This window comes from Gobius niger, assembly GCF_951799975.1.
Source record: "Gobius niger genome assembly, chromosome: 21".
Lineage (NCBI taxonomy): Eukaryota > Metazoa > Chordata > Actinopteri > Gobiiformes > Gobiidae > Gobius > Gobius niger.
Genome location: NC_136872.1, coordinates 8,799,442 through 8,921,337, shown reverse-complemented (window position 1 = coordinate 8,921,337; position 121,896 = coordinate 8,799,442). Strand labels below are relative to the sequence as shown.

The window sequence follows — 121,896 nt, the reverse complement described above, 5'->3', positions numbered from 1 at the left end:
CGAGTATGTACGCAACGCTCAATAATCTCAAACACTATTATGTTGCTTAAAAGCTAATAATTCAATGTGTCTTAGGTGTAAAAATGGTGATACAACTTGGTACTTGGGCCAGGACTGTGACCTGCCTATCCTGAAGACTCCCTTTTATGCCGGGCTTAGTGTCACCCTTATTTGCCTGCTAATATCAATCGTTGGCCTGACTGTATATGTTTCACTCAACAAAAAAAAGCAAGCACGGTAAGCTAGAGGGAGGCTTTTACGGCCACTTTCATATCTGTATCTTTATAACATTGACAACTAAAATAAAAATAACATTGTCCAGGAGTAAAGACATAAAGAAGAAAATTGTGGATGAGTGGCTGGATGACGACTTTGAGTGGACCAAACCAAACACGCCAAATGCAACATCTGGTGAGTATAATTCCATGATGTGTAATTTAGCAGTTAACCCACAGTAGAGATAAGGTAGAAAATGAAAATGGAGTGGACTGAGAGAAATCCACCACAGCTTATTGTATCTTTTATAAGAAATGTTGAAAATGTGTGTGAATGTATTTGGATATTGTTTTAATTTTGAGTGCTTGCTCAGATTTCAGAAACCCCACATTTGCTGCTGATGTAGGCCACGAGAACCCGATGTATCATTCTGCGACACCTCCTCGGATGAACGGACACGCAAGAGCAGCCCAAACCAAGTACACGTCGGACTGGCTCTCCAATGGCTCTGCTCTGAATGGTGGAACCGGCGTCGCTGGCAGAGAACACACAGGCCTTAGGTCACCTGTAAGTTTATCGTTTTATCACCACGATAAAAGTGCGTGATGCCACATCTAAGACGTATTTGCTTTTACAGATGAGTATTGGAAGGCCTCAGATCAGATCGTCATATGATATCTGAAGAACCAACTCTCGCAAAATACAATATTTATATCACATTTGTAAAGACATTTACTTTGGAAAACGGAGGTATCTGACCCTGCTGTGTGTCCAGTGACCAAGTGATTACTGTCTGAAGATGTATGACTGGCCCGACATAACAACAAGCCCTGATAACTCTTCAGAGTTGATACTGTATGAAGATGGTACCAAAGTACAAGGTTTTTCCACAAACATTAGAGCAGCTTTCTTGATATGGAGATCTATTTATTGCCAGATCATAAATTAATAACGCTAAATAATAAACTAAATAGCTTTCAGATAAATACACAAGCAACAATATTTTTCTGGAGTATGTTTCATTTATAATGGAAATCTAAAATCATATTACACTTACAGTTCAGGTTTACTGTTTTTTTTGTAAAGAATTTAGTAATTTGTATTTTTGATGCACTTTATGTAAATAAAAGCACAACTACTTTTATGTTCTGCTCAACCAATTTTATTAAAAGCCATATTACTTTTATAAAGAGTGTTAGGGGATTTATACTGCTATGTGTTCTGTTGGAGGGGGAAAAAATATTTAAATGAAGCATATTTACTGCTAACATTGTCTTCCATATCTGAATAAGATGTGAAAGTTTAAGTCAGTCAGAAACAGGCCATTTGACATGACGTCACGCTTCCATCTTTATGTCTTTAGGCAGTGTATTTGTGCACTGCACAACATACTGTATACACATGTATAGGGTGCATGTCCTAAAACAATAAAGGCATTTGAAGTCACTTGTTGCATATCCATGAATCTTTCCTCCAAAGAGCACCCGTCTGTTCACGTCACGATAGCACCAGAGCAGATTGCTTTGACCTGAGGTGAAGGATGGTGCCAGAATGCACCATGTTTAGCCTGTGGTTTCGGTAATTCGGTGACATACGAAATGATATCATCGGGCCAACACGGAGACGCTAATGCATGCTTTTATCACCAGTCGTATCGACTACTGTAATGCCCTGCTTTCTGGTCTTCCCAAAAAGAGTATCTCAGGTTTGCAACTTTTGCAAAACTCAGCAGCTCGTGTCCTGACGAAGACCAGGAGGCGGGACCACATTACACCGGTTTTAGAATCGCTGCATTGGCTCCCCGTGTGTTTCAGGATCGATTTTAAAGTTCTTTTAATGGTTTTTAAATGTCTTAATGGTCTTGGTCCTTCTTATCTCTCAGAAATGCTTTTACCTTATGAACCTTCACGGCCCCTTCGCTCCTCTGGCAGAGGTCTCCTTGTTATTCCTAAAGTCAACAAAAAGACTTATGGCGAGGCGTCTTTCCAGTATTACGGCCCTCGCCTCTGGAATGACCTGCCGGAGGAGCTCAGGGCCGCAGAGAACGTTCATGTTTTTAAGAGCAGGCTCAAGACCCACCTTTTTAGCTTAGCTTTTAGCTGATTTCTACTTACTTATTTTTTCAGTTATTTTTATTATTATTTATGTTTATAATTATCTTATTATACTAGTTTTTAGTTAGTTTTATATATATGTTTATTTTATTTTATTTATTATTATTATTATTTTTATTTATTTTATGTATATATTTGTATATTGCATTTTTGCATTTTTAGAATTTCCAGTGTTTCCTCTGAGGGAGCCCTCTGCCCCGGGAGCGGTGGTTGGCTGTGGCTGTGTGGGCACTGTCCTCTGGGTGCCCGGACGGAGGTGTGGTGCTTCTGCTGCACCTCCGCTGGGTGTCCGGTGGTGGTGCCCTGTGGCTGTGGCTGATGTACCGCTCCTGGTGCAGACGGCTCCTCTGATGGCATTTCCTTACCTGGTTCATCTGTACCCAGACTCAGCATTACGTCCATTATCTCATCGTGTATGTGTGTGTGTGTGGCTGCGTGTGTGCGTGTGGCTGTGTGTGTGTGTGTGCCTGCGTGTGTGTATGTGGCTATGGGGAGGGGGGTGGGTTGAGCAGTGTTGTTGTCTGTTTGGAAGAGTGGGTGGTTGGGTGGGCGGGAACTGCTTTTAATCTGTAAAGCACTTTGTGTTACAACTCTGTATGAAAAGCGCTTTATAAATAAAGTTTTGATTGATTGATTGATTGATCAAACTATGTATATGCCATCAATAAAAGTAATATTTGTTTATTACTAACTTACTTTGTATCATTTTCAATTTGTTTTAAACTATTATTATGACTTAACAATAGCTAACCTGTCGTGGAAAAACCTTTAATAGGAAATGCAACACCTCTGATATAACTTTCAATGGGTTATCATGGAGACCTCCACATAAACCTTTGAACTTTTAATTGTTTGGAAAATGCCCGTATGTTTCTGGGCTGGGTTATTATGACACAACATGCTGGGAAGCCTATAGCCTAGTCTTCCCAGCATGTTGTGTCACAATAGCATTGCCATTATACAACACCTTTACTGTAAATTCTGTATTACACTTACCATTTTTCTTAAAAATGGTATTAATTATTTTTAAAGTGGCGCTCACATGAGTTAGAAATACTATAATTATTCTTCAGTGGCTCAGAGCCTGGAGCATTCATCCACAGATACAGGGAGATTGAATCTAACTTCGACTGTCTGTGGGAAGACACTTCACCCAGCTTGCCATATGTTGCTCGAGTGATTGGTGATCATCAGAGGGGGATGGTGTCGATTAGCAGTTTGGGCTTCAGTGAGTTTAACGCAGGGGATGTAGCTTAAAAATTGTTAATTTTGAAGCACTTTGTGACAAAGGTCTTTCCTTCCTTCCTAAAAACTGGCCTAAATAAGTTTGAAATGAAAGCTTTCCACTTTAGTTACGTTTTGTATTCAAAATGTAAAATCCCATCAAGTAAAGCCATTAAGTTGAAAATATAGCATTTGAATCATTTTTCTGACAACATTTGGATGGTTCATCAAGAATATTTTAAGTAGAATTTACTCTCACACAGCATTCCCAATAGATAGTTACAAAAGTACTCAAAATGATTGATGAAAATACTAAAAAAATCTAGGCTAAGAAGTTGCACCATGTGCTATTTAATACAAAGCCCCGTTGTAGATAGAATAAGTTTATCTGTAAGTATAAAACAATAACTCTTACTTTTTATCTCGGGTCAATAATAGTAAATTTTACAAGGCGTGTTTTATAACACAGTAGGAACGACATCACTTGTCCTTGATAAACATTAAACATTGAAATGTGTTTTACGGGGAGCTACTGAAGTTGTTAAAGTTACAGCTTATCTTTTGTTGTAGGGACCAAAGCATTAGAGAGCAAATGGTTAATGGTCAGTTTCTGACAGAGGAATTTGCCTTGACTAGACCCAACAATGACAAGTGTATTTTTCTATCCTCAATATAATATATCAGTTGTAAAAATAATATAAATGTTGCATTGTAAGAGACTCAAGCCACCCATCATTCCCTCATGTAGATAAAGAAACTGGTGTTGGAAGCTGAAGACCACCCTCACCCTGAGCCCAGTCACTGCTAATAGATTCAACTACAAACTTCTATGCACGGAGAAATAACTCTAAATAGTATATAAACTATTTTGGTTTATGATTATGTCATATGAAGTAGTTTGTTGACATTTTCATTTATCAGAATAATTCTTGACAAATATTTTTGATCAAATCTTTGCACTAATTGTGTTGGCTTTGGCTGCACTTTAGTTTGTAGAATGAATGTCTTCAGTATTAAGCTCAGGAGTGTAATGCCCTAATGCAGCCACTAAGGGCCACTGTTGCACACTGGATTACTATGTGGTGTATCAAGCAAAATACACACAGATAATGTTGTGGTTCATTCCTTGCCTAAGTGCAGATGTGTCCTTAGAAAAGACGCTTCACCGACTCCAGACACAGACTGATGACCTGCTGTGACAGGACGGGCATCCAGAACACAAACGTGACAAATCACACAGCAACCCTGTGGAAAAGTGTAACAAAGTGGTGCCATGCTGAAAAGAAAGATCTGCGCACATATGGTGGTAAATGCTACACGTTTGTTACTATTGCATTTTTCCTCAGATCATCTTGGCCTGGAAAGCAGTCACACGACTGACTGAAGAATCACAATGGTGATGACGCAAAACTCTTTGAATGGAAGCGCTCCAGTTATTTGAAAGGCTGCTAAAAATGTCTTCATGACTGAAAGGCATGAATGTTACAGAGATATTTTTGGGACCAAATAACTGTTTTAATTATTAACCTTTTTTGTCTTGTGCAGTGCAGCTCATTCAGTTCAATAAATAATTTAATTTGACGTTTTGACATTATACTGAAGGTTGTTCTTGTTTCTTTTAATAACAGGAATGTCTAATGTGGAGCCCGCAAACCAAATCTGTGGGGGTATTGACATGTGCAAAAGGTGTGGACTATAATTCATTTGTGCAGTTTGTACTCTGTTAATAGTTGATAGTATAGTAGACAATAGTGAGAGAACTTTTCAAGCACAGACAAAGCATTGGTTCTGTTTGTGATACTGCCAAATAATCTCTTTAAACACTAAAAACGGCATCGGGTTTGGGACTCAACCTGCCAACACCGTCCAGTTTTGACCCTACAAGCAAAAAAAAAGATTTACATTTTCAATTTCTGCTTTCTCATGTTACAGCAATTCTGGCAAAAAAAGTAGGGTACAGTTTGGATTTGGCTTAGGGGTGGGTTATGTAACGGACAATATTTCTCTGTCTGTCAATGCGTCTTAGTGAGAGAGGACTGATGGACAGGAAAAAAAGAATCAGCCCAGCAAATTGGGAGAAGAGATTGATGAGTTGTGGCCACTCTGTGTTGCTGCAGTAGCAATTAGATAATAGGCCTGGATCAGCAGCACAGAGCCTGCTCGACACTATTAGAAATGAGCCTATAGCCCACTTTATAAACCCATACTGGCCCCCTTTGAACTCACTTGGGCTCTAGCCTATACTGCAGTGGGACAACATAGTACAGGAATAAAACGCTTATACCAGAACCAACTAACAGTAGTCTTTAGCTGTTCTTAAATTTCCCAAAGCCCAGGTGAGAAGCGCATCCATCTGAAATATAAGGTGACTGCTAGATTGCTAGATTAGATGGCATTGTTTATTACTCTGACCTACATTCAAACCACAGGATCATTGGGTCTAAGGGATTTTCTTTTTCCATTTGTAAAAACCATAACCATTCGCTGTTTTCTAAAATAATCACAACTGACGAATTCCAAACGTCCAGACTGTTTATGGGGATTCTGCACATTTCACTCGCCCGATGATTGTTTAAAATATCCAAAAAAATAATATAATATGAAATAGTTTGGATTACAAAGCTGACAGAATTTCACTCTATTTAAGGAAAAGCCCTAAAGAGGTGCTTTTTATTGTGGTGGGAACCTCTGGGTACCTCACGAATCAATGCGATACATGGCTTACGATAACGATAATCTCTCGAGAAGCCGATACTGTGGTAATCGGTATATTGCACTAAAATAACCTATGATACGTCATGATTTAAAAAAAAACAAAAACATGCCACTTTTAACCTTTTTTTTTACATACATCATTATTTGCATTCCATGTGCTTCGTACCTTATTTTCAGTGTAAATAAATGATCCCTGACAAACTGAAGATGGGTCTATAGATCTGTCAGTGACTTCATTTACCTTTAAATAAAGTACAAACCACAGTCCTATTTAAAAAGGAATACATCAACCACCTTCTTTTTTATAATTATAAATAAGATTATCATTAAAAATAATATATTTGTGTGAGAGTTTGGTCCAAGTGCTTAAAACTGTAGCGCTCCCCTCTACTGTCCTGACTGAACTCTTGATCATTACTGGCCTGTATTGAAAACAGTGGATCACTTCTGCCTCATTAATATGCATGACGTCATCAAAAGTATCGGTATCGGGATAAAAATCGGTAGCATATCGTACCGCAAAATATAGCGATATATCGAAAAATGTATATATTGAATGAATGCAATTGTTGGTATTCTCCAACTGTTTATACCAACAATTGTATTAATTCATTAGCAAGAGATCTGCTAAATACTCCATATTCTTTTATAGAAACTTACAGAAAGCACAGACGGGAGCTTGACGTATGGGAAAAGGGCCTGTAGTGTTCGTAAACAAACCCTAGCCAGTGTCACATTATACCTAGATATATTATATAATATGATACCTGAAGCTTGCATAACTACATGGAAAGTCTTGATACTAGCTTACAGCGTGGACACATATTCTTCTTGAGATAACGCCGTATAGATTTGCTATTCATCTTGTGTCTGGATCAGCGGTCAGTGTTCTTGGTTGTAAAGGTCAAACTAGTTAGGCCACAATTTAGATACGCCCTTTGTCCTTTAAACAGACAAGAGGCAGATGGAGATGTATTGATGTTTTGCTAATATCTACTGCAAATATAAAAACAATGGGTCCTGCTGATTATGCAACAATCAATAACCCCAAATTCTGTGGTGTTTTCACATTACTTACCTTAGCGAGGGTACGGCTATTTAGCAGACGGGATTTATGGCAGGCAGCAGTGCAGATCGCAGTGAACAGTGTCTGCACTTTCAAGCCACACCATATTGATTTTGTAATATACCGTCAGTGGTGCTGCTATTTACTAAGAGCTGTTTGCCATTATGCTGAGGCAGAACCTGGAATGGAGGGCAAACGAGATGCTTTAGGTTTGTCAGAATCAGCTTGGCTTCGAATGTGTGACTTTCTTTGTGTCAAATGCACCTGGGTTGGTTAGGAATACAGAAAAACTATGGCTTTTAGCGTTTAAGTCTAATTAATAAGTGAAGATAAGCAGGTATTCTTCCACAAGGATGAAGTCAGCACGGCCCATCTTCATCTCTCACATAAATGTCCCGTTAATTTATTGGTTAAAGCCGGGTTTTATCATGTTTAAGTCATTCTCTCCAGGGACAAAGTGCAGGTTGTAACAATTTAATGCAAGACGGCATCCGGGAGAAATATGGAAGGCTGGCTGCTGCTGCGTGTGTGTCGGTGTGCGTGCGTTTTAATGGAGCCAGAGGATGGAGTTGGAGAGGTGGGACAGGTCAGATCTGAGGCACTTACGCTGATTAAAGCTCCCTCTCTCCTTCTCTTCTCTCTGTTAATCTTCTCTCCTCTTTTTCCCCTTCTGCTGCAGCGTCTCGGTCAAAACTGCACAATATATCGCAAAATTGATTGTGGTTGCAACGTAAGTACACTGGGGCGCAGAAGTTTGAGCAACACAGATCAACACTTGGAAGATGAAATGATTTTCAAAAGGTAAAAGAAGAAAAATCTGTTTTTGTTTTCATCGTTTACATTTTCAAACAAACATAGGAGGAAAAAAGTGCAGGGCAAAGGTTTGGGTTAATAGCTTGCAGACTTCTAATGTAGCAAAACAGCTTTAAATGCTCTAGGCAGTCTTTCCATTCTAGTTTGAGGGATTTTTGCCCTTTCTTCCTTACAATCATGGGTAGGGCAGCATGGTCGCACAGTGGTTAGAGCTCGTGCTTCACAGCTAGAAGGTCCTGGGTTTGATTCCCACCTGGGCGGGAGCTCCGGTCTGAAGGTTTTGTCGTGGCCTTCAGTGTCCTGACCATCGTTTAAGATCTGTGCAAACACCTCTAAAGAGCAGCATTTAGAAATGGAAGACTTTTGTAAGGAACAAAGGGCAAAAATCCCTAAACTAGAATTGAAAGACTCTTGGCTGCTTAGAAAAGCTAAAATCTAAACTTGGATGCTTTCCTGATACTGAGGGGTTACGAGGTATTAACTCTGCAGGTGCCCAAACACTTGCAGTGGCCTTTTTCTCCTTTTATGTTATATTGAAAATGGAGAGGATGAAAATAATTTCCTTTGCTATGTGAATGTCTCATCAAGAGACATGAAGATCACTTTATCCACCCCTTGCTTCATTGTTCACATTAATGGAAATTTGGATCCAGGGTTCCTAAGCTCTCAATGTGTATCACAAGAGACGAAATATATAAGATTGTTCTTCTGACTTAAAATGAAAATGGGTTTGGATTAAAATACAGTGCTCAGGCGCCCACTCTTAGCCACTAAATGTTTTGCTTGTGTATCAGTATGACGCTCTGAGAGGGTATTTATCCCTTTTCTGTGGAAGCATAGACTGACTTGAATGGGAGGACTAGTGCAATGTCTCGAGTTCATGTCTCTGGGTCCCGTACCGATGGTAAATAAACTTCTCCTGTATAAGACATCCAGACTTCTTCATCTTTCCTCTCACCATTGTTAACTCTCTAACAGTACTACAATGGGCAGCGCTGTGGCGTAGTGGTTAGTGCTCTCACCTCACAGCAAGAAGGTCCTGAGCTCGATTCCTAGGCAGAGTGGAGCCTTCATGTGCAGAATTAGCAAAGTTCTCCCCAAGTCTGTGCTGGTTTCCTCCAGGTGCTCCAATTTCCCAAACCACAAAACAATATCCATTAGGGTCCCATCTGGAGCTGGGACTCTCCTGAAAAAGAGATTCTGAGTCTTAGTGGCACTTTGTCAAAGTTATGTCGAAAAATATACACATCTATTCGTCAATGTTATCAGTTTTATTCTTATAAACATCTTGTAACATCAGTACAACTTACCCCTTAATACTGCAGCTTACGAGACACTGATGTTTATTTAATGCAGCAGCTGTTGTCTTGTCTCCCAAGCCCACCTCTCTTCTGGCATCTGCAGAAACATATTTTTTCTTCAAATATTCAGAACATTTCCCTGCTGTCTGTGTTCTCTATATAGGCTACGGTAAAACCCATGTTGACAAACTGAAGCAAGAAGCTGCAGGTCTGTGGGTAGAGCCTGTTTGGCCATGAGTAGATAACAATACCAGCTCTATTGTCTTCATATGGTTTTGATAGTTAGTAGATTGTGATGGACTCTGTTTTTCCCATACACAGTGCCCCATTCTCCTCCTCGCTAGTGTGAAAGGTGAGCTCCTCTACACGCCCCTACGTACAGATATAACATTCCCACATCTCAGAGCATATCTGGTCTTAGCAGAGCAGCTGTTGTCTCCAGTGGCAATAAAAGCTTAACAGTTGTCAGTTTCCAGACTGGAGTGGACATGGAAATACATGAATGTGAGGTTCAAGGACAACCGGACCCATTTAAGTTATTTTTGTTGCTGCTGATGCCATCGACACAAGCATAGACTGCTCTATTTGCAGAGAGGGTTTTCCGACCTATTAGGCTACCCATTGGCACTAATGTCCAGAGGCTATCGAAAGGTGTGAGGGTGTAGGGTGACACCGGCGAGAGCAAAATAAGTAGTAGCTCTTGGAAAATATTTTTAAATCATTCATAACAGTCGTGCTGTGGAATCTGTGGAAACATGTTGTTATACTAAACTGAATGTGTAAACTGTGTACTGTAAATGTTGTTCCCTAACGATAAAAGCATACACTTGTGTTTTGTTTAATTCTCCAGACTTCATTTAGCTCTGATCCACCTGCTGACGTCATGATGGAGCTGCTCTCCTTTAGCTTCTCACTCTCCTCCAGTTCACCCAATTAAGAGCTAAAACATGCATTATCCACAACAAAGCATGTATTTTTGTACAGCTATTACAATTAGCCTTATTTAAACTGCTTCACTTCAGCACATGCGACCTCTACTGGACACACATGAGTTTTGTACTGCTTCAGAAGTGCTGAATCACTTTTCCCATAGCTACACAGTCTATAGCTTTCATCTGAAATGCTAAAGTCATTACGTAGGCTATGAAAGGGATGGATAATGGATAATATGCATATGGTTAAAAGTGGTTGAGCATGATAAATATATGCAATAAATAGTTAAACACTGGACAGACAGTTGTCGCTACTCTGTTTGGCTGTTTACCTGTATTCGAATGCCTCGTTTAGCAAATAAGGATAAAATATGTTTGTTGGCTAAATGTAATTTTCGCTCCTCGCCTTCCAGATGCGTGACATCGCAGTTCTCGCGAGAGAATGGTCCGCAATGTTTACTAGCAGTATTTATTGGAGGCAGTCTCTCTCCTCCTCCCATGGATCTCCTCCTCCTCACTCCTTCGGGCTCGGGCTGTGAATATTAAGTCTGCACACTGCTGGGAGGAGGCACTACCGACATTTCATCTGTGGACACATCTCCGTCGGAAACGTGCTGTTGTCCACGGCCCGCGGCTCGTGCTTCGCTTGGTCGAGAGCCAGGCCACAAAATACGAGCGAGAGTGGGCTCTGGTTTGGCTTCGTGAGCAGCAGCCAGGTAAGACTTGCGCTCGTTTTTCACTCTCATGATTTGAGTAGCTGCACAAATGGCACACCTGACATTGCATGAACTCACGTCTGACTCCCTGATCTATCATAATATGTTTTTTTCCTGATCGGAGACTCTTGCGGACTGCTTGTCCTGTAATCTGCGCGACATCTGCGGTAGCCATGGTTACTGCGCTATTTTTCCGGCACGCTATTAATCTATTAGTGGGATTTATGTTCATTTCGCTGCATGTCATGTCGGAATATTTTGAGAGCGGATGTCTCATCGCTATGACATGGCTATAGCCTGTATTAGACTCCATCACATGGTAGTCTTACACGTGGAGGAGGATTTCACCATAGATTTGTCGCTTGCTAATTTTATGTCTAATTTTGTTTACCATTTGGACTTGATACACTACAATTCGTGCAGTCATTAATGACATATTTTCTTTAGGCCTATTTGGTTTGAGCAAAAACAAAGATTCAACATTTTGACTTGCCCTATGAGGTCACACAAATGCTACTATAGGTCCAGTGTTATTATGTTATTACTGTGTTAATACTATGTGATTTTGAGTTAAGCCTACTTTTGGGACAGTTATCAATCAACATCATTTTATCCTTTCAAATGAAAATAACTTGCTGTTACATATGACTGAAGTCATCACACCAGTTGTCAGCAAGTGTCCCCTTTTCTTCATGTTTCCCAACATCACTTCCCTTGCTTTTGCAGATGACCAAGTCTGCACATTTTCTCTGTTTAATGACATTGTATGCCTTGGTCTTTGCCTTCCTTGGTACAGTGAGCGTGTGGGCTTTCGGCAGTAAATGGACGCAGACAAATTGTTTAGGTTTGAGTGCGTGTATTTGAAAAGCTGACGCACAGTATCTCTGCTCCACCCTCCTCTGCGAGCAATGGATTTATTGCTTCAGCGAGCCATACACTAAATGCCATTTTGGCAGCTTGCAATGGACCTTTTCACATTTTCAGCAGAATTTGTGCCAAGGCCTAATGCGGCATTTAGCTATATGAAATCTTTTAGTTATAAATGATCTTTAGGGGGCAGCTGTGCCAGACTTTGATATAGAAGTATGAAAAATGTCTTGCCTGTAGATGGGGTTGGCAGTTTTTACAACATTTCGGAAGGCCTTGTGTGTATGATGTGCAATGCTTCCTGAGACTTTGGTCCTTTGCTCTCACTAAGTTTATTTAACTATTCCCTCAAAGCAACAACAAACATTCTTCAATTTCATCCAGTCTTACTCTGAATCCATTGTTGCAGGCACTCATTTTTTCTTTCTGGATTTCCCTTTGAGACACATCACCTCTTTTTTATTTCCAACACCCAAAGCATAAGAAAGAAACCACACATACACATAGAGAATACAAAGAGGATTACTCAACGCTAGATAATATTTTAGGTATCACTTTTTGTTACAGTACCTTGATACATTGTACATTGAGTTATGTCTTATTACATTATGTACCTACAAACTACGAATACATGTTATTCCATTGTGTATCTAACCCATAGGTACAGGTTATTACACATTGTTTCAGGGATCATTACATTGTACTAAATTTAGTTCACAATGTATCAAGGGTCCTGTAAAATAAAGTGTTACCCTATTTTATTTTTGTTTATTAATCCTTTATTTATACAGCTTTGCCCCTGGAAACTAAAAGTCTCATTTGCAAGAGCGACCTGTTTCAAACAACATGACAGTTCTGTTTGGTGATTCGTGCATTGGCTGTTTCGATGAGGAGGCAGGTGTCTGTAGGTGGAGCAAGTTAGCTTTGAGTTTGAGTTTTGCTGCTTGTTATCCCTTAGTAATATATCCTGGCTGTGGCTGCGCACGTCTGGTGGATGTCTAAATGATTCAATAGCAGTGAGTTATTTCTTTATTTGTCGGCTAATCTAATGTGCAGCGCAGGTGCATTCTCAGTCCTCACAATGCTGTTAGTGCAGCCGTAGTATAGCTGGCACTTCACTGTAAAACATAGTGCATCATGACAGAGGAGTCAGAGCCTCGCGCAGACCTAATGGAGCCGCTACACAGCCGAGCATGCCCTCACTACTGTAAATCCACTTTTATCACTTCTCTCACTGGCCTTTGCATCAGGGAAACTGTAATTCTTGACACATTTGTACCATGAAGCAGCGGCTTTTCGATTGATGCCTCACGGTGGGGAAAGCAGAGTAAACACTGGATCTGAGTTATACTAGGATTGTGAACAGTGGCATAAATATGAACAAAAACATATTTTACCAACTAGACCATTTTGACACAAGGTCCAAAAAAATGAAAGAAATTAGTATCTCAGACAGATGGAAGGCCTCAGCGATATTGCAATAGTTCTTGGCTTCTCACTATATGGATCATATGTCAACTAATTGGGGCAGCAACTTCTGAGTATTTTAGTAGTTCATTAGTCAGCGCTAATATTTTCGATCAGTCGACCAGTCAAACAAACAAAGAAACAGTTTTGAACAGATTTGAGCAGATTGAAGTGTTAAATATGCTGACTAAGGTTGTCTTGATAAGAAATAGTCTCATTTTCCTGTCTTCTGTGGCGCTGTCTTTGTGATATAACCTGTGTATAACCAGTGTCTCTGTATTGGGTAGATTGACTAAATTATTTGTCGAGTCTCTTTCATTATCAGTTGGTCATGATTAGTCCAGGTGTTTCCAATAGTTCCAATATGTTGGCGATTTGTTGTGCGACCTTACTAGGGCTGGGGTACCAGTATTGAAAAAAAGTTTCCATACTACTGGTATTGGGGGAAAAGGGAGTCCCGGCAAGGACAGCACTAAATAAAGTGACTTGGTTGTTTCAGCTCAAATAAATGATACAAATGTAAAGGGGCTAGATGCAAGTTGGCCATTTTATACTCACTACTGCCACCTCAGGTCATACGTGTAACTGCACCCACTATATTAAACTTGTGTATGAAGGCACTTCGGACCGAATTAACAACTTTTTGAGTGACAGTGCATGAATTTAGGGGCAGTTGTGGTGAACAGGTCTGGGCTCATTCTACACATTAGGACATTGCTGGAACATACGTGGGGAGAAAAATACTTAATTTTAACATTTTTAAACTCTGTGTAGTCCCTTTAAATGAAATAGTCGTGTATGGAATAATATGTAAGAATATTTTAGTATAGGTATCGGAAAAAGTTCATCATTCAGGCATTGGTATCCTAAACCAAGTATTGTTAAGGTACTGGTCTCTAGGCCTGAAACAACTAATCGATTAATCGACAACTAATCGATTACTAAAATAGTTGTCAACTATTTCAGTAATCGATGAATCGTTTTCTAGCAAACGCAGACTAAAATAGAGCAAAAACGACATAACAATTATGTATTTTGGATGGAAACCTACTTTGTTTTTAAAGTTTGGGTCTGTAGTGTTTTGTACATTATAAATTTCGTAAATATCTGTCTTTGCTCATCCAATCAGAAAGCAGAATTAGCACAAAGAGCCTCCTACAAACGTTTACTTTAAGTTTATTCCATCAACATGTCCTCGAGAGGCGCCACTTTAGCTTATGCGATAAAAAAAAATGAAGAAATACAACTTCCATGCACCTTTCACAGCCAAGCGATTAATCGATTAATCGTAAAAAAATAAACGGTAGATTAATCGATTACCAAAATAATTGTTAGTTGCAGCCCTACTGGTCTCAAAAATTATTTAATGGTACGCAGCCCAAGACCCTACTGCACGTTGCATTGAAAGCTGTGAATTGACATTACTGTATAACTCATGTGCACAGCGTCGAGGTGCTGTTTACCTTTGCTGGTCACATGAAACAGTGCATTTGTGACATTAAGATGTGACGTTACGTAGATGAATAAAGTGATATAAAAATTCAGATTAAAATCCTGTCCTATGTGAGTGTGTACTGTACAGTAATGCGGTGTGATCAGCGGGCCTGTCCTGGAGAGCGCGGCCCCTCCCCCACGGAAACCAATCCCGCTGTGAACTTCATACACAAATTCTTGAGTCTAATTTGAGAAGTGACACACTTTCTCCCCACCCCTTGCACTGTCTCTGGACGTACTTCCTCACGCGCCCCCTTTTCCATCCGCTCCCTCCGTCCGGTCATGTGTTCTCCGGGTCCCCCTTACACCCATTCAGACGTGATGCCGTTTTGCGCCCTGATCCCATTTAGATTGGGTAGCATTCCCACCGGCTGCTATATCTGCTCGCAGTTTTTCCACTGGCCCCACAAACACAGGCCGGAGAGTGCGGTCGGAAACGGTTGCAGTGAAGTAGATGGTAGGTGTCCGTTGTAATTACCGCTGGTGGGTTAATGGAGACTTTGGGATTCTTAGCACGACTTTATTTTAGTGCTGCGGGATGAGTGAAGCACCTTTTGGCTTAGTTACCCCTCCCAGGGATGGAAGAGCAGAACATACTCAAGGGTGGCCTGGTGGCACAGTCCCGGGTGTGATGATGGCCGGGTCTGTGCAGAGTTTACATGTTCTCCCTATGTCCGTGTAAGTTTCCTCTGTGTGCTCCTGTTTCCTCTAGCACAAATATGTACAATAGGCTCAGGACTGAAACGATCCTAAAATCGCCTGGATAAGGTGCATATGACAGGTTTGAATCCATTTGTGCTTATGGCTCAGTTTGATTGAATAATCTCTGTGCCAAGTTTTAATCATGATCTTATTTCAGTGAAGCAGCAGGGAAGGTTGGGGGAAAAGGTATTTTTATTCAAAAAATGAAAAAAAATGAAAAAAAAATATATATTTTTCGTTTGTTCGTACCAGATAGCGGGAAAGTTCCATAGATTTCTGGCTCACTGGTTGGCACGGCAACAGTGTTCAGTAAGGAAGTTGAGTAATAAACCTCACAAAAAATGAACAAGCCAGGGAAAATGAGGTAAAATGTCTTTTTTTTAAATGTGTGAAACGCACTCAAAGTAAAAGTCAAGTCAACACTACAAATATCTAGTCATTTTGTGACTGCAAATAGATTCACAAGGTTCAGTTCTCCCTGCATGTCCAGCAGCGCTAGCGTTCAAGAGCATATTGAATATTAAGAATGTGTTTCAGAACATGTTTATAGAGGAACGAGCTCGACCGGTTTGCAGGATTCTATTACCTAATAATTGCAGCATTTGTAAAGTGCAAATTGAGACCTTTTCATTTGTGATTAATCGTGCAAATCCAGGATGTGATGGTACCGTGAAAGCCAGGTTCTGTTCACTCTGTTTCTCTGGCCTGAAGTGTGACGGTCGATGCTGAACAGTTCCACCTAAGAGAGTATTAGTCAGCCTCTCTGCGCTGCAGCTCTGGATTTAGTCGTCTCCCACCTGTCAGGTGCTTTTAAAGGGGGAACTGTTTATGTTTGGTAATGTATGGTCGTCATAGCGACAGGATTAGTTTGCGGCGGCGTAAGGGATATGCCTCAGCTGCGAGAGTGTTTGTATAGATACTATTTCTGAACACTGTCCCTCTCAGTTTGAGGATCTATTTTGGCGATGTCACCTTTCCCTTGTCTTCACACTCTCTAACAAACAGGTTCACCACAGTGTGCTCCCACACTGCACGAAGGACAACGTGATTCTTATGTAATTCCTCTGTTTACTTATTAAGGACGGACATGCAGTTGGACAGAGTTGTAAATGTCCGCACTGATGTCCTCGATGTATTTAGTAACGGTTTATAAATTGTTCACTTCTCAATATGCAATACGTATTTGAACAGGCAATAAAATGCATTGTCTATTGTTGTATGTCAGTGGGGTATTCACTGGCTAATTGATATGCACTTTTTTACTATTGAGGTAAAATTGATGCTATTGATGGAAATTAAACTAACACAGCAACGACTACTTTTTTGAGGAAATATCTTAAGTGACCCATTAATCCGATAGCGAGGAATGCCTTTTTATAGAACCCCCACTGAGTGCGCACCTGTCCAGACTGCAGTGTTGACACCCAAACAACGGCGAGGTCCCGTCCATGGAAACAGGCTATACAATTCTTCTGCGTATGAGTGTGTGGCTGCTTTCTTGACCGCTCTCTTTTGATGCTTGAGTGCGGTCCCATATTAAAGTGATAGTCTGTAAGTCTAAATCTGTTAGAGACTTAATAGATTTAATGCGCCTAGTATTAAATAATTAAATTTTTTCCACGCATGGACCAATGAGATGAGCATTCCTGTGCACAGGGAACGAGGAGGGGCGTTCAGGTCCAATGAGGAGGGAAGGGGGAGGGAGATTGTTTACGTTCTCTCAGTTCTCATTTTGCAATCTTATGGACTTTATTGAAATCCCCTTCAGAGCATAGTAACAACAATACACATAAATGATTTAGTTCTCAAGTCTCTCGGCACTACCAAGCCCCAAATATGGTAAACAAACTTTTAAATGATGGTTTTAATTTCAAATGTGCAGTAGTTACATGGACCACAGCATGGAAAATAGTAGGAAGCATCGGCTTGGACTAATTTGAATGACTCGGACACATGTAGGACTTGGATTTGGAGCTGCAAATTGAAAACTTGGACTTGAACTCAAGTCAGAAGTGACTTGAACTTGGACTCAGACTTGAACCATGACGACTCAAGAAATCAACACTCAATGACATCTTTAATGATTAAGATAACACACGTAGAGGTGGGCACTGGGCAGCACTTGCCATCTTCAAGGTAGTGTCAAACTTGTTATTTGAAAATAACATGACAACATCAAGTATATTTGCCAATGACAAGAAAGAATAAAATGTGGGAAAACGACTGAAAAAGAAAAACCTCTTGTAATGTAAGATTTTTGTCATTTTTTCCCCAGCCCTAGTTATTTGTCACTTGTGATCTGTGGTTCTCCAGTGCAATTCATGCTGGTCCAATGCATTGAAAGAACCAGGCTATGTTTCTCAGGACTCAAAAAGGGACACCCTCCCCTGTTTAACTCCTTTTCTCCTCCATAAAAGCACGGGTTGCCCTGCGCAGCTCTTGTGTTTCAACCACACGGTAACAGTGAAGGCGCGTTGCAGTGAAAGGCGTGTAGCCCTGACATGATTATCTCTGTGAGCTACAGGAGTCTGCCCTGTCTTGGTTTGTCTTTAATAATGAATGATGCGCCGCCTGCATGCTTTTACCCACTCACTGTACTGTGGCCTCGAGTTCATACAGTGGACACATGGACTTCGGCTTGGGAAATGATTCGTATAGCAGAGCATACTGATATTCACAGGAAAAGTCTCGTGGCGTTCTCACATATTGTTGCACTAATGTTCGGAGTTTTCTGGTTTGCAAACTGTTTCCCTGTTGCAAATGAAAGTACATATGATAGTTGTGATATAGAATGTCAATATAGTAATTATTGTGACAAGGCGTTTTTGTATTTGTAGAGATTTAGTTGTTATGTTGGCATGTTTCAGAAATGTCCAGGAGCATTATCTTTTGAAAGAAGGCTGAAATATGAGCTGCTCAGCTGATGCAAAAATCACATGGATTTTAGATTATGTTTGTAGGTTTACACTACAGGGTTTGCAGGGTTTAGATGTCATATGATGATCCCTTGCAGACAGAATATTTTGCTGTTTGCAAAGAATATGAACTGCACCTGAACCTAAATGATATTTGCAGTCTTTGCTATTTGCTTATTGCAATCATTCAAGTAGCAGTTTCAATTTTACTGCACGTTAACTTGGCAGTTCTTCTCCAAATTGCTGATATTATTGTTAAATGAACCAATATGACTCTACTGCAAACTTTAACTTCTTTGGAAATATCGGCATTTTAAACTAAGAATAGTCATCAGATAACTAGCATTTGAAACTACTGTGTTTTCCAAACCATTTAATTGATCTATCTTTAATTGTTTGTGCCCCTGTTGGTGCTAAGTCCTCGCGCTGTCCTCTCTAAATGTCACCACGGCAGACGCCCGGCAGACACTGATATTGATATTTAATATGTCAGCCTGTGAGTGATGACACCTTATTCCTGTCTCATTTTCCATGTAATGAATCTGTGTGTGCCCTCTGTCTGCACTAATCCTCTTATTCTGCCTGTCTCTCCAGGTCTAAGGGAAGCAGTCATCACTCGGTCCCTTCTTGCGAGTCCTGCCCACGTCGGAGCGCCATGCAGACGTCCACTCTACTCCTCCTGTCCCCGCTGGTCCTCCTGTCCACGCTCCTGCCCGCCTGCTCAGCCCAGAGCGAGCCCGAGCTGGTGGTGCAGACCCGTGCGGGGAAAGTGCGCGGCGTCCGGATGCCGGTGCCCGACAGGAGCTATGTCACGGCCTTCCTGGGCATCCCCTTCGCCGAGCCGCCGCTGGGGAAGAGGCGCTTCCGTCCCTCCGAGCCCAAGCGTTCGTGGACAGGGGTGCACGAGGCGGTGGCCTACCCCAATGCGTGCTACCAGTACGTGGACACGACGTTCCCAGGGTTCCAGGGCAGCGAGATGTGGAATCCCAACAGGGAGATGAGCGAGGATTGTCTGTATCTGAACGTGTGGGTGCCCACCTCGCCACGACCGCACAACCTCACCGTGATGGTGTGGATCTATGGGGGAGGTAAGGCACCACACCTAAACGCTTCTTCATCCAGCTTTTGTCTAATACTCGCTGCATGTGCAGCGGCAATACTACACAAGGCTATGGAAAGTTCTTTTAAAGGAAAGGTGTACAGCGTCATGTGTGTGTTCTTGCTAGTTTTAAACAACTTACAATTGTCATCAGTCAACATGTTCAACATCAGATTTGTGTAGATTTGTGTACCTCATAACATTGACAGGTCATATCAAAAATATTGAATATATACATAACTATCCTTTAAGCATAATATAGAGTTTGAAACATTGTATTGTTTAGCACGACTGTACAGTCTTGCTGTGAACACCAGTGTAAAACATTTATCTCTTTTTTTAACATCGTTGTATAGATAAAAAAATTATCGATTTATCGAAATTCATAGATTTAAATAACAACTTTTTCTTACAAACCTCCTCTCCAAACACTGCTCCATCTTATCATTGGCTCTGTTTTCAGTCAACCAGAATGTTTTATGTGCATCAATCCAAGGTTTCCCAAAAACCTTAAATATGACTTAGGAGGCTAAGGAGTAGTATTTGTATATTATACTGTACATTCCTTACTTTCTTACAAAATTCCCTTTGGATGCATTTAATTAAACTCTAATTTCGCCATTCCAGCCATATAGTATCATGTCCAATGCTAGTTTACTTTTGTGCCAGAATACACAAAGAGGAAATTTACCAAATAGAGCTTTCTGTTCAAAGTGTATATATCCTGACATACACTGCACCGGAGGACTTAGAGATAAGGACTTTGAATAACACTCCAAACAGCTGCTTTTAATAATGTTATGTATCTTTAGGTTTCTACAGTGGCTCCTCCTCGCTGGACGTGTACGACGGCCGGTACCTCGCCCACAGTGAGACCGTCATTGTGGTCTCCATGAACTACCGCATCGGTGCTTTCGGGTTCCTCGCCCTCCACGGTTCATCGGAGGCTCCTGGAAATGTGGGTCTGCTGGATCAGAGATTGGCCTTACAGTGGGTCCAGGACAACATACACACTTTTGGTGGAAACCCTAAACAGGTTTGTAGCATTGTTTTTTGTTGAGGATTTGTTTGTTCATTTGCACTGACTATTTTTCTCCTGCTGACAGGTGACCATATTTGGCGAGAGCGCAGGCGGAGCTTCAGTTGGATTCCACCTCTTGTCCCCGGATAGCCGGCCCACCTTCACACGGGCCATCCTCCAGAGCGGCGTCCCCAACTGCCCCTGGGCCTCGGTCACCCCCGCTGAGGCCAGGAGACGAGCCACGGAGCTGGGCAGATATGTGGGCTGCAACGGGGGCAACGACACGGAGCTGGTGGACTGTCTCCGCGGCAAAACACCACAGGAACTTATCGACCATGAGTGGCAGGTGGCTAAAGCTTCAAGATTATAGAGCTCAGAGCCTCAGACTAGACCAGCTTTTATCAGGGAATGTTGGGATATATAATTAGCAGCACAACAGATAGATGTGTTGTCGTGAAGGTGGTAGCTAAGGAAATTTACTTCAGTAGAGTTTTTGAGAATCTGTACTTTGCTTGAGTAGTATTTTTGTTACTTCTCCTCCACTAGATTTGAAAGATAAACATAATACTTTCTACACAACAAGGAAGAAGGTTTGTCCCCGTCGTGTTGCCGTACATCTGGGGGAATTCGGGCACAATTTTCTTGTTTTTTACTTGTTTGTCACAAATTAATTAACATTTTTTACTATTGCAGCGAATTTTTCAGTACTTTCACTTAATTAATTAATTAATTAATTTTACTGAGCAACTTTTATTCAAATTGGGGTAATATTTGACCAGCTATATTACTACTTTTACTGAATAATTATAATCATAATAACGCATTGGTTTCATATAGGGCTTTTCTGGACACTAAAAGACATATGGCATTATTCATTCACTCCATAATTAAAGCAGTACTAAGTAACTTATGCCCCTAGAGGCCATAAACGCCACTGCAGGTATCGTAGCATGTTGCGTTTTTTTACTCCTTAATTGTCCGTGAGAGTAAATACTACACTGACAGAAAAGACAAAGGGAGAGAGGGATATTTTACATTCAATTACACAATGGAGATCATTTTTGTCACTCAAACTTGGCTGTAAATACTGTTTAAGTGGCGCTAGCCCGCAGTTAGCTTGCCCGTTAGCCTGTTAGCTTCTTTGTGATTCTATTAGTGTGTATTGGTGACTCCGACCCAGAGGCAGGAAAGTTGCAAGTGTGGTTTTCTGGCCAGAGACACCAGGGGGAGATGAAAGACCCCCCAATCATCCCATTAACACTTGCATTACCCCCAGACGGACTAAGAAAAGGATTTATTAAGGTAAACAAATTACTTAGTTCTTCTTTAAGGAATGACAAGAGAACTCTGACCACCACTGCTTATAGTAACATGTTTTTGAAATACAAACGTAATACAAGTTATAACATGGTACACTCCTAATCTTTCATCACTTGAGACCCATGGATGGCTTTTAGGAATATTGATATGTTAAATAACTATTGTTTATGTCTCGTCAGGTTCTGCCGTGGTCCGGTGCTTCCCTCTTCCGCTTCTCTTTTGTCCCCGTTGTGGACGGTGAGGTTCTGCCAGACACCCCAGAGGCCATGCTAAACTCAGGGAACTTTAAAGACACTCAGATCCTGCTCGGGGTGAATCAAGACGAGGGCTCCTATTTCCTGCTGTACGGTGCGCCGGGTTTCAGCAAGGACAGCGAGAGCCTGATTTCCAGAGAGGACTTTCTCGAAGGTAATTTGGACATGTGAGATAATATAAGTCTCTATTTTATTAGATAGCGTCAAATATTAAAATCATATATGTCTATTGTTGATGGGCAGGAGTCAAACTCAGTGTGCCTCATGCGAATGACATTGGCCTGGAGGCGGTGGTGCTGCAGTACACGGACTGGATGGACGAGAACAACGGGGTCAAGAACCGGGACGCGCTGGACGACATTGTTGGCGATCACAACGTCATCTGCCCTCTGGCCCACTTTGCCCGCTCCTACGCCCAGCACAATGCCCTCAAGTCCAACATGGGAGGGGCCAACTCCGGGGTGGTGAACAGCGGAGGAAACTCAGGTATGGCACGCTGCGCAACATGAGCACTAGAAGTATATAAATGTTAATATCTTTTTAGCCAGATTTTGCACTGATTCCAGCTGTACTAGTACGTATTGATAAGCAAAGGGATCAGTTTGACATTGTCTTTGTAGGAGGGGTCTACCTCTACCTGTTTGACCACCGAGCGTCCAACCTGGCCTGGCCCGAGTGGATGGGTGTGATCCACGGTTATGAGATTGAGTTTGTGCTCGGGTTGCCCCTGGAAAGAAGACTCAACTACACTCTAGAGGAGGAGAAGCTCAGCCGACGCATGATGAGATACTGGGCCAACTTTGCACGAACAGGGTAAGAGTTTTAGAGAGGGGCTTTTGATGAGTATTTGGGGAAATACAGCTATATGTTTCATGTATTTTTTCCGTAGGAACCCCAACATTAACCATGACGGGCTGATGGAGAGCAGGAAGCGCTGGCCTGTGTTCACACTGACTGAACAGAAGCACGTGGGGCTGAATACTGAGCAGCTGAAGATTCACCGTGGGCTGAGGAACCAGATGTGTGCCTTTTGGAACCGCTTTCTACCTCGGCTCCTCAACATCACCGGTAAAAGCCGCCTCAACATTTTTAAATAAAGTGTTTTGTGTAATTAAAAACAAGATGCAGCAAAATATTTATTTGGCACCAGTTAATTCTCCACTTGAGCAACTAAGCAGCCATCTTGTTTGTTGCAGACAACATAGATGAAGCTGAGCGTCAGTGGAAAGTGGAGTTCCACCGCTGGTCCTCCTACATGATGCACTGGAAGAGCCAGTTCGACCACTACAGCAAGCAGGAGCGCTGCACTGACCTCTGAGTTCCCCCAGAGGAGATAGTGCAGGGGATGGGGCGCAGACAAGAGCTATGGCCATTTTCCTCCATAGTCCCTCACTGAAGTCTAACTTCATTCAAACGCTTTTGGGTTCAGTAAGCAGAGTCACAGGCACTGTGAATTTTCTATTTATTTATATATTTATTTATTTAATGTTTCTTGTGTGTGACTCTATGGAAATGAGGGGCTATGGAGGGAAGTTGTCATCAATGCTGAGATATCTTTGAAATGTTGAAGCTATGTCATTACCTCGTGTGAATGAGTGAGTGAGTGAGTATGTGTGTGTGTGTGTGGGTGTATGTGTGTTGTGTGTGTGTGTGTGTGTGTGTGGGTGTATGTGTGTGGGTGTATGTGTGTGTGTGTGTGTGTATGTGTGTGCGTGTGTGCGCGCATGTGTGTGTGAGCGGTCCATAGCGGTGCACCAGTGCTGGCTTCACTTGTTTCTCTGTTTCTACAGACTCTTCACCACATCAGGGATTTATTTGGACTCAAACATGTATGTGTGTGTTATTCCTGTTAGCCTCTGCAGCTATTGTCTGTCAGAAATATGCCAAACTTCCAGATCTATGTGAAGCTGTGTGAACTGTAGATTATTGTAGACACTATACATCCAGCATGTCATGTGCATATACAAACCTCCTACCTGTGTTCTTCTGGCAGTACTCCCAGAAGTAAAAATGCTTTAACTCCCAAATTCAATGTCCCATTGACCTGCCACTTCAAATACTTAGTAAGGAGCCTCATATAAGCTATAGGGGAATACAAATGAATGGCATCAGCATTGGGCAACAGAGGGAGAAAGCCAGCCATTGCTGCTTTGCAGCATTGATTGTTGTTAGTTTGTCACTTATAGTTTTCTTTGATATTATATATCATGATAGCATGCAGTCTGACTGGCTGACTGGGGTAGAGCCAGATGTGCTACAAGCAGCTGTACTGTGGGCTGCTGTGGGTTTATTTTTTACTTGTTCCTCATGTTTTCATTGGTTCCTCCTGTGTCCTTGTGTCTTGCGTCTCTGTCACTCCCCGGTCGTCTCCCTGTGTCCCGCCTCTCCATCTTTGTCCTCTTTAATCTTGCAGCTGCCTGCTCCGTCTCCACCTCGCCCTTTTCTCTCTCTCTTTCATCCTTCACTCCAGCCCTCCTCCTCTTCCTCACTCTGGGCCCTCTTCATCATGTCTAACTTTTCTCCTCTTGTCATCTCGTGCCCACTTTCTTCCGCATCCATCCTGCTCCCCTCCCCCACGTGCCCCCACCCTGCTCCTTCCCTGTGCTTTCTCGTTAGTCTAATGGAGGCAGAGTAATTCACTGAGCCCTGGGATAATGTGACAGAGCGCTGGCTCAGCCTCTGGCCTGCCAGCTAACAGGAACACTGGATGGATAGATGGGCGGAGGGATGGATGCGGAAAAGCTAGACGAGGGCAGTGAGTGGGAGGAGAGCTGGAGGTCGGGCGATTCGATTAAATATGACAGCCAAAGAAATGCACTGTTGCATAACTCAACAAACTTTAAACTAAACTGCTACTATACTTACCTACAGTATATTAAATTAATGCGGCCAAAGCCTTTCAAATATTGCCCAATTCCCTGCCCCACATGGTTACTGTTTCCAGCTTCTGTAGTTGGTGTGTGTAATATGGGAAAATTCTGTTACATTAAAAAGTGGGAAATTTTACTTGTCATTTCTGAGGATGTGAGAATTGAAGGCATGGGACTCTTATTGGTCGCTCACAAACCAAAAACATAGTTAACCAATGACCCGTCAAACAAAGATAATCTGTGTTAGTAATATTTTTTTTTTCAGCCATTTTAAGTGACATATGCTTCAAGTCTACAAACCAAATTCATACAACATTATATTTTAGATTAGAGCAAATAAAACTGTGGTACGAATACAGTACTGACCATACTACTGCACCCGTCAAGAGAATATTCAAGTGTAGGGGTGATTAGAAGTCTGCTGGCGTGGCTTTGCTTGTGTGTGTGTCTGTGAGTGTTACATGTTCTCTGTGTCTCCTCCCTTTAATAAATGTATGTGTGCTCTATTATAACCACTGCGCCATCAGTCCAGTTGCCATTTTCATGTAAACATTGGGAGGAAGTTGTTTCTGCGCTGTGATTGGTGGATGGTTGTCCCAATGAATTGCACTTTGTTGGCATGTAAAGCTCCTATTTATGGACTGGAGTCGTATAGTCTAGCTTAAAAAAATGATTGTACCTGACAATGAACATACCAGTAATGAATGCATGTATGACTGGCTGTGTGAGTGGCAGCTCTTCCCATCCAATGGGAGACCACGCTTAAGCCCTGACCCCTCCCCTTGGCCTTCTACCGAACCCCTGTGCATGCCCTCGTGTCCTGCCAAACTCGGACTGTTATTTTATGTAAAGTTTGTACTTTTCAACAATGCTATTTACCAGAGTAACTAATATATCTGTAATGTTTTATGTTTGATGTTAGCAATAACATAAATGCATAAGTTAAGGAATATATTTGATATTTAAATGCAATGGAAATATATCTATAATGATGGATAGAGGTTGTGTTTTGAAGCAATATTATCCTGAGTATAAACTGAAATGAGTGCCATAAACTTTTTTCTTGTGCTTTTCAGTTGATTTGACTGTGTGTCAGTCCTCTGCCTCACTGTTGTTTGTTCCAATCACTAGTACTGTAAGTGTTCCCACTACGTCTCCGTGTACCATGAATGCTGACTTGGTTAAGCTATAGCAACAGAATAAAGACACACTGCTGCTTCTGTCCAACAAAGCTGTTTTTATTTATTCATGTTTAACTCCTGTGCATTCACAGAATCATTGTGGTTTTCATATTGATAGACTCTCATTGTAGCTTAATTTTCTGACACAGTAATGATCATTCAGTTTCATTTGTAGGAATCAATTCAAATTAATAAGAAGAAAAAATATTGTTTGACATGATGAAATGGTTAAAGATCAACAGCAAAATTTTAATATATGAATGAACCATGAGTGAGCCAGGAATCTCCTCACTCACTCACACAGTAGTAAAGACATGTTTTTTAATGTTTTATTTATTTATTACAAAGAAAAACCCTTACATTAATGTTACTAATGGGATGAAGTGGGTGAAGCGTTACACTGTATGTTGTTCAATCAATAGACCCATGAGATATAAACAGATATAAAATGTCCTGTTCATATTTATCATACTGCCATCTCCTGACCATTATCGGAATTACAATCACATTGCAGGGAGTGAGAGGAGTTCAGCCTAGGGTAGGAGTTAAAGCCACACCAAGTAGAATTTTACCCAAAAAATAAAATTGAAATACAAGCATTTGTTTTATGACAGATACTTTCAACATTGAAGAAAAAAAAAAACTCACAAATGTCGCCTGAAGTCAGCAGAATTTGAGATTTAAACAGGTTAGGTCCTCATCCAAATCCATTCTTTGATTACCCACTGCAGAAATGGCATTTTCTGTGTTGAGCTGCTCATTAGGAGCATGTTTTGTATTGATGGCAACACAATAGTTTAAAGGACGGAGGGCCTAACCTCTCCACGATGGCCCAAAGATTTGCTATGTACCTCACCGTACCTCACATAGGTCCTTACATGGTCAAACTAAGGAATCTTTTTTTATGACAATATTCTATACATTTTATTTGGATCTCTGTTGTGTGCAATCATATTTCTCAGAATCATTTGGGGGGGGGGGGGGGGCAGAGCAACTATGCTGGGAGGCCAGATTTGGCACATGGGCCTGACGTTGCCTACCCTTGGCCTAATATATAACTATAAACCAATCTATTTACGCTTAAAACATGTGAATAACTGAGTCAAACACGTCCCATTATTTCACCAATCCTCTCCCCCTCACATAAATCTGAGCAGAAAACCACAGCATGACACACTATATGGACGGACCCACCTCCAGTGTCAAGCTCACTGTATCCAACGCTGCCTCAAACGGAAAACAACAACTACTTCAAACTACACACTTTCAAATTTAATTCAATATGTAAACAATGCGTAAAGGCAACGGGTTACGTTTGTATAAGAGAGTGAAAGAGGCCTCCCAAGCGGAAAAAGCGAAGGTGGCGACAGCGCAAGTGAAAGGAAGAAAGTTTAGCGTAAACCGGAAGTGCGCGCGCAAAACGCAGATTGACCAATTGTTTCGGGTGCGTGAAATTCCTCAACTTTGCGTCTTTTGTTCGACTTTCAAGTGACTGGGATTCTTGCGTTATAGCTGCCTCTGAAGTGAACTCCGCTTCGGTACAAAACCCAGCGTGTGTACTGGCACACGCGCGCGCTCCGGGGTCGCTGTTCTTGGGTATATTTTCTTTGCGGCGACAGAAGAAAAGCGCAGCGCAGCTCGGATGGACAGAGTCTGAAGAAGGAGGTATGTGGCAACACTCCTCCCAACAAGGCCGAAAAGCACCACAGGACTTCTAACGTTGGACGAAAGCGGTAAGGATCGATCCTCTTATAACGAGCAGGGTTTCACAAAGTTATATGACCTTAGATCTCTCCTCTAATCTTCCGATAAAGTCCCAACTCTCCTCTCAACTCCTTAAAGTTCGGATAAAAGGTGGCACAGGCTGCCCATACAAACCAAATAGCTTTTTGAAGACGAATGAGATCCTCTATGTACCTATCTGTGTGTGTGTGTGTGTGTGTGGCATTAATGTATTCATTCACTGCTTATAACAAGGTAATACCCACCTGCATGTTAAGCAAAAGGATTGTGATTACAGCAATGGACACGGTAAACATAAATCAACAAGACTACTTTTTATATTTATTAACATATAAACTATTGAGCTAACTGTGTTAACTGAACTACTGGTTTAACACAGGGCTATTACCAGAATTATAGTGCTGAAGGAAACCACAGCTGATTCCACAAGCTTTGGTCACCCTTTGGCCTGTCAAATCTCACTTGATCTCTGTAAAGTACATACTGTTATTGGGCTACTATTAAATATGATGTAATATAGATTATTATTATTATTATCATTATTATTATTATTGTCTTGGATCAAGTAAACACGCATTACTGGGAAAGGTGAAATGTATTGTAATAAATCAAATATTGATATAATAATATATAATTTATATGTGTATCTTATTGTTGTTGTAATCAAGTGTGTTCAATCATTAAATATATAAAACATACTCATTTTGTGTGCTGACATGACAGACTAAGAAGTACAAAGTGAGTGCATTAAATACAATTCGGTGCATGAGTTAATGCTTTCGTACTTGATCTGTACTGTTTAAACTGGTCCAAACTCGTTTCTAGCTGTCACAATTGGGAGAATAGTGTTCTCCCAATATTTGCAAAATCTTTCTGGACAGTCCAGTTTCTCTTTTAATGGATCTCTCTGTCCACTGATTTAAAATTGCAGACTGACATGAACAGTTTTTACAGAGGTCTGAAACAGTGGCTGAAGTCGAGTCAAACACTGTATGAAATGCAAACTGATGATGTGTATTGTTTACCTTTTTAAATATTGTAATTGATTGTGTTTTGTGTAGCCTCCTATGGACAAGTGTTGCAAATCAGCAGTTTTGCTATAACACAAAAAACAATGTCTCTGGTTTGTCCAATCATGTTATGTCCATATCAAATAAACGAATAATAATAATAATCTCCCCTGCACATCCTGTTGTTCAAGCAAATTAATTATATGCGTGTATTTCAGCAGTGGCAGAGGGAAGCAGGTGGACCACCCCAAAGTAAATTGCACTAATACTACTTCTATCTTCCATTGCGCAATGAACTTTTAGGTGCAGACAATGCGACCACTGCTGTGTTTACAACACACTCTGAGGTTGCAACAACAAAAAGTCGGGTACCCCAGCTTTAAGTTGTTGTTTCCCTATGTTTGCAAGTGAATTATAAACAATAATCAATTAGCTATTCTACAATTGAGGCATATTGCAATAAAGCCATTCTGAGTAACACTTCAGCGCATAAATATAGATTAAGTAACAAGCATCTATTTTACCATGGCTATTTTTATCGGTGGGACAATTCCTCAAAAGAAATCCCTCTCTCCAGACCTGACTCGTACCTTTGCTGGGACCGGGACATCACTTCATGGACTTGTTGCTGCTTTGCAACAAGTGGCCAAACATGAGGCTTAAATAAATGATGATAACCCACTGCCAATATGATATATGATAACCTTGAATTTTCCATGGTATAGCTTTAAAATACCATCCATTTAAAGCAACCTCATTTTCAATCATTGTATTTGCAATTATTAAAAACTGTAAGCAGGCCTAGATTTGAGATAAAGTATGTGGTGTCCTTGATTTGATGATATTCACATTTATCGACAGCAGAGAAAATGCATTTTTACTACAGTTTCCCAACCTTTATCTGTCCATTACTTTATTGCCCAATTATAATTTCACGAAGGTTCGGCTGCGGCAGATAAATCAATCCAATAATTTCCGCGTGACCGTCTGTATTTTGCAGATGGAGATGGAGGGAGAGAAGGAGCGGCTGCAGAGCGATGAGAAGGAGTGCAATGAGGCAGAGACGGACCGGACCAGCGACGAAGAGGAGGAGGAAGAGGACGACTCGGAGGGGGCCACTCTGCTCTGGCAGGAGGGCTACAACGAGGACAACGAGGGACTCCCCATCATGCACTGGGAGGCCCTGAGTCTGCGCATCGCCGAGCTGGAGAAGCAGGAGGAGGAGCGCAGGGAGAAGAACGCCAAGGTGAGACAAGTCAGGTCAAAGCACACACTCAAGTATGAAAAAAAATGATCTTTTTTAATTCATATTTCGTTTAGGCTGGAGGTTCACCAGACAACAGCTGGATGGAGGACAGAGCGACCAGAGCGGAGAACTGGGACTATGAAGACGACTCCTGCAACAGTCACGTGATGGCCCTGACCTCTCGGTAAACACACATTGCACTGCGTAGGATTGTTACATGTTCTAAGAGTTTGTTTGTGTCATCAGACTACAGACGCAGATGAACTTACAGCTCTGCTTCATCAACAACAGCGAGAGTGAGGATGAGGAGGAGAAGGAGGAAGGCAGTGGTAAAAAAGATGCAACGAACAAGGTAAATGCGTGACATCTCCAGACAGTCAAACACATTCACACACTCCTGCAAAAGTAAAGAGGGTTCTCTCAAAAATGCACTAATGCAACATAACACTACAGGCTTAAAGGCATGGCCGTATCTACCATGGAGGTCACCGAGGTCCGGACCTCGGTAAAATTTAATCTTTTTTTTTATTTATTTTTTACGCATTGAATCCCGCACAAATGAATGTTGTAAACACGCGCTTCTACAGGCGGAAGAGCCTCTAATTCAGACGTGGATGAGCTTGTTCTGAACCTAAATGTGTCCACTCTAAAACCGAACCTCATGAGCTGCTTTGGACCCGAGTGCGTAAACTCCGTGGAGGCGGAGGCGCGGCTGTGTGTCAGCCTCACTACAACAGCAGCGCCTTTAGCATGAACCGCGCCAAAGTTTGATCCAGATGCAGTTTCTTTGCTTTCTGTCATAAAGAGAGAGGAGACTGCGCGCCTCAGACTGACGGTGACTTCATTTCTAACAGAAGTTTTCCTCATTCTGATCTGAGGAGCGAGAGGAGAAGGAGAAACGTCCGTGCCTCATCATTGCTCTCCTCTGCTACTCACTTTGTTTCTGTCTCATGCAAAGATTGTCCTGTGTATAAATGATCTTCGCTTTAATGAGAGCTTAAACCAGCGCATTTACCTTTGTAGCTACCAGTGGTTTGACAGTGAGGGCGACGCAGAGGGGGCGGGGCCAGAGTACAGTGTCCAAACCAGTGTGCATGTTCAGAATGAGCCAAAGCAAAACACTCAGCTTTACCCATTCACACCCACAGCCTCGTTTTCAAAACACTTAAAAACGGACATTTTCATTTAATATTTTAGTATTTATTTAGGACAAGACATTCTTATTGCCGCTCACTCGGGCGAGCAAAACTGTTTGGAAAACCTGCTTCACAGTAATAATGGATGAAATAGATGTTAAATAGATATTTTATTTTGTGATATTCATCATGTCAAAGTACGGGATACGTGACTCGTCACCTAAAACTTCAGGGGGTGCACGGCTGCACCCACTGCCCATGGGTCGACTGATGGAAGTGAGGCCAGTCTGAGGCCAGTCTGCACCATCTGCATGTCCGACCACCTGCACCCGCTCCTGGTCCCAAACGGTGCAACAGAAAGCAATTTTTGAAAACAGCTTAAGGATGAGACAAAAGTGTTTTTGATCACTTAAAATACAGGAAATTACATCGGAATCTTTAAAAAATTCCTAGGGGAGGACCCCCAGACCCCCCAGTTTAAAGAATTATCCGGACCTCACTGTTTTTTACATCCTGGCTACGGCCCTGCTTAAAGGTACTGTGTTTAAATCCCTTGTCCTTTAGGAGTCAGCTCAGTTGCAAAAGAGTCCGGCCCAGTCCGCGTCCAAATCGGACAAGTCCACAAAGTCGTCAAAGTCGTCAAAGTCGGGCAAGTCAGAGAAGCCCAAGTCATCCCGAGGTTTTAGGAACACCCTGCGGAGTCTGCGGGACCGGCTGAGAGCGGACCACAGGACGTCGACGGTAAGGGCCACTGTCCCGTCACTGCAGCAAATATTACACACAAGAACCACATGCATGACAAACAAACATGACATGCGGTGCGCCCACACAGAGCACATTTTCCATTAGAAGCACTCGGCACTAAGGGCTGAATGGACAAGTTGTTCTGCTGTCAGGAACACTTGGTTTGTAAATGGCACAGCAGGACATGGAGACACTGACGACCGTCTCCCACGATTAGAATGCAAATAAGAGACATGCAAGGAGAGGGTTTTTTAATGTTTGAAAGGTTGATGAGTTTTGATGAATATTTAGCATTAATTGTCAACCCTTGAATATTTGTTTTTTTTTTCAGTCTTCTGCTCTTAAAGATGCTATTGTTCAGAGGAGACATTTGGAGCGCACTGATCTCCAAACCGTCAGCATTAAGGAGCTGAACAAGCATTCTACCTCCCTCAGACAGACCATACAAGGTACACAAGTTCATCTATTGGTTTGTTTTTTTGTTCGGGACAGTGCATGTAAATGTACACACATGGGACTCATGCAGGTAAAAACGCCGGATCGTTGGCATGGGCTAATTTCCGCAGATTCCGCAGATCTTGATCGAAATTTCTTCATAAATACACGACTGCCACAACACAAAGGAACACAGTACAGTCGAGGCCTGGGGTAGTTATGTCTGCTTACACAGCAAAACAGTGCAACAATATAAACAGGAAAAGAGGAAGCAATGTGGTTAAATATTAGCATTATTTCACAGATGGTTAACAGGGCAAAGACTCTGTAATTGTGGAATTACACTCACTGATGCAAAGTAAGATGAATGCAAAACCAATTGAGACTTTTGATGAAAATAAAAGATGTTCATGCTGAGTGAATTGAGTGTCTGACTGACTGCTGTCTGTGTGTGCTCAGACCTAAGCTCGGAGCTGGTGGGGCTGCTGCAGATCCGGGACCAGCTGAGGACAGAGCAGGACGCCATGCTGCTGGAGGTGCAGGACTTGACTTCAATATGAACTGTGTGCTCTTTATTCAGGACACCATCCAAGACACTCGCCCCAGGGTCAAACCTGTGAACTCTCTCCACATCAGATGACGGCGCAGAGGCGTCGCATCTGGACTGAACAAACACTTGAAAGAATGTGTCCTCTAAAAGGGCTGTGGACTGCACACTATTGTCTGTGGTTTTTCATTGATTAAGAGTTTTTATTTCCACTACAGTGTATCAACAACACTATAAATGCACAACCCTGTGTGATCTGTGGCAGCTGTGGTAACCAACGAGAGCCCTGCTCAGTCTAGACCAGCGGTCACCAGTCAGATGGTGATCTACTGGAAGATCTTTGGCACAGCCCCAGTAGATCAGAAGGTACATTGTTACTGTAAAGTAAATGCTAGTAAGTTACTTGCTAACTAGCAAGGAACATATCGGTAGAATATTGTACATCTTGTCTCAGACAGAGTTCTGTGATCTTTGGCTGACAAAGGTTGGTGACCACTGGTCCAGGCACACATTAGTGTATTCGTGTTACATAGTGCTTGGTCAACAACATAAGTCACTTCCACTTTTTCTACAGAGCTGCACAATTAGTTACTGTAGTTAGTTAGTTGGCAGTTATTGTTGTTAACCACTATTTGGTGGCGCCTCAAATCTTTTTTCAACTTGAAACAATCTTCATCAACATTTCATAAGCATCGCCTTCCAAAGTCTTTTGTAGTTAATATTGACTTTTGGAACAAATGCAGTATTTTGCTGTAAAAGGGACATACGGAAATAAGCTGCTAGTCATTAGTTTTACTGTATGTCTTAGGTTAATAATTATGTCAAGTCTAATCATTCAAAACTGCATAGTCATGCATGCGACAAAGTGTTTATTTTAATGTGTAACATTTGATCATTGATTGTATTCTTTAAAAGAAGCTTTAAATTTAGTATTTGTTTTTTAACGCTCATTTGTCACTGAAGTGTTCCACTCGACACATACATTTCCTGATCAAAGTACCACCCAGTCATAATAACTACTGTTCATTTTATATTTGTTGGTACTTACTCCTTTTTACTTATTGGTCAAATGTCTTTCCAATGCATTTAGGTCCCATCGTGTTTATTACCTGTTTATTATGTTGTTATTTTGTTTCTCGAGACATAACTGTGTAATTATTTTAAAAACACTAATACAGTTACATAAATGCTACGTTTGTCTAATTGTATGTTTGATTAATTTAATACATATCTAAAATGAGGAGAAAGTGTTAAGTGAGTCACATGCGCACGGACAAAGTGGGAGAGGAGATGACACATGAGGAAGGAGGGGCCTAGTTGTCATAGAAACCGTGGGATTGCAGGAGAAGGGTCTGAAAAGAGTGAAAAGTGAAGTGGCCAAAGTGCTCAAGGTCACTAATGGCCTGCACCTCCACCAGCAGAGAGACCTGCGCTGCACCAGAGGATCTCCACACAGGGATATTATATTTTTAACAAATAACTGTCCCGCCTTTTGTTGGGGATGTTTTATGTATCGTCTTGTCATTATTTTAATGGGGCAGAGACGGCCTGAGCCATATGGAGACACAGGCAGCCGCACAGGTAAGCTCTGAGTCGACCGCAGATTACGGCGATGCAGGTATTTATGAGTTCAGGTTAATTTCATTTCCATGTCCACGCTGCTTTTAGGCTTCTGTGAGGACCTCCAGGCTATTTTTAAGCTCACTCTGGGATTCAGAAATTTCCACTTTTGTACATGTAGCACTGGTGAAAATGAACTCAATGATTGACAAGTATCTGATTGATAAAACTTTTTGAGAGCATGAGAAAAGAGCTGAAGTTTTCCATCATCACTGCCATTAATAGCCAGCAGACAATGAAAGGGTGCACTGTTAAAGCCCATACATCTGACTTATTTCGGGTGCTGGGGAAAAAAAAAAAAAACAATCCCTTGGGTATTTTGAAAAAGTAAACATTTGTGCAACGAACACTTTGTGGGCTGTGCATATACTTATAAAGTTGCTATTGCTCCTGAAGGTTGTAAAACGTGCTCATAAACTCATCCCTGTGAAGACCTGGGATATAAGAAATACACACAAAAAGGTTATGAATGAGCAACTAACATTTTAAAATGTACACGCTCACTCTTTTATTGGTTGAATGCAAAAAAATATATATATAGTATAGGGCCTTTAACTCATATTTACTTCCACATTATTCCATTTTATCATCTGTAATCTGTTATAATATATTCTCCCTCAAGACTATATATATTGGCTGTCTTCTTATCCCCCAGAGAAAAAGCAGAATAGTGACTGGACTTGCTGAGGAGCTGATGAACAAGTCCGGCACGCTTGCGACACGTTGATGTGTTGTACTAAAACATGTCATGTTACTGGTTGACGCATTACCCCTATTTACTCGAGCTCAATAGTGCTGGTATAAGCCGCCAACGGCTCACTGAGCATCAGCCGCGGCAGAACGCTCGGGCGCACCTGCCTGTGTGCTCATCCTAATAGGGACGGCTCCAGCTGAGATGGAAGCGTCTACATCTGTTTCAATAGAACAAAAAGTTTGCAGACTGGGTCACTGTGACGTAACATGTTTACAGAAACTAAACCAAAGTGGAGACTAAAACTACGACTCATGCTCCAGATAACTGTGGCGACGAATAAAAGAATGAATTCAAATTGACTGGAGAGCCCCAAGCCCACAGGTCAGGTCTTCTGAATAGGTCCCTGAGGCTATATATCGTGAAGATCACCATTTGAAATAATGCAGTAAATAATAACTGTGAGGTGAATACGAGAGTGTGGATGCGTGGTTACTTATTGGAGAGTTAATGGGGTGAGAAGAGACTGAATCAGCAGCATACCCTTGTGCACAGGAAGGCAAACAAGCGCTGCATCCACACAGCAGCACGCCGGAGGTCAGCTTGTGCAACCTCCGCCGTCCCCTCGACCCCCTCTCTCAGTGTTCTAGGAAATGAGCGGGGAACAAAGGGTCTGGGTAATCATGACCAGCTAGTGCAGACCTACAAGGTGTACAACTGGGTGCAAAGATCAAGGGTGCAATGTGGGCGGTACCAATCATGGACACTTTGAGCCACCCCGGAGGAAAATGTCATTTGAAAAACTAAAATCTGTTCTCTTCTCTTAATTCCAGGACCCCGTGGCGCCATCCGTCTGGGACCTCTCCCCAAACCTGAGTGAATGAGACCAAAGACAAAGGATGAAGAGATGACAGAGACAACCGCATTCATTTCTAACTCGGAGACAATAACACAGTCCAAACTGTGGCTGGCCTGAAGACAACTCTTAATCATGGCACCTAAGGGAGAGCTTCACCCCAACACGAGTGTCTCCTCGCTCCACGGCCTCCTCAACTTCAGCGGGGCCCCCTCCCCCACGCAGCCGGCCCCCTCCTGCAACATCGACGAGTCCTACAAGTACATATTCCTGCCCATTTGCTACTCCTTCACCTTCATGTTCAGTCTCTCGTTGAACTCCGTGGTGCTGTACCGCTCCTTCCGCCAAACCAAGCGCTGGAACGCCTCGTTGATCTACATGGTCAACCTGGCCTCCACAGACTTCATGTACGGCCTGTCGCTGCCGTTCCTCGTGGCGAGCTACGTCATGAGGGACCGCTGGGTGTTCGGCGACTTCATGTGCCGACTGGTGCGTTTCCTCTTCTACTTTAACCTCTACTGCTCCATCTTCTTCCTCACCTGCATCTCTGTCCACAGATATCTGGGCATCTGCCACCCCATGAAGACCATAACTCTAGAGTCCAAAAAGGCGGTCAAGCTCACGTGCATTGTGGTCTGGATTGTGGTTTTCGCACTAACTTGCCCGATCTTCCGCTTTGCCCAGACTGGTTCTGTAACAAGGCTGACGAGCAGCAACTCCAGCCAACTTTATGGGGAGGTTGCTCTGACAAATGCGAGTAGAAACTTTGGGTCAGCAGTTTTCGTTGAGGAGTACCAGAACTGTTGGGACGACGCGATAGATAAAGAGTTTTCACTTTACGTACCGTATGGAATTTTCCTACATGTGCTGGGCTTCTTCATACCCTTCACCATCATTGCTTGGTGTTACTCCCACGTCGTTTTGACCATTTTTAGGACCTTGCATTCCCATCCCCCGTCCTGTAAATACCCAAAACACAGAGAAGACGTCAATAAGTCCAACAGCAACGACAGGAGAGGAAGCAACGGGGTCAGATGGACGAGAACCCCCAGACACAACGACGGGATGTCTGTTTTCCTCGGCGCGCACTCCCCATACGCCAACCGCAGACGCAAGTCCATCAAGACCATCGTCACCATCACTCTGCTCTTCGCGCTCTGCTTCTTCCCGTTCCACGTGACGCGGACCATCTTTTTCGTCCTGAAGGTGACCAAAGGGGTGCCCTGCCACACAATGACAATGGTGTCCATGTGCTACAAGATCACCAGGCCGTTGGCGTCGTTCAACGCGTGGCTCAATGCCCTCCTCTACTTCCTGACCAAAGACAAGGCGGGGGCCCCGTGTTGCGAGGGGGTCAACGCCAACCAGCAGCAGAAGCACGCAGGGGGGCTTCTGGTGCCGCTGCGGGCCAAGCCGGAACCTGGGGAGGACGCGGAGAAAGAAGAGCCATAAAAGACAATGTGAATTAAAGTGTACATTCATAAATTATTAGAAGATACAAAGGTGTTGAATGAGTAGAGAATAGACCCATGAGATCACTGTGAGTGGTTCTACAAGTGAACGCAATGGTATTAACTTTATTTAGGAGCAACTCTGTCAACAAAGTGAAAAACATGAACTCTTTAAAAGAAAAGTTATGGTTTGGTTTGTTTACTTAATTGAATACAAACAACGCTCCCTTGTTATGCCATGGACTAAAAATCACAACCTATTGACTAATTTGAAAATAAAGTTGATTAAACCCTTGACGGAGTGCCTTATTGTGTGGAGGTGGTGTATATTAGGCTTATTGTCAAAATGCATGTTTTGATAAGCGTGGATTTAGACTCATGATGTAATCGAGAGTTAGTTTGACACATCTTAGAAGTTTCTGTTCAAATGGCCGATTTTAAAAACTGTGTCTCATAGTTACATGAGTCCACACCCACATCTAACATGATGCTACTGTATATATCTGAAGAAAGTTGAGATTGTTGTGAAGGCCTACAGTGGGTCTTCACAGGACCAGGAGGTTTCCGGCTCCTACAGCTGCTGACTGTCATTGTGTCCTTGGGCCACCTAGCAAAACAAAAACATAAAAATGTATGGCGAGACACACACGCACACGCACACAGACAAAAATGCTATCTTTCCATATGCTAAATAGGAACATTGAGAAATAAGACTTCATTTACCCCTCTTCTAAGTCAGTATTGTACAGTACAGTGTGTTCTCTCTTCATCTGCATAGTTATTGAATATGTAACATTTGTACATTTTGGTGCAACCGTTTAAAGCTGATTGTTCCTGTTCAAATTTGACATTTTTTTGTTTTGACCCAAGCTTATTTCTAGCTCTCTCAATCCCTCCTGCATATCCCAAATTGTTCCAGCAAATGAATTATATGCATGCTCACGTACAGCTTTGAGCGGTGGCAAAGTGAGGCAGGGGGGGATCAGCCCCAAAATAAATTGCACTCATTTCTACTTTTATCTTCCATCGCTCAATAAACGTCTTTCTTTTTTTCCTTTTTTGCTGTGTTTACAACATACTCATGACAAAAATACATTTACTCTACAACAACAAAAAGTCAGGTACTCCCGGTTTAAAGGCACCATCCTGATATTATTTCTAGAAATGAAATGAAATTTGTTTTGTCCCCCTTTAGCATATCGTGGGGACAAACTGTGCCTCAAATTTTAAAACAATTGTATCAATTTCATGAACTTTGAGGCTATTATTCTTGCATTTTTGTGAACCTGAGCCTGAAAAGTGACCCTGCAAGTTGTGAAATGCCTATAAACTTGTCCCTGTGGAAAAATTTGGATGCTACAAATACAGTATTGTTTTTTTTCTTCTGAAGAACAAAGTAGGAAACCTTTTTTTAAGAGTACAGATACTTCATAATAATAAGTATAGGCAAAAAGTACCTATATACTATACTATACAAAAAGTACCGCAGCGTGTGATGTAGAGTGGATGGTAGAGCGGGTTATCTTATGATCGGAAGGTCGGTTGTTCAATCCCACATCCTGAATGTGCACACTGTCGTTGTGTCCTTGGGCAAGACACTTCACCCACCTTGCCTCCAGTGTCTGCGTACATTGGTGTGTGAGTGGTTCCTTGCTGTAAAGTGCTCTGAGTTCCCGTATGTAGGTGGAATATAAGTTGAGGCCATTTACCATTTAGCCTCCTACTCGTCTTCGTCTCGATGTTGCCAGAAAGAGAACGCAACCGTACCTCCCTCTCTGCCCTGCGCGCCTGCACGCACGCACACTGTCCTGCAGGGGGAGACAGCTCACGTATATGCGTTCCCAGTTCAAATATTCAAAACACAACCACAACTCAATTTCCCGACCTGCACCGCGGCCCAGGGGAGCCGCGACGGTTACGATAATAAATGAAATAAAATAAGTAAAAATCACACACGCAATATTTTCTAGATAGAGACCCACGGTTCCGTAGCTCCGGGGATGAGGGACATTTTGCTGCGGGTCGCGCTCGGGTGCGTGTCCGTTTGGCTCGGTGTGTGTCCGCTGTGTGCGCGTGTGTGTGTCACGGATGTGGAGCAGAGCAGCGCGCGGGTTGGCGCCACTTTCAAATCCTCCTCGCGCACAGAAAGACTTCAAGACTTCATATTCTTTTTTTTACAAAACTTAATGCACACTTTTTTAAATCTTTGCTCTCATATGGGAATCATTTGAAGCATTTGTTTCCATTGGGTTTTTATTTTCCCTCCTAAGGTAAGTTTTGAATCCGTTATTTGTTGCTTTACAGGGGGAGAATAACGTTAATGTGAGATATGCTGTTGCTAGGTGACGGTGTAGCACGTATGGAGCAGCTGCGTCTAAATGAAGGCGCTGCTCCTTTGATGTTTAGGGCGTGAGGCTCCGGCGGATTACAGTGAGACAATGGCCGGACCGCTCTCAACTTTGCACAACTAAAACCACGCAGTCTGCTCTTCAAATCGCCCTTATTCACGTTATCTTTCAGCCAGGCTCCCCGCTGTTTAAGAGCAGGTTTTACCATCGGCAAAGAATTCTGCTTCATCCAGTTTTTGGAAATGTTACTCAAGCTAAACTAAAGATAAAAAGAGCGGACACTCCCCCAGTCAAAGCCCCCTCCCAAAGACCCCAGCCCACTCGTGCGACAGAAAAGCTCCTAAAATAAGAGACTTCTGTTCCATAACCCGAGATAGTTTGTCCCATAATCACCTCATGGCCCAATGCAATAAAATGCATTGGAAAAATATGCATTGTTTTTCTTAAATGCAATGTGTGAGTAATACAGTGCATTTCTATTTCAGGGCACAATGAATACGCTTTGTGGTTTCCTTTGACATTTCATCTGCTTTTTGATGTATTCAGGCTGTACAGTTTCATGTCCGTCTGTTTTGTTTCTGTGCCTGGTTGTGTGAAGTCACAAGGATAATCTGAGCCACAGTCCATTTCTTAAAGTCAAATGTTGCTCATTTTAAAAGTGTACTGTGTGTGTAATATAACATATAGAATTATGTCTGCAAAGCTGAAGATGCTCCATTTCTGTTTTCAGACAAGCACCGTGCACTGATGTGACACAGGACCCCGTCTCCAGGGCTCGCTCTAGCAGCACGTCATGTTTTGCAGTTTTCTGCTGAATCACTTCAAATCCTGATGTGCTGCTCCCGCGCGCTCTGGGCCCCCGCTCAGCCAGACGTCACACAGGGACCACACGGGGACCACGCATCACTCCTCCTCCAAACGAACGTTACACAGACTCTGACTGATGAAAGTTAGTGCATTCAAACTTGTGTCGGGCTTTAGCAGCACGTCATTACTGGTACATCACAGTGCACTGCCAGTGTGTGACATGCTGCTGCAGGCAGGCACATGCTGAACTCCTCATACTCTACCATGGACAACATGCAACAATAAATACTAAGTGCCATAGAATTGATATGTTTTACTCTTTTTATTTGCATTTATTGCAGTATTTTTTGGGAGTTGGCCGGTAAAAGAAAAACATTGTGACCAATATGTGCAATGTCTTGAAATAAATAAAACTGTTGTGCTTTCTTCTTTAATGAAACAGTTAACTAAAACTTAATGGAGAACAAATGCTGTGCCATCCCTACTAACATAATACTGACATTTTTATATAAAAATAATTATACTACAGCAGCTGATTACATGTAACATGGGTCGCATTTTCCTATGAGTCAAAAGAAGTCCATGAAAAGCAGAAGTCAGCGGGAGAGCAAGGGGATGTCACTGGGATTCATTATGAGACTGGAGTCCAGGTTTAAATTATCTGTGGAAATTGGGGAAAATTATAATTAGACAAAACAAACCTGTATTACTTTTACTCTAGAAAACCAGGTAAAAGGAGAATATTACGGTCACATTCACCTTGGTCAAATGTGTTGAGTTTTTTGGGAGTTGATCCGTCGCCGAGTCCCTCGATGTCCACCAGGTCACTGTTTACATCCGAGTCATTCAGGGCACTGAGAGTCACGTCTAAAATGACCAAAACACATACATGACACTCCAAAAGCATACAGTAAACATGCACTTCAGCATCAGAAGGACACATGTCTCAAAGAGTTTGTTTTAATGCTGTATTGTGCAGTGTAGGACTATGACGATGATGTCGCACCTGCTGTTTTCTGTTTCTTCAGAGGAACTGGAGCTGCAGCTGGACAATGCATTCTTGTAGGTGTGCTCATGGTCTGACCTGCAGGCACTGTGACCACAGCAGCTTGTCGGGCCATAGCTGCACTTGCCTTCTTACTCGTCTTTTTAGGTCCATCAGATGCCAGCAAACTGTCCTCAAACACCTTCCTCTTTGCTGTGCTCTTTGTCTGAGTTCTAAACAGACAGATCTAAATTAACATTGAGCAGACATACAGTAAAGAACATCCACAGAAGAGCACTTTACCCTGCAGGGCTGGCATCAGCCACAGGATGCAGCTGCATGGTCAGCTCTCCCAGTTTGGTGAAGGCTGCTCCAGCTGCAGAGAAGATCTCTCCAACCTGAGGACAAGTAGGTCCACATCAGGAGACGTTCTAAGGCAAACTATGCAACTATTGATCCCTATGTTACATATGTGTATTCCATAATGTAAAAACACCATCATGAGATGATATATGAATAACACCTTTAGCTGTGAATGGGCAAATGTCAAACAGCAGCATTATAATAATGACTGACCACCAGTGGACATGTTCACAGATCTACTTCACTACTCAGAGGTATCCGATCGTCTTCAAAGATTTAAGGGGAGGGGCTGAAATGACTTACTTTAGTAGAAGCTGAGGTCATTCTGCTGTTCTTCACTGCTGTGTTTTTGAAAGACGTAAACAATGCTTTGAAAACAACCTGGCTGCTAGCATGCTAACCCCGCGAGCTAGCGGCTGCTCGAGCTCAGAGCAGGAAAACAAAGCCGTCCATGAACTCTTTCTGATGCGGTTTATCTAATAATGCAAAATCCTCTGAGCATTGAAATGTCCGGCCAAATATTCACACGGGTTTAGAAGTTACTCATCTGCGTAGGTTCATAGAAACATAATAGACTGAGCGGCTCAAACTGGTGCTGCCTTCAAGGACCTCTTCTTCTGTGGGACTTCTCGGAGCCGCAAGAGTGTAAAAGGCACAGCAAACTTTTTCCATCATGTAACCTAAGTTAATAAACATTTATTTTTCATGATAAATTATTGCATTGATGTTGCTAAAAATATTGGTAATAATATTATTACTAATAGGTTTTATTATGAATGAATAATTTAATAACAACAATATTGATAATAATAATAATGAAAAAACTACATTGTTGTCTTGATGCCACATATTTTGTTTGATGGTTACATAATATTCTAGTTAAATGCAGGCTAAAACAGTGGGTTTGCATTAAATGAAGGCCTTCTCTTTGAAGAGACATGACACAAATAGGCCGATTGTAATGAATAACATAAGGCACTAACAACAAAGTTTGAGTAGTTTTTCCCAAAGTGTTTAATTTCATTACACATTTTAAGCAAAGTACAAACATCGTCCTGAGAATGATATGACACAATAGAATACAAAGGTTTTCACATTGTATAAATGATGTAGCTCTCTGAGCCATTTCTTATATCGCCACTATATAGTGATGCTGTTTTCGACATGGCTGGGAACGAGGACCAAATATTGTAGCTCTAGTCCTTCATTCTCACTCAAAATCTGCTCCTCCACGTTTGCCAAGTCCTTCCTGAATTTTGTAATCAGATCCTGGGCCTCCTTCTCAGTGAAGTGCTCCTCTGTGTAGTGGCCTATTGGTATCTGGTTATTAAAAATGCACATTCAGTCAAATTAGAAAAGCAATCCAGAATGATAAAGTGAAGACCTACAGCATCCGGTTGTGGTCGACCCAGGTGCCATGTGATCGCCAGCTGCAGACAGGACTGACTGACATCTGGTAAGGTGGACATGATGGTATCCATGGTAACGGCATCCTTATCTGTAGGGGGGGGTTGTCTCATGGTGCAGGGCGTGTTGGGGACCCATGCACACCAATCAAACTGAAAGAGTTTTGGAATATTTTAATCGATTACACCACTTTAACCGTCATATTGAATACCTGTCCATTGTTGGTGGCTGCGTGCTGCGCTGTGCACGTGAGGATGACCACTGCGAGTAATGTGGACAACTCCTCTCTACTGCTGAGGGAACTGGGCAAACCTGGTCATATACAGAACACTCCATCAATGCGAAAAGCACCATGTTTCCATTGAAAACCGCGAGATCAAAATGTCTGACCAAAGTCAGGCAGCTCTGCAAAGCCCTCGTCTGTCACGTCTCTGATCCAGGCCTGGAGCTCCTGGTCCTCCTCAACCTCAGGGTCAGATTTATAGTACAAACTGACCATTCCTGAAACAAAGCTGGAGATCATTTGAATTTTTGTTTTTGAGTCTATCATATACTGTTCATTTTTAATATATTGTGTCAACATAGTCAATACTGTGACAGATATATTTGTTTTACCTGTGTATGGTGTCCCACAGAAGTAGAACATTATCCCTGTAGAAGTATTTTGGGATACGAGACACGCCTCTGTCAGTAAAGTCATGGCGGGGGTGCAGTGAGCGGTAAGTCAGCATCTTGTACTCCCTTTGAGCCAGAATTAGAAGAGCATCTCCTCCCGTTGACACAACCTGTTCAACATGAACATGACATGAGATCACCATTCCACACAGTACACTATGTATTTTCTTCACTGTGAGGATTCAAGGATTCAAAGCGTTTATTGTCATGTGCACAAAATGGAACAAGTTCCCTGTTCAATAGTGCGATCAGTAAAGTCATATCTTAACTTGTTTACCATGTGCACATTGGTATTAGCGAGTTTTCCCACAGCCCCTGCACTCCAAGGAAGATAAGGACTGAAAGAAAACATTTCAATATAAACAAACCCAAACAGACCCGTTTAAAGATGCCATCGGAGGAGATGAGCTGAGAACGTCCTCTACAGTTGATCTCCAAAGTGTAGCGCAGGTGAGGAGCCAGGAGCTACAACAAATGTTGAGACTTAAAATCTATAAAAGCAGAATAATAGTCTAATAATAGTCTGAGGATGACCAACCTTGTAAACGGGGTGCACAGCAGGGAGCTGCCTCAGCGTGGCCACACAGAACACCTCTACCACCAGGTGAGTGCGGAGGAGGTGAGAGAGCACCTGGAACACCTGAAACTCTGAGTGTCGCACCCAGGCCTTGGCCAGTAGCCAGGCCAGAGGAGGGTCTGACGGAAGAAACACAGGCGTGTCCAGCCCTGGAGTCTGTCCCAGCTGGAGATAAAATCACAATAGTGACAGATCCAAAAAGTTTGTACTTGGGGCTTGTTCCAGTTTCAAAAGTCTACTTTTTGTAATGTATATTTTAAGACTGTGTGCACCTGTTGGGGACCGCTGATGGAAAGGAGCAATTATATATTATTTTCTTTCAAATTAATGTATTTTGTACATGGTCACTGTAAACAAACTTTAGTAAACTACTGAAGGTGCCACACAACAACCACTATTGCTCCGTTTTATCTGAAGTGACTTGCAGGGTACACCTTCTACCACTAGATGGCAATAAAGTAAAACATTGAAATTGTACATTATTATAATATCAAAGACAACTGCTTGGTTTCTCTGTGTTCACCTTGGAATTAGTTAATCATACCATCTACATTTAACTAGGAGAGAAAATACAGGTATATGAACCTAAACATTTAAAAACTGAACCGCATTACTTTCCCAGCTCTAGTCTACACTGAGAATCATCCTCTAGTTAAATAAATAAATAATCATAAATAAAGATCATAGTGGCCGTCTGAATGTCCAGCTGTATCATTTCAGATCATAGTGTTTGTGACACAATACAAGCCTATGCCACACATAAACCATATTTATGCCAGTTGAATTGGCATAGAAAGAGACGATGAAAAATACTGTGTTTACTGGAGGAGGCCACAAAGAATCCCAAAGGTAAACAAAGCCTGCTTACTGGGGCCATATGTCTGAGTGAATTCATGCACAGAGCAAATCTAGCCAGTCACCTGTATGGCAATGGGAATGAGCCCGTCATCTGGATGCTGGTACAGAAGGCAGAGTGGAGCTGCTATGTATTGTTGTTCACCCTTAATGACGTTGGCAGGGAGACCCTCCATGATACTGTAGTCCAGTAGAAAAATGTGTCCAGCCTAAACAACAGACTGTATTAGAAGATGGTAGCTGTAAACAGTTGAAAGCATCACTACTGTTTTCCGTTTTACCTTTAACTCTTTGTTCAGATTGGTTTTGGGGCACAGCGAGCTCTGCACCATGTCCGCTGCCACTGGGAACTTGTCAGGGAGCTTGTTGCACTGTCGGATCATCCTTGGGTTACAGCCATTCAGACACTGGTATCCAAAGAACCAGTCTTCTTTCCAGTGCTCCATACAGTATTCTATCTCAAGTGGACACAACAAAACACGACTGCTTATCATCGTCATATTTGCCATATAATGTCACAAAGCTGATGGTAACAAAATCCAGTCCGAAAGTGCGATGCATAATCATTGTGTGTAACCAATTCCACTTTGGGATATTATTGCCAACGCACCAGCTATGGGGCTTTTCAGTTTCCAGAAAATACGTCTGAAATCTTCAAGGTCATTCCAGGACTTTCCAAACCTGATGACGAGTTTCTTTAAAGACAACTCGATCAGCCTAAATGGAAAGCAAATACTAATAAAACCCCAAAATGTACTCAAAATCCATAATGACATAACATGATGACACTTACGCGTACTGTAGAGAATGTTCAAAATCACTTCTTTTCTCATTGGCAAAGCGTACGTCTTGGGGTAGGTCCGCTTCAGATTTGGCATCGATGCACTGGGGGATACCTGGGGCCCAGCATGACCATCTAGAAGCGAGTGTTACAAATGTAGAATGTAGCTGTTATAAAACACTAGAATCTTTTCATTCTTTGCGTTGTACCTGTACGTTTTTTGCCTCTCCCGCAGCTCAGCTTTTCTGTGGACCAACAGCTCAGGTAAAGAGTCATCTTTCAACTTCTTGGCTGATTGGCAAAAACAAAAATCTTCAACAGTTTGTATTTTCTATAGCCTATATCGGAGGAGTGCCACAAGGGACCAAACTCGATCCAATACTCTTCTACACTTCACACAAAAAGCAGCCCGTCTAGCCTGTCCCACCAGACCAGTATGAAGTCTGTGTTTAATCCTTCAAATGATGCTCCTCTAGACGCCTTAGTTTACCACTCTACTGTAAATCTATAGCCTTAAAGTGTTTCTCACCTATCCCCTCTCTGATCTCCACCTTGGTGTCTCCGACCAGCCATCGGTAACAGGGGAAGGTGGCAGTGTGCCCCCGAGGGGACTCCACCGTGACGAAGCGACAGAACCAGTTGTCCTCCACCCAGTACCTCTGTTTCTCCAGTCGCACCAGCAGCAGAGGGCCTAATGGGGAGGGACTGCTCACTTGGTATTTGTCCACCTGAGGGAGAGGAATGTCTTAGATTGGTGAGAGGGCGAGACCAAACACACCAGATATAAGGCATCAGGGACAGTCACTCACTGAAATGTTTTTGTACACAGGTTTTAAGACAAATGTAGTATGACTGTCCACATGAAGCACTTACAGCTCCTCTGCAGAAGTCCAGGCCTGGGTTGTCCAGCAGGGTGCGCTCGCTCTCCCCCTGCTCCCCCACCAGAGTCACATAGATGTAGTTGTTGGTACCTGCATACTCAGATGTCCCTGTTGCCACACTTACAGTGTAGGTCTCCATCTAGAGAAAAGAAATATGTCTAAGATACTACATGGAAGTGCAGGGCAAAAGAAAAAAAATCCTGTTCTGAAATACAGCTAGTAGCAAGAGTCTCTTACTGTGAAGAGATTTCCCAGGAAGGTTTTTCAAAACGTTTGCTACAAGTGAAGAATGAAAATATTGGTTTTAGATATATTTTTGTTCCTTTTACAATTCTGTTATCCTGGAATGTGTAACCGTTACAGCTACTTCATTTGAATACATGTGAAAAGATAGAATCTAATGCAAGTTTTAAATGTAACTCACCCATTTACCAGTCTCATTTACAATAACATGAATGTTTTATAAACATGTATAACTTGGGCTGGTTTACCCATAACAGTTCGCCTACAGCTGTATAGAAAAAGTATAGGCATTACTGTTGTGGAAGCTTAATCTACTGTTAAAATGTCTCACTGATCACTCATGCATAGGGCTATAGCAGTTCATGAAAACAGTGTTACTGTAAAACCTACAACATTTCCACATTCTGGTTTTGCAATACTTGCCGTCACTTTAATGGTCTAGTTAAAAAGTGACCAAACTAATACATTACATATTAATCAATAAATCCATCTCATTTATTCATTTAGTTGAATCATATTTCAACACACTTTAGAAATCTACATATTCTGGTTAACTCAAGGTAAAATGATTAATATGTCATGCATTTGTTGAAAAGAAATGGAAATTAAGAGTAGAATAGAATAGAAATGTTGAAACCTTTCTTTCAAATCCCAACCAAGTTATAGAACTCAATAGTGTAGTGCTTATAACTGGATAAACAGTTATTTTAAGATTGCTATGATAACACTTATACTCCCATGAAGACTCACCTCAGTCATCTTTCCATCCAAGTCTTCTAATTACCGTTTTCTGCTGCAGTAATTCACCGACTAATCCTTGCCTTCCTCTGTTCAGCTCTCAGAAAACTTTCAACCCTCCCCTCAACCTGTGAAAGACACACGCGCACTTGCATATCCATCAGAATGAGGACACACCGGCCGGTCCCCCTATGTAACAGAGATGAGGACACACGCCCAGAGCAGGAGGGGAAGTTGGGCCAATGCGCAGATACAATCAGAGGAATGTGAGAAGGAGTGAGAACAGGAGGGAGAGTCAAGAGATTGATCACGGCCAAGATAAGAACAAAGACGTTTGGGCACTACTTTGTTACATTTATTATGTGAAATCAGTGGCTGCAAACAGGTGATGTCCGGAACAGGAACTAAAAACCCACGTGTTATTTACTGAAATCTTTTTTTTTTTTACAAACAGTATACCTAGAAAATAGTAAACTTATGCAAACATTTATCTGCCTTCCTGTACTAATTCTACGCAGGTATGAAGCACTTCGAATGACAATATGAATAATGGTCTATAAATAAACTTGCTTCCCCTTTATCAACCCAACTACAGTACTAAACTATAATGCACTTTAGGTTGTCTTGATTAGGAGCCTAGTAATAGTTTAAGGCCGTCTTTTGTGCCTCTGGCAATTGATACTTCATCTTTCTATTATGGCCTCGCAATCAAATAGTCTTATAGTAGTAATAAACTACAGTAATAGTAGGAGAATCATCTGTGTTTTTGAAAGTATCAGTCGGTTCATAGAACAAAAGTGTTGGGCCAAGATGGAGGACACATCTTGAAGTCAGACAACCGGGAGGTTCAGGACTGCTCAAGAAAAACAATACTCAATGACATGAATACAATCGCAGAACATGTTGGACATATGGAAATATGGACAAGCATGAAGCCCAGACTTTGGAGCACTGTGTGGGAGGGGACACTGGTGGGCAGCCACTTGGTCCAAGGTAAACAGAGTGTGTTGGAGGAGCACAGTAGAGCCTTCATAGCCGCCTCTTGTGTCGTCTCAACAGAATGAATGGTCAAAATCCAAACAGTTACATTTTTTTTCTTTAGCAAGATTTTTAAGATCATCCGGCCTGCACAGTACTGTATATTGCCAGTTGGGGACGAATTTTTGGTAGCTCCCATCCACACAGAAATAGGTAGCGCTCCAACATTATATCCTCACTGTGAGAGGACAAAAGTTATTGAATTAAATAAACTTATACACTAATAGATGAGTGGGTTCAGCCCTAGAGCACTAGAGGACTCCAAAATCGGCCATTTTTGTCATTTTAATGTTAACTTTATCATTTTTTAGAATACGGGTCTTTTTTTATCTCCCTTACAGCCGATGGTTAAAATTGTATAACTTAAGTAAAGGTTTTAATCATATCAATAAAGCTTGCATCAAGGCTCTGCTCACGTTAACAATTCTTTATGGACTGTGGATGCAGATTAATGTTAAGCTCCACCTAAACATCATGACATCGAGTTAATGCCTTAGTGGAGGTCTCGCTCAGTTGTTCTAAACAGGCTGTGGCAATCTTAAGTTGACAGGCGAGTGTGTGGGGTAGACACAAACTAAAGAAGAAACAATGCAATCATTTTATAAGTAGTTATTTATCATATGACAGTGAGCAAAAACAGATACATAGAAATCAAGAGAAACCAGGCTCGGGTCTGTAGCACAATGCGGCTGCACAGAAGAACACATATGGACAGCTCTTTAAGTTGTGTGTAATGTAATCTGAGCTTCCTCTTTCAACGTGACGCAATAGTGTAGTTATTGGAAACACATTTAAAATGCAGCTTCCAGCAGCTCTTTCTGAGTATGGTTCTGTACATTACATGAATAAAAACATGTAAAGAGCGAGGGGTGTGATGACGATGAGGTAACCAAACCTGTAAAAAGTGTGACAGATGAAAAGTGAGTGCTAAGAGCTGGAATGGGATCAGTCCTGACTGGGCTGGGCTGATCCAGAGGGGCCCTCTTCTTCATCAGGGGGACAGGCCACAAAGTCGGCTAACATGGAGGCCATGGAGTCTTCATTACACTGTGGTGAAAGAAAGAGATCAGAACAAAACCTTTACTGTCTAGAGTGTGCAAGTTATAGTTATAGTCTCCACTATTTATTCCAATGTTATTCAATCTAAAACTATGCTTATACATTTGTATTAGTATGGTTTAAGTATCAGATTGTTACATAATAAAATAAATCACCTTTTTCTTCTCTGTGCTCTGTGACGCGTCCTCTTCTCTCTTCCTCTTCACTCCTTTACCCTCCTCTTCCTCATTGTCTCTTTGTGCCGCTTCTCCCTCCGTCTCTACCTCCGCCTCCTCGATGACCTTCTCCTCCTGTTCCGTTGTGGCTGGGCCCGTCTCGCTCTCACTAACATCATCGGACTGTCCCACTTGAGAAACCTCCAGCTCCTCTTCCTCCTCCTGATGAGCGCTGGCAACGCTCTCACTGCCGCCGGCGTCCTGTGACGTTTCACACACCGGCTCCACCTAATAGGCACAGAAGAGACCTGACTGGGGCTGTGCACTGTTAAACGATACCAGTCTGGTATCGGAGAAAAGGTTTAGGTACTACTGCTACTTTAGACCTAAGCTTTGATGCTGTTGGTCCAAAAAGAAGTGACCTTGTTTTATACACTCCTATTCTTTTGCCCATTTTCCCCCAAATTTTCTATAAACTCCCAAAAGTGGGTACCTGTGGATTCTCAATAGGCACCTGTTCGTCTGACGAGTCGTCTATCTCCACTTTGGCGTCCTCTCCTTGCTCCCATCCTGCCGCCTCCTCCTGGGACGTCTCCCCTCCCTCCGTGGTCTCCTCCTCCTCCATGGTGCCGCCGGTGACGCACAGGATCTGGGGCATGGTGGGGTCTACGCTGGACTCGCCCTCGCTCTCCCGCGCCTCCTCCAGCACGCCGATGCTCTCCACCTGCTGCACTTTGATCTCGGGGTAACTCGCCCTGGTCTGCACCTCCTCGATGCCGCCCTCTGTCTCGGCGTCCACGCTGAAGTCCTCCTCTATGGGCCCCTCCTCCGCCACCGCTCGGGCCGCCCTGACCTCCTCTGTCCCGCTCTCGTCCGCTTTGTCCTCTGAGCCCTCGAGTGGCGGGATGTCCCCCTCCTCGTCTTCTTCCTCCTCCTCCTCATCGTCCAGCTCCTCAGCCTCCTCTTCGTCGTAGTCGTCGTACTCTTCGCCATCGTAGAACTCCTCTCCCGCAAACTCGCTCCCTTCCTCCTCCTCTTCCTCCAGACCCTCCTCATCCTCGTCCTCCATGTCTTCTTCGTCCTCCATGTCCTCGTCCTCCTCCTCGTCATCCGTGCTGTTGATGTTGATGACCGCAGAGTCCTCGTTGCTGGCCGTGGGGGCGGCCGGTGGGTGCTGGAGGCTCCTGGGGGGTTGGCTTATCTGGTTTTGGAGCTGGTGCAGGAGTCCCATCGGCGCTGAGGAGTTGGGCTGCATTAGCATTTGCTGGAGCTGGGGGCGCACAGAAAGCGGCTCCCCGAGAGAGGCGGGGCCCGGGAGTGCGTTCGGACCCATCGGAGGAACTAACGACACCACAGAGACGTTTGAGGACGGGAAAGAGTTCACAGAAGTGGAGTTTGATGCGCTTATGTGGGGAGAGGTGGTGGCCAAGTCATTAGCCAGGGATATCCCGTCCATGGTGGAGGGCGCCGATGTTGTGGTTGCCATGGAGGATGTGTCTGCGCCTGGTAAAGGGACAGTAGTGGCAACAGGTGTGGGTAAGCTCTCCTCTTGCTGGTTGTTCATGTCAAGCATACCTGGGGGGACAATCACCACGCTGTCGTCTGAATCACTCGCCAGAGAAATCTCCACATCCTCGGCTTCTTCTTTGTCGTAGCGCACAAACACGGGACGCTGACCGTCTGGTGGGCCAACTGGTGCAGAGTCGGGGTGGGGAGGGTGTCCGTGTGGGGACAACATTAGGTCAGGGGGGGCTTGTCCGGGTAGTCCCGGGACAAGGGAGAGGTGGTTCTCAAGGGAGCCCAGCAGAGGGCCATGGCCTAGGCCGAGGGAGTGTCTGGAGGGGAAGGAAGGAGCGCCATTGGGCCCCACCAGAAGATTGGGCAAAGCGAGTCCTGAACCGGGTCCCTGGGCAGACGGGGTGGGTTTAAGGGTGAGTGGGGGTAGTGGCAGGGCGATGGAGGGGAATCGAGGATGGAGGAGGAGGTTACAGATGGTCAATGCTTCTGTGCAGAATGAAGACACCTGCAGAAACCACCACAGTACTGTTAGCAAGAATACACTTTGATAGTTGTAATAATAGGAACAAAATCACCCATGTTAACTTGCAAATAGCTAGAAAAGAAACAAGATCTTCTATATTTCACTTAAACTCCTTTAGCTAAAAATACAGCTACAAGAAACACTCTTCTTGTCTCTGTTGAAAAAGGGAAGCTGTACAAGTCGGATGTGTTTCTGTTTACATTAGAAGTTCAAGTTTGCATACTGCATAATGGCACGATTCACTCAAAGCTATTAGAGCTTATCATTTCCTCAAAGGGAGAATGAGCTATGCCCATTTGACTTTAGGTAAACAACAGGACAGCTTTTAAAGTTGTAGCCGACACATTGTGAATCTGCATTATGATGAAAGCAAAAACCTTGGTATTTCTGTCTGTGCGGCCTCTGCTCAGGATGGACACCGCACAGGTCAAAGGGGGAGGCCAACACGGGGAAGGGACCAGGACAAGAGCCAGCAATAACCTGGAATTCCACAAGAAAAAAACCCACACGTCTATTAAAAAACCTGCACTTTTTAGTTTGAATGTAATACATGTTTTACTTCGTGTACCGATAGAGTTCCTGTCTGCTCAGGGCGCTGTTGTACTGGCCACTGACTCCCCCTGCTGATTCACTTGTGGTACTACAGTTCAGTTGCTGCTGAAGACGCACACACAACGGCAACACCACATCGTGGAGGCGCTAAAAAGACAAAGCAAACATATTAATTTTGCTGTCAGAGCAAAGCCACAACACATTGTTTTATAACTTGGCACCTTGTGGACTTCATCTTTTAGTAGTGTACCACTGGTCAATATAATTTCTTTTAGAACTGAAAAAGAAAAAAGACATTACAAATACAATTCAAACTCATGAGTCATTTTAAGGCCTCTGGGAAGCTCACCTCTAAGGGCAGAAACACATGTGTCTACATTGGCTAACTGGTCTCCTTTTCTCTGGAGCATGGGTGTAGAGTCTGACATGACCAAAGTCTTTGTTCTGCGGGGACCGGGCTTCCCTCCTTGGACCACATCCGCGGACAGCCCCGCTCGAAGCTGCACAGTGGACAAACATTATTTAGTGGTGTCATTTTGTTTAAGTAGTAGCATGAAAATGTATATGAAGTTGGCGGTGACCTTGATGGCGTCGGCTCCTGGCGTGATTTCCCCCAGCAGATGAGTGAACAGGAGCTCAGAGTGAGCAGCGCTGCCCTGGAGGATGTTTGCCGAGGCTCCAGTCACCTGCACCCACAGCTCTAAAGCCTTGTACACCGCTACCCGCACAGAACTGAGGGGTAACAAGGAATAAATATAAAGATGGTATATTCATTTATCCTTTTGCCTTTTAAAGCACATGTGTAAAATAGTGATGATCCAGTCCACAGGAATAATCCATGCAAAACAAGTATACAGCAAATATTAAATGTATAAATCTGAATTCATATTGTCCTGGAATGATGACAGCATCCATATTGTTCTGTTTTTTTTTTTTTTTTAAATAGTGCGGTAATTAGCTTGTGCCACATTAGGATTTGTGCCATATATATGTATTTAAGATAAACAACTGCTCATTGAATCTTACCTGTATGCTCTCTGCTGGCCCAGACTGGTCTCAGGTAGAGGTGTCCAAGCTGACAGAGTCTGAGAAAACAACCTCTGCAGGACTGCAGCGTACTGAACCATTCCCACACGTGATCTGGGGAGGAGGCAGATTTGAGAACCACTTTTTCCTCAACAAAACAATGTTCATAAACATATGTTCTACTCACGCAGAAATAAGTGCAGATAGGACCTCCAGAGTGTTGGTGTGTATGATAGGCAAGACCAGCAACCTCACACTGCCATCCCCAGTTAGATTCTGAAATTGAAATAAAGACACTCAGTACAAATACCATTCATTGGCATAGTCTGCCATTATTTCAACAAATCAAAGTTTATGATAACTTTAGGAATGTGTCCTTACTATGCTTTTAGAACTGACAGCGAGGGCTCGACACACAAGATTAAGTATTGGTCTGACAGGGAGCCGGACTGCTGATGCTGGATCCACCCTGATGGACACATATTTAACGGAGACATATAAATGTTTATGTTGCAATGCCTTTTAACAACTCTTTGATCAAGTTACCTGAGAGTGTGCTTTAGTGCCAGACAAACCGCTGTGTATCGGTGCTGGAGCTGAAGCACCAAGAGGGGGTCGGAATGGTCGAGAGGAGGGAAGGCTAGCTCCACCCCTGGGCCTTCATATTGCACTGTTCCTTCTGCAGAGCACAGCACAGCACACAACTCACACCACTTCTTAAAATAAGTCAAAAATAAATAAATCAACCTCTATGACGCACCCGTCTCTGATCCGTGGTAGATCTGATCCAGGAGAGCGTTGGCTGAAGCGAGCAGGCAGTGAATCTGAGTGGTCCAGCCCTCTGCCCTTCCTGCCCCCACCCCTCGATCCAATAGGCCCCCTAGACAGGGCAGGCGACCGTAACACTGGCACGCCATCTGAGGAGGTACAACACAGGCCCATCTCAATATAGGATACATTATGTAGGGAAATCACAAATCATTAGTATTTCTAGATTCCATTCTGATTAGTAGTGCAACCCTACGACTGTATATAAAGTAGAAATCGATATACCTCTTGACTCTTCTTGTTGGTGCTATCCATTTTAGAAAGGAAATACGCTCCAAGCTTATCCTAGGAAGAATTCAAAAGTGTTATTCAATGCAAGTTTTCAACACATTCCATCAAAGCCTTACCCTCAATGACCCACAAGCGCGTGGGTAGTGGTTCATACAAGCGGTCATCCCTTCCATAGCTGCCAACTCACACTGTCATCACAAAAGCAGGGTAAAGGATTACACGACAGGAAGCACGCAATCGAGAAGAGTATGATCCCGCATACCTCTGATTTAAGACCTAGCAGAGACGTGAGGATGCCCAGGATGGAGTTGAGACCCACATCTCTGGACAGCTCAGCGATTTGTGACGAGTACTGCAGCACATCTTTTAAAATGTTCACCGCCAGCTGAATGGTCTGGATCGGAGCTTGAGACTGGACACGGAGCGACAAAATTAGTATGGCGCCAATTTAGCAAGAGTGGGAAACATTTACCATGGGTTTATGATGCTACCTGGATAACCTGCTGTAGGGAGCGCAGCCAGGAGAGGCAGTGCTGATGGAAAACTTCGCTGGAGCTGTCCTTGACCAGCATCGAGAGCAAACACAGGCCCTCGAACCTGCAACATTCAGCAAAACAACTTTCAATTAGATCACATACTGGGGCAGGCGATTTGTTAAAGGTTTAATGTCATGACTGTCAATTCGTGGGCACTTAGTAATGTTTTATTGCCTGTAAGAGCCAAGTTAAGTCATCTGCGGATTCTGAAAGCTGAAAGAGGGAGCGAGTGGGAGAAAATGTGTTTATGCCTAATGGGATCAGCAAAATAGCAGATCACCACAGGAATAAAGTCATGATCAGATGATTCGTCAAAATGCACAGCACTATTTAAACCAAAATCAATAAAAGGTGAGCCATTTATCAAGAAGTTGATCTCTTCGATATGCCTGGGGCTGAGGTGTGTGTGTGGTGAAGGGTCATTGCAAAAAAAATGATAGATTGTAATGTGGCTAAGCACTGCAAGTTACACAGACTCTACCCCTTCCTGAAAAATCCCATTTGCACTTTAACAACAAGCAGGGCTTTCCTCTGACCATTGGCTGAATAATGGATGGATAATATAGAATACAAAAATGTATTTAGAGTGCATTTGACTTTTGAAAATATAACTTATTTAGAAGGATAACATAAGTTGCATAATTATCATGTTATTTCAGTGAAGCAGCAATTTTAGTGAAGAAACGTTGGGCAGAAAAGTTTTTTTTTTGACAGGAAGTGACATAGATAAAAAGTAAAGTTCCATATCATTGCCCAATGACCTAACATGGTTGGCACGGCAACAGTCTAAAATGGTTTGCCTTCATCTATGTCACTTCCTGTCAACGTCCAATAAGGAAGTGAAACTATAAACATGAAAATGGCCAAGCGAAAGAAAGCTGGGTAAAACTTTTCGCAAAATCTTAATTATAAAATTGTGTTAAATGTTTTAGCTAAAATTGTGTCGAATGTGTCATACGCACTTTAAGCCTCATAATGACCCCGCTGTGTATGTATCGCAGACATGTTTACATTCAGTGCAATCATTTTGATGCCACATTGTCGGTGAACGAGCCCACACTGCTGTCACCTCACCTGGTCTTACTCGAGCCAAGTTTGGCATTGCTAAAACCCACGAGGCCTCCAACCGCACTCGCCCCCTGTGGAAAGAAAGCACACGTTTGCCTCCACAGATTGAAAACTGTGCTTAAAACGAACACTTAATCTGCCAGATCGTAAGACTGGCGCTCCCCCAGATGTGCAGCACAACAAAGCTGTCCATCCATCCCGGTGCAGCTGCTGTAGCCTCGCCGGGCTAAAGCGTCCTGCTCTCGGGCTAAACGCCGCGGTTTGGGGCCGCTCTCACCTGCGTCGGGAACACGCCGTGCTCTCTGTAACTGGACAGGAGACCCGGTAAATACTCCGGCCGCTGCTCCTTCAGAACCGACACCAATCCCTCCGTGAGACGCATAGCAGACGGGCCATGCAGCCAGGACTGGGCAGCCATCTTTGCCTCTGCGCCGCGCACACGTCATCTCTGTGCGACGGCCGGTGTTATCAGGGGGCTCTCCGTGGTTTGTTTGGCCGCTTTACTCAGGCTAATGTTATCAGGGATAATTTAAGAAAGATTCAGCTTATGCTTTATGTTTGGTGAATATAGCACGAGTTATTGATGGCCAACGAGCGACTCAGGGCTCTGGAGGAGGTGGAGAAGGAGATAGCCATGATCCTACAGTGCGCAGGTAAGAGCTTTCAAATTAGACCTTGTTTTCATTGTTATATTAGTTTAGTAATGTGGGCAAAGATGTGTGTGTGTTGTCAATCAAAACATATGTAGGCCTACAAGGAGCACTGCGCTATAATATAAGTTTTGATTTAGTAGTTTTGCCTTAAATCTTCTTATGAGCATATTTAGAACCTGTGTATTTGTCTGCTATTCCTTTGGATTAGATTTATTACAGATTGACATGGCTGGAAAGAACAAATGTCTGAGCTAAAATGTGTCAATCACAATGTGAATCAATAAAAACAAACATTATCCTTTTGTTTTACTGACTGATCAAAGTCAAGCATGATGTTAATGGAGAGCTGGGAGCACTTAATAGAATAAACCCTTGTGTTTGGATTGTAGGTAACATTGTACTGGAGTTGTCCAAAGACAAACACAACGCCAGCCTTTTGGACAGACAGCTGCTGCAGTTCCAGAGCTCTGTGAACCGTGTGGAGAGTGAGCTGAGTGGACAGATCAGATACCTCACACAGGTCCTTCTATTAAAAGATATTCCTGTGTTTAACAATGCAAAGTCAAGTTTTCATTAGATTCATATATGGAGAGAAGCAGATTAGTAAAAGCAACTGTTTTTTTCCTCAGGTGGCTACTGGTCAGCCTCACGAGGGCTCCACGTATTCGGCCCGTAAGGACTGTCAGATGGCCCTGAACAGGGCGGAATACGCCAAGGTTAAACTGGGTGAACTGGGACGCACCTGTGAAGTCATGCTCGAGCAGCAGCAGCAGCAGCAGCAGCAGCAGCAGCAGCAGCAGCAGCAGCAGCATACATGAGAATACAGACTCATGAATACAGACTCCATTCACACCCGCTACATGTTCAATGACATGTGACCAGTGGCAGTGATTCTTCATGTTCTATTTGATGTAGATTTTGTATGTTTTTCTACAGTGTGACTGAGTTGAGAATTTTAACTGATGTATAGTCATTTTGATACCCAATATGCTTGTTTTGTTATTTTCTCTTCCTGCAAATGAAAGGAACTTGAACATCATAAGAGTATGGGTTCCTCAGTTTCTTTTACGCCCCCACCCTCTTGCCAAATTTCCCATTTCGCTCTTAAACGGTCTTGTGTAGTGTAGACATTTCGTCAATACTAAGAGTTATTGCACATTTTTACTGTAGTTGTACTTATTGAGTCGGTTTGGAAGTTGACAAATGAGTGATTTCTCAACTCCCTTTTTAATTATTTAATATTGGTTGTCAAGCAAGGTTCAGTAGTAAAACAGTCAGGCATTTCTTCCCTTTATTTAAACAATACATCTTAATATTTACCAGTAATAACAGATTAATTGCAGTACAATATAGAATTGGATGTATGGAATGTAATATACAGACCAACTTGTGATGACCCAGGGCTAATACTAGATATGTATGCACATATCAACAAGAATATGCTGCAGTAGATTCACTCTTTTAATCACAGGACGTACATCTCCGTTGCTACGATTGATTATCCCCTTGCTAATTAGACATTAACAAGATGTGTAAAAGGCCACTATAAACGTTTCTACACTGAGCGCAGGGTCTATGTCACAGTGCTAGTGTATGTATGAGAGTCTGCCTCGACAGTGACTGCAGCTGAAGGGGTCTTCATATCAATTCTGTGAGCTGCAAACGGGCAAAGTCTTCAAAGACCAATTCATCCGCCTGAGAAGGTTCACTGCAAAAGATAAAATAATGGAATAAAACATTGCTGGTTCTCACTGTAAGCCATTCAGCATGGCACTGTACTCATTTCTAAATGAAAACTAACCCAGCCGGTGTATATTAACAAGATTCAAAACATGAATAATTTATAACAATGATTTAGTGGCAGGCATGAGAAGCTTATTTCATATTCATAATGTTGGCTTGACTTCATTGCCCTTAGCATCAGAGCAGGTTTCCGAGTTCCTGTTTGCATGTTAAACGATTCCTGCTCTGTGGCCTTTGCTCATAACTTGAATTGATTTATATAATCAATTTTCTAGGTTTCACATGTTGTTACTTTAATAAACTTTTGAAAGGTTAGCCTGACGTTTTCACCATTAAGCTTCCACAGCTTAAATCCACTTTATTTGCAGACTTGCTGAGTCGTGCACTCCAATCAAATGAAGTGAATCCCCAAAGCCCCTCTAAAGCCTGTTGATTCATATACATCAAATCGGCTGAAATGACAGCGAGGGCCGCACTTACTTCGTCTCCAGCTCTATCAGGTTAGTATCCACCAGAACGCTGGTCTCTGTAGCAAAGAACAGTTCGTTAAACGCCATCGTTTTGCCGCTGTCTCCGTTCTTATGCGTGAGAGCCTACCTGGATGTGCGGGAGGAGTGTGCGCCTCTTCTTTAGGTTTGGGATGCATCAGAACAAATGGAAGCTCCACAGCAACGTCCCTGAAGACCCACAGTTACCATGCAATCAACCAAACATGTTAGACTCTACAGAAGGCACGCTATTAGGAGTCATTATCTTCTGCCGCGCTGTTATTGCCCGCAGGGGTCAAATTGCCTGGCAAAGAAATGCAATTATGGTTTATGTTCAATTTACAGTTGCACAAAAGGGCCTTATGTAGTTCTGGAGGCCAGTCAATTTCAAATGGGTGTTTTTATAGTTTATCGATGTCCCTTCAAAGGCATTGTAGGGCAAAGAAAAGGTGGAAAAAGTGGAAAATGTAAGTCTAGTTTTAATTAACCAAGGACATTTCCCCCAGTTTAGCATAAAGCAAATCCAAAAGCTTTCTTGAAAAAAGTGTCAAAATAACACGGATGAAAACACAACAAAGAAGTGACAGAAAAAACTGCAAAAAAAACCCTACAAAAACGCAATGAAAAGGCGACGATAGAGTGACAAAAACGTGCCGAAAACACGACAGAAAAGCAACGAAAAAATAATGAAAAAAAGCAACAAAAGAGCGACAAAAAAGTGCCAACAGAGTGACAAAAGAGAAACAGATACGCGGCCTCAATGTGACAAAAAAGTTAGGATCACTTTTGTAGGCCTTAGCTTTCAAATGAGGCATTACACTGTTGCTCTGCAGTTAAGAGGCTTTTAAATGTGGGTAAAGCCGGAACTGGGGACAATGCGCTCGGTTAAGGCGGGGGTTAAGAGGTTAAGAGTAAGATGGGATAAAATGTTGAAACGATTAGTAGCTATACTCCAATGATGTTCACTCACGATCCTAGAGACACCACGGCCTTGACTCGGACTTTGTAAGACACCAGGATGCCCATAGTCTCCTTGTCGGACGCCTCCTTCATTCTGTAAGACGTGAACATTATGTTTAGAACTTATTTGTTGTACGTACACAGCGCCTTCCATTAATAGAACCATCAGAAGATACAAGCAAAGATAGACGTGTTCTAATGAGCGTAATCTAAAAGAACAGTGCTGTGTGTTCATACATGGTGCTGGAGGCAAGGTTGGTGTCCTCGTGCTTGAGTTTCCCGTCCAAAGCGAGGCCCCTCTTCTCCCTGTTGGGCCCTAGCACCGGAGTCAGAGTGTAGATCTTACACAGGGTCGAGCTGGGACTCACCTGGTCCCTGGAGAGAGACGTTACAAGGCAAAAGCTGAGGCCCCGCTCGAATCAAAGAAAGATGCATGACTTTGAAGTGTACTCACTCCGCCTCGACCATCGCCACCGGGCACATGTACTGGGCCGTGGAGAAGAGGCAGATGTCCGTGTACTGTCGAACTACGAACCACACGACAACAGCGGCGTTAGAACCGAGTCACTGCACGTCGCACTAAGGTTTATGCATTACCAGATACTTTGATCTTCTTCACTGTTTTGGTGGAGTTGTTGGTGACGTGGACGTTGATGTTGATGGGCTCCCCGTGATAATACAACTACAAAGGAACCATCATTAGCCACACTGTCTTGGCTGAAGTGTTTTGCTCAAGGACATTTTCAGGGACAAATTATGCCGTAAAATAAGCCATGAATTAAATATCAACAAATCTCTCAAAAAATGTGACAGACCGCCGGAGTGTGATTGGGTGGTGTACCTCTTTGTCCAGTGACGCCTCCAAATGCAGGATTCTGTCAGACAGGAGGAAGTTGCGGCTCGTCTCCTGCATAGGCTGCGGGCCGGGTTTCTCCGGAGCGTACTGGACCTTCCTGATGAGCAGGTGCACTGAGTTCCTCTGGTGGATCTTCTCGTCTTCCGTCTTGGCACAAAACCCCTGGAGCTCATAGTCCACCCCGCAGGCCTTCCCCGTCTCCTCCGGGCCCGGCTGGAGGGTCACGGAGCACGGCAGGCTGTGGGGGATCTGTAAATATATATAGACTGATCTTACTCCTCGCTGTCTCACTGGGTTTTAGAATTATTCTTCACTTTGATGAGATGAAGTCGCTGTTAAGCATTAAAAGTCAGGCATGTTACATTTCTTTGTAAATATTTAGTAAATAATGCATATTTGTGTCTCCAGATCTCAGGTAAACTCTTGTAAAATCCAAATGACCAGTTTGGACAAGAACATTAAGCAATTCCCTCCACTAAACCAGCAGCACCTGTCCCATATCAAGACCATCAAGTAAATAAAGCTCAGTGTCTGAACTCTGGAGATTCTTAGATTCAAGATGAGGAATGCCATTTTCTCATGCAGTGAACTTCTGCTCATATACACTCCCTGACAAAAAAAGTCACCACCTGGATTTAACAAACTATCTGATCTGGGGTCACTGCAGTTGGTCAGGTCGAGGTTCAACAACACTGTGAGCTCGAAGAATGAGATCAGCCGAGCATCCTGAATGACCAGGTTATTCCATCGATGGATTTCCTCTTCCCTGACGGCACAGGCTTATTCTAAGATGAACCCCATTGAGAATCTTTGGGACATGCTGGAGAAGGCTTTGCACAGTGGTCACACTCTCCCATCATCAATACAAGATCTTGGTGAAAAACGAATGCAACACTTGATCTTTTGACATTGCAGAAACTTGCCCAGCAAATGTGTGCTGTAATCAAAGCTAAAGGCGCCCCGACCAAATACGAAAACACTTCAAATTGTTATTTTGAAAAATATATTTGACAAAGATAGAAAGAGGATTCCATATTCCAAGGACGGAACTGTGATTGTGATTAAATCCCCAAAAAACGTTTAAATAATAAAAGTTTTAACTATGCTCTACTGAAATGGGTAGTCTATACTATCATATGAGGTATAAAATGTAGTTCTCTCATGTTGGTTGCCTGACAGGAATTGTTCAAATAAAGCTGAAAGCTTCGCTCTCGATTTAGGAAGTCAATACATTTGTTCTGATTATGACAAAAGGAATGTATTACAAACGTGTGAGTAAATCTTAGGGGTTCAACTCTTTGCTGGAGCATAAATGTGCTGTAATTTGTAAGGATGAGTTCAATAAAGCTAATGCTCCAAAAGGGACGTCCCAGAGGTGATGGATGGCTTTAATAGAGTATCACCTCCTCCCACAGAATAAAATCAAGACTAATATTGTTTTCTTACAGCCTCAAAACATAAAAAGATTTTTGTTTCATTTAACACTGAAGATGGTAAGACCAAAAACATCACGCTCTGTCTATAAGTCATCTTCACGAGGGGTTAGTATTGAGAGTGGTACATTACAGTAAAGTCGAAGGGGTAGGCGTGTTGTCCCAGTTTCTTGACCAGTTTCTCCTGTAGCTGACTCAGATTCTGCTGGCACACAGGCGGCGCGGGGAACACTTGGACCGTGCTGTTGAAGAGAACTTTTCGAAAAGACAGTCCCAGGACGTCCAGGTCCTCGCGGCCATATCGGAACGCACAGGTCAGGTTCACAAATACTACACAGACAAACAGCAACATGAAAGCAGAGAGATGATGATGAACAATGTATAATTCTATATAGTATATGGTTAATAATAAGGGGTGAGATCAATTTACCTTTGCGGTCTTTGAGATACTCTGGATCTACTAGCACTACTCCATCTGAAAACACACACAATAAAGAGAGAATAAACATAAAACTGCCTGACCAAAACAAAAAGTCGCCACAGTCCCAGCCCCCGAGATCTTCAATAGATGAGGAGAATGTGACTTATCCAGCACAACCCGAAGATTCTCAACTTAAACAGTTACCCTCACTAACACAACAATCAGGGCACTGGATAATTACATGAATATGCAGCCTCTTCCTCACCAGATAGAAGAGTTCACGAGGGACTGACTAGCATCGAGAGCAACCAATTACAAGAATGACATCCGGCAGCTACTATCACCTCACTATAACCCCTACTGACGCGAATACATTTCCTACAGTATTTGTTTCATGACCTGCCAAGCAGCTCCTCACTCACCAGTACCATTCTAACTTGCTGAACAATACTCTCTCCTATTTAAAACCTCTCAACCTGAACCGAGCACATTTTCTCCAGTTTGGCTTTACCCAAATCTAAAAGCTTCCTGGAAAAAATTGTGACAAAAATGAGAAGAAAACGCAAAAAAAAAAAAGGCAAACTGAAAAGTGAATTAAAAAAGCCACAAAAGAGCAACAAAAAAATGACAAAAAAGTGTTGAAAGTGCAGGCAGCAATAAAAGTGACAAAAACTCAACATAAATGTGATGAAAAAGCCCAGAAAAATCAAAAAAAGAGCAACTAAACAATGAGGTTCAAATAAAAAACCTGAATAAAGTGACGATAACACAAGGAAAAAGATCAGTTCTGTGGGTCTTAGCTTTCAAATGAGGCGTTACACTGGCCTCTAGGCTGTAAGCTCCAGTCAAGAAGGTTTTCGACTCATTTTTTAAAATTTATTTAGAAAATGCAACACTCAAACTCAAACACATGAAAGTAATAATTTCTAAAGATGTGGAAATCTTTACAGTGAGTGGGTTTGCCCCTCCTCAGACCTACTACAGATTACAAGTAGCCAAACGATATGTCTAAGCTGATCAGTAGGAGCATGTATACTATTGCTGATATACTTTAATTGGAGTATGTTATCTAGGAATATTCTGCAGTGTGTGGCTTTAAAAACCCTTTGAAAAAAATACCGTGTCTATCTTTTGGACTCACCTACTGGGTCTACTTGGTCCAAGTGGTCGACAAAGTCCCTCTTTCCGAGATACACTGTAAGCTGAGAACAAACAAGAGTAAAAACAATTGAACACACACAGACACAGACAGACACACATAAATAGTGCTTGGAGTGAACTAAACCCACCTTACTGTTTGGGCTGGACTTTTTAAAGACCCTATAAAAGACATAAGGAAAAGACAATATGAGACAATACTTTGCTCTCAATCCTGAACTACTTTATCAATGTGTTTAATGGAGACTAAGCATCAAGCAGCTATAATAGGAGCGCCGCAAAGAGTCGCCCGTGGCTCGGCTCAAACTAAACAGGAAATGGGCGCAGACTTTCCAGGAAAAGTGGCCAATCAAAATGCACATTAACCAACCCTCATCACAGGAAAGTGGCTCATCCTTATGCATGGTGATGTTCTGCAAAGGCTGAGTTAAAAGCCTCTTGTGTACACACAGGGAGAGCCCAAGCAAATGTCAAGAGTGGTGTTTTTTAAGCTGACGTGCACACAATGTGAGACATGAGGAAAAACCATGAGAGAAGGAGTCATGGGTTATCTCATTTTGGCATGAGAAAGTTCAGGAGATAAGGTCAGGGTTGTCTCATTGAGAGGGAGAAGACACAAATGGAGAGGCAATCTGAAATTCTGACCAGAAAGCTAAACCTCCTGCTAATTTAGTCGGTGACCCTTGCACATCAGGTGACGGGGCCCGCAGAAGACCGTCAGGAATGTGCTGTTTTGTGGGGAAAAAACGTTCGTAGATGCATCCGGGCGGACGGAGAGCACGAAAGGTCCCTCACTTCCTGAAAACCCGGGTCACCAAAAAGCTCTGCCTCAGCAAATCCCTCCGAGTGACAGTGCAGGGAAGAACTGTATAGCTCGCAAGTAACGCTAACATGGCATTTACCAACTTCTGTTTAAAAGTGCAAACAACCGTGAAAGAGAAGTGGGAACATTAGAAAAGTAAACTCTGAAATGTCCATATTGAAATGATTGTTTGAATTGACCTTAGTGGATGTTAGAAAGATCATTTCACTCAACATGCTTTACTTTTGGAAGGGTCTTTAAGTACAGAATATCTCTATTAGCCTATGTCTGGCCTACAATTACATGTTCATAGGGTTTGCATTGTTATTCACATACAGTTAACAGTAAATTCAAGCCACTTGTTTCAGTTTTGTGTAAGAAATAGCCTTTTTGCTGACCAAACTCTTTGACCAAGAACTGTGCAGGCGCCTGACAGCAGAGCAGCAAAGGCTACAAGGTCTGTTTTGATAAATAGTTCTAAATCAGATATTGCGTCTACTCTCCATGAATACCAGGCCTAAAAATAACCATTAAACTGTGGAGAATGTGCCAATCACATTTCCTGTTATGCAGTTGGGAACTTTCGCTGTTTTTCGTGTATCTATTATAAACATCCTGTTGCGTAATACCCATATGGTTTACATGAACCACGGTGGAATCTCTTAATGTTCAGCGTAAAACAACATTTTCAAAACAGGACGTTAATCTTGTTTTTTTTTTTTTACTGCGCGCGTTCTGAAACGGCAAAACGAGTTGAACTCTGGAGTTGATGAGGCCAATGTTGTAAATATGAAGCGAGTAGCCTTACCTGGTGCCTGGTTTGTCGCCCATCTCTCCAGCCGCTTCTCTGCCGTTACGCACCGTGCGTCCGCTCCTCTGATCCCCCGTCTTCTCCAGTGTGCGCCTTTCTCCCCCTCAGCCTCTGCGCCGAGCCACGCCCACCTCAATCACATCAGCCGCAAATCCACCAGAGCGTGGCAAATAAATGGCTTTAGACATCACCATCCATAATGTTTACGGCCGCGAACCCGGTGCCACATTTATATTACAGCTAATTGATCACTTTAGCTGCGCGTGCATAATGGGCAGCTTTTGCACCTGGCTTTACTAAAGTGACTGACTGACCCCCTGTGTGTGGGCAGTGTCTCAGACCTGGTTTCTTTCTGGGATCTCTAAAGGTCAGCCCTAAATGCCATGAATGTGAATAATGCATGGCAACGTAGAGAATAAACGTGGTGCACCTGCTGCGACAAAGGTGATGAAACTGCACCCGAAAGACTGCGCGCTAAGCCTGATACTGAACACCTTAAAGGAACAGGCCACTGTTTTTCCACACTGAGATATGTTCTTACCTGAGCTTAGACGAGTTGATTCGTACTTGTCTGGTCTTTGTGCGTGCCCTCAATCATGCAAAACAACCAAATATGTTGCTAGCATTTGGCCTCTCCCAATGTATTCCTATAGCTCCAAACGGGGGTGAAGTTGGAAGCTACCACGCTCTTCCACGGGCACAAAGACTAGACAGGTACGTTTCAACTCGTCTAAGCTCAGGGAAGAACATATCACAGTATGGAAGGTCTGTGTGCCCTCAATCATGCAAAACGACCAGAGATGTTGTTAGCATTTGGCCTCTCCCAATGTATTCTTATAGCTCCAAACGGGGTGAAGTTAGAAGCGACCAAGCTCTTCCACGGGCACGCACAAAAACCAGACAGGCACGTTTCAACTCGTCTAAGCTCAGGGAAGAACATATCACAGTATGGAAAAATGGTGGCCTGTTCCTTTAACTTTCTCTGAGGGCGTGTTTGTGAATCTCTAAAATAAAAAATAAAATAAAAAAACATATAAAATGAAACATATTGACATTTTTCTTGAGTCTGTTCACGACATAACCTTGAATTGTCATCTTAATAATAATAATAAAAATTTAAAAAAACAAAAAAACAAAAAAACAAAAAAAATAGAATAAATGCGTATCTCCAATCAATAATCGATTCTAGGGGCAAAACCATAGACTGTAAAAAAAACATAGAACTAAATATAAAAGTAGAATGACATTTAACATCCTGCACTGACCTTCAAAATAAAAGCCACCGCGCGGTTTGCTCTTATTTTGACGCTCTCTGCCGGAACTCCTCCAGCGTGGGCGTGGCGGCCACACTGCTCTTGCTTGACTGCGGCGCAGACTGAGACCGGCCGGCTGAGCGCTTATTCATAGCCCAGGAGGAGCCCGTTATTCCGCCGAGTGCAGTCAGCGTGTTGAGCCCGAAGTGTGCCCGGACACCGCTAGCATGTTCCCCCGCTCTTTGCTCTCTCTGTGCGCGCTCCTGGCGCTGCTGCTGCCGCTCCAAGGTAAGCCTTTGTCCCGCACACACCCCCGAACCGCTCGCCACATGTTCAGCCTTTTGTGCCGCACTTACAGGGCCCCACCTGCCCCCGTGCCAAACGCTTAACTTCCATCCCCGCGCTTATCTCCGGCCCGATTCGTCTCACCTTTGCCCTCGCTTTTCGCTTTCAACACTTTTTCTTTTTTTGCCATGGGAGTGTGACCCATGTGCATTGATTTTCTTAACTGCAAAACCAGACTGCACATTTAAATCAGTAATTCTGTGAGCCAGGAGCAACACGTTATTACACATGTATAATCTAATCTAAACAAGGCTTTGGATATTTGTAGCTTGGCCAAATAAGATAGTTTTTCCTTCAAGGGAGAAGTGATGCGGATCAAAGTGATGCTGGCACCGCCCACAGCGCGGCTGGCTGAGGGGCGCACACACTGCCAGGAAACGCCTGATGTCACTCTCTCCCCCTATAGCGGCCATGTGTGAGACGCTGATCAAGATGGAGGAGAGCTGGAGACAGGAGAGGTGTGCGCGCAGACAGGTGAACAAAAGCCGGCGTATAGGAGGGTGGATGTGGGGCAACCCTGTCTAGACCCCACCCTCTACGCCTGAGACGGCTTTACATGCAGGAATATCAATGCACTGTCTGGATGACCTCATGTTTGAGATGGATTTAAACCTGTCTTTAACTTGGAAGGGTGTCATTAATGCAGTGAAATCTCCTGAATGCATTTGGCCCGGAGAGCTGATGGGGATTAAATCACCGAGGGAGCCAGAGAGGGCAAAGATTAGCAGACCTTTGACCTCAGTATATCATCATGTAAATTGCATTATTCATAAGTTGCATGGCAGGTTTTACATTGTTTGCAAAAAAAGGGGAAGTATCACGAACAGGGCGACCACCTCAAAAAGGAGTAGAAAGTGTGAGTAGTTGTGAATGATGAGTTGGGACGACTTAAAGCGAATAGGTTTTTGCCATTGAACTATATAATCTGTTGTTTTAGAAAATTCCCATGAATCAGAACTACTTTTGTCCTAAAGAAGTGACTCGAAACGTGGGCTGTTTGATAATAGAGGCTCAATTGAATATGTTACTATTGAATTCTCACATTTACAACAGTCGTCTGACCCCATCTGTTCAGTGTGGCTGGAAATCAGTCACTGCGTGGATGTGGTAAGATCAGATGTAAGACAAGGGAACTTTGTGCCACATGCAGACGACACTTTCACATCCCACACAGTCTCCAGGGGCACTGCCTTAAAACTCTCAGTCCACACATAAGGGGGTTTTTGCACTTCCTGTACACCTTTTATGCTTTATTTAATCATCCATGACCGAATCACACGCTGCTACTCAGAATAGTGAAAGTGCTATAGCAGCAAGAAATCCAATTAACTGTAATATTTATTCCGGAAAGTAAGCGTTTGCATCAAAAGTCAAAGTGTCAAAGTACAATGTCTTCAAAAAAGTTCTTTAAATGTGTGGCCTTGAATAAATGACACTGATTATGACTCATTTCTGCCTGGGACTTGGGGAAATGAAAGGGCATTTCGAGTGAACATTCCGACAAATGATGCAACCCCCAGACAGGCGCTGTATTCATTTTTAGCTCATTTGGGCCTTTTTTTAAAATTTGTTCTCTCTCCTCCTTGGCTTGTATTGAATTGTTACCAAATGTCCCATTAAGTTGTTTTGTGTGACATAAGTTTTCCATGACACCTCTGGGGACATGTTGTGAGCGCGCCGTCATTAATTAGGGCTTTAGTTGATTTATAATTGATAGGTTCTGAGTCACGCCAGTGTAGAGGTGATACAGGATAAAGACGGACACACCCAGAGTTTCTGCTACTGCCGGGAAAACGCGTGCGAGGATTCAAGGTCAGAAAGTGCAGTGTTTTTTTTTTTTTACATATGCATGAGCGTAAGAGACTCTTTTTGTGCCTGAGGCTGAATTGGTGCCTTAACCCGACTACCCAGACGATTGAATCTTCATTTTCATAGTATTAATAAATAAACTCAGTGGAATATATCACAATAGTTATGCTTTAGGTTTGTCATTATCTAATATTGCACAAATTAACGAAAGTCTTCCATCTGAATGAAATTGGACAACTCTTCCTCAGCCTGAAACAATAAAATGCATGGAAATGTGCAAAAGTTCTGTTTTAGATCAAATTTTCTTAATTCAGTTCCATTTTAGACGCGGTTTAGTATCAGCACAGCAGTATCACACATCCTACTTTTTTCAATATCGTGCAGCCCTCGTCTGGCCCACGTTCTTAAATTTGCTTCTCCTTCAAGAAGCTCCTGAATAACTGGAAAAACTATGAAAGTTGCCTCGATGACTGTAGGATTACACAGACAAATACCTCTCAGTTTCCCATCTTATAATTTTGGAAAACAATACGAAACTGATTTAAAAAGTGACATTTGTCCCTTGAATTACAGTTTTAAACACAGGAGGCCTGAATGCTAAAAACGCCGCGTCCAACTGCTGCGCCGCTAACCCTCACTCGCCATATGTCGGAGTGGCATCCAGCGAAGCCCCGGCTCTTTGTTCCTCTCATCTTTTGTGCCTTTTCATGTCAATAATGCGCACTACAGTCCAGGGCCCAAACAAAGGGATTATTTTCTCATGAGCGCAGAGTGGCAGGCGCCGGGGGTCCACAAACGCAGCACAGTGTAGTTCAAGTGGCACATGTCCACACACACAAAACATCTGATTCAGCCCACAGTGGAGGAGGCCTGCACGCAACTGTCTCATAACCAACTCTTCTGTGTCTCCTGCAGTGGCCTCTCAGGATGGCTTTGACCTGTCCGACGCTCTTGATGATACTGGCAAGTTTTGTTCTTTTTAACCTAAAATGTTTTTATGTTGTCTCTTATCCTGCGTCTGTGCACTTTACTTGGGTTGTATTTGTGTACAACAATTTGAAAATGGTAATAGTTATATCTAGAGGCTGTGAACAAGACGGTATTCAATTAAAATGCATTTGGTAGGATTTTATTCAATGTGTGAACTATTTAGCATTTTACTATTACACACCAGTGCCCAAACCTGGACTCAGATATGAGCTTTTACTTTCTTTAGGAACAACTTAAACTGTACTGGTCTAAAACAACCTACCTATGGACATCAGGAATAACGATATTCTTATATTTGAAGCATTTAACTCTCTAAGTTAAATTTCTCTCTAAGTTAGAGTAATTAAAACATTTCCAGGGGCAAAGCTAGAGGGGTGGGTGGTGTGGCACTTTTGATGCATTGCTTGTGTATTTTTCTATAATACTGAGCCGTACACATCAGTGAGTCATAGTGACTGAATAATACAGTAAGTCAGTAACATTAGGAAGGAAATAACGAGCAATGAAAGAAAGAAACAAGTCATTAATTTTATTATCTTACATTACATCTGTCATTGCTTTTAGCATTGTTCAGACTGAAAAGGGTTTCTTTGACATTATGATATTACACAAATGGAAATGGTTCTTGTCTTAGCTCCTCTCTTATCTCCATGTTGACAGTGAGCCCTACACCGAAGCTTGCAACACCGGCCGTTCCAGCAGGAGGCGCAGGCGGTGCAGGAGGCGCAGGTGGTGGTAAGAACTGCCATAACAGGTGTTAGATATGAAATATTAACAAACTATAGTCAAGCGACAGTGATCGATTTAGTGGCTCTTTTATCACAAGTATAAACGCCATTCTTTTAACTATCACAAATGTCACTATTACATGCACAAGTTTTGTACTTTATGAAAAATGTAACAATCATGTGGCACAGTTTATCACATAATGGAGGTCACAGAGTTGAAAGTATAGAGATGGTATAAAGAGACGCCTGAAAAATGTGTGACCGTTTTGTCCACGTCTCCATGGCAACACCACGCGCGGGAGACCACCAAGCGGTCTGAATGTGTGCAGCCTTTTAAATACTTCGGGCATTCAAGGGATGGGACATGAATAATGGTTAGAACTGCAATTTCACCCAAGCAACGCAATGTATTATAGATGAGTTTTGACTCTTTGATGTTGCCGTAGTTTGTAGGTTAATAGAGTCTATATTTCTCTTGTGAAGTCTTGTGATTTCTTTTGAAACGATGGCACTGGTAAAGACTAAAAAACAGTATTGTCCCTGTGTTTAAAGACTTTTCCCTGGGAGACTTGTTCGATGTCACCACTACCGCCCCCAAGGCCAGCACCAAGGCCCCTCCTAAAGTGGTCCCCAAGGCCCCCGCCAGCACCAAGGCCCCAGAGAGGCCCAAGCAAGGTAAGAGACTGGCTTTCACCTGGGACCCTCCCCTCTCCCTCAGCTTCTGCTTTACCCTCTTCTGTTTATTAACCCCTGGACTCATACAAACTTCCATAAACGCCACACACAAAGCCTAATTCAATAAAAATACACGGATTAACAGTTTGGAGATGTTTAGATCAACAACCAAGCAATAAAAAAAATAGATACATAGACAAATCCTTTTTTCCTAATAATTTGTATTTCCCCGTTTTTTTTGTTTGTTTCTCGCTTACCTTCCCGAACCTTTCAAGTCCCCGCTGCGGATGACTTAGACCTGTCTGATGCCCTGGACCCCAACAACGACATTACTGGGAAAGACAAGGATAAGAAAAGGGTGCCGGGAGGTGGGTGCCACTCAGTCAGGGCTCATACTCAGACCTAAATATTACAGCTACAGTGGCTTCAAAAGGTTTTCATGTCCGTATTTCATCATGTAGCAATCTGATACTGAAATGATATACGTTCCTATCAGATGCATGGGCATACGGTAAAAAAATCTGGGACATTTTTTAGTTACAGGCTCCAACATTAACCACTGTAGATAGTATAATTGCAAAAAGAAGAAGAAACCAAATAAATGGCGTTTACATTTTGAAGCTGCTCTTTTCCTGTATGTTGCATGCGCTCTGATTATGCTGCCTAAGATTAACCATCACTTCTCAGAATAGAAACAAGACTTCAGTGTAAACTGCACCAAGTCCTGTTGCTGTTCTTACGTACTTTTCACAATACCTAAGTGCCCACATTACCTTCTTTTCACTGAGCAAGAGAAACTACTGTATTTCTTTGCAGCTTATCTGAAGGTTACTTTCATAACCTTGGTTCTCGGCAGAGCATGAGATTTTGCACTCGCTATGGCGTTGTCGGACCTTGAGGCAGTTGATTGGACGCAGAACTCAAGGAAATTGCACATTATCTTACAGCTTTCACACCTTTATGTGTCGATTGGCAGGGCCCAAGCAGCTAGTCTTTCATTATGGGTACTCATGTTTTGGTGTGAATGTTCACAGTCGTGCTTTTTGTTAAATGTGACTGTATTTTGCCTTGTCTCATGGGCTGCTGTGTCTTCAGGTGACTTTACAGACAATGACCTCGCTAATGTGGGAAAGGACGATGGGTACAAACCTGACAAGGGCAAAGGTAAACGCACTAATGAAGCCCCAAAGCTCTCTGACTGAATCCATAATCAGGACCTGACATTAGCACTCAACAAATAGGGAAATTCAGGCACATTCCTATTTGGGTCACTTTTACTCACCACTTATTGAGTTGGATCCATGGCTACAGTTGATCTGAATTTGGGACATTCGTGTTTCATAAATATTATAGCATATACTGTACCTATTTGGGGCTTGTGAGGGCCGCTACCATAGCAAACCACAAATCGTCTATCTTTTGTAATGGTGAAAAGACTCCATATTAGGTAGACCATATTGTTTATTTTGGAAGAACTCTCTACATAATGAGCACATTCTCTTAATTATGACACTGAACACTACCCTTATTCTAACATGACGTGCTGCTGTCCTCTGCTGAATTTGCCAGAGATTTGACAGCCCTCCCTAAAAGGCAGGTCATAAAATAAGTGTAAATGGTGATTTCCTCGATCGGTAGAATTTAGATTGTAGTGTTTTAGTTACTTCTTTCCTTTGGCACTTCAGAATAATTTCATAAACTCCATCAAAAGGTGGTATTTGCCCACAGTGAGTGTTCATCTTGTGACCCTTGACTTAATTTTAACTATATGCAGTGCTAAGGTACCCAAAAGAATGTTCCTAAGCTTCAATTACGTGTGGTACGTCCACTTTATTATTAATTAGTAGAAAACTTCTCAACTGGTGATCTTTGAAAAGACCAGCCACAGTGGCCAGTGAGCAGTGTCAAACCCTGTCATCATAGGGTTTAATGACTTCTGATTATTGTCCAGGCTCCGGCGACCGGGACCACAAGGACCATTACGACGACAACACCGGTAAACACACACGCATCTCCACATACAGTCAGACACCCCTGAGTTCACTCCGACACTGAACCGCTGTAACGTGTTGCAGAGACTACGGCCGAGGTGGGCACCATCGCCGGGATCGTTAGCGCGGTTGCCATGGCGCTGGTGGGCGCAATCACCAGCTACATCTCCTACCAGAAGAAGAAATTCTGCTTCAGTATGCAACGTAAGGAGGTTTTTATAAGTTTGGGGGAAATTTTCTTGAAAGGTCCGGAATGTGAAAGGTTTTGTAAGGTCCAAATGTATGAGTGGCACGATGAAAACATTGGCACAAAAATGTATGTATAAACGCAGCTCTTCTGGGACACAATTAGACTGGGCCAGATCCAGCGCCGGAGGCAGACTGCAGACAGTAACTGGCCACACAGGGACGTCCACGCCGCGTTAAGATCGGCTTAGATACAGACGCCTGTCGGATTTGGTCTTTTTGCCTCCTCCACCACTGACAATCTGACAGCGAAACAAGGCACTTTTAACCAATCGGCCCAGTACTCACCAGGGAAGTGATATAGTAAAGACTTCTTGTCATTTGATACAGTCACTTTTCGCCTTGATGGAATTACAAAAAGCCAGTTTGTACAGAGTAGACCATTATTGGTCTAATCCACTGTCAGTACACAGCGTGTGTAGCTCAGCTTTTAAGACCTTGCATTTCCATTTGCCATTTGCACGTCGAGGGTAACAGACGGCATCTCTGAAATAAACATACAGAGACATGGAGAGGAACAAAGTGGTTCAATTGCCCATAAATACAGAAATAACAGAGAATGCTAATCAAGCTTCCTTCCCCCTTGTATTACGTCTGTACCTATATAATGAATTCAAGCATGTTGGGCAAGGTTGCTAATGAAATGTCAGCTTTACAGGCTATTGTAGTATGGTATAGTCCTGTAGTAGTAGTAGTACATGGAATGCTGTTCCCTTTGTATGAGATTGGTAACTGTTGTGTGTGTGTGTTACAGAGAGCCTGAACGCAGAGATGGTAAAGTCTGAGAACCCAGACGCTGTGGTGGCGACAGAACCACAAGGTAAATATCATGGACTCTGTTGATTAATGAAGGATCTATGTTTAGAACCTCACTGGTATGATGGTGCTCTGCCAACACTAGTGTAACGTGCCTGACTTTGTCCCCACAGTGCAGCAGACTCTCCTGGAGTCGGCCAATGCAGAGCCTCCAGCTGAAGAGAACGCTGTGTAACCATCTCCGGCAAATCCTCCCCCCCCCCAACATACACATACATATAAATGCATGCATATACACGCACAAATCTACATAAAAGACACGCATACACACACACCCCCAGATGCTGCACAGGCTGCTCTGAATGTGACTTTTTAAACTTAATTTACTGCTGTGAATCCTGGCTCCTACCAAACTTTGCCAATAGCTTTTGTACATAGTTATTTATTATTAATTCAGGCACACAGAGGTTTGTGAATATCTCTCTGCCTTTTGTTTTTACTAACCAGGAATGACAAAGGTGACATTGTGGCCCCTCATGTACAGCAGGACTTGATTTTGTTTTCATTCAGTATCGTTTATGTGATTAGATGATCGTATCAACAAGAGCGGACGAGTTTCTGGGGCTTTAGCAGCTTGATATAGCACACGAGGAGCATGCAGAGGAAAAATAGTTTTTATTTCATATTTAAAGTCTTTCTAGAGGATCCATTGAATACTTAAAAACACAGATGTAGAGCATGGTCTTGGAAAAAAATACACCTTTGTAAGCGCAGTGACCATTTAGCTATTGTTGGCACATTAGTTCTCTTTTACGTGGAAAACTGTTCTCGTTGAACCGTATAGAAGCCCATGACTAGTTTGTGGATATGATAAAAACAAACATTCATAAAGATTGTAGTGTACTTTGTTGAGCAGTAAAGAGTAACGTCGAGCCATTCAAACACATGAAGAGGAGGTTGTATAGAAGGCGTGACATTTTGTCATTTTTCTCAATAACTCATATATGTAACAATAATAATAGTAATGTTAGTTGTGTATCTTATAATGCAGTTGCCTTATGTTCATTTCTAATGTAAGGCATCTAATAATTGTCTCTACTTGCAGCCTGTGTCTTTTTCTAGTTTTCTAGTTTTTTTTAACCAGCCTTTTATGATAATTCTAAGGAACGTTGCATGGAGATTTGTTGAAGATAGTTTTGGGAAATAGAATAAACTCCAATAGCCTTGGGCTATGGTTAAATATTAACCTTGTTATTTCATTGATAGTGTCTGACTGCACCTAATGTAGCATTACAAGTAAGCTAGACTAATTATTTTTGCTGCATTTAAATTGAGCTTTTGAACAATGAAACTGTTGGCACTTTGGTCTGGATGTGGCAGTAAAATGAAAACATATTTGTTTGACCAACACAAGCCCTTTTAGGGCAAACTCGGACTGACTTCTAATGTTGCTAATGATGTAGATTTGATCCAGGAGCGAGCCTCAACAGTGAAGCAGCTTTTGCCAATGGTTTCCTCTCTGACCATGTGGCTTTAATGTCTTTCTCGGGCCAACGTTTGGGTTAAGGTTTGCCAAAGGATCAGTTGAATGTAAATTGCAATAATTGTTCTTTGCCACAACTAGACAATCTCAAAAATGCAAAAAAAGAAAAGAAAAAGGTTTTGGACAATGTGCCCTGACACTGTGTGCAGCTCTAAAGGGATGAGTGACAGCTGGTTGAGGTGTATGAGGTTAGTTCACAGTGGTGGTTGGTCTTTAAAGAAGCGTTCAGAAGAACAGGTTGTCGTTGTTAGCGGTAGTTAGCTTGTGGAAAGTGTTGTGTGCTGTAGAGAATAATAGCCTTCTGACTGTAAATATTCTGTGAGCAGTTTGTTTGTCTGTGTGTTTGAGCTTATACTCTTGTCTTTTTACACTTTGTACCCGGGCTTAGCCTGTAGCTGAGCAAACACTTTTGTAAATTCAGCTTTCTGCTAGTATGTTAATTCTCCCATCACTGCTGCTTGCATGTAGGATGGTTTGGAGCAGGATTTATGGAGAAATGCAGGGCTTTTCCTGATTTCCTGTAGTAGAGATGACTCTAGTGGCCTGTGAGACGGTGGAGGTACTGGGAGTGCCAGATGAAGATTACTGCCCGGATCATTGAGTAAAGGCTGAAGCCACGTTCTTTATATGAATTTGATTAAGGCCTCAACAATTACGTCCACAGTTACTTTATACAGGTTCACTGTGGGGGTTCAGGCTGTTCAGCGGGGCAGGTGTTTAAAGGAGAGGGTGTGACTGGTGATGGTGCAGGGAACAGAGGGTTTTATGCATATTTCTGACCTATCTGACTTCGGCTCTGCGCCTCTCTGTGATCGGGAAACACTGTTGTTGAACTGACGTTGGTCTTAAACGTCTATTTGCCAAAGCTTAAAGGCCTCATTTGGGACACTGCTGCTACTGGCAAATATGTTCATGACACTTCTTAAGATGGAGATTATAAATGCAATAGACTGAGGGTCTGATTGTAAACACAAGTATCTGAAATCAAGCAAATGGGATCTGATCAGCACCTTACGTACGAGTCTCTCTGGCTATAAGAAGAAAAGCAACACCAAGAGTTCTATTTCATCACTACTGACCTCCAGAGGCGCCACTTAGGCACTGTCTCTAGTGGTCTTGATGGATTTATAGACATAGTGACATCAGTAATTTTGGATTTCTTTGCTGAAAAGCGGGACTTTCAGACTCCTCTGGTAACTCATGATATCCAAGGAAATGGTGCATCTCTTTGGCCTTATGTCCTGTCCCATAGGACACAGCAGTCCTCATACCCACATCCACACAGCTCAGAGAGCAGCAGCTCTATCCTTTTTGCTCTCCCTGGTCAAGAAAACATTCACAACACAACTTTCTGTAACTGAATGTATTGAATATGTACCACATAAATTAACTGTAGCAACAATAAATTATCACCAAAGATGAGAAAGATTGGACTGTAAGAAGGAAAACTGCATTAAAATTGCACCATATTGATATAAAGATATCATATAATCTTTGCACCTACTACTCTATTGTCATATCGTCACATAGGCACGCTCTGACAGGACTGACCGCATGAATGTCACTTTCTACGTGTCCTGTCAAACTTTTCTACTATGACCATGTGGACTCTGTGCCATTGTATAAATGTTTAGGGACTGTTTATGTCACAAAGTTGAACACACTAACTGTGACTTTTCACTGCCTTATTTTCCACATCGCTAACAACTGACCCTTGCCCCTCCTGCTCAGCCCACGCCTAAAAATGGTCATATGGAAGAGGAAATACACAAGGGGAAGTACTTTCTTACTCTCTCCCTGAAGGCTGACCTGTTCCTTTGGCTAAGTGACTAAAACACCATCTTTTCTAAAAACACCCTGTTGCTGTGCATTGTGCCTTCTCCTCTCAGACAGGATGCAGACACATGACCTGAGCCCTTCTGTAGCGCCCCCTTTTGCCCACTCAGTGCCTGGTCCTGCACAGCCACTCACTATTAAACCCTTTTCATTCACAAAAACTACAGTCGTCTCTCCGAATAACATTTGTCGAGGGCTCTGCTTCACCTTGTACTTTACACAAACCTCCACTACGCCAGAATCCTACAATACTCTGTACATTCTCTTGATGCATGCTTTTCAACGCTAACATTTACTGTTGCCGCTAGACAGTGGGAGCATCCACTATGTCTTTTGGACAACTGAATGTTGGACTGTCATTACGCTATACGTGTAATTGTAAACGATCTGCTTTCTCTTAAAGATAGCTCTTTGGAAGTATGTTACAACTTGTTACTGATGAAGAAAATAAAGAGTAAGAAAAGACAACCACAGTCTTTGAGCGTGTTTATTGTTTAAAGGTGGAATGTCAGAAGTTTGTATGGCTTTACATAGATGTCAGTAATAAATGTTAATGTGACTTGTGTGAATACAAACATTTTAAATAATGACCATCCTGTTGTAACACAGCTCACATTGGCTCATAATTAGCCGCGTTCACACTGGTCTGCATAAAGTTTGTTCATGTGGGCAGGAGCAGACCCTACAGTAACATTACATTTTTCTCATGAAAAACATCAGCATCTCTTCAGTCCATGTGGAATCAGAAATGAGACTCTTCATTGTGTCACGTGAACAGAGTCGTCGTAGTTCAGTCACGTACACAAAACAGTAACTTGTGCACTTACTACTTCCACATAAGTCATCTCTATAAAACATCAGTCGTCAGCATACAGTACTGTTCTTTCACTTTACAGACTCCAAACCAAAAACGTTTCACAAAAGAAGGGCAGTTAGTTGTAAGGCAGCAATGAATTGTGTTTTATGGTAAACTTTAGGTTTAGAAAAATTAGGCCTTCAGTACAGTACTTTTTAAGAACTGTCCTATAATGCACATGTAAACAACATCAATGCTACCATTTATGGCACATCATTTTTTCTATCTGCATCTTACATCCAGGGGTGTCCAGACTTTTACCTGCAGGATGATGCTATGCCCATTTCCTCAGATTTGTTATAGTTTAGAAAAACAGTAGAGATAAACTTGTCTTACTCTCCCGCCTAGACCTCGATATATTCGGCTTATTTCCAAATAAAAATACACAGTAGTAATATTGACGGCATGGCCCCAATGTATGAATACAAAACAGCATTTATTTTTACAACTCTTTCTTTGACCTAATAAAGCCACATGTGGCAGAATAACCTCTAACACCATTTTGTTAAAAGCACACTGCGTAACATTTTGGACTAGACTGTTGCCAACAACACCAAACATGCTCCTAATGACCAGCTAGAAAAATACTATAATTTGCAGTGGGGAATCAGAAAGGATTTGGATGAGGACCTAACCGATTTAAATATCTCCATGGAGACGAGCTGTCCCGCTCCCAGTAAAGTGACAAGTCAGGTCACAGCAAAGACAGTGTTTGTATGTTCATTTTTTGAGCCATTTTTCAGCAATAAAAATATCTAACAAAACAAATGCTTGTGATGATTTTTTCTATTATATTAGGTGAAATGTTACGCAGTGTGGCTTTAAAGCTACCATGTTTCTATGTTTTAAGCCGGGAACAAAATGAATGCTCTTTTGTGACCTTTCACAGTTTATGAGCAGTACCAGCGTGTGCAGAATACAGTCCAGTTGGCAAACACAACATAATTCTAACTTTAGTTTAGAACCTCTGTCATCATGACGGCCAAACGTGCCTAAAGTGAATCGGGTCGCCCGGCAGTCCATGCTCGTTTTGGCTTTGAATAAACTAAACTGTAATAACACAAAAACTAATATAAAACAAATAAATACTACATAATAAAACTACATAAAATACTGACTCATCTAGGGAAAGAGCTTCCTCAGTCTAGTCTTTGTCCTTGTCCTCACACAGCGTTGACTCGATCCTTTTCCCTCAAGTGCATCCGTGTGACTTTGTGTGTCCGGCTTCCCGGGCGCTAAACGGCCGAGTGCAGCGCGGTGGCCGTGTGAGTGGGCGAGGGCGAGTGCTCCGAGGAGGAGGAGAGCGAGTGAGAGGCCGCCTCCTTCTGCAGCTCCTCCAGTCGCCGCTGCAGCTCCGCTCGCACGAACAGCAGCTCCTTCAGGCTCTGGTGCACCGGGACCTGCCCCAGTGTTCACAACAACAGTCAGTCAAAGAGTTGAAAATATCAACAACCAGCTAAGCCACTACTGAGAGCCTTTGACAAATACAGTTCAACATAATGCGGCTCTTTTAAAAACAGTGTCTTCATTTGAGACATTACAGCGACACCAAATAAAGAATGAAATGTAAAGTCACCTGTGGCCTCAGGCGGGGGTTCCAGCGCGCGTAGTACCCGGTCCACAGCTCCAGATGTCTGGACGACACCAGCGGGTACAGGACGTGGTGCTCGTAGTCCACAAAGAAGGGGTTGGTGAAGTCCTCCGTTTGGCTGTTGACGTAGGACCACAGCGAGATGGTCTTACTCTGGACCTCCTGAACAGAGCAGCGTGTGAGAGCAAAGTTGACGTGGTAGAAACCTTCATTCTTTCTGTAAACTTAAAGCCCCAAACCTGCACCGTCCTCTCCTGTTCACTGTTGTAGAGGAACGTCCCAAACAGGCTGCTGTACAGGTGGTCCAGCACCGTGACCAGGAACAGCTCGTTGAACTCAAAGGCTGCCGGGAACTGCGGTCACACATTCACAGAGAGATGAACGTTTAAAAGCCGTGGAAGACGCTATTCGAAAATGTAACAAGCAACGCCTCTGACCTGTCGGGTCATCTGCCAAACACAGTCTATGAACTGGACGAACAGAGGGGAGCGCTCGGAGCTGGAGTGGTTTTCTTCTCCGTGGCCGATGCGCTTCAGCAAAAAAAAAATCCTCTGAATTATGAAATGCACTGGTAATAGTTGATAATAAATAAATACTATCACTTACAGAAGCAAATTTGTGTCCAAAGCTGATCCACTCTTTTTCCACTAAAACCTGTAGAAAAACAATCATCAATTCAACTTAAAAAACTAGACATTATTAAGCATTTGATATAAAGGGACCAACGTATCATGTCGACTCTAGTGTAGTGATGTACTGCGACTGACCTGGAAGCCCTGTATGGTGCGGTAGTAGCTGTCCAGCATGAGCATGGCCAGAGAGGTGAGCTGAGAGGTCCTGTCCCAGCCGTCACTGCAGTGCACCACCACCGAGGTCTTCCCTGACTCCAGCTTATCCGCCACCTTCACTGCCCCAGCCAGTAACAGCTGACGAGGACAAGGACAAGGTATAGTGTAAGTATATACACAATAGTATTCTTCACTTTCACCACCAGATGTCACTATTGCAAACCCGCTTTTACTTTTATGTACTCCAGCCAGTGCGTCTGGTCTATGGCCGAGTGCCAATGGGCCTCATCTATAGTGGGATACACCACGTCCTTCACTTTCCTCAGCGACTCCCGCATCACGTGGATGTTGGGGATCTCCAGGAAGTTTAAGTCCACGTTTGTGTAGAAGCTCTCGCTCTCATAGCCGCCATCTTTAGCCTTTAGAGAGAGAGAGAGCATTGAATAAAATGTTGCTTAACTTAAGCGGTTGGCGGCGTTGGGAGTACCTTGTTGGTGTCTGCCACGCTGCTCTGCCGGGCGTCGAACACGGTGAGTTTGTGGGACTGGGCGTTGGCGTCCATGATGATCTGGAAGAAGCGCTCGTCTTCTTTGCAACGGCGGTCCGAGGGGCCCACTAGAGGCTGGCTGCAGCGTATGATGGTGGCCTGGGACTCCGGGTGGATCCATGACAGGACCTGCAAAGAAAATAACAACAGTGCTTAAATAATGTTTATGGAATGAAACAGGAAACTGATTTTTCTTTTTTTTGTGTTGTTTCTCAAAAAAGAGTGAATTGGTTGAGACATATCAATGAACGGAAACTTCAGCAATGCACACACACACACACACACACACACACACACACACATACACTTGCTGTTGCATGCTTTGTAACCACTAGATGGAGTCCTCCACTGAGACATTACTTTGAAATGCTTCCAAAAGTATGAAATGATTTATGTGTAAGCAGCAGCTGTGGTCTGAATATAAAAAATGACTGACTGGAATGCGGTGCTTTGCTCTGAACAGAGCCACTCGTCGGATGTCTTCGTCCGAGATGTTGGTGGGGATGACCAGGACAGAGGGGTAAGTGTCACACAGGTCGTAGTTACTGTTGATCTTACTGATGGTCCAGCTCTCATTGGGCAAACCCTAGAAGACACATTTATATATATTATATAAACAGTGACAGAGTGGGCCTAGATTTGGTCCGAGATGTTGATTTACCTGTCGTCTGTATTCTGCAGCCGCGTCGTAGACTTTCCATCCGTCCACAGGAAACTGCTCCTTATAAAGGAATGCAAACAGGGGCTGGAACAGGACAATACCTTCATTAAGCCTCGTTAGTCATCACAGCGCTCATCCGCAGGTAAAGCAGAGCGGATTTACAGAACTCACCAGGCTGTTGGAGAGAGGGTAGGCGTGTTGGGACAGGACCTTCACCACATCGGGCTGGTTCTCCTCGGTTTTATAGGCAAACCTGGGACTCCTCATGTCCTGGTAGAATGGCAAGACAGTCAGTTAAGAGCACGGAAGAGTATAAAAGAGAACTTAAGGACTAACGACGGAATGGTTTTGACTAACTTCCAGTAGGCCAGTGTAGGGTAAAGACTACGACTCAATATTCTGTTTCCATTTGATTTTATAAAGTGATTTAATGTGCTGCACTCTGGAAACAGTCTTGTTTTTAAAATCAGCTATGCACAATACAAAATTAATACCACAAAGTACACTTGAATGTAACAGTAATGATACATTTGATCATTGATCGCTAATACAACACTCCCCCACATTGTTACTGTAGCAACGGGCTAATGGAGAGAGAGTCACCTTGCAGACCAACTCCAACCCCTTGGTGTTCTCTCCTTGGTTGGGAACACTGATGGTCTCCAGTCGACTAATGGCGCCAAGGTTCACATCGAGAATGAATGGAGGCTCCTGAGGGCAGAAAAAATGATTTGATTAAACTATTTCAGATATAATGTAAAACAACAATCGTGTATAAGTCGCCTACCTGTTCCACACCACTGTAGTACAGCTTGTAGTCCGTGATGGTCAGGGTCCCGTTCACCAGGCCACTGAACGGACAGATGTACATCACATCCTTGACTGGACACAGGAGAAGCATCATTGAACTTTAACAAATTTAACAATCGTATTAGCGAGAAAGGAAATAATCTACACCTGTGGCTTGGACGTTCTCCCCTGGCAACAGCGGGACCTGGTTTTGGGACATTTTCAGCTGTGCCCCGTACCTCAGAGACGGGAGATTCTGCAGAAAACAAGTAGGATTTCAGAGAGAGTTCTGTAGCTTTCTGGGAAAAGCATAGACTGAGATTTTAAAGCATTTTTTCAGTTATTTGTTTTGATGAAGCTAAATAATAATGATCATTTGACAAAACAAAGGGGGTTTTGTGTAATGTACCCTGTGGTTTCCAGCTCTAATCTTCTCCACAGACCAAAACATACACTTATCATGAATCTTCAGAGACTAATTCACAGTTAGAACTACAGAAAAAGCATTCCTCGGGTTTGAGCGATGAAACACTTCACAGAGACATAAATGTGCGTGTATTTTTATCAAGCGTCTGCACAGATGGCGATGGGGGGAGGGCGGTGACGGGCAGGGGCGCAGACATGCGGGACAGGCCCATGAACGGGAAAGAGGGGCAGACACACTGACACTTGCCGAAGCGTCAGAGGGATGCTCAGAGTCACTGTCTCCATGGTAACTGAGCCCCTCATCCAGAGAGTCCTGCTGCAAGAGGCCAGCGTGGAAAAGAAGGAACGAGCAGAGGAAGAGAAATTCAGGAGAACTTCACTCATTAAAAGATCGTCTGCCAGTTTGTAGACCAAAAGAGAAGTGTGAGGTACAAACTATTCAAAGATTCATTCATTAGACAAAGCAAGGCAGTAGTTGAGACATTTGCCCGTGGTGCAGACAATCCAAACACTTGTGCTCGTCCTGTAAAAAGCATTAAACCTCTAACAGCACTGCCTAAAGGCTCTCTTACCCTGTGTGGGAGCCTCTTGGACACCTGAGGGTTAAACAGGCTTGGATTACACACAATTCAAATATTTCTCGCACTGGAGAGAAGCCACTGCAGAGCGGCAAAAGCTTTGTTTTTACAAGAGAACGTGTGGCAAGCTGCATTTTCTATTCTAAAATAGCCATTGTGCACATAACAGTGCAAAACGATGCATGTTAGCATGACGGACGCTCTCATGTCGTACAGGACGTGAGCTGTCCAGGCAGTGAGCTGACCAAAGATAAAACTTTAATCTGATATTATAATGCATAAAACAAAGGTCTTCCTAAAGGGAGACCAGCCAAGTGAAGTCAAGCTAATGTTGTACGAGTGTAGGAAAGCAGGGACAGACTAAACATGTGCCATCAGTAAAACATTTTTCCCAGCCCGATGTTTCTCTAAAATGAGTCCTGTAGTGTTTTATGGTGTCTCGTTAAGAGTCTGAAAGTAAAACGCAAAATGTGTGTGCTCCAAAATGCTTATAGTTTTGATAAGACCATGATTGCGGCGCGTTACAAAAGCGTTTGGTCAAAGTGGGCGCGTATGCCTGGAGACGAGACAACTTTATAGCAGGAGTCAGCGCAAAAAACTCCAGCAGCTCTTTAAACAGCTGTAAAAAAAAAACACACACACAAAAAACACCCACACACAAACATATAAAGCTTTGGCAACACACAGCACATGTGGCACCCTTACCAACCAATCAGCTCTTCTTCCTGCCTACAGTAACAGACACAGGGCTGTGAGAAGAGCTGCTTTGATGTGCTGTGGTGAGGGGGGGGGGGGTGTCTAGATACATACTCTGTTTTCTCTGGTCGGGTCTGTTGGGACGGAGCTGGAGATCTGGCTGGAGATAGTGGCTGCGATGAGCTGCTTACACCACTCCACATGGGATCCTGTGGGACTAGAGAGGCAGAGAGATATGTCAGCTAAAGCAACAGAGACATGCCTTATGTTATGTACAAGTGCAAAGCTTTGGAAAAGATAGAAATCTGTAAAATAACTGGGAAGAACAAATGCAATTGTCTGTCCTTGTTTGTGAATGCAGCATTTGTCATCTCTGACCATAGGCTACTGTTATTGTTTAGTCAGCAGCAAGAGCTTAAACATATAAACAGATGTCTTTCTTGTAACATGTTGACACTCATGATAAAGGGTCGTTCTCAACAGTGGTTTGAGGTGGAGAATCATTCACCCACATAACAGCTTCTCCAGTAACAGCTTGTTTGTGCACGGCTGAAGTGTAACATACAAACAGATAGCATTAGCTAACAGTTAGCTCGCTATGGCTAAGCGTAGCAGCAGCCGTCATATTGTAATTTGCATACGCCGGAAGTCGTTTGTCAAATGTTATGTGGAAATAATCTATGTCAAACTTTAATGAAATGGCCCTTCGGTTTGATCAGCATTGAACTGGTGATACAATAAGCACATTTTAGAAACTATTTTATGACACAAACGTTAAAGTGGCCGCAGATCCGCAGCGCTGATGCCGGTCAGTCTCTTACCTGTCCAGGCTGTCCCCGTTGGTTGATCCGCCTGTCCCCTGAGCCCGGGGCTTTCTGTTGGGCCCCGCTCCGTCCGCCGCCCCGGCCCCGGCTCCAATCTGCTTCTCCATCTCCACGGCCCGGTTCACTGCGGGTCACCGGGGCGGATGCAGCCGAGTTCCGCTGATACGAGGAGGATGTGCTGGAGCCGAGCCCTGCTTCAGATTTCCGTTTTCAGCGTTCGTCAGTGAAGATCAGCGCGCAGACATGTCAGCAGTTTACAGCAGGCTGCAGGGCAGGCTTCTCGGGTTTCCTGTCATTTTACTTTAGCCTCAAGAGCATCTCTTCCTCCTCAACGAGCCCCGCCCCTGGAGGCGTGTGAAACAGCGCGCGCACAAACATCTGGCTGAGCTGCTCCACACACAGACTGATCCACATACAGACTGATCCACACACAGACTGATCCACATACAGAGTGATCCACACACAGACTGATCCACATACAGACTGCTCCACATACAGACTGCTCCACATACAGACTGATCCACACACAGACTGCTCCACATACAGAGTGATCCACATACAGACTGATCCACATACGGACTGATCCACATACGGACTGATCCACATACGGACTTCTCCACATACAGAGTGATCCACACACAGACTGATCCACATACAGACTGCTCCACATACAGACTGATCCACATACAGACTGATCCACACACAGACTGATCCACATACAGACTGATCCACATACAGACTGATCCACATACAGACTGATCCACATACAGACTGATCCACACACAGACTGATCCACATACAGACTGATCCACATACAGACTGATCCACATACAGACTGATCCACATACAGACTGATCCACACACAGACTGATCCACACACAGACTGATCCACACACAGACTGATCCACACACAGACTGCTCCACACACAGACTGATCCACATACGGACTGATCCACACACAGACTGATCCACATACAGACTGATCCACATACAGACTGATCCACATACAGACTGATCCACATACAGACTGATCCACAGACTGATCCACATACAGACTGCTCCACACACAGACTGATCCACATACGGACTTCTCCACATACAGAGTGATCCACATACAGACTGATCCACATACAGACTGATCCACACACAGACTGCTCCACATACAGACTGATCCACATACAGACTGCTCCACACACAGACTGATCCACACACAGACTGATCCACACACAGACTGCTCCACACACAGACTGATCCACATACAGACTGATCCACACACAGACTGCTCCACATACAGACTGATCCACATACAGACTGATCCACACACAGACTGCTCCACATACAGACTGATCCACACACAGACTGCTCCACACACAGACTGATCCACATACAGACTGATCCACACACAGACTGCTCCACATACAGACTGATCCACATACAGACTGATCCACATACAGACTGATCCACTCACAGACTGATCCACATACAGACTGATCCACATACAGACTGATCCACATACAGACTGATCCACACACAGACTGATCCACATACAGACTGATCCACACACAGACTGATCCACATACAGACTGATCCACATACAGACTGATCCACACAGACTGATCCACACACGGACTGATCCACATACAGACTGATCCACATACGGACTGATCCACATACAGACTGATCCACATACAGACTGATCCACATAGACTGATCCACATACAGACTGATCCACATACAGACTGATCCACATACAGACTGATCCACACACAGACTGCTCCACACAGACTGATCCACACACAGACTGATCCACACACGGACTGATCCACATACAGACTGATCCACATACAGACTGATCCACATACAGACTGATCCACATACAGACTGATCCACATAGACTGATCCACATACGGACTGATCCACATACGGACTGATCCACATACAGACTGATCCACATAGACTGATCCACATACAGCTGATCCACACACAGACTGATCCACACACAGACTGATCCACACACAGACTGATCCACACACAGACTGCTCCACACACAGACTGCTCCACACACAGACTGCTCCACACACAGACTGATCCACACACAGACTGATCCACACACAGACTGATCCACACACAGCTGATCCACATACAGACTGATCCACATACAGACTGATCCACATACAGACTGATCCACACACAGCTGATCCACACACAGCTGATCCACATACAGACTGATCCACACACAGACTGATCCACATACAGACTGCTCCACATACAGACTGCTCCACATACAGACTGCTCCACATACAGACTGCTCCACATACAGACTGATCCACATACAGACTGATCCACACACAGACTGATCCACATACAGACTGATCCACACACAGACTGCTCCACATACAGACTGCTCCACATACAGACTGATCCACATACAGACTGCTCCACATACAGACTGATCCACATACAGACTGATCCACACACAGACTGCTCCACACACAGACTGCTCCACATACAGACTGCTCCACATACAGACTGATCCACACACAGACTGATCCACATACAGACTGCTCCACATACAGACTGCTCCACATACAGACTGCTCCACATACAGACTGCTCCACACACGGACTGCTCCACACACGGACTGCTCCACATACAGACTGCTCCAGAGCGGCTCCAGGCCTGTGATGTTGGCTCTGTCGGACATGATGCTGACAGAGGCTGCTACTTGCATTAGTGCTCAGCCATCGCCTTGGCCTAGTTTAGCTCCTGCACATGCCTCAAGCTTAAGGGACAAATCCACATTGTTTATCTAGCCTTACAGATCCCTGACCTGACTCAGATTCATTTTATTGGCAATTTGCAGTTTAAAAAGGAAGGACTCAAAGGAAAACAAGAGTGAAACACACACTTCAAACACATTTCAAGTAATTCCGTGAGTCCAATTACAACCCTGAGCAGTCTATTATATAAGCACAAACACAGTACACCACAACCAGTTGTAATAAAGAATTGAATTGCTTAATTTAGAATTGCAACACAAGAGCCAGAAATCCTTAAATTAATTTAATCAGTATTATTTACAACAGAGTCCATCCATCAGTGGAGAATAGAACATGATTAATAGAAATACATTTAAAATGCATTCTGATTGGACACTTTGGGCATATTCCCTTAGTGATGCCAAAAGCCCCGACACATTTTACATGTATTTGTTCAAAAGCAGGATATTATAGAAGTACAGTTCCCTACAATAAAGAAAGATGAAAAAAAGGGGCAATTCTCTGATCAATAAGCATAGATAAATTTAGACCGCTTTTTTACCAGAGAACTTAGAAGGTTTGAGACAGGCAAAGAGCTTCGTCTTGTCATAAGAGGTTAGTGAACAAAACCCCCAAATGCCCTTCAAAACAATATTAGAAAATTAAACCAATAATGCAAAAATCCACATTTAACCAACATTTCAGAGCCAACATTATTTTCCTTTTATAAAAGTGTATTTTTATACTACATAAAATAATTGTATTTTACAACATTAGACCTTTAGACAGTAAAATAGGTTTTGATTGAGGTAATTACAACAAGATGTTTGTACAAAGTAAAAAATAACAAAAATAGACTTTTATCTGTTTTTACCCTATGCACTCACACTGCTGTATAGTGCTGCTGTCTTTTCCCTCTGTCGTTTTACCTAAAACACTGAGAACAAACCCATATCAGACACTACAAACAGAACAGGCCAAAGCATTGGTTTGGTAGAATGACATTCTGCTGACTCACACTAAAAAGGCAAACAAGTCATGTTTCTGATTGGACTGTGAAGTTGCTTGATCCATTTGAGTGAAGCAGTATTGCTTTATGAACTGGCAGGTCTCATCATCATCTTGACGCTGGGCCTTGGGTAAATAACTGCAGCAGGAACGATGACCGCTATTAAGAGTTGATCCTCTGTATTTGGCATTTTTACATCAAAATGTAAAGGGACTAGTGTTACTAAATCAAATAAAACAACCCCACAGTCAGTCAGTAAACATGGCCGTGGACAGGTGATACAGTCATCTGCAGAAGAGGTGTAGGCAATTCACAAAGAATCAAGGCACAAATCTAGACCTGACACACTTGAACTACACACTTGTGTTTACACCATGTACACAGCAGTGTCCATACAGTACATTATAGCGCTCCCAGCTCGCTGGAAACCCCAACAGTGAACACGTGTCAATGGGAACATTATCTTTGAAATACATCAAACAAGACTCCCATTTGATCAGTCCATTTCAAATCACTTTGTTGAAGAAATTCATGATACATTATGGATTATACATCTTTATAAGCTTTGAAAAGTGAGATAAAAACTTTGAATGGTCAGAATCAAAATTTTAAGAACTTTTAAATAACACTTGAAAAGGGGATTACCTCAATTTGATATTTGTGTGAAAATAAATCGGGAAAGCAGAGCTTAGCTGCCGACAAGAAATTTAAGGAGAATAAGCACAGATTTGTCAAGGGGGTGAAAAATGAAACTCAATTCATACTGATACTTGTTAACACTTTGTGCTCATACTAGTGCCAATGATTTAAGAATTTGTTGTTGTATGATTTCTGTCTACTTCTTTAGACCGAGAAGACAACTTCAGGCATTTCACCAACTTTTCCAAGGTAACACACCAGAAAAACTCCTTTGAAAAGTTTGAACCAAAGCTGCCAATAATGAGAAACACCAGCTGATTGTATCCATGCATGGGAGACTTGTCAACTTAGAAGTCTTCCAAATTCTTCTATAAGGACTAACATTTCTGTAGTTGATTTTGTCCAACTATGGTTTGTTGTTTTTGTGAACATCTGTTGATTTTTCTCATCTAAAAATGAGAACTAGTGTGTCAAATGCGCTCCTATGTTAAGCAGTCCATCAGAGTGTGTGGTATTCTTGGCATGTTATTTTGACAGTTGCAAGTTAGGAAAAAAAAAAAATCAAAACAAGCAGGATCAGAGGCAAACACCACGTCATATCCCTATATACTACCTCGAGCACCTACAATGCACCCCATCGTCCGAGTGGCTAACTCCTCAGGACAGTTTCTGTGGTGCGTAGCTTAGAAAGGTTACAAATACTGCTTAGGTGAGCTGAGGGTAAAACCATGTGAGCAGACCCCACTCTAAATCAATGTGTGTCCAAATCACTGTCAGACCACACTTCTTTCCTAAAACAAATCACTCACAAGTGCTATTTACATGAAGGTGGAGGGGCCGGACGCGCCCCCGACAGTAGCAGTTGTACTAGTCCTTGTATTCCTTTAGATACTCTATAACAGTAAAGCAGCAGTAAGGAGGAAAGGTGGTAGAAGTCAGAGTTGTACGTGTTACAAGGTGCGAGAGTTGGCCACACATATTCCTGAAAGCACTTGTCATTTTACTCAGGATATTGCACTGGCTAACGACAACTTCCATTCTGTGATTCACGAAATCAAAGCAACAACTATTGACGCGGCATTCATGTGTCCCTCCTGTGACAGTTAATCCTCCAAGTAAGGTACCGGCCCTTTGCTTTCATAAGGCCCTGATCAACAGAGCCCCTGGTGATTCCTGTCATACAATCAAGCGTTTGTAAATTTAGTCATCGACGTCCGGAAAAAAAAGCTCAGAAATGTGTTGGTTTTGTCACAGTTTGAGGACCACATGAACGCAGCCGTCGTCTCGTTTCCACTACAATTTCAAACCATTTTTTAATGAAAGACAAAGTCCTGATTTTATTTTTCACCGATCGTCCCTGAAAGCGGCGGTGGCCCCTGCCGTGACTCAGAGAGACAGATAAAGGGGAGGGGAAAGCCGAGCGGATAAGTGAACCTGTTTTGCCGCCGTCGTGTAGCGCTCCTGACGCGAAAGTCCCCGACTGCAGCGGTTTGGAGTTAAAGCCCTTAAACGGAACACGCCACCGAGCGTCTTTAAGGCTTCACCGTAAATGAGTGCGTGTAAAGGAAACGTCAAGTGACAAGGCTATACTGTGACATATTGCATATTCACCATTAGCACCGCGCGGGGGGGGGGGGGAGGTGTGTTAGGCGGAGACCCAGACTAACTCTTATTATTAGCATTCCCCACAGTTGGGCGAATCCCTGACGGACGCGGTGAGAGCAAGTGCGCTGCGGGGCCGTCCCTCAGAAGGGCGTTTGGAGGTGGGTGCAGTGCGTGGAGGGCGTGGAGGAGTTGGAGGACGACGTGTTGGAGGTGGAGCTGTTGTGGGCCACTCGGGGCGCGGGGCTGGAGTCGGACAGCTGCAGCTCCTCCAGCTTCTTCAAGTACTCGTCTCGAAGGGCCAGGAGCTCCTTGTAGCGCTGCTCCACCGGGCTCTGCTGTTGGGAGGGGAGAGGCACAGGGATGAGGACGGATTTTTGACGCTATTTTGACCATTTTTTCAAGAAGCTTTTACATTTGGGAAAAGTCGAACTGGAGAAAAAAAGAGGTTAAGTACAAGCATGGTAGGTTTGGAGTCTATAGAAGCTACTGAAGTGGAGATGGTGTTGCCAGAGTGTAAGATCGTCTAACAGAAAGGAAATGACCATATTTGGATTACAGCATCATCTCAGGTGCCTTTTGTGCTATACGTGGATACCAAACATGTCGATATTTGTGGAAAAGACGAGAGAGTGCCGCTATGCTCTACTCATTTCCTGAAAAACTAAGGCGGGCAAGTTGAGGAAAAGTCATGAAATAAACATCGGAAAGGGCGAGTTATTTTACTGTGACAATAAAAAGATGCAAAAGGAGAAAATAGCTAAATTTCTCAACCTGGAACACAAATCAACCCGCAGTGTTTCACCTTAAAGTGAATTACAACTGTCAAACACACAAACTAGAAGCTTTGTCTGATTTTAAAACCATTAATACCTGTTGTCTTATGCGTGGATTCCACCTGATGTAGTAAGACACCCAGAGCTCTAGGTGGCGCATGCTGGCGACAGGACAGAGCACCATGTTGGGCTCCGGAGTGTAGAAGGGGTTCAGGTAAATGTCTGTTTTACTGTTGACCAGGGACCAAAGAGAAACCGTCTTGATTCGGAGTTCCTACAGGGCGAGAAAACAGACCTTGTTATGACGGAAAAGAAACGGGCCGAGGTTGATCTGAGCGGAGTTATTTACGTGCTGATCCCGCGCGCTCTCACAGTTGTAGAGGAACGTCCCGAACCTGCAGCTGTACAAGTTATCCAGGATTGTCAGCAGGAGGCGCTCGTTGAACTCAAAGGCGGTGGGAAACTGAGGAGAAAAGAGCGTATTAGGTCTTCAAGGGACTGGTGTTGTGGAAACAGCCTCGGCTAACACACTAAAACCCAAATAAACAATAAATGAATACTGCATAGAATATACAGTTTGTACAATACGCTGACTGGCTCCCCCAAAAAGTTGCCAAGAAAGCAACATTGAACTAAAACAGCTTCACTTCCTCCTCTTGCTCCCCTTCGCTGTGCAGCTGTTTCAATAAAGAAAAATCAAAATAGACCGCTCAGCCCATGTGGCTGTAGTGAAGCTATGGCGAGTGTTTTTTACCCGGCAATGAGTGGATTAAGCATTTCCTGAATAGGTAGGACCTCAGGAGGAGCTTTTTGCGAGTTGCTGCCAAGAATATCTACCGGTGAAGATCAAAATGATTTCTCAAAGATGTGCAAGCGGCTCAAAACACGGCTCCAGGTATGTTTTTGATGAGAGAACAATATTGTGGCATAAAGCACTAAAAAAGTAGGAGAATACCCCCCTTCACATTATTTTGTTTTTACATTTCCTTTTATTATTTTAGTTAATGTGACAAAGGATGTTGCCATCTGCTGGTAAATTTGCTTATAATGTTTGATTCTTCATTTGATCCTGATCTCCATAGAGCTTTACAGGGTTTTGCTATGGGTATAGACCGGGTAGGTTTGAAATTACAGGTACTCTGTTTTCCCCTACCATGAAACAACATGTACAAGAGGTTCCCTTCTAGGGCCAGAACTCTCCTAATTTGTTTTTCCCACAGCCAAATAATAAAAGTTTAAAGACACAACAGAGGCTAATCATGTATCAATCCACTCCGCTGACCAAAGAGCGATGATATTAGGTATAATGTAATGACAAATGCTTAAAATTATGTTTTATTTTACTTTAGTTTGTAAAGTTAAAGTTAAAATAGCATGCTCTATGGTCAAGAGTTACACTTTTTTTTTGCAAAGGAACCGCCTTGGCCCGTATTTCATCTTTCCGCATCAGTGAAGGTCACCCGCGTCCCATTTTGCATTTGACAGGTAATTAAAATGATGTATTATTTTAATCTGAAACCCCAACACTGAGCTCCCGCCCCCAGGAGCCCAACTCCGCGAGGCGCAGTACCTGTTTGGTCATTTGCCACACGCAGTCGATGAACTGTACGAAGATGGGCGATCTGTCCTGGTCCGCGTGGTTCTTGTCGCCGTGACCTATCCTCTGAGCACACAAGAGCACAGCCAAAACGTCACTACCTCATTATAAGGGGTTTGTTATAGTTTTAATGAACGTGTGGTCAAAAAACAAAGGAGCTCTTACCGAGGCAAACTTGTGTCCAAAGCTGATCCATTCTTTTTCGATTAGCACCTAAACCAAGGACGTGGAAAGTAAGGGCAGTTTTTTCAGGAATTAGCCTTGGTGAATTCAGTTAGTTGTTGGTAATGAACATACCTCAAAGCCTCGGAGCGTGCGGTAGTGACTGTCCAACATGAGCATGGCCAATGAGGTGAGCTGTGCCGTCCGGTCCCAGCCGTCACTGCAGTGCACCACCACCGAGTTCCCAGTGGACACTTTGTCTGCCACCTGGATGGCCCCCGACAACACCAGCTGCAAAACAAGAACATATAATAATCAATGAGAATTAAACTGTAGAGTATAATACAAAAAGGAGTTGTAGTTCTAACCTTGATGTGCTCGAGCCAGTGCGTGGACTCCAGACTCGAGAGCCAATGGGATTCTTCCACGTTTGGATAGACGATATCCTTGAGCTTCTTTAGGGATTCCCTCATGACGTGAATGTTTTGGATGTCCAGGAAGACGAGCTCTGCGTTCTGGTACTCGTCCCCCTCATAGCCTCCGCCAGTCGCCTTTAAAGACAAGCGTTTTGAATGAGTAAATGCAGATCTTTTCAGTAGTAGTAGTAGTAGTAGTTAAGCCAGGCGGACACAGACCTTGTTCGCCACAGCGTTGACACTGGGCCGGGCGTCAAATATGGTGAGTTTTGGCGTGTCGTTGGCCTCCCGGATCATCTCGAGGTAACGCTCGTCGTCTTTGTTCCTCTTGCCCGACATCCCGACGAGAGGCTGGCTGCAGCGCACGATGACTGCCTGGTTCTCCCGGTGGATCCAGGACAAAACCTGCGCACACAGAACCAAACACGTCAAGCATAATCAGTGTGACCAGACACTTCATCATCTAAAATAGGGATCTTAATTATACACTGCCTGAGCAAAAAAACAAAGTGGATAAACTGGATTTAACTAACTGTAATGATCTGGGGTTGCTTCAGTTGGTCATGTCTAGGTTCAGCAGCACTATGTGCCCAAACAATGAGATCAGCTGACGACCTAAGCATCCAGGTTATTCCATCAACAGATTTCTTCTTCCCAGATGCACAGGCGTATTCCAAGATGACAATGCCAGGATTCATCGGGCTCACGTTGTGAAAGAGTGGTACAGGGAGCATAAGACATCATTTTCACACATGGATTGTCCGCCACAGAGTCCAGATCTTAACCCCATTGAGAATCTTTGGTGTGTGCTGGAGAAGGCTTTGCACTGTGATCAGTCTCTCCCATCATCAATACAAGATCTTGGTGAAATATAGTCGCAACACTGGATCTTTTGAACATTGCAGAAGTTTATTGAACTAATGCCACGGCAAATGCAGCTAATCTAAGTAAAAGGCAATTCAATAAAATATTAGAGCATGTGAGTAATTTCTTTGTGGTGACTTTATTTTGATCAAGCAGATTATCTTCATTATAATCTATTATATTTTCCGACCCATACATCTTGCAGAAACCTCTACACCGCATGCACAAAAAACTGTTCAACATCCAAAAGAAATATACAGGTATGAATATAATTAAATAAATTAAAGCAGTACTAAGTAACTCATGCCCCCTGGGCATAGGTCACAAGCGCCACTTCACGTTTCGTAGCATGTGGCATATTTTTTAATCATTAATTGTCTGTAAGAGTAAATATTACGCTGACAGAAAAGACAAAGGGAGAGAGGGATATTGTACATTGTGCCACAACCCACTTACACAATGGAGATAATTTTAGTCTCTCAAACTTGGCTGTAAACACTGCTAAAGTGGCGCTAGCCCACAGTTAGCTTTGCTCGTTAGCCTACTAGCTTCATCTTCATGATTCCACTAGTGTGTATTGGGTCTCCGGGTCGGAGAAGAGAAAGTTGCAAGTGTGGTTTTCTGGCCAGAGACACCAGGGGTAGATGAAAGACCCTCCTATCACACCATTAACACTTTCATTACCCCCAGAGGGACTACAAAGAGGATTTATTAAGGTAAACAAGTTACTTAGTACTGCTTTAAGACTCATGGTTGTACAGTATTCTAATCAAATCTAAAATATAAAGACACAGCTGTTCCTCCACTGTCATTGACTAAATAATCGCATTTTTTCTGATATTGCAGTTGGAGTGAGCTCTGTAAATTCCATAATAACAACACCGTATCTCACCGGTATCCGCGCTCGGGACCTGAAGGCAGCCACTCTCCGCAGATCCTCCTCTTTACACTTGTACGGGACGGCCAACACGGTGGGGTAGGTGTCGCAGAGCTCGTAGCTCTTATTGATGAAGGTAATCCGCCACTTGTTATTGGGTAAGCCCTAGAAAACAAACCGCAGTTTCACGACATGCCATTTTAATTCCACACATGCAGGTCCATGCGCTCGCTGTGGCCTTACCTGCCGCCTCAACTCATCCATGGCTTTATACACATTCCAGCCATTCTCCTCATACTTCTCCTGTGTTACATATGCAAACAGATGCTGCGGAGGGAACAGAATCAGAAATTGGGTAAATACAGTCAGAGGAAGCCTGTATGCTTTATAAAACAAGCCTCTGTTGTGCACTGGAAATCCAACTACTGCAGATATGCTGGGGCTAGTCCTGCTTGTCTCTCTTAAATGTGAGTAGAAGGCCGTGCTTTACATTCGATAACACCCTGTAGTACAGTGCATTTTTCTTTTCTGGTTCGTATTTCATGGAGAGAGCTTTGATGTGGGTGGCAGGCAGTCTCACACTTTAAAAAAAGGACTGCCTATGTGCATTACTGCTTTTACAACGACACGGACACGAGGTAATTCAAAACACTGAATAGTAATCTTGCAAAAAAAACCTCTTCACTCAGCTAATAGTCTGGGCAGGTTTGCGATACCGACTACAGCATGATAACACATTGCTTCATTATTAACAAGATATCATTATTACATCAGCACTAGCCTCACCAGGTTATGCGAGAGAGGAAAGGCGAGTCTGAAAAGGAGATCGAAGATGTCTCGCCTGCTGTGACCCTCCTGCTTCAACGCAAACCTCAGATTCCTCATGTCCTGGAGACACAACAGCGACACACACACACAAATAATAACGTTAGAAAAGCCTCCGTGAGGGACAGGTCGACAGGAAGGGCTTGTTTCTCTGTAGGTCTGACCTTGCAGGTGATGTCCAGGCCGTACGAGTTCTCCCCCCGGCTCGAGGCTCCTCCCATCTTCTCCACCCGACTGATGGCGCCCAGAGGAACGTCCAGTGTCACCATCAAATCCTGCAAACACAAGGACAGATGCGTAAGCTTTTATTCAAAGAAAGAAAGCCGCAAACGTTATAGATCATAGTTTTGTGCTCTTCTATTTCGGTGGTGCTTACTCATCGGCCTTGCCTCCTTGAGTTTTGGCCTTTGCTGTTGCTATGTGAATGGGTGGGATGTAAGATGACTAAGGACTGCAGTTGAGTTTCGTTTTTAGGAGGCAGATAAAGGAGGACAATGGACTTAAAGCCATACTGCGCAACATTTCACCCAACAGAGACAAATGTGAGCTTTCATTCACCTTGAAAAGTGACTCTGCAAGTTGGGAAATTTGCAGATAAGCTCATGTCCCTGTGACAAAGTTGGATGTTCCAAAAATGTTAGGAAAATTCTAAATGAGTTCCGACACCCACAAACATTTTAATTTAGCGGCTTCCTCTTCCTCATTGTCTGCTGGCATATTTGTTTATGTTTTCAGTTGTACAACAGTTTAGTTCAGGGTCCAGGGTCCCCTCAGAATTTACCTGGAACAAAACAACCTGGGATGTCCTGCCTTAAAAAGGGACTATACAGAGTTGAAAAATGTTAAAATTATGTATTTTATTCCCTCTACATGTTTCATCAATGTTCTAAGGTGTAGAATGAGCCCAGACCTGTTCACCACAACTGCCTCTAAAATCCTGCACTGTCACTCAAAAAGATGTCGAGTCCGAATTGTCATGCACGAGCTTAATATAGAAGGTGCAGTTACACGTATGACCTGAGGTGGCAGTAGCGAGTAAAAAATGGCCCTAGCAAATGCATCTAGCCACTTTAACCCAATGCATTTTCTCCATTTCAGCTTTACTCAAATCATCTCATTTGAAAGCTAAGACCTACAAAAGTCATCCTAACTAGTCTATTTTTTTTGCGGGTTTTTGTTGAATTTTCATTCTTGTTTTCGTCTCATTTTTGTCACTATTTTGACACTTTTTTTTTTAAAGAAGCTTTTAGATTTGGGTAAGGCTGAACTGGAGAAAATGTGCCCGGTCCGGGTGGGGGTTAAGAGGTTAACTGGACAACCATCCGAACCCATTCCAGGTACAATGTGAAGAAAAATAATAATGTAAAACTATAAAACACTTTAAGCATCTGGACTAATGCATTCATATTATTATGGATTCTCTAAATCTAATCTCACATAATTAATCTGTAACAAAATATACTTCGCAGGTCATCACAAACATATCAAACTAAATAAAAAAGAAACAGTGTCAGAGGTAGTTTTCAGTGCTCTCAGGCCTCTGTGTAAATGACTGATGTGAAGCTTACGGCGTCCGAGCTCCTGAAGTAGAGTCTGTAGTTGGTGATCAGCACTTTGCCCTTCACTGGTCCGTTGAATGGACAGATGTAGATGACTTCTTTCTCTGCATATACAGAAACAGAATATTTAGTTTCCATTTGTCTTTACAGCTACATTTACATTCAAATCAACACTTTCAGAGAATAGAAAGCAGAAGAGAGAGTGGCCAGAGCGGTTATAAATAATGACTGGTGTAGAGGGCTCAGTAACAAGTCTTTCCATTGTAGTTGCAGCTCGGATCCGAACGTACAGTAGTAAACACAAAATACTAGACCTTATCTCAAAAGCCTGAGCTGAAATATACACTTTCTCATTGTTGACCTGTAGTATAGTCCACGATTTAGGTCATTCATAATCTGCAACACTAGAACACATTTCACTTTGAACAAAATATAGATTTCAGAAAAGACTTGCCCTGGTGTTGGCTGGAAGTCAGCTAAAGCGTGGATCTTAGATATAATTGCGGGTGCGTGGGCGGGTGTGCATTAGTAGGAGCTCGTGGATGTGACTAAGTGCGATGTGCTCACCTATAACTCCATCCTCCCCGGGCAGCAGCGACACATCGGTGAGCGGCTCCATCTTTAGAGAGTCTCTGGACACCTGCAAGGACACGCGAGGAAATGAAGCTGAATCAAAGAACGTCTCAAGTATATGCACAGCAATGTTGTCAGCCCGAGAAAGCGGATCTAACACACTGAATAATCTTCACAGCGTTGAGCAGTAAGGTCATTTTGCAAGGTGAAAGATTAAATTCATCTTTTCATGTTTGTCTTTATGTTTACAGATATGTGATAACAATTGTCACGCCGGCACACATTTTACGTAACTTAAAGGTTGTTTTTTTTGTTTTGGTCCTTGACACCTTACATCCAGTCAGAAAGCATCAAGTTGCTGCTTGTCAGGCAGATTGTGTGACAGTTTTTTTTAAGGGCGGAGCTCGTTCACATGTCTCTTATTTGCTTTGGATTGGATGCACAGTGGCCTTTAAAGGGGTGTGTTGTGCTTTTTGCTGGTGTATAAACACTCAAGACACATCCGTATCACTTTCTTACACTTTGTTCATTAGAAAATGCCATGTGGCCCTTATACAGCTTAAAAGGTGGAAGTTGTCTTTTTTTTTTTACTCGCTACTGCCACCTCAGGTCTTACGCATAACTGCCGTCACTATGTTAAAGGTGCATTGTGCAACTTTGATATTTGTGCGAATTTGACCTTGTAGTGACCCAATGGCTGGATGAGTGTTTACTTTCCGTCACAGTGCACTCTAGGACGCTCCAGGATCAATTGTTTGGGAGGTTTTCTGGTGAGAGGCTCCGTCAGCAGTGAAAAGAGCCATGCTGACCACTCATACAGCTACTGTGCACAAATATGAACTTTTTTTTTCAGCATACAAAGTTGCAAAATGCACCTTTAAGCTCGTGCATGACAAAGGAGATGGTTAGGATATGACAGTGCAGGCTTACAGCAGAAGTTGTGGTGAATAAGTCTGGATTCATTCTACACATTAGGACATTCTTGGAGCATGTGGTGGTGGAAAATATAATAAACATAATTTGAACATTTTTAAATTATGCTTAGCCCCTTCAGACAAAATATACAGTAGTTTCTCGTTCTGAATTTCAGGCAATCTCTCTATAGGCTGGTGGCCTATGACCTATGTGAAGCTATGGCGAGTGTTTTTGCTTGTTGTGATGAAAGGATTAAACTTAGCAAGAGATGAGGAAAGCCTTTCCTGGATACGTAGGACCAAGAGGCACTTTTTGGGAGCCGTCATCGCTGTGCTAAGAATAGCCACAGGTGAAGATCCAAAGATTACTCATATATTAGCTCACGGCTCAAAACGCAACTCCAGGTATGTTTTTGATGTGTGAACAACATGGTCAAAACATTTTTTAAGTCGATTTTACATAACACCCTCCCTTTAAGTAGGTCTTTAAAGCTTAAAATAGTCCAAAATGATCACTTATTGATCCCCATCACATCTGTTCGGCATCCCTTCACAATGTTCCAATGCCCCAACTCGTACGGTTCGTGTTGCTCTCAACAACTTCAAAGCAGCATGCTCCCTACACTTTGGGTTGCCAGATCAACATGCTCAGACAATTCGAGCAATCGCTGTGGTTGTTTACTTCTGCAATTTTTGACGGATGTGTTGGTGAATGGTGGGCAACAGCGGATGCCTCCAAACCTCAAACGCCGCGCGTATTTGAGAAGTTGCCCTCACTCCCAGCACCTGTCCCCAGTTAAGTTAAGTAAGTAGTGCTAAGACAGACCTCCATTTAGTTACAGCTCAGTGGCTTTTATGAACAACTATAGAAGAGCGGCGCAGCCTACATGCACTACTGTTAGACTAAAATAGAACTCATCATAGAGCTAAAAGCTGGCCGTAGTGCTTGTGTTAGTTGCAGTGTTAGTTAGTAATAACAGTGACTTACGCTGGAGATGTGCGAGTCCAAGGAGTTGGAGTTGTAGACAGACACGGGTGAGGCCATCACTCTGGAGGCACTTCCACAGGCTGCAAGCACAAAGGAACAACAACCAACATAAACCATGACTCCAGTGTCAGGCATCAACCAAAGAGCTTTACAACAGTGCACTCAAAAGAGCTCCGCCAAGTCAAGAATGCCCCTGGAGAATGCCAGGCGTCTACCTATCGCAACCTATTATTTAAACACACGAAAGTGAAATTAAAAGGAGACAAAAGAAAAGACTGACTCATTTCGGCTTGTTTTCCAATATTACATAACACACACCAACTTTCAAAAAAGCAGATGGTTTCCCCTATTTCACGTGACAAAATGCTACTCAACAGTTCAACCGAGGCTCTGCTTTGTGTTTCTGTGCTTTCTTTGCTCCTTATTTGAGAGGCCAGAACACAATATGTCATGCACTGAAACGGCATCTGCTGAATTTAGCACTTTTACCATCACAGACGTCAACTCAAAGCTCGAACACAAATGTGTTGTGCTAAATGACAATGGCATTATGAAATACAGCACACAATAAGAGATGGCAAAGAGAGGCATGGTGTGACTTCTTCCTGACAGTCTGGTGGATGAAACTGTCCTTCAGTCAGTTGGAACTGGCTCGGATCGAGACTCCACACATGTAGGAAGAAACATTTTCTAATGATCACTTTGAGTTTAAAGGCCAATGAGTACGTATTACGCAGCATTTTAAACCAGTGAAGGGCCAATTCATTGGGAAAGGAAAAAAATAATACAATTAATTTCCCAAGGAATGAACTCATGGTTCTTTTTTAGGGCTGCACGATACTTAAGAAACTTACGATATGCGATACCACTGTGCAATATCGCAATAATATTACGGCAATATTATACTAAACCATTTCAACACGATATGTTCCATTCAAATTAAACACAAGTGACTAGTTATTCAGCAAAATGTGTCAAAACAAGAGTAGAAATTCAGTGCATTTTATTGGCTGAGTTTGCAAAAAAAAAAGTGTTGCTCTCAGTCTGATGAAAACTTAAGTGATGCTGCGATATATTGTGGCTTCTCGCGATACATATATATTGCATCACCTAATATCGTGATACGATATTTCTTGCCATATATTGTGCAGCCCTAGTCCTTATGTACAGTCTGGATGCACAGCGGAGACAGATAATTGGAAAACATGCAAAACCAGGGGGGTAAAAAGGCATCATTTGAATCATTTGGGTTAACCACGTTCTGCTGCACTTCAATTTCACAGAGATTTATGAATACAGTTTAGGAGATGGCATCTAAAGATGGTAAGTGTCTAATATAATCGGCGCTGAGTGGGAGGCAGAGCGCGTTTGTAAAGGCTTGTGATTCTTGTAAATGACTAAGCGTTGTCTGTTTATAACCGTGTAACTCATCAGTAACTCCATCTCCCCCGGCAGCAGGTGTCTGCACACGAGGGCACACATCAGGCTCCCGGCTGACACTTTTACCACTATCGCACAGCTTAGCCTCTCTTATCACAACTTCTGTCCATCAGGAACTGGCTGTGAGACCAACCAATGCTCTGATAGATTTCTAACCTGCTTTGTGATCACGGCACACATTTTTAAACAATACAAGGTGGGAAGTAAACGCCTTCATCCCATCAAGTTGCTCCAATAGCGTTTAGCTTTCCCACCTGTGTTTAAAGCCTATCCCCCCTTTCAGCACCACGAGCAGGTGTGGCTATTAGCTCCGTGATCAAACATTCACGAGCTCGCCCGTGTCCAGGCTCCGGTTACCGCGGGCCGACACTGCGCTATTATCCGCGAGTAACGGGGACCGGAGGCTTTAGTGACTTTTCCAGCTGGCAGCGGTCAGGACACGCCCCGCTGAACTACATAGCTGTGGATATCATATAGAGGACGGCCACAAAGGGAGGGCTTGTCACGGATACAGTGGGGCACAATGGGGGACTTCAAACACCTACGGTTTGACCGGCCGAAAGTGAGAGCGGGCGAGAGAAAGTCCTCATGCGCCTGGGCACACCTCCGAAACCTGCAACAGCCAACTCCATTCACAATCACAGGGCCGCCATGTGACCAAGGCTCTTTGACACTGACATCTCTATTAATAAACACATCACTACATCTTACGGTGGAATTGAGTAGATCTTCTGTTTAAATCTAGATCGAGCTTTTCGAAGAAACGACGGTGCGCTTGATCTAAACGTCAAACACAGAAAATGAAAAAGGTGTGAAAAACATCTCTGAGTGTGAGGTTCGGACTGGACCACTTCCTAACACCTGGCCACATCTCTGCTGCTGCGGCTGCTGCGGCTGCTGCTCACATGCTGCCATCAGATAACATGGCCGGCTGTAAAAGATAGCAAACTATTAAAGTATACGGCGCACAGGGGTCAACGCTCCGCCAGGCACATTATGGCCCTATTGCACACTCTAGAAACCAGGACATTATTGATTGTAAAACAGTAATAGCACTTTTATGATCATTTAACACAGAAGATTAGAGTCATTCGAATTAAGTTCACAATACACAAGGGTTGCGTTGTGAAATTTTGGAAGAATAGGCAGTTGGATTTGTGGCTTAGGTTTCTTTCAGTTTTAAGGAGTGGGCGAGCACGGTAGGAAATGAGCCCATGAGTACAACATATAGAGAGTCTCATTCAATAATATGCACATATATGACCAAAAAAACTAAGCATTTCACTAGTCATTGACACTCAACGGATCATTATTTTTAAGGCTCTTTCACAGTTTAAAAGGTTCTTCCAGCTGAGAACCTATTCATGCCCCTTCTGTGTGATAAAACCTGGGACATTACTGGGGCTGGGACGATCCACTTATGTTACGATCCGATACGTATTACGATACTCAGGGGCCGATCTGATACATAAAGTAATTATGATAAGCAATATGTTTACCTTGAAATGTGTAAAAAGTCATGAGTCCAAAGCGTTAAGGTGCATGTGACAGGTCTTATACTTTTGAAATATGACTTATTTAGAAGGATAACATCAGTTGCATATTCATCATTTTATTTGATTGAAGCAGTAATTTTAATGAAGAAATGTTGGGCAAAAAGATATTTTGATTTGCATGTTTCAGCCGCTGACAGGAAGTGGCGCAGATAAAGGTAAAGCTGCATAACAGTTTGACTCATTTCCCTTTGACTGAACATGGTCGAACACGGCAACCGTTTGAAATGGTTTGCCCTCACCTATGTCACTTCCTGTCGGTGTCCAATAAGGAAGTGAAACTAAAAACGTCACAAAAATGGCCAAACTAAAGAAAGCCGGGTTCAACCTCGAATGAAAGCTTAAAAATAATTATGTCAACTATGTTTTAGCACAAATGGTGTCTAATTATGCACTTTAAGATTGTCCAGGATAAAAATGCCCCCAAACACAAGTATTGAAAGTATTGCGATACTTTTGCAGCACATATTGCAATCCGATATTTTGATGATGATGATGATTGTTATGAACTTCAGGTCAGCGCAGCCCTACTTTACCCAGAATGATTGAAAGCTATTACGGGGGTCCAACAACGCCAGACTACGGTGCCACCATCAGACAGTAACTAATAATAGAGCTGGAGGTAAAATGGAGTCAGCAGCAGACATGTGAATGTGGCATTTAGCCTTTAGCCTTGTAGAACAAATGATGCACCTCTGAGTGAATGTGCCAGGACTTGTCTCAGCGCCGAGCTCGTGGATGACAGTGATACACTTAGTACCTGCCCAATAATAAAAATGCCACAATGGGGATTTTTGGATGCGTAAGGCAGTTGGCAAACAACAATAAGGAAACAATAAAGATCAAAGTCCCAGTGGTTACAAATATGTGACTGAAAATAGCCGTTAGGAGCCACACACATCATAGGGATAAGGGTCCAATTCCCCCATGAAGCAAACTGCAACCAGGCAGTCAGACGTGGATATTTGAGAAGGGCATCTGGCAAAAAAAAAAACACATCCATGTAATTCAAATCTTTACATAATCAACCTTTTCAGCACCAGAAACAACGTCTACAACACAAGGTCCTGGTGTTTCACAAGAGCCAATATCCTGCCTGACCTGCAGCAGCACCTGGACAAGTAATAATATCACTCCATGACGCGCTCACTGTAATGTTGCCATCAGAGGAACAGCTCAAACAGTGTAAATGAATACGCTCCCTTTTGACTCAACATAAAAACAATACACGTGTTGCCACTAACAAAGTAGGTTATGGGAAGGAGGAGCCCTGGAAATCCATTCAACCTCATGTCATGAAAAAAAGTAAAACCAGGCAGGCGCGCTTTCACTTTTCACTTTTGCAGAAGGGGGATTTTGTTCATTGAGCAACTCCAAAAATTGTGAGGTGAAGGTGTGGTCTCGTGAGGCTGAATGACCCGAGGGGACTCAATTGTCGTAACAGTGCTACTTTGAAGCGGTTCAGTCAGCTCGCTTTCGAAAGGACTGAAGTTGGCGATCTAAGTTGTCAAAACAGAGCGACACGAGCGCGTTTAGCTGCACGATCGCGAGCGCAGCGGGTTCAGCCTGAAGATTTCAATGAGAAAAAGTGGATCGGAACAAAGTGCTCCAGAACAGCGGCCCGCTTAAAGCCCCAAACTGAACTTTTCCAACTTGGCTATTCCAGTGGGCACAGCTGTGGAGTTCCACCAGGAAATAGCGGAGGCCTAGACGGAACGACAGCTTATTATGGCCGAAATAAAAGCTATAAATATCCCGCAGCGGGCACGGGTCGAAGTTAATACTCTCCGAAACGCATTTAAGAGCGCTCGGTCGGGCTTCGGCGAGGCTGAACGCTTTTACTTACCCGCAAAGCGCGTTTCTCCCGTGGCTGAATGTCGATCTGTTTCCCTCAAGCCACAGTCGGAACTCGGTCTGCGTCACGTGTTGCACTGTCATGGCGCGGATTGGCTGCTTGTCAAACCGGAGCCCGCAAGGGGAGCTGGGAAGTGGAGTTTTACAGCCACACGGAGGCCCATAGACACAATGGATCAGATATTTTTTCATTTATTTATTTATTCTATGAAAATGAAAAAAAAAAAAAAAAAAAAAGTAAATAAAACTCGGATGCACTAAAATATAATAGTCTATTAAAAATACCATCTATTTTTTTGCTTTTATTGGCAAAATGTAATTAAAAAAACGCACAGCAGTTCATAAACAAATGTTAAAAAATAAGATTATGCCAATGGTGTTTCTCACTGCAACTACTCCATACAGTTGCAACACACAAAGGGCTTATTATAGTCTTAAACCTCTCTTCACTCTTTCCACCAGAGGACAGTATTTCCCTGTCTGGGGTCTAATAATATCCCTAAAATTACAACGCTCATTTTACTCCTGTTCTGTGGGACCCTCGAGACTCTCAGTTATGTAGTTCCCTCATGTAACTGTAGATTTAAGCATAAGCCTTCAATTGAGTGTTTTCTTTTTACTATATCCAATAACTATCAGTGTAAAGCATCTGCTTCCTATCCGAGGTTTGTTGTCTGTTTGCTTTCATCCATTTGTAGCATTAAAATAAGCTGCAGACTCGTGTGGTCTGTGGTCAGTTACACCGAGCCCTATAGCGTATTGACTGACCGAATGGAGGGGTCCAGTGGCCTATTCGAGTCAATGCATCATCTCATGTGTAGTAGAGGGGGCTGTTATTAAAAGCCTGTTATTTATTGCTCTTCAATCTAACTCAATATCTGTGACCACTGCACTGCATTAATCCTCTTACGGGCCAAAGGGAGAGCAGTTGGCCGAGTCCATCGCACGCAGGCCATTGGCGCAAATCCTGTTAAACTTGAACCTCAAAATGACAGAAATCTGGTGTAAAGCCCGGCATTGTGAGGTGCTTTTTATATTGTATTGACTCTGTTTTGAGCATTTCAGTTGGATTTTTTGAATGAAATTGATTATAAGATATTCACGTGAGGGAAAAGGTCAGTGTAGTGTATAGAATGTGGTGTTTTGTGTAAGGTCTGTACAATATATTAGCACCTTTATCTGTGCAGTTGCCTTATTATTATTCAAATATCACAGCCATCATTGAAAACTTGATTAATGTTAGTAGTAGAGGCAGTATTCAAAAGAGTTGTTGTACAATTGTAGCATTTTGTCCAGGCCGATAACACAAAGCAGACATGACAGTTTATCATCAAAATGAAGTTTAAGGAAAAAGAATCTTACCCCTCACTTTTTTTTTTGCAAAGTCAGAAGTTTACATACACTAAGATTTACTACACCTTTAAACAATTTGTTAAAGCCCAGAGGACGATGTCATGACCTGGGAAGCACAAGTCTGGTTCATCCTTGGGTGTAATTTCAAGACACTTGAAGGTTCCCGTTCATTGATGTCAATGTCCAGTCATCACACAGATCAGAAAGAAGGCGGGTCCTGTGTCCCAGAGATGAACGTGCTGTGTCTGAAATGTGAATATCAACACAAGAACAAATGCAAAAGACCTGGTGAAGATGCAGAAACTGGTAAGAGTGAAACAAGTCCTGTATCGACATGGGCTGAGAGGGAACTCTGCCAGGGAGAAGCTCTTACTCCAAAAGAAACAGAAAAAACACTGTTTGGAGTTTGCAAATAAAAAAAGCAAGTTTTTGGCCATCATGACCACTGTCATTGTTTGGAGGAAGAAGCCCGAGAACACCATCCCAACTTTGAAATACGGGGGGCAGCATCAAGCTGTGGGGTTGTTGTGCTGTGGGAGGGACTGGTGCACTTCACAAAATAGATGACATCATGAAGAAAGAACACTGTGGAAATATTGGAGCAACATCTCAAGACATCAGCCATCTAAGCCTAAGGCTACAATCCGGTGTGGCTTGTTCATTAACTTGCACTGTCCCTACCAAATAAACCATAAATAAAATAAAATAAATCTCAATATAGTTGAAAATGTATGTTACACCAGTTCTGTTTGGACGAATGGACCAAAACTCCTGACACTATTGTGAGAAGCTTGTGGAACGAAATCCTAAATGTTTGACCCAAGTTACATAATGCAAACCTTTGGTTTTGTCATGGTTCTGTCTATTTGTGTTCTGTCCCCTGTTTTGGTTTGGTTCTGTGTCTAGTCTTTTATTTTGTCATGTCTGTTCTGTCCTTGTGGTTTTGCTTTGCTTCCCTTGTGTTGATCACCTGTCCCGCCCTAATGTGTTTCACCTGTTCCCTGTTCCTTCTGTATTTAGACCCCTGTGTTTTCCCTTGTCCTTGTCGGTTCATTTGTTTTCTGTCGGTGCGTTGTGTGTGTGTGTCCTGTTCCGTGTTCCTGCTAAGTGAGTTTTGCATTTTTTGTCTGTTCTTGGCCTTTGCCATTAAATTTCCTTTGAACCTCTTTTGGCTGTTTTTGCTTTTGGGTCGAATCCCCACCACACTCGTGACAGGTTTTTGAAAATATAAATAATTCTTAAAACTCTAATTGACTTTAAAAAGTTAAAGCTTATTTGGTTTAATGTCAGACAGTGAGAAAAAATGCAAATGTGTCTTTTTATAATCTTAATAATTTTCTCACTGTATATAAAGTCAATTCACAATAAACTGATAAACAAAACACAATAAACTCACCACACATTTCTCTGGATGCTCCTAATGGACTTAACATTACAACCTTTCGGCCCCTGTAACTCTTTATTGAAACATATTTTTTTTACCCTATTCTAAACAAAGGATATGGCAAAAAAAACAAAAACAAACAAAACGCTATGTACGCACTTAGTTCTTCACAATTCTCCAGTCTACTAACATTTATTAAATGATATAAAAGTGAAGAAAAAGCACATGTATGGGCTTTTCCAGACATGTGATGAGCTGCTGCTCCTGGAGCTCGCCATATTGATGCCAAGTCATGTGACCTCAATCAATGGCACAGTGATTGGTTATTAATACAGCAGCACCAGCTGCATGTAACCAGAGTGTGACACTTGTTGGATTTAACTACCACTTTTGTTGACAAAGTGAAAAGTGTTAAATAATAGAATATGAGTGTGCCTGTGTAGTGAATGAGAGATGTCTTAATATCTTACATTGGAAATATTGTATCCAGAGATTTGAATGATTGAAAATTCATCCAGACTTTGAAGGGTTTGAAGGGCGACAGCTCTGAGTGCTGGAACAGGTGGGTCAAATGGAAGCCAGTCATTTGATAATTATGCTTTCAGAAACATGAGTCCCATGAATGTTCATTAAGATTCACTGTCCTGATGAATGAGCATGTTGTACTTTGCGCACAGAGCCAAACCCATCTGATGATTTTGCTTAAGAAAAAAAGAATTGGAACATCTTTTTCTCTAAGGACAATGTTGGGGAGAATTCTTAGTATTTAGAACAGAGGACGGAATACTTGCCTTTAAGCATTTTGTAACGTTTTCCATTACTGTCAAATCAGTATTTTGAATACTTGGAATACTTTCATATTGATGTGCATTATATTTATTAATAAGGTGTATACTGAAAAGATATAGGTTTTATTTGTTGGAACGCCTACTTTGAACTTGTTATCAAACACAAAAACTCACTTTGCAAATGAAGCAGTGCTAGATGAGGATGATCACATGGTGCACATGTGTGTGAACCGTGCGATGCAGAATTTGTTTTTTGAGAGGAGAAATCTAAAGAGCCCAACTTTTCCCTTTTCGTTTGATCTTTTCTTTATTGTTAATGCTAAAATTGAATGGTCGAGTATCCACCTGTATTCTGAATATCTGCTTTAAACACATGTATTCCACAACTACCCAAGGACAAAATGTAAAACTCATGAACTGAAAACAACTCTAGCTTTAAAGCCACCATGCGGAACATCCCAGAATAAATATGTTACAAACATGCTAACATCAAACGTGTTCCCACAATGATCAGCAAGAAACTGGCAATGCTATTTTGGAAAGAGGGACTAATGTAGTTAGGCTTTGTATTACCTAAAAGAAAAGCAGCATGGAGAAGAGCCGGTGATGTCCCGCCCCCAGCAGGATAGTGTAGTCTGAGCCTGAGGAAACACACACGTTTTATATGTGTTTATTCATTCATTTCATTTGTATTTGACTCTATTGAATGAGTGAAATGTTTGGGTTTATATGTACTTCTGCTTCTGGCCTCCGGAGAGCCAAAGCTACGACTGCTGTCCTTGGTGCTGAAAGATGACTTCCCCCAACCACTTGAGACAATCGGCTTTGAGCGCGCATAGGAGTGGACGTAATGCACAATGCCTTTTATAGTTGAGCTTTATGTTGTGAGTTTGTCTCTTGGAAACCTGAAAGCATCCACCATTAAGAGAAGACGCAGCTATACAAGAATGTGGCATCTCCTTCTTCATTCGGGCCTCTTTCTGGCGCTGTTGCCCGGAAATGCCCCAAAAGAAAGAAAACTATAGGCCTATTAATTCATCCATGCACGACTGGAACGCACCAATGAATCGCGCCCCCTTCCCCTCTCACGTGCATATATCAAACACATGTGCGTCCATGTGTCCCGGGCACAAAAGCGAACGCGGCAGCAGCCGACCGGGAGAGGCGCACACAGGGCCCGTAGTAGCGAAGGGGCGGAGGGAAAAGGGGGAGGGAGTGGGGGCGCCAACTCTGCGCCAGTCTTTCCAGTACGGAACCTTTTACGCGTGGCGCGCTGGGAAGAGGGGCGGGCTTTCTCCTCTTACGCGCGGTGGTATCATCATCACGCACCGAGCCGGTCTCTCCCATCCCTCTCTCTCTCTCTCTCTCTCTCTCTCTCTCTGCTTTCCATTCATCCTCCAGCTCATCCCCGAAGCGGCAGCAGCAGCAGCAGCCAGCAGCCAGCGACAAGGAGGAGGGAAAAAAAAAAAAAAAAAAAAAAAAGCTCCATCATTCCCCCATCTTCACTGCGAAAGGAACACTTTCCCAGCCCTCGCTGCGGTAAGAGTCGAGCGGGCACAGCCGGTCTCGGTGCGCCGCTGCCGGTTAGATAACGGGGGAAGGAAAATTACCAGACCGTGTGTGACATCCCCCCATCGCCGTCCGCATATACGGGGCCGGTTCTCGTGACGTGACGTACCGGGGGGGGGGGGGAAGCTGTGGTGGAGCATTGTTTCAAACCTGGTCGCAGTGAGGTTGTGTAAGAGCTATAGTCGGCCGGTGCCTTTTGGATTCTTTTGGCCTGGTTTCTTTCCCCCTCTCATCCCTTGTGTCTTGTGTGTGTAGATTGAAGGTCGGTGACTTACGACGACGCGCCGTGGATGAATAGCCCGTGGCCAGCTGGCCCCTGAAAGAACACTGACAGCCTCCATTAGCGCCTGTCAATGGCTTTTTGGGAATGGCAGAATGCGCGGTGAATGCCCAATTGCGCAGTAGGGTTTGGTTTAGGCATTTAGGTCGTGATGGCACGGGCTGCAGATCTATAATTCATTTCTATAGGCTCCTGCCTCATGGTCACACCGTTAAAGCTGCAGTAGCCTATGCGCTTTTGTGTCTTTTGACCTTGTTCTGGAAAAAGCAGATTGCAATTTTGGGAATTTTGCTCGTCTCCAATAGAAAACAAAATCGATGTAAGTCCCTCCTTATTGGATTTGATCTAGAGTTTGTCCAGAGTCTGTCTAGGTTCTTGTGCAATTGAGTAATTATGCAAAAAAAGATGTAGGATTGTTTGGTGCAAAGGGATGAGAATTATGCAGGAAGTGTAGACATTTTCTGAATTGTAGCCTATGTTTAAATTCCTATGTTAAAGTGTGGTGGTGCAGGTATTTGGAGAAAGTAGGCTGCTGCTGGTGCACATGCAGGTGAGGCGTGCAGCTGTTGTGTATTTTCAGATGTACTGCTGACCTGCTCTGATTCAAACCTCCAGGGGCTCCGAGTCCTCTGTGTCCGCCCGCTGGTTTTCTGAATGAACAGCTCCCCTAAAGCTCACCAATATCATGTCTTGATTAACCAGAGTGACATGAGAGGACATTAGATAGGATCGTTGAAGAAAGAAGTTTTGGAGAGCGCGGTGTTATTTTCATGACGACACAGAGTGCCATTCTGTGAATGCTGAGCGGCTCAGTGCGTTTTGTGCAAAATGCAAAACTGTGTGAAGACCTCCTGAAAAAGGAGTGAAAGTGGTGCATCGGGAGTGAGAACTGGCCTATTGCATGCATTTATTTTGACAGAAAAAAGAAGAAGAAGAAGAAGAAAGAAAGACTAAATACAGAGGCTCCTATTGCTACATGCATTGCAAAAACTTAAATTGTAAAAAAAAAAAAAAAGAAGAAAAACATTTATTTATTTATTTATTGTGTAAAGTCCTTAGAATAAATGAAATCCTGTTCTTTGTCATTCAAAGCTGTGTAGTGATAGTGACCAGTGAAATCATATCAGTGTAGCCTCTGGCTGTGCCTTGACCGTTGTGGCATTCTTACATAAGAGTCTGCTGTGTTTTCCTCCACAATTGATTAAAGCTGCAGATTTACGGTATGTGCCCAACCGACTGTAAATTCCCATACGCACTCCTCACATTTGTGCTGTGTCGGAGGGTCCTGCAGATGCATGCCTGTAGGCACTGCAGTGCAGAGAGGTCTACAGACCCGAGAGGGGGTGGTCATCGGAGAGGGGCGTTTGTGTGGGGGGCGGGATGTCCGGATGATAAAACTGGACAGATGGAGTCGAGACCTAGAACAGGAGGGCATCACCTCTGAAGACAAAACGATATACGAATACTACGGCACAGAATTTAGCCTTGTGCACATTAATATAGAGAAAGAAGGTTTCTTTAATGCTCATATCAATGTGTTTAGACCTAACCATCCGCACAGACAGTGATGCCCGTGTCATTTGAAATGAACAGAAAACAATCTGGGATTGAGCTGTCTTTAAACTGTCGCATTTCTGCACAGTGACGTTTAGTTCACACTCACCTTTCCTCCATCCCACATTGTACGATAGCAGCTGACACATATAATCCTTCTTCCCCCTCCTCCACACTTCCCCAACCCCCACCACCCCATTTCATCTCTACAGGCACTCAGGCAGGCACATGCAGGCCATACAAGACCTTACTCTATACTGAGCATGAGGATCAAATATGTCACATATGCACTCAATAATTACACAAAAAAGCAAAAGGTCAAAAGGTTTGCCATCTTGAAATGTCTAATTCTGGCGTGACACACAATTAGCTTCCTGAAACTTCGTCTACAAAGTGAAAAGCAAAAAACGAAGACGACTAGTACTAGACTCGCAGTACACAAAAACAGTTTGCACTAATGTGTTTTGAAACCTTTGCTTTAAAAATACACTTCCATACAGCATTTCACAAATATCCCACACCCATCCACAATATATCAATATCTGCATTGCTCTGGTTGGATTTGCTTCATATCTGTGCTATATATCAGATAGATTCGTTTGGTTGAGCTACTCTTGAAAAAGGGTAGTTTAAACTTCTTGTAGAAAGTAAAACATGATCAAACAGCAGCTGTTAAATAGTTGCCTTTCCTCTGTTACCACACTATAAATAATGCACCATTGTCCACACGCACACTGCATAAGTTATGACTAGTGATCCATCACTCAGGTGACCGTGGACGTCCACTGGGGCTGGACCACAGCCAAAATATCCCGTAGTTCCAAGCACATTTCCCTATAGCCAACTCTTTAACATGGCAACATCGACTGTTTTGTATTCCTTAAAAATGTTCTGCAAATGTCCAAATGATTTTTCTCTATCTTGACTCGACTTGAAGCCAGTGACTGTGACGGATACCATTTCGCAGATGTCTTCCTGTATGCCTCTAATGGCCTAAAATGATTGTAAACCATGTTACAAGGTCGTTCAGAAGTTCTCATGTGAGTATGTTTTTTAAATGCCCATCGACTGAACTGAACAAATGGTAAAACTGAGTGTAAAACAGTACATGAGAGATATTAATATGTGGCAAAAAAGCACAGAATGATTTTTGGATATTTACCAACTAATCATTTTCTGGTGCCTCTGTGTCAATGGTTTGTCTCATGTATAGGCGGGACCAGTTCTATGCTAATGTGTTTGCATCAGCCTGGAGCCCACAGGCATGAAGCCTTGGACCTGAGGATGTGCCCCACAGACATGAATGAATTTGATGTCGGCATCACATGACCACCAGGAGGCGCTGCTGAAGACATGGTGTGTTAATTTTACCTGCTGCTCCACATCTCTTCCTTACACTGTGCGGGTGACTGAGAAACTGGGCACAGCTGGCAGCATGCTTCAAACAGGCCCGCTGGGTGCGCACAGGCAGCCACTACAGCCCTGAGTTAGTGAAGCCTGTAACACGGATGAACACGAGCGACCAAACATGGACCAAAGACTCCAGAAACACATTCATTTTCAGCTAATAAGAATGAGTCATGGGCTGCTGTCGTGAGCAGGTTGGCTCAGGACCTGACCCGAGTAAACCCAGTCTTTGGTGCTGTTACCAACAGAGCCACCCTATGGAAATCCCCAAAGCCTTTGGCTGCAGCAGTGCCTGATGGCATCCGAGCCGTCTTTACAAAAGTGCCAGATTCCAGCGTGTTTGGAGTGCGCTGCCAGCTGAAGAGAGGAAGGAAGAAGAATGAATGAATGGATGGATGTGTGAGAGAGGACAACTAGAAAACAAACTAGCATAGCTCTCACTGGCAGCACTGCCAGGCCTGCGCCAGCACCAAAGCACCATGGAAAAGTACCAGTGTCCCTGTGCGGTCCACTCTGACCAGACAGTGTTTTCACTGCAAATGCCCCACTGCTCACATGGCTCTCTCATAGATTATTGGGACATGTCTAGCATTTCTGTGCCCCTCCCCCTGGCTAATTCCAGTAAATGTCCGGCCCTAATCAACAGGCCACTCAATATGCATGGCACGACAGGTTTGACTGTGGTACACGAGTCTCTACTCTGGAGACTGCTACAATTAAAGCATACGTGTTTCTTAGCTGCTAAGGCTACTTTATCTCAGTGTAAAAAATATGTATTTGTGTTTAGAATCATTTTTGCCAAAAAGTTATTTTGTATTCTCTTTTTACATGAAGGGTTTTTCCTCTGCAGCTCATCATTTTGACTTCAGCTGTTGTCACGACAGATGTAGACATCCATCTGTCTTCAGAACTCTCCTTTTGTTCATAATGAAGGAACGTTTCGTGTCACATGACAGTGATGTAAACAATAGTCACAGTCTCACTTTCAAATAACAGAGAATGGTTTGGTACATACGTACAAACAATTTGTAAACCAATATCATCCATATAATACTGTACAATAAGAGTGATTGTTGCAGTAATGGCCAATGGACTCAGTACATTACTGTGCAAAATACTATTAATTTCTGTTAGTCAAAAGTACAAATTGTGTTTTCTGTTACTATTCCCTTCATTTTTTTCATTTTCATTGATTTCTTTACATTCATCATCTCCTGTTTTCTGCATGTTTTTCTTTTTGTTTCTGACACTGCTAAGATTTACAAGTGTAAGACTGTAGAGTATGGCCCGCCTGTTCACCCAGTTCTTTATGTCAGATTTGAGGTTCCCATTCCACAGTGGTTTTCATTGAAGAGACTGACACGTGTATTTGAGGCTTGTGTATATGACCTGCTGTGTTCCACTGTGGGAAATCTGTGCTTTCAAATGGTTATTATCACAAGGGCCTGGTCACTATTTTTGGTTTCATTTATGTTCCCTTTTTTGTTGCACACATTTGTATCTCGTTCAAGAGCTTTCTCACACTCCCTTTCTCCACAAAACTGCTGTCACTTAGAATTCATTTAGTATGGGACAAAATCCTGTATTTCCTTTTGTATTTTTGTGCAATTGATCCATATTTCAATCCTGGTTGTTCGGGACTCAAGACTAACATTCTGGGTTGTTTTTTTTGTTTTTGTTTTTTTTACCAGGAGCCCAATGACCTCAAACCCACAAGGTCTCCCTGTTGGTTTCAGCCATTACAAGCCTGTAATAAAACGCGTTACATTGTAAATATTAGCTCTACACATGTTTCTTCATTCTCAAAGATTAGCCAACAAAACTGTATTAGCTATTTGACATCACCTGCCTTATGTGATCATTAGAAAACTATGAGCACAGCCTATTGTTGACTGTTTTGCTCCTAAAGTGACTTGTATTGACAGCAGTGTCCACACAGGAATCGTGACTGTGACTAGTGTGATTTTCCTGTTTCTCTCTTTGAACTGTCATGAACTATTAAATATGTGCATCTGGTGTAAGAAAATGATTCATGTTTTCCATACGGATAGATTACTGAATCATGAGCCAAACCATTGACAAACGTGCTTAAGAACTCAAAATCAGAGACGTCCATGCTCTGGAGCAGGTCGTGCTGGCTGTCGCTGGCAGCCTGCTCGTCTCTGCAGACATGACCTTGTGCAGTAACCACACTGTGCTTTATATCTCATTAGTTGGATAAAGATGAAGATTGATACCAGCCTGAGCATGCCGCAGCTGCCTGAGGCGCTGTCCCACGCTGGGCTACACTTCACTGTGGCCACTGAGGAGGACTTCGACGACATCATGGCTATGAGCCAGGACATCTATGGAGGCCTGGACTACCTGCCCACCCGATACTCCGACTGGCTGCAGGAGACCAACCGCATCGTCATACTGGCGCGCAAGCACGGAAAAGTGGTGAGTCACCAGCACCCGGACAGGTACTCTTACAGGCTGGCACCAAGCTCCTGAGGTCACCTTCAGGACACTACACCTGTACCTGAGAAGGCTGTCTGTGATCGATATCCCACACTATAAGGTCATCAGACCAGTGTAGGACCTTACAAGATGGACTGGTGACTCTATGAAAACAGCCACGGCTTGTGTCATTGCACTGTGCATTGGCTCACTGCAATCTTAAAGTTCTTCCACTCTATTTCTTTAAACAGTGACCACTGCTTATATTTAGCATATATAGCACGTACTATAACATGAATACTAATGAGTTAGACATATCTGTAAACAGTGTTAGAGAAGCAAAGAATCCTTGCAAGTATAGATTTAAACACATTTGTTTCGGCCCAGTGGGTGTTTGGTCCATGTTGACTCTTGTAGTGGATCATCAGTCATCATCAGTGTAAAATGAGTTACTTGTCTGCTCATGCCGTGCCCAGTGCTGACTGTGTGTTGTGCTCGGTGGCAGATCGCCCTGGAGTCGGTGTGTGTGATCGATGGTGGGGAGACTGTGCTGGTGGAGGGGCTGCGCGTGGCGCCCCAGGAGCGGGGCAAAGGGGTGGCCGGAGTCCTGCTGCGCTTCTGCTCCGAGCTGGTCAAATCCAGGTTTCCCGAGGTGAAAGTGACGCGCCTGACCCGGGATGACCAGCTGGGTCCCAAAGACTACCAGAAGTACCGCATCATCACTAAGCAGGTAGAGCAGAGCCAGCAGGTCAGGAAGTGTGCTTGGTTCTAAAGCAGACCCTCACAGTGTGCCTGCCTCTCTGCACAGGGCATCCTGCTGGTGCGCTTCAGGGCGGAGGAGCTGAAGCAGCGCCTGTCGGAGCTGGGTGTCGGAGAGGTTCACTCCCCCGTGATTGGCTCCTCTCAGCGGGCGGCCCCTCTGCGGCTGGATGACACCACCGTCCAGCGCCTGTACCTGAGCACTGACCTGATGCAGCCCGTCCTGCCCAATGCCACTATCATCCAGGACTGGCAGCCCTTCAAGCTCCTGTCCAGCAACATGGCCATCCTGCTCAAGAAGGACATCGACTGGATGGTGGACGACCTGGGCAACCCCTGTGTGGCCAGCCTCTGTACCTTCCCCTTCAGGGTACCCATAGGAGACGACTGGTAACTCACACCTGCCTTCACCACACTATAGGACCCTAACGTAATTGAACCTCTTAGAGTAGTTTTACCATATGGTACTTTTTACTTCTACCAGAGTAGTGTTATAATGAAGTATCTGTACTCTTACTTGAGTTAAAAATAGTTACTCGTTCCACAGGGAGTTAATCTTTAAGTGGCAAAATAGATGTAGTTTGTGTTTCATGTACTTTATTCCTCAGAAAAAAAAATATTTGTGTATATTTTTCTGTTTGTACCTCAGATCATGTTCTTTTTCGCTCAAACAGTTCAGTTCTCACAGTATTCAAGTAGCATTTTCCCCAGGTGCTTTTGAGTAATTGTTTTGGTCACTACTTTTTGCTTCTTCTTGAGTAAAATTATTTCAAATTATTTCTGCCCACCTCTGATAGGGACACAGCCTATCATGGACTTTAAAATATGTCCATTTTAGGACTGGGATTTGTCACAACTCAATCACTGACCAAACATATCTCCAGAGGCCTTTCCATCCGACCAGTCAGGTTAGGGCCAGTGTTTGGTAAATGTTTATCTAATTTAAATACACATGCAAACCTTTTGGCCATGTCCTGGAGGTCTTGTCCCACTGTCTGAAATCCACTTATTTGACAAACACGATACAAGTCAAAGCAATCCCATACCCAAACATGTGTGTACTCCACTGAACACTTGTAAAAGCCGTGCTCTGTGTGCAGGTTCTACCTGAACATCGACATGTTTGGGAAAGATGAGAGCTTGGTGAGGCAGCAGTTCCTGAGTCACCTGCAGAAGCACTCCTCCACACTGAAGGGCCATGTGATGTGCCAGATGTTCCTGGAGCCACAGCTGTGGGAGACCATGGCCGACTTCTGTCAGCACACTCTGGGAGTGGAGCTGGTCAAGGAGTACAGGGAGCAGTGCGTGGTGGAGGCTGACATGGTGTAGTGGTAGAAGAAGTAGTAGTCGTAGTTGTAGTATACAAACACAGGCCTCATACGTACATATGGTATGCACACAAGTCTTAGAAACTAACACTTGAAGAATCCAGAGAGAACATTCAATTCTTAAGCAGCTACAGAGGTGGACACAAGTAACCCTTTGGTTCAAAAGTTGCTTCATTCCTTCAAAGTTGTAGATCTAGAAATCCTCTGTATAGATGTAACAGTGCACCTGTGGTCAGCTCAGTGGCAGTGAGTTTACAGCTCACTGCCACTGAGCTGCGAACTGCTCCATCACTCATTTTAGACCTCTGTAAAAGTATTCTTTTGGAATGTTGACCCAATACCACAAGCATGAAAACTAACTATTGTGAATTTAAAGCAGCCCCATAAGTGGGACTTAACAAAGGGTCATTTATGTCATTTCTTTCATCTGAACATTCATTACCATAGTGATATCTCATGCTTCCTGCGTTCCGACTAAACTCAATTAGCAGCAGCCATCGCCTTTCGTGGCCGATTCCACCAATCACATGTGTGTAGCTTGTGTCCATCTTTAAATATCCGATATGTCTTGGACCTAAGTGATGGCTTCAGAGAAGCACTGTCCACCACTCCAATCAACACACCTTTGGTGTTCATATGTTGCTCCTGGAGAATTCAAGTCAACATTGGGCATCTGTTATTTTTGTAAATATGAAAGTGAAATAATGTAAACAAGCAGAGGTGGGATTTAAATTCTGCACATCTCTAAAGGCACTTTATTGAAATCTCATGTAACAAGGAAAGCCAACAGTATAGTCCTTAATCATACATTCCATCATTAACAAGATTAATTCCATGACAAGTAACAACACTATTATATACACCATCGAACCACAGTGCAGTACATACTCACAAAATGGCTGACTATCCTTGGATTATACCCTATGTCTTCTTTCTTTGTTTGTACATGTTTTAAATTAACATTTTTTACATTTATGCTTTTAACTTGTACTACTGTAAGTGTGACTTAGGCACAACTTTTGTAGACACCTGCTGAAGCAAACTTCTTATGCTTGTAATTTTAGGACTTCTGACCAATTGTATGTAAATACACATACTGCAATCATGGATTACAGTACTTTGCATTTTTAAAGTAACGATGGCTTGAAATAGTAGCTGCTTTTGACTCCCCTGTCCTGAAAAGGAGAGTTGTTACCATCTTAGCTTAAAACAACAATTAGAGAATTCTACACAAAGCACAAGAGGGGCTGGTGGCATTTTGTGGACATATTGCAGACACACTTCTCAGTATGATCGAATATTGAATACTGTGCTTTATATTGTGGATGTGCCCTGATATGAGCCTGTGTGAGGAAACAGATGATGGCATGTTGCCTTGGGTAACCTTTAAACTTGTATGCAAATTGGATTCTATAAAGACTCAGTATGTGACAGGGAAATTAACATAGGGCAAAGACCTTGTTTCTAACCAAAGAGAGAGTGTCCTAGTTTGTCACGCTGGCACTGACCACAGAAGGCTAACATTAGGCGTAGGAAATGCTTTTGTTTGGGATTTAGAAGTTAGAACAAGCTGGGTTGCATTATTAGGGAAATGTCTCTCCAGTTGACCACACTTAGACGAGTAGGTAAATTTAGATGTATTTAGATGTAAATAAATTGGCCATTTTAATGGTTACAATGACAAGTGCCCATGCAGTTCCACCAATACAGCACACTGGACAAAGCCCTCAGCTTCAAATATATCCTCTGTCAACCACCTTGACTTCAACTACTGAGATATTTATAGCATTGCTTTAACTGTAATGTATTGTTTTTATCATCTTCCTCCTGACCTAAAATCACTGCTGTCGCTGCTGCAGCCCAGCAGTCCAATGTAAAAAGGGCCTCTGAAAGAGGATGAGCTTTTTTAAATAAATCACTATTTCCACAGTTTTTGTCCACTAAACCTTTCTTAACCGTCACCTGTCTGTTACATGTCACAGTCGATCCTGCTCTTTACCACTGACCCAATGCAGAGGATTTATTTGATATGGGGCCATCATAAAAAACATACTCAGCATCTCTCAAATCCCAGGGTCATCTGTTTCAGATCCCTCACAGTTTTATAGTTGCAATAGTCTTCAGAGTCGAAAGACGTTTATAACCTCATATTTACAAAACAACAAAATGCACAAACTATTTTAAAGCTCGGTTTGTGGGACCTCAGCTTTGTAAACAAGTGCCAAATGTTCTGAATGCTCTTGTGTCACCGGGGATAAAAATGCTATGCTTATTTTCACATACATGTTACTGTAAGGTTATAATATAGTCTATTACTAGTTTAGCCTTGAGAAAAGACAAATTGAAGCGCATGATAGTAGTACACTTAGAAGGTTTTGGATCAGTGCCTGGGGAGACAAAGTAACAACAGTAATT

The 121,896-nt window shown here is 43.0% G+C and overlaps 12 protein-coding genes and 1 long non-coding RNA gene across 20 annotated transcripts; 6 read left to right on the top strand and 7 right to left on the bottom strand.

Annotated features, from left to right (window-relative positions):
• Positions 1-9,221: 9,221 nt before the first annotated feature.
• LOC306981180 lies at positions 9,222-10,804 on the bottom strand. The gene is made up of 3 exons (XR_013794087.1): positions 10,714-10,804; positions 9,459-9,546; positions 9,222-9,334 (listed from the first exon to the last, which is right to left on the bottom strand). It is a non-coding gene; the product is annotated as an uncharacterized lncRNA (long non-coding RNA).
• Positions 10,805-10,827: 23 nt separating this feature from the next.
• Positions 10,828-23,869, top strand: ache (acetylcholinesterase (Yt blood group)). The gene is made up of 9 exons (XM_079580732.1): positions 10,828-11,097; positions 19,137-19,630; positions 20,454-20,677; positions 20,748-21,008; positions 22,162-22,390; positions 22,480-22,722; positions 22,857-23,049; positions 23,126-23,304; positions 23,433-23,869. The coding sequence occupies exons 2-9, from the start codon at positions 19,198-19,200 to the stop codon at positions 23,552-23,554; spliced, it is 1,884 nt and encodes a 627-aa protein (XP_079436858.1). The 5' UTR covers positions 10,828-11,097; positions 19,137-19,197; the 3' UTR covers positions 23,555-23,869.
• Positions 23,870-27,735: 3,866 nt separating this feature from the next.
• On the top strand, positions 27,736-34,283 carry LOC306981139 (schwannomin-interacting protein 1). The gene is made up of 7 exons (XM_079580694.1): positions 27,736-28,020; positions 30,041-30,286; positions 30,361-30,470; positions 30,533-30,638; positions 31,987-32,163; positions 32,498-32,615; positions 33,061-34,283. Exons 2-7 carry the CDS (start codon positions 30,041-30,043, stop codon positions 33,159-33,161), a joined length of 858 nt encoding a protein of 285 aa, XP_079436820.1. The 5' UTR covers positions 27,736-28,020; the 3' UTR covers positions 33,162-34,283.
• A 232-nt stretch (positions 34,284-34,515) lies between these two features.
• LOC306981106 (P2Y purinoceptor 3) lies at positions 34,516-38,017 on the top strand. The gene is made up of 2 exons (XM_079580659.1): positions 34,516-34,729; positions 36,293-38,017. Exon 2 carries the CDS (start codon positions 36,451-36,453, stop codon positions 37,765-37,767), a length of 1,317 nt encoding a protein of 438 aa, XP_079436785.1. The 5' UTR covers positions 34,516-34,729; positions 36,293-36,450; the 3' UTR covers positions 37,768-38,017.
• A 3,271-nt stretch (positions 38,018-41,288) lies between these two features.
• On the bottom strand, positions 41,289-42,884 carry LOC306980915 (BPTF-associated chromatin complex component 1). The gene is made up of 5 exons (XM_079580456.1): positions 42,573-42,884; positions 42,210-42,304; positions 41,928-42,139; positions 41,681-41,788; positions 41,289-41,582 (listed from the first exon to the last, which is right to left on the bottom strand). Exons 1-5 carry the CDS (start codon positions 42,591-42,593, stop codon positions 41,518-41,520), a joined length of 501 nt encoding a protein of 166 aa, XP_079436582.1. The 5' UTR covers positions 42,594-42,884; the 3' UTR covers positions 41,289-41,517.
• A 417-nt stretch (positions 42,885-43,301) lies between these two features.
• Positions 43,302-48,499, bottom strand: alox12 (arachidonate 12-lipoxygenase). Its single transcript, XM_079580433.1, has 15 exons — positions 48,439-48,499; positions 47,438-47,584; positions 47,094-47,292; positions 46,774-46,855; positions 46,577-46,699; positions 46,394-46,500; positions 46,065-46,237; positions 45,849-45,992; positions 44,890-45,093; positions 44,730-44,816; positions 44,292-44,461; positions 44,067-44,188; positions 43,888-43,988; positions 43,658-43,828; positions 43,302-43,589 (listed from the first exon to the last, which is right to left on the bottom strand). Exons 1-15 carry the CDS (start codon positions 48,445-48,447, stop codon positions 43,410-43,412), a joined length of 2,019 nt encoding a protein of 672 aa, XP_079436559.1. The 5' UTR covers positions 48,448-48,499; the 3' UTR covers positions 43,302-43,409.
• Positions 48,500-50,068: 1,569 nt separating this feature from the next.
• Positions 50,069-57,406, bottom strand: pelp1 (proline, glutamate and leucine rich protein 1). Of its 2 annotated transcripts, XM_079580741.1 has the most exons (20): positions 57,238-57,406; positions 56,967-57,031; positions 55,848-55,953; positions 55,619-55,768; positions 55,473-55,544; positions 55,351-55,410; positions 55,058-55,214; positions 54,844-54,976; positions 54,679-54,766; positions 54,485-54,573; positions 54,298-54,411; positions 53,853-54,003; positions 53,621-53,771; positions 53,493-53,548; positions 53,288-53,418; positions 53,097-53,199; positions 52,254-52,701; positions 51,172-52,181; positions 50,679-50,966; positions 50,069-50,511 (listed from the first exon to the last, which is right to left on the bottom strand). In XM_079580741.1, the coding sequence occupies exons 1-20, from the start codon at positions 57,376-57,378 to the stop codon at positions 50,410-50,412; spliced, it is 3,615 nt and encodes a 1,204-aa protein (XP_079436867.1). In that variant the 5' UTR covers positions 57,379-57,406; the 3' UTR covers positions 50,069-50,409. The 2 variants fall into 2 exon arrangements, with proteins under 2 accessions (XP_079436867.1, XP_079436866.1); XM_079580740.1 differs by having other exon boundaries at positions 51,172-52,701.
• A 6-nt stretch (positions 57,407-57,412) lies between these two features.
• med11 (mediator complex subunit 11) lies at positions 57,413-58,623 on the top strand. Its single transcript, XM_079580742.1, has 3 exons — positions 57,413-57,613; positions 58,003-58,133; positions 58,243-58,623. The coding sequence occupies exons 1-3, from the start codon at positions 57,544-57,546 to the stop codon at positions 58,429-58,431; spliced, it is 390 nt and encodes a 129-aa protein (XP_079436868.1). The 5' UTR covers positions 57,413-57,543; the 3' UTR covers positions 58,432-58,623.
• A 273-nt stretch (positions 58,624-58,896) lies between these two features.
• On the bottom strand, positions 58,897-66,421 carry arrb2b (arrestin, beta 2b). The gene is made up of 13 exons (XM_079580204.1): positions 66,283-66,421; positions 64,804-64,834; positions 64,656-64,716; positions 63,524-63,568; positions 63,227-63,423; positions 61,646-61,909; positions 61,402-61,486; positions 61,259-61,331; positions 61,042-61,179; positions 60,815-60,898; positions 59,954-60,033; positions 59,837-59,882; positions 58,897-59,321 (listed from the first exon to the last, which is right to left on the bottom strand). The coding sequence occupies exons 1-13, from the start codon at positions 66,303-66,305 to the stop codon at positions 59,252-59,254; spliced, it is 1,197 nt and encodes a 398-aa protein (XP_079436330.1). The 5' UTR covers positions 66,306-66,421; the 3' UTR covers positions 58,897-59,251.
• A 1,200-nt stretch (positions 66,422-67,621) lies between these two features.
• Positions 67,622-76,736, top strand: cd99l2 (CD99 molecule-like 2). Its single transcript, XM_079580184.1, has 10 exons — positions 67,622-67,826; positions 70,608-70,655; positions 71,343-71,417; positions 71,963-72,085; positions 72,361-72,453; positions 73,181-73,279; positions 74,037-74,081; positions 74,149-74,280; positions 75,077-75,142; positions 75,252-76,736. The coding sequence occupies exons 1-10, from the start codon at positions 67,766-67,768 to the stop codon at positions 75,311-75,313; spliced, it is 804 nt and encodes a 267-aa protein (XP_079436310.1). The 5' UTR covers positions 67,622-67,765; the 3' UTR covers positions 75,314-76,736.
• Positions 76,737-80,109: 3,373 nt separating this feature from the next.
• On the bottom strand, positions 80,110-86,623 carry mtmr1a (myotubularin related protein 1a). 5 transcript variants are annotated; one of them, XM_079579800.1, is made up of 17 exons: positions 86,211-86,623; positions 85,504-85,606; positions 84,688-84,711; positions 83,858-83,945; positions 83,688-83,782; positions 83,504-83,611; positions 83,072-83,170; positions 82,901-82,984; positions 82,676-82,825; positions 82,180-82,368; positions 81,926-82,111; positions 81,672-81,830; positions 81,511-81,558; positions 81,342-81,434; positions 81,144-81,257; positions 80,890-81,066; positions 80,110-80,713 (listed from the first exon to the last, which is right to left on the bottom strand). In XM_079579800.1, the coding sequence occupies exons 1-17, from the start codon at positions 86,318-86,320 to the stop codon at positions 80,549-80,551; spliced, it is 1,992 nt and encodes a 663-aa protein (XP_079435926.1). In that variant the 5' UTR covers positions 86,321-86,623; the 3' UTR covers positions 80,110-80,548. The 5 variants fall into 5 exon arrangements, with proteins under 5 accessions (XP_079435926.1, XP_079435924.1, XP_079435925.1 ...); XM_079579798.1 differs by lacking the exon at positions 84,688-84,711 and adding an exon at positions 84,357-84,431; XM_079579799.1 differs by lacking the exon at positions 84,688-84,711 and adding an exon at positions 84,357-84,428.
• Positions 86,624-91,845: 5,222 nt separating this feature from the next.
• On the bottom strand, positions 91,846-106,679 carry mtm1 (myotubularin 1). Of its 2 annotated transcripts, none has more exons than XM_079579803.1 (16): positions 106,613-106,679; positions 101,774-101,853; positions 99,866-99,938; positions 99,308-99,402; positions 97,904-98,014; positions 97,701-97,802; positions 97,158-97,241; positions 96,930-97,079; positions 95,393-95,578; positions 95,126-95,308; positions 94,893-95,048; positions 94,761-94,808; positions 94,569-94,661; positions 93,348-93,461; positions 93,096-93,272; positions 91,846-92,560 (listed from the first exon to the last, which is right to left on the bottom strand). In XM_079579803.1, exons 2-16 carry the CDS (start codon positions 101,828-101,830, stop codon positions 92,366-92,368), a joined length of 1,824 nt encoding a protein of 607 aa, XP_079435929.1. In that variant the 5' UTR covers positions 101,831-101,853; positions 106,613-106,679; the 3' UTR covers positions 91,846-92,365. The 2 variants fall into 2 exon arrangements, with proteins under 2 accessions (XP_079435929.1, XP_079435930.1); XM_079579804.1 differs by having other exon boundaries at positions 91,846-92,557.
• A 4,864-nt stretch (positions 106,680-111,543) lies between these two features.
• Positions 111,544-119,769, top strand: nat16 (N-acetyltransferase 16). Of its 2 annotated transcripts, XM_079579782.1 has the most exons (6): positions 111,544-111,684; positions 114,762-114,904; positions 117,169-117,394; positions 117,900-118,124; positions 118,203-118,543; positions 119,254-119,769. In XM_079579782.1, the coding sequence occupies exons 2-6, from the start codon at positions 114,852-114,854 to the stop codon at positions 119,480-119,482; spliced, it is 1,074 nt and encodes a 357-aa protein (XP_079435908.1). In that variant the 5' UTR covers positions 111,544-111,684; positions 114,762-114,851; the 3' UTR covers positions 119,483-119,769. The 2 variants fall into 2 exon arrangements, with proteins under 2 accessions (XP_079435908.1, XP_079435909.1); XM_079579783.1 differs by lacking the exon at positions 114,762-114,904 and having other exon boundaries at positions 111,549-111,684.
• The last annotated feature ends 2,127 nt before the right edge of the window (positions 119,770-121,896 follow it).

Coding starts and splice junctions, on each gene's coding strand:
- ache (XM_079580732.1), top strand. CDS start 19,198: ATGCAGACGTCCACTCTACTCCTCCTGTCCCCGCTGGTCCTCCTGTCC. Junction 21,009..22,161: donor TTATCGACCATGAGTGGCAG/GTGGCTAAAGCT, acceptor ATGTCTCGTCAG/GTTCTGCCGTGGTCCGGTGC. Junction 23,305..23,432: donor TCGGCTCCTCAACATCACCG/GTAAAAGCCGCC, acceptor TGTTTGTTGCAG/ACAACATAGATGAAGCTGAG.
- LOC306981139 (XM_079580694.1), top strand. CDS start 30,041: ATGGAGATGGAGGGAGAGAAGGAGCGGCTGCAGAGCGATGAGAAGGAG. Junction 30,287..30,360: donor GCAGGGAGAAGAACGCCAAG/GTGAGACAAGTC, acceptor TATTTCGTTTAG/GCTGGAGGTTCACCAGACAA. Junction 30,639..31,986: donor AAAAAGATGCAACGAACAAG/GTAAATGCGTGA, acceptor CTTGTCCTTTAG/GAGTCAGCTCAGTTGCAAAA.
- LOC306981106 (XM_079580659.1), top strand. CDS start 36,451: ATGGCACCTAAGGGAGAGCTTCACCCCAACACGAGTGTCTCCTCGCTC.
- LOC306980915 (XM_079580456.1), bottom strand. CDS start 42,593: ATGACCTCAGCTTCTACTAAA. Junction 42,140..42,209: donor GCTGATGCCAGCCCTGCAGG/GTAAAGTGCTCT, acceptor CTGTCTGTTTAG/AACTCAGACAAAGAGCACAG. Junction 41,583..41,680: donor ACTCAACACATTTGACCAAG/GTGAATGTGACC, acceptor CAATTTCCACAG/ATAATTTAAACCTGGACTCC.
- alox12 (XM_079580433.1), bottom strand. Junction 44,817..44,889: donor CTGTGCACCCCGTTTACAAG/GTTGGTCATCCT, acceptor CATTTGTTGTAG/CTCCTGGCTCCTCACCTGCG. Junction 44,189..44,291: donor CTGTGGGACACCATACACAG/GTAAAACAAATA, acceptor AATGATCTCCAG/CTTTGTTTCAGGAATGGTCA.
- pelp1 (XM_079580740.1), bottom strand. CDS start 57,378: ATGGCTGCCCAGTCCTGGCTGCATGGCCCGTCTGCTATGCGTCTCACG. Junction 53,549..53,620: donor ATGTGTTTCTGCCCTTAGAG/GTGAGCTTCCCA, acceptor TTTCTTTTTCAG/TTCTAAAAGAAATTATATTG. Junction 53,419..53,492: donor TAAAAGATGAAGTCCACAAG/GTGCCAAGTTAT, acceptor TTGTCTTTTTAG/CGCCTCCACGATGTGGTGTT.
- med11 (XM_079580742.1), top strand. CDS start 57,544: ATGGCCAACGAGCGACTCAGGGCTCTGGAGGAGGTGGAGAAGGAGATA. Junction 57,614..58,002: donor CATGATCCTACAGTGCGCAG/GTAAGAGCTTTC, acceptor TTTGGATTGTAG/GTAACATTGTACTGGAGTTG. Junction 58,134..58,242: donor AGATCAGATACCTCACACAG/GTCCTTCTATTA, acceptor TTTTTTCCTCAG/GTGGCTACTGGTCAGCCTCA.
- arrb2b (XM_079580204.1), bottom strand. CDS start 66,305: ATGGGCGACAAACCAGGCACCAG. Junction 63,424..63,523: donor GTATCTCAAAGACCGCAAAG/GTAAATTGATCT, acceptor TTGTCTGTGTAG/TATTTGTGAACCTGACCTGT. Junction 60,034..60,814: donor GCCGTGGTGTCTCTAGGATC/GTGAGTGAACAT, acceptor GTGGGTCTTCAG/GGACGTTGCTGTGGAGCTTC.
- cd99l2 (XM_079580184.1), top strand. CDS start 67,766: ATGTTCCCCCGCTCTTTGCTCTCTCTGTGCGCGCTCCTGGCGCTGCTG. Junction 74,082..74,148: donor CCATTACGACGACAACACCG/GTAAACACACAC, acceptor CTGAACCGCTGT/AACGTGTTGCAGAGACTACG. Junction 75,143..75,251: donor GGTGGCGACAGAACCACAAG/GTAAATATCATG, acceptor TTGTCCCCACAG/TGCAGCAGACTCTCCTGGAG.
- mtmr1a (XM_079579798.1), bottom strand. CDS start 86,320: ATGGAGAAGCAGATTGGAGCCGGGGCCGGGGCGGCGGACGGAGCGGGG. Junction 81,831..81,925: donor ACTGGCTGGAGTACATAAAA/GTAAAAGCGGGT, acceptor TGTCCTCGTCAG/CTGTTACTGGCTGGGGCAGT. Junction 81,435..81,510: donor TTGGACACAAATTTGCTTCT/GTAAGTGATAGT, acceptor TTTTTGCTGAAG/CGCATCGGCCACGGAGAAGA.
- mtm1 (XM_079579803.1), bottom strand. CDS start 101,830: ATGGCCTCACCCGTGTCTGTCTACAACTCCAACTCCTTGGACTCGCAC. Junction 95,309..95,392: donor TCAACGCTGTGGCGAACAAG/GTCTGTGTCCGC, acceptor TTGTCTTTAAAG/GCGACTGGCGGAGGCTATGA. Junction 94,809..94,892: donor GCACGCTCCGAGGCTTTGAG/GTATGTTCATTA, acceptor TCCTTGGTTTAG/GTGCTAATCGAAAAAGAATG.
- nat16 (XM_079579782.1), top strand. CDS start 114,852: ATGAATTTGATGTCGGCATCACATGACCACCAGGAGGCGCTGCTGAAG. Junction 114,905..117,168: donor GAGGCGCTGCTGAAGACATG/GTGTGTTAATTT, acceptor ATATCTCATTAG/TTGGATAAAGATGAAGATTG. Junction 118,544..119,253: donor GTACCCATAGGAGACGACTG/GTAACTCACACC, acceptor CTCTGTGTGCAG/GTTCTACCTGAACATCGACA.